At 52.3% G+C, this 107,538-nt stretch overlaps 3 protein-coding genes across 5 annotated transcripts; 1 reads left to right on the top strand and 2 right to left on the bottom strand.

Annotated features, from left to right (window-relative positions):
* The first annotated feature begins 1,636 nt into the window (after positions 1 to 1,636).
* On the top strand, positions 1,637 to 12,750 carry CAPN12 (calpain 12). Its single transcript, XM_054710010.1, has 21 exons — positions 1,637 to 1,873; positions 2,595 to 2,664; positions 2,777 to 2,895; positions 3,060 to 3,193; positions 3,889 to 4,060; positions 4,834 to 4,908; positions 4,980 to 5,065; positions 5,136 to 5,210; positions 5,769 to 5,932; positions 6,012 to 6,241; positions 6,645 to 6,656; positions 6,878 to 7,086; positions 7,281 to 7,323; positions 7,393 to 7,452; positions 7,870 to 7,927; positions 8,268 to 8,338; positions 8,437 to 8,499; positions 9,336 to 9,414; positions 12,017 to 12,133; positions 12,231 to 12,289; positions 12,383 to 12,750. Exons 1-21 carry the CDS (start codon positions 1,637 to 1,639, stop codon positions 12,407 to 12,409), a joined length of 2,160 nt encoding a protein of 719 aa, XP_054565985.1. The 3' UTR covers positions 12,410 to 12,750.
* A 144-nt stretch (positions 12,751 to 12,894) lies between these two features.
* On the bottom strand, positions 12,895 to 89,222 carry ACTN4 (actinin alpha 4). The gene is made up of 21 exons (XM_008139632.3): positions 88,952 to 89,222; positions 42,226 to 42,340; positions 41,869 to 41,988; positions 38,199 to 38,285; positions 37,340 to 37,427; positions 34,709 to 34,787; positions 33,432 to 33,513; positions 32,607 to 32,692; positions 27,989 to 28,081; positions 26,229 to 26,459; positions 25,537 to 25,684; positions 22,250 to 22,400; positions 19,285 to 19,393; positions 19,006 to 19,146; positions 18,750 to 18,932; positions 18,521 to 18,655; positions 17,298 to 17,477; positions 16,383 to 16,529; positions 15,415 to 15,495; positions 14,308 to 14,466; positions 12,895 to 14,182 (listed from the first exon to the last, which is right to left on the bottom strand). Exons 1-21 carry the CDS (start codon positions 89,111 to 89,113, stop codon positions 14,024 to 14,026), a joined length of 2,736 nt encoding a protein of 911 aa, XP_008137854.1. The 5' UTR covers positions 89,114 to 89,222; the 3' UTR covers positions 12,895 to 14,023.
* Positions 89,223 to 96,724: 7,502 nt separating this feature from the next.
* On the bottom strand, positions 96,725 to 106,903 carry EIF3K (eukaryotic translation initiation factor 3 subunit K). 3 transcript variants are annotated; one of them, XM_008139636.3, is made up of 8 exons: positions 106,752 to 106,902; positions 105,859 to 105,957; positions 103,492 to 103,612; positions 101,455 to 101,529; positions 99,126 to 99,192; positions 98,929 to 99,006; positions 97,725 to 97,850; positions 96,725 to 96,789 (listed from the first exon to the last, which is right to left on the bottom strand). In XM_008139636.3, exons 1-8 carry the CDS (start codon positions 106,808 to 106,810, stop codon positions 96,758 to 96,760), a joined length of 657 nt encoding a protein of 218 aa, XP_008137858.1. In that variant the 5' UTR covers positions 106,811 to 106,902; the 3' UTR covers positions 96,725 to 96,757. The 3 variants fall into 3 exon arrangements, with proteins under 3 accessions (XP_008137858.1, XP_054566661.1, XP_054566660.1); XM_054710685.1 differs by lacking the exon at positions 96,725 to 96,789 and adding an exon at positions 98,176 to 98,285 and having other exon boundaries at positions 97,747 to 97,850; positions 106,752 to 106,903; XM_054710686.1 differs by lacking the exon at positions 106,752 to 106,902 and having other exon boundaries at positions 105,813 to 105,876.
* Positions 106,904 to 107,538: the final 635 nt, after the last annotated feature.

The raw sequence follows: 107,538 nt of genomic DNA, 5'->3' as shown, positions 1-107,538 counted from the left end.
TACTGGAGTGTGTCTGTTGGTCCATTTGGAAGGGAAGATTTCAGAAAGGCGAGGGACATCTGGGGGCCACAGAGGTGCCAGGGTGCTGCCAGGGCAGGAGACCTGTGCTGACGGTGGAAGACGTGCTCAGACAAAAACTGCTGAATTTCTGGTCTCTCAGAACTATTTTGACCATTTCCAATGGCCCCAGCACCCTTTTGGGGAAAGACTGCTCCCCCAGACTTGAGCCACTGTGGGCCATGCAGGGTGTCATGGTCCCTGGTGGGCCCCAGTCTCAACCCAGAGCAGCCAGCCCTGCCTGGGGCAGCCCTGCCTGGGGTCAGCCCTGCCATGGTCAGCCCTGCCTGGGGTCAGCCCTGCCTGGGGCAGCCCTGCCTGGGGCAGCCCTGCCATGGTCAGCCCTGCCTGGGGTCAGCCCTGCCTGGGGCAGCCCTGCCTGGGGTCAGCCCTGCCATGGTCAGCCCTGCCTGGGGCAGCCCTGCCTGGGGCAGCCAAGCTGAGGCCTGCCTGTCAGGAAGGCGGAGATGGGCGCCCCGATGGCTCCGGGTCCCGCTGTGGATGACTGAGGCGTTACAAGGATAGAGAGAAGGATGAAGAGGCACCGACAGTGAGGCAGGCACAGTGAGAAATAGAGAGAGAGGGGTGGCGCTAGCTGGTTTGGCTCAGTGGACAGAGCGTCAGCCTGCAGACTGAAGGGTCCTGGGTTCAATTCCAGTCAAGGGCACATGCTGGTGAAAAGGGAAAGAGGTTTTATTCAAGTGTCTTGATCCCTAGTAGGGGGTGTGCAGGAGGCAGCCAATCAATGATTCTCTCTCATCATTGATGTTTCTCTCTCTCTCTCTCTCTCTCTCTCTCTCTCTCTCTCTCTCTCCGTCCCCCTTCCTCTCTGAAGTCAATAAAATATATATTTAAAAAAAGAAAGAAAATCAGTGTTTAAAAAGAAAGAGAGGGATACAGACAAAGACAAATAAAAAACCAAGACAGGCCCTAGCTGGGTTGGCTCAGTGGATAGAGCACCAGCCTGCGGACTGAAGGGTCCCGGGTTCAATTCCAGCCAAGGGCACATGCCTGGGTTGCAGGCTCAATCCCCAGTGGGGGGTGTGCAGGAGGCAGCCCGTCAATGACTCTCATCATTGATGTTTCTATCTCTCTCTCCCTCTCCCTTCCTCTCTGAAATCAATAAAGAAATATATATATATTTAAAAACTAAGACAGAAGGAGATGAGAGTGATGGACAGAGAGTGGGGCTGAGATGGAGAAGAGATACGATGTCAGGCAGAGAGGAAATGTCAGATGGAGAGAGGGAGAGACAGGCACAGCAGTAGACACACTGACCTCCTTCTAGGAACTCCTACATGGGCAGCTGGTCCTCCCTCAGCTCTGCCCTCCTCGCCTGCTGCTGGCCAAGCCCATTAAGCTGCTCTCCTGGCCACAACTGAAGGCCCCACGCCCTGGGAAGGAAACCACTGAAGAGGCGTCCATGCTCCCCTGCACCCCAAACCATCAATTAGTATTAATGAAGGAAGGCTTCTCACTGCGTAAAGACCCCCATGGGGCCCAGTTGGCGGGGAAGCCCCACCTCCGTGACTCAGGAGGTTAAAGGGCCTGGGCCAGCCTGGGAGCCCGGAGTGTCCAGATGGCGTGTGGCAGTGGGAAGGTCACCATCCAGCTGGTGGACGAGGAGGCAGGACCTGGAGCCCAGGGCCCGAAGCTTTTTAGAGGCCAGAGCTATGCGGCAATCCAAGCAGCCTGCCTGGAGGAGGGGATCCTGTTCCGCGATCCCTACTTCCCTGCTGGCCCTGATGCCCTTGGCTATGACCAGCTGGGGCCGGACTCAGAGAAGGCCAAAGGAGTGAAATGGATGAGGCCCCATGTAAAGTGTGGCTGGGGGCTGGGTTCTGGCTCTGAGGGAAGAGGGGCTGAGGCCTGGACTCCTGAGCCTGAGGGAGGAGGGTTGGGGCCTGGACTCCTGGGCCTGAGGGAGGAGGGCTGAGGCCTGGACTCCTGGGTCTGAGGGAGGAGGGTTGGGGCCTGGACTCCTGGGCCTGAGGGAGGAGGGCTGGGGGCCTGGACTCCTGGGTCTGAGGGAGGAGCGGCTGGGGCCTGGACTCCTGGGTCTGAGGGAGGAGGGTTGGGGCCTGGACTCCTGGGTCTGAGAGAGGAGGGCTGAGGCCTGGACTCCTGGGTCTGAGGGAGGAGGGTTGGGGCCTGGACTCCTGGGCCTGAGGGAGGAGGGTTGGGGCCTGGACTCCTGGGTCTGAGGGAGGAGGGAGGGGGCCTGGACTCCTGGGTCTGAGGGAGGAGGGGCTGAGGCCTGGATTCCTGGGCCTGAGGGAGGAGGGCTGGGGCCTGGACTCCTGGGTCTGAGGGAGGAAGGATCACTGTGGGACCAGCTCAGAGCAGGCTCAACCACTCTGGGTCCAGGAAGGCCCAGAGCAGCCTAGCGCGTGCCCAAAGGCTTTACAAGCCTCTCACGGGGTTGGAGACGCTCGTTACTCTGGAGCAATGAGGCAGGAGGGGACCCAGGCGCCTGGCCTCCCAGCTGCTCCCTCCCTCCCTTTCCTGGCTGAGGCCTGGAATCCCCATCCCCCCAGGAGTTTTGTGCTGAGCCCCAGTTCATCTGTGAGGACATGAGCCGGACAGACGTTTGTCAGGGGAGACTGGGTGAGACCACCGAACCCACCTAAGTCCCCCGATCCTCTGACCTCCTCCTCCCCACCCCTCAGCCCCCCCTCCGTCTCTCCTCTCCCCGGGCCTTAGCCTTCTCTCCTCCAAGGTAACTGCTGGTTTCTTGCGGCCGCCGCTTCCCTCACTCTGCACCCCCGACTCTTGTGCCGAGTGGTGCCCCCTGGACAGGGTTTCCGGGAGAACTATGCCGGCGTCTTCCACTTCCAGGTACAGCTCGGCTCCTCCGCTCAGGCCTGTTCCCCCAGGCGACTGATCCCCTAGGTGACATTGCTTCTTTGGGGCTGGAGTTTTGGACGGGCGCAGCGAGGTCAGGGGTCAGAGGCCGGGCGGGGGGCGGGCTGGGCGCTGAGCCAGGCCTGTCCCTCCACCAGCTCTGGCAGTTCGGCTGCTGGGTGGACGTGGTGGTGGACGACAGACTGCCGGTGCGTGAGGGGAAGCTGATGTTTGTGCGCTCGGAGCAGCGGAATGAGTTCTGGGCCCCCCTCCTGGAAAAGGCCTACGCTAAGTAAGGACCCCCCCCCCCCCGCCGCCCCCGCTGCAACCCGACATCCCAGCCAGCAGACCCCAGCCTCAGGAGACCCCCCAGAGCCCCTCCACTTCTGGGATCGTCTAGATACCTTGCTGAGGGCTCCAGACCACGTCACAGCCCTGGGACCCTAATGCACACCCTCCCCGGAAGCCCTCCACGCTGTAAACCCCCTCCTCCCCCAACAGGTCCCTCAGAACATTCTGAGAGACCCACCAAACACCAGGACCCTTACAGGTCCCTGGGGAGACCGCTAATCTCAGACAGTCTCTCCTGATCCACTGAGAAATCCAAAGCACTCACTCCCCAAAATATTGGGTGTAAGACCTGGGACCCTCAAATCTTTGCTTTTCCCCATCCTGTGCATCTGAAATCCCTGACAAGCCCCGTGGGGGTTACCCCAAAAGGAGACATCCATCTCCCAGAGACGCCAAGTTTCAGACAGCCCCCAGGGTGCCCAGAATTCTGACTGAGCTCTCCTGACACCCCCAAATCACGCAGTCCTGGTAGCCCAGGAACCAAAGGCTTCCAGAGTGTGCCACAGCCCCCCACCTCAAGCGTCTGCAAATTTTCGGAATAGCCCCCGGGACCCCACACCCTGGGACAGAGGTCCCCCCCATCCCGAGATGCTCGCACACGCCTCAGGCGCCCCCATGCCAGACCTGCTCCCACAGGCTCCACGGCTCCTACGAGGTGATGCGAGGCGGCCACATGAACGAGGCTTTCGTGGACTTCACAGGTGGCGTGGGCGAGGTGCTCTACCTGAGACAAGACACCACCCCAGGCCTCTTCTCGGTCCTGCGCCACGCCCTGGCCAAGGAGTCCCTCGTGGGGGCCACTGCCCTGGTGAGAGAGTCGGCCTCCCCTGGACCTGTGGACAGGAGGGGAAGGCATTCCGTGTCCTCCTCTCTGTCGCTGGTGGCTCCTTCTCTTTCACAAACCGAACACGAGCAAGTTGAAAGGATATTGATTTGCTCTCTTAATGCATGAGCTTCAGGTACAGCTGGATCCAGGTGCTTAGCAGACATTGTGAATGTGTTTTTCTACTCCTGGTTCTATTTCTGGGTTAGCTTTCCCTTCATGGGCCCCAAAGAGGCTCCCACAGTTACCTCCCACCACCCCAGAGTTGAGAAAGAAAAGGACTTGTTTCTGAGAATCTCAGCAAAAGTCCAAGATGGGTATCCATGGGCTCAGCTCGGGTCATATGTTCATCTGTGAGCCAATTACGAGCTCATTCACTCATCCATTTACTTAGCCCTGTGCTCAGTTACCCACTTGCTTTGTCTTTTATGTTTCTCTGCCTCTCTCTCTGCCTGTCTATTCTTTATCTTTCTTTGTCTCTAGATCTCTGTCTCTCTCCTCCTTCCATCTGTTTTGTCTCTTGTCTCCATCTCCCTCTCTCTGCTTCCTCACTCCCCTTCACTCTCCAACTCCTGCCTCCCCTCGGAGCCCTGGGTTATTCAGTTGGGTGCTCTGAGAGGAGCACTCCCCAACCCCCCGGCTGCAGCCCCAAGCCCCAGCCACATGGGACCCTCTGACCGGACAAGGAGCAGAGAAGGCACAGATGAGAGGGAGGGTCCTGACCTCCATGTGGCCTCACCATCCTACCCTCCGCCCAGAGTCATCAGGGCGAGTACCGTACAGAAGACGGGCTGGTGAAGGGACACGCATACTCCGTCACGGGCACGCACAAGGTGAGCGCCCCCACGGGTGGGCTGGCAGAGGGCGGCCAGGCGCTAACCCCCACTGACGCCGTTGCCCTCAGATGTCACTGGGCTTCACCAAGGTGCGGCTGCTGCGGCTACGGAACCCGTGGGGCCGTGTGGAGTGGACCGGGCCCTGGAGCGACAGGTGGGATGGACCTGGGGCGGTGGGAGGGCTTGGCCCCGCCTGCCCCTCCCTCACACCCCCATCTCCCCAGCTGCCCACGCTGGGACGTGCTCCCCGCTGAGTGGCGAGATGCCCTGCTGGTGAAGAAGGAGGACGGTGAGTTTTGGTGAGTAGGAGAGGCCCTGGCAGGGCGCAGGGAGGAGCCAGTGCTGCTTGAAGGGACACGGCCGAGGTTCATGGGGTGGGGGTCCTAATGGGAGACACTGCCCATGGGAGCGGTGATTTGGGGGCGGGCTGCCAGCTGGGGGAGCTGAGGACGAAGTAGCAGTAATATTAGGGAGACTGGGAGGCACAGTAACCTCTGGGAGGTCGAGGGGGATGGAGAATATTCAGAGCAATTGGGGGGGTCCTGGTGACGCCTGGGGCATTTCTTGAGATTTGGCAACACTGAGGGGCTGAAGGACATTTGTTGGCAATTGAGAGTCTGAGGGTCTTGATATTTGTGGGCTGGAAACAACTGGACAATGTCTGAGGGAAGTTGGAGGATCTTGGCTATCTGTGGGGCATTTCTGAGGACGTAGAAATTTGGGGGAGCTGGAGGGCTCAGGGATGTGGGGGTCATTCTGGAAACATACTAGTTGGTACTAGGGTACGTGGCAATCTAGAGGAAGCGGGGGGCCTGTGATTGGGGGTGGGGCCGGCGTGACTTGGGGCCACTTTCCAGGATGGAGCTGCAGGACTTCCTCCTCCACTTCAACACCGTCCAGATCTGCTCGCTGAGCCCCGAGGTGCTGGGCCCCCGCCCGGCGGGAGGCGGCTGGCACACCCACATCTTCCAAGGCCGCTGGGTGCGCGGCTTCAACTCTGGCGGGAGCCAGCCTGCTGCCGGTGAGGCCCGGGGGAGGCTGAGAGGCAAGCCAGGGGGCCGCGGCAGGCCGGGTAACCCCGTCTCTTCCTCCTCTACTAGAAACCTTCTGGACCAACCCCCAGTTCCGGCTGACGCTGCTGGAGCCCGATGAGGAAGATGAGGACGAGGACGGGCCCTGGGGGGGCTGGGGAGCCGCAGGGGCTCGGGGCCCCGCTCGCGGCGGCCGCGTCCCCAAGTGCACGGTCCTCCTGTCACTCATCCAGCGCAACCGGCGGTGCCTGCGGGCCCAGGGTCTCACTTACCTCACCGTGGGCTTCCACGTGTTCCAGGTGGGACCTCTGGGCGGGAGAGAGGCAGGGCTAAGGGGGGTCTGAGAAGGCCCAGAGGGGCTGGGAGGCTGAGGGTGGGCGCAGAGACACACACAGAGGGACGGAGTTTGGGCTCGCACGGGCTAAGCAATCCGAGGGGGCCCAGGAGAGACTGAGTCAGGAAGGAGTCAGAGAAAGGGGGGTGGGGCTGAGGATCAGGGAGGTGACAAGGAGCAAAGAAGGCACAGACGAGAGGGAGGGACCCAGGGGCGTCAGAGAGAGGCTGGGCCAGGGGCTGCGGGCCAGGGGCTTAATGAGAGTAGAAAGGGAAGGAAAGAGGGAGGGGTGTGAAGGAGGCAGGGAGGGAACGCTGAGGGTCCTCCCCGACCCCCACCCTGACTCCCCTTGCTCTTACTTCCTATAGATCCCAGAGGAGGTGAGTCTCCGATGGGACCCCGACCCCAGACTCTATCCCTGAACCAGCCCCAAAGCCTCGGACAACCTGCAGGGAAGGCCAGGGGCGCCCTGGGCACGATGGGGGGGCGGGTGGGTCTGCACGGGGCGTTCGGGAGGCCTGCGATGGATGCACGGCCGGGCGGGGTGAACGTGGGCGGTCACGGTCACGGTCACGCCGTCCCCCCCCCCCCCGCCCCCCAGCTGCTGGGCCTCTGGGACTCCCCGCACAGCCGCACGCTCCTGCGGGGCCTGCTGTGCGCCGACCGCTCGCCCTTGTGCGCCCGCCGCGACGTGAGCCGCCGCTGCCGCCTGTTCCCCGGCCACTACCTGGTGGTGCCCAGCGCCGCCCGCGCGGGCGACGAGGCCGACTTCACGCTGCGGGTCTTCTCGGAGCGCCGCCACACCGCCGTGTGAGCCGGGCCCGCAGCCCCGCTGCCGGGGCGGGACGGGGCTGACCCACCTCCGGGATCCGTGGCCCCGGGGGACCCGCCCAGGGCCCCAGGATCCTGCCTAGACCCCACCGATCCTCGGCTGAGACCCCGCCCGCCCCCAGCCGCAGGCGCGGGGTGAGCAGTCTCCCCCATTTCCGCTCTGTCATTTGCAGGGAGATAGACGACGTGATCAGCGCTGATCTGCACGCTCTCATGGTGAGGCGCTGCGCCGGGGTGGGTGTGGGGGCCCTCTGGGCTACAACTAAACTCCCCCCGACCACGCAGGCCCCCGACATTCCCCTGGACCTGGGGTTGAAGCAGCTGTTTCAGGAGCTGGCAGGAGAGGTGAGGAGTGGGCTGAAGGGGTCCCGCCCTCCCCTTGAACTGCTCCTCTACCCTGTCTAATCTTCCTTTAGATTTACCCCTCTCGTAAATCTCCCAAAATGCCCACAGCTCCTCCCTGCCTCAGGGCCTTTGCACAGTCTGGGAGTTCTCATCCTTCGATCCGCCCGCCCTCCCCACCCGCCCCGGTCTTTCTAATGTGCCCTTGGCTGACAGCTCTCCTGGCCCTCCCAGGCTGGTCAGCCACATGCCCGCTATGGGTTTCCACAGCCAGGGCTTCCCCATTGCAGCCCTGACCACCCTCCTGGGCTCTGAGCTCTGGAGAGGGCAGGCCTGCCCCCAGCACCGCTCGGCTGGGCCCAGAGCCCCCTGCTGAATGGCTGCCTGAGTGAATGGCCTCATAACCCGCTCTCTGACCAGGAGGAAGAGCTCGGTGCCTCTCAGCTCCAGACCTTGTTAAGCATTGCCCTGGAGCCTGGTGAGTTGGGACCAGAGTGGTCCTCACAGGGCCCCCCGATGTGGGGGAACCCGTGATGCTGCTGGGAGTCTGATGGCATTCCTCCCACGTGGGCCCTGCGGCAGGACCGGTGCCCAAGGCCCAGCGACACATAAGCCCCCCTCCTCTGAGGGACAGGACAGGCAGGGAGTGTGGCTGCACTCAGAACTCCCTTGCCTGGGTTCAAATCCCGGCTTTGTGAGTTACCAGCAGTCCTTGGTGTGCCTCAGTTTCTATAAAATGGGGGGGGGGGTGCAGTGATCCCAAGCACTCACAGTGACGCCAGCCCACGGGAAGCTTGGGGTTTTGTTTGTTCCTGTAGCCAGGGCCCACAGCTGGACCCCCAGGGAGATCGGCCTCAGGACCTGTGAGCAGCTGCTGCAGTGCTTCGGGGTATACGGTGGGAGCCGGGCCTGGTAGGGAGGGTGGTGATGTTGGCACCTCTGCCCCCCTTCTGGGGACATTTACTGCAACCAGATGTCCCTCTCCAGCACGGCAGAAGCCTGGCCCTGCACCACTTCCAGCAGCTCTGGGGCCACCTCCGGGACTGGCAGGTAAGGGACTTGGGCGGAACCACCTCCTGGAAGGAGAAGACTTCACTAATAGGGCACAGATGCTCTGTGGGCCAGCAGGGCCCCAGGGGAGTAGGGGCTGGACCACACCACACCGACTTGGAGGGATGGGCTAGGATGTCGCTGCTCCATCGCCCTCTGTGGTCCATCTGGAGTGGAGGTGGGAAACCTATTTCCTGCCAAGGGCCATTTGAGCGTTTATAACATCATTCACGGGCCATGTAAAATGATTGTCTTAAAAACTAGCCTGCTATATTTAGCCAAACATTTAATTAACTCACCCCTAATGCCTTGGGAGGGCCAGAACCAATGGTTTCAAGGGCCTTCTTCGGCCTGCAGGCCAGACAGTCCCCATCCCTGCTCTAGGTCCAGATGAGCTTAGACATCACGAAAGCACACTGGCTCCGGTCTGGGCTGGCGTTTTAGCTCCCAGCTCAGCCGGTCTGGCTGTGTGATCGCAGGCCAGTACCTCCCCTTGGAGGCACTTTGCTTATCTAGCAGTGGGAGGTGGTGATCCGCCCCCCACCCCCGAAACCCATGTGGGAAGAAAACCGTCTAAGGCTTCTCTATCCTAAGAACGGTGATAAGCCATCATTTGTTGTGCCCTCAGTTGCCCCCCCCCCCCCACCCTGTGGGTAACCTTAGCATGTCCTCACAACCACCTTGTTACAGCTCTTATTATGGATCCCATTTTACAAACTGGGAAGCACAGACCCGAAGTGGTCAAGCTGCTTCCCCACGCCACGAAGCCAGGAAGAAAGGGAGCTGGGGCGGGCACCTGGCCTGTCGGAGGGGCTGACCTCTTCCTCCCCACCCAGGCCATATTCGACAAGTTCGACCAGGACGCCTCTGGCACCATGAACTCCCATGAGCTGAGGCTGGCGCTGAATGCTGCAGGTATGGACAGAGGCCTCGGGGTGAGTCGTGAGGACAGGATCGGCTCCCCCTCCTGCCCCGTCCCCTTCGAGTCCTAGCAGCCCACTCAGCTGCCAACACCCACAAAGCCGACCTCTCGGCTTGTTGCCTGCTCTTGGCAGGGACTGTGACCTTGAGAGGCCACGGGAGAGTCCTGTGTGGGGGAAGGAAGGTGTGAGAGGTGATGGGCCAGGGAGGGCTGGTGTCTGAGGCCCTCGTCCCCAGGGCACTGTGGTAGATAGAATGTCCTGTATTCCCGGCTTTGTGAGTTGGAATCCTAACTACTGACTTCCTCCTGGGGGGCCCTTCCCTCGGCATGTGAGTCCATCGCCTGGAGCCTCCATTGCCCTCTGTAAAGTGGCTCCAACACAGAGTGGCTACAGAGTTCAACGTTCCCCCTTGTGTGGAAGGAGCCGGGGAGGGAAACCAGACAGGAACTCCTAGACCCCCCCCCCCCCCCCCAGCGAAGTGAAGCGTAAGACATCGAGATCCAAGATCCAGGGATGTGCAAGGAAAGAAAGGAGCCCAAGACAGAGGGGGGAGGGGGGATGGAATCAGAGAGAAGACGGGGAGATGAGGGACAGGGAGAAACAAAGTCGCAGACAGACAGAAGCAATGGCGAGAGAGAACGAGGAGAAGGTGCAAGTCTGTACTTTGTATCACGGAGCACCTGGCACGTGCCTGGTGTACGAGGCGGAAGAGAAGTGATCAGGTGCTCTTTCGGTTCTCTGGTACAAACAGCAGATAGAACACCGAGGTCAGGTGGCGATAAGTGCTAGGGCATTGCAGGGACGGGTGGGGTGAGACAGGGCGGCCAGGGAAGGCCTTGCTGAGGTTTGAGCAGAGACCTGAAGGGAGTGAGCTTTGGGGACACTGGGGCAAGTGTTCCGGACAGAGGGAACAGTGAGTGCAAAGACCCTGAGGTGTGAGCCCGTACCCTGAGGGGCTGGTGTGAAGGAGGGGCCTGAAGCCAAGCGGGGGAGGGGAGTGGTGGTCAGAGTAAAGATTGGTGGTGATGGTGGGGAGACAGGAGAGCCCACGGGGCATCATGAGGACTTTGGCTCTTTAAAACGTTTTTAATTACGTGTAAGAGGGACGAGGGAGAGGCAAGTCCAGGTCAGAGTGCAGCGGCTGGAGTGACGGCAGTGTCTAGCGAAGGGAAGGCCAGGGAGGGGACCAGCAAGCCCCGAGACCCAGGATCAGGCAGGGTGTCAGGACGGGGGATTACCAGAAGCAGCTGCTCCAATTCAGCCACATCGTTGCTCCACAGAGTCCTTGAACACCTGCTCTGCTCACGGCCCTGGGCAGGCTGATGTTGGGATTCAGTGGTGACTAGAAAACCTTTCCTGACCCCCCACGGCTTCCAGTCCAGAGGCAGCAGCTACCAATGACAGTGACAGCCCAGAGTGGTCAGGGTGGAGGTGGGGAGGCCCAGGGAACTGTGGGAGCCCAGAGGAGGTGCTCGATGCTGCGTGCTGGGGTTACCTATGGGGGCTTTCTGAAGAGTGAGAGGAGGAGGGATGCCTTGGGCCAAGAGGGAGAGGTGCTCTGGGCACAGGGAACAGCATGCACAAAGGAGGCAAGAAGCCAAGGTCCACGTGGGGAGAGGAGGAGAGTGGGAGGGGAGGTTTGGTCTGTGAGGGCGTCTTGTGCTTGGTACAATGGGGCCCTGGCGCGGGGTAACCAGGTCATGGTCACTAGGAGTGAACCTTGATAAACTAGGTGAGGGACTTCACCAGGACCAGGAGACCCTGGGCAGGAACCCACATCAGGCACCACAAAACAGAGCCCATAAGTGGTCAGAGGAAGCGGACCGTAGGAATTCCAGAGAGGGCTGCTGAAGGGCTCTCGGCCCCTTCACCTCCTCTGCCTGCCTGGGTTTCCCACGGCCCTGGACACAGCAGCTCGACCCCACCCCCACCCCACCCTGAGGGCAGATGAAGGCCAGAGGTCACACCACCAGGATGAGGGGGCAGCCTCCTCTTCCCCCCAAGACTTTCCACGGCACCCAGACAAGGCACAGGCCGCGATGGCACTTGATAATTATCCTCAAACTGTGCGTCTGGACCTGCAGCAGAGGGGCCACCTACAGCCTGCGTCCCTGTGAGAGCGTTCCCGGGGACCTGGGAGAACCAGTCCCCGTGAGAGCATTACCTGGGACCTGGGAGAACCGTGTCGGCGGCTTTTAGAAGCCTGCTTAGGTTCCTAAACGTTAGAAATCGCCCCTGATGTGGAGTATAAAGAGACTGACTCCATACGGAACTGACAAGAATGTTTTGCTGCACAGAAAAATCCTCCAGGGCCCACTAGCAGAAATCCTGTTTAAAGGAGTAACACTGACACAGTTGGTATGTGCCAGGCACGGCCCTACGCTCTCTACATGGAACATCTTCACACAACCTTACGGGGTCAGGGCTGTCCTAGTTCCCGTTGGACAGATGAGGAAACTGAGGCCCATAGCAACACAGCTGGGTTGAGGCAGAGCTGGGAACAGGTCCCTGTGGTCTCCCTGAGGAGTCAGGGTGGGGTGCCATACCGAGGTGGGGTTCATGGCAGCCCAGGCTCAGAGGCAGCCTCCCCCTAGGCTTCCACCTCAACAACCAGCTGACCCAGGCCCTTACCAGCCGCTACCGGGACAGCCGACTGCGTGTGGACTTCGAGCGCTTTGTGTCCTGTGTGGCCCAGCTCACCCGCATCTTCCGTGAGTGTCACCCCGAGCCCGGGCTGGGGCACAGGGAGACTGTCTCCCACCGCAGGGGGACTGGGTGGTGGGCATTCACCCGGCCCTCCCTGCACAGGCCACTGTAGACAGCACCTGGATGGGGGCGAGGGAGTCATCTGCCTGAGCCGTCAACAGGTGAGCCTGAGCCGGAGGGACAGGGGCACCAGGCGGCTAGGGCAGGAGGCCCGAGAGACCCCTGCCTCAAGCCCACTGTCTTCTCTCACCCAGTGGATGGAGGTGGCCAACTTCTCCTAGGATCTTGGCAGGGGAGCGCCTGCGGCTGGAGGCGGGCGAGCTGCAGGAGCCCTGCCTTTCCCGTCAGCGTGGACCAGGGTTTATTCCACAGCAAGGGGTTCTGAGCCAAACCAGCCTCCCAGGCCCTCCACCTCCCTGCCTGGCATGGGGGCGGATGCGCTGACAGCAGGCAGTACTTCTGAGCACGGCCTTGGGAGCCGGTCTGCCCCACGCTCACCACTGGTGACGCTGGGCAAGTCACTGCCCTCTGTGCTCTGCTCTCCTCTGAACGGGGATGACGCGACCCCTTGGGCAGGCTACACTGTGTGCTGAGAACAGTGCCTGGCCCCGACTGGGTCCCCAATAGCATTCTCATTCTACACACGCATGGGAACAGGGACTGTGGAACCCCCGGGCCCTGCCCCACTCTGCGGAGAGGTGCTGTGTCACCGCTCTGCTAAAAGTGAGAGAACAGAGATTGGAGAGAAAGAGAGGATACTGTAGACTCCTTCTTAAAAATATTACATGTTTTATTATCCTGTCCCCAGAAGGGTGGTTTATCCAGAAACCAAGAAAAAAAAAAATCAATCCGAATAAAACAAAAGGGGAATGGGAAAGGAACAAAACCATCAACTAACAGGCAGCCAGGCCAGCAGCCTACCCCCCACCTCAGGAGGGTCCCCAGAGACCCATGCCTGACGGCAGACAACAGAAAAATCAGTAAGGGGCTGGGGGAGGGGAGCAATCAGCTATGTCTTCATTATGAGAGCAAGAGGCGGCAAAGATATGTTGCTAGGTGAATATATATTTATATAATAAATCCGTAACTTAATAAAGTAAATAGTAATTCTCTGAAAGGTTTAAAATTTTTATAGCTTTTTTTTTGTGATTTTGTGTGTTTTTTTTGTTTTGTTTTGTTTTTTGGTTTTGGTCCTTAGAAAATCTGAGAGACGCAGGTCCAGACAAAGCCAGGTGGGAGCTGGTTGGGGGCAGGGGTAGAAGGCTGGGTGCCCAATCCACTCCTCTGTTGCAGAAGGGGACACTGAGCTGCATCCCCCACCTCCTGGCAATCGCAAAGGAGGGGGGAGGGGTGAAGGGAGCAGGGTGGGGTCCTCTTTCCTATTGGGTAGCTGTGGTGCCCTCTGCTGGGCCCATCACAGGTGTGAGCAGTTCCTGGACAAGGCACATAGGGCTTTGGCCTAGATGTGGGAGGCCTTGCAGGGACCTCGGGAGAAAGGAAGGGGCAGGCCGTGTGGGCATTCCTTGGGCCCGGAGGGGACCTGTTTTGCTTGTGGGGATCCACTGTCCCCTCCACATAGTTAAAAACAACAACAAACCAATACATCATATATATTTACCAGACCAGAAGTGTTGACCCCCAAAAGTCTCCAGTACCCCTATCCAGGGGGAGCGGGAGAGAACCTCCTGGCCAACTGACAAAGAGAGAGGAGAGAGCCTGCCCCAGCCCCTCCCTGCCCACCCGCCCCACCCCGAGAAAGGACTGACAGAGTGCTTTGCATAGATACAGAGTCAGAGGAACAGGACCAGGGAGGCCCCGCAGCAGGGAGAGGGGCTCTCCCAGCCCCTCCTGGAGGCTGAGGAGGGGGTGTTTGGTCAGGGCTCTCTGTGGGAGCCTCACAGGTCACTCTCGCCGTACAGGGCTGTAGAGAAGGACTTGTAGTCAAGGGCCCCGGGCACCGCATCAGGGCCCTGGTACGGTGCCATGCGGGCGATGCAGTACTCGGCCTGGTCGGGGGGCAGCTCTCTCCGAAGCTCCTCGGCTGTGATGAAGTTCTGGGGAAGGCAGGACGGGACTTTGGGCCACCTGCACCCCACATTGGCCCCCAGCCCCTCATGCCCAGTCCTGACTGCAGAGCCCCTTCCTGCTGGCCCCAGGTGCTCAGAGGTGTCTGGCTTACCTTGTCCCCAGCCAGGACTTTGAAGGAGGCAATGACCTGGTCGGCTGTGTCTGTGTCGGTAGTTTCCCTAGACATGAAGTCGATGAAGGCTTGGAAAGTCACGAGGCCGCTGTGGTTGGGGTCGACGACGCTCATGATGCGGTTGAACTCAGCATCCCCCTGCGAGGCAGGAGTGGGGCAGGGGACAGGCAGCATTTGAGTGGGGCAGGATGGCTGGGCCGGGGCAGCAGAACCGAGCTAGGAGGGCAGGGTCGACCCCAGTGCACACTCCCAAGTTGTCAGCCTGCCTCCAAGGGCCTGGATTCCCCGGGCAACTGCCCCATGAGCGCCCTCTCCTCTTCCCCTCCCACATTTCTGGGAAGTGGGGAGTGGGGTATAGAGCAAATAGGTCTGCTGCTCCTCAGCCCTAGGCTCACAAGTTAACTCTGGAGGGTGGGGAAGAAAGAAAAAGAGAAAGAAAAGGGGGAGAGAGCTGGAGGCCTGACCTCCTCTCTCTGCAGACTTCCAAGAAAGGGGGTGGGAGGCTCAGGGAGTCATCGGAGGGACCCCAGTCCAGCAGATGCAGCAGAAGGAGGGAGGTGAGGCTGCACTGATCTGGTGGAGGGGTGTCCCTGAGGACCTGGAAACTCTAGATGGGGTAGCACAAAAAGGAGGAGGAGGAAGGGGGAGGGAGGAGGAAGAAAAGGAAGGGGAGGAGGAGCAGGAGGAGGAGGAGTGGCACAGCAGCGAGGGAGGCAGAGGCTGCATACCAGGCTGTATCCTGTGGAGATAAGCAGAGCCCTGAAGTCATCGGAGTCCATGCTGCCTGTCTGTTTCTGCTCGAGGACGCAGGGACAGCAGGAGGCCAGGCCCACAGTAGGCAAGAGGGGCAGCCCCATGTGCACAGCAGGGAAACAGGACAGTGGCAGGAGCAGGGGAGACCAAGGCGGCCCCAAGAGACCAGGTAAGGGGAAGGGGTCCAGAAAGACACAGGTAGGAAGGAGGCAAGAGAACCGGTGAGATGGTATACATAACGAAGAGGGTGGAATGGCGGGGTGGGGAGACAGAGGAGAGAGAGAAAGAAGAGCAGTTAATGCCATGGTCCGCTGGGGCCCCGGGGGCGCATACCTGCCGGTCATTCTCCACGTCGTAGCCCAGGCTGATGAGGCAGGCCTTGAATTCCTCCGGCCCCAGCGCCCCGCCGTGGTCCTGCCGGTTGTCCAAAGGCAGGTGTGCCAGGGGCGGTGTGGAAAGCAGGCCGGCACGGAGGTGGGAGGGGCAGGGTTACATGCAGAGGGCCGGGGGCCGGGGGAGACACATGGAGGAGGGAAACACAGAGTTAGCAGTGATGTGGACGAGGCGATGGCCAGGGACAGCTGGGCAGGTGGAGGGTGTGGGTGGCCTGGAGGGCAGTCGGAGGCTTCTCCCCACGTCCTCGGGGCTAGAGCAGGGTGGGGAGCTCAGTGGTGCAGAACCGAGGATTGAGTCCCAGGACTCAGAGGGGGAGGGGGCACACCTTGCCTCCAGGGTCTGGGGTGGGAGAAAAGGGATTGCACTCTGCCCTGTGCGAGGCGTCAGGGTCCTGCTTGATGGTGCAGGGCGGAGGCTGCACCCTCCTCCCCACGGGGGAAAGCAGGCAGATAGATGACACATCAGGCCCAGCAGAGGACAGGGACTGGGGTCAACGCTGGCACTCAGGCCCTTCCAAAGGGGCTGCCAGACCAAATCTGAATTTGAAGAACACTGTGTGTCTGCGTAAACCAGATTCCCGGGTCAGGTCTCAATTCTCGGGTGTGCTGGGACTTGGTTGTCCCAAGGTCTCATGTGCAGGTAGGTGAGGAAGCACGGCCTGAAGCGGGGCTCAGGACCCCCCTTTTCTTCCTAAGGGAAACTGCTCCTGATGTGGTCACGGTGTGCACGTCTGCACCACCTTCCGTGGCTGAGGCCCTGCCAAGCCCTGTGAGCGGCGGCAGATACGTAGCAACTGTGATGTGAATGGACTGACAGATGCAAAGACAGAGGGGGCAAGATGATGGGACAGTGACAACGGTGACAGCAGGGAGGGGAGGTGCTGAGGGGCAGACAGAGTTGCTCACCTTGTCAAAGTGGTTGAAGGATGCCCGGAACTCCTGCATCTGCTCCTGGCTGATGCCCTTGGCATCCCGGGTGAGGATTTGGTTCTCAATCTCGTTGATGGTGCGGGCAATGGTGGTGAGCAGCTGCTCCCAGCCCACTCGGATGTGCTGGGGGAGAAGGGAGGGTGTGACTGCAGGCCGGGCTGGTGGGAGTGCTTGGACCACCACAGCTGCAGCTGAGGGACACTTGGAACTGGGTTCTCCCCGTATGGGGGAGGGGGGGGGTGTATAGCATGGAGTGAGGCTCACCCTACCTTTCTCCCAAATGCCAGTCCAGGCCCATGCTCTCTTGTGTACTTCATTTGCACACAGGGACAGAGGCAGAGTTCAGTCACCTTAGTATATACTTGGTGACAGATGTAGCATAGGGCCAGGGCCCAATACCTGTGCGGGGTCTGTGTGAAAACTTGGCAGAGATATGTGGGGCCAAGTTTAATTGGCTTTCTGGGGAGAAACACTCCCCGTTTTGTGGCATCTGCCATGTGCACGGTGTAAATACTGTCACCCAAGATGATTTCAAGCTACCAATATGATGGTAAGCAGCCCTGACAGTGTGACCGGCCGCAGAGAGCTGGCACACACAGATGCTGGCACACACTGGCTGGATCTGTGTTCTCAAGTGAGGACTCAGTGCTGAGGCCACAGCGGGAGCTGGTGCTACCCTCCCAGCTCTCTCGGGAGCTTGTCCTGAGATGTGTTGTCATGGTGTTGGGAGCAGTGTTAGGAAAATATTAAAAAATGTGTAAACATGTTGATCTAGTCTTTTCAGTCAGGATAAAAGAGACGGAGGAAGCCGCAGACGCCTTTCCTACTGGACTACGTAGGGCTCTTCCGTGCTACAGATGGGGTGTGGGGGCCTGGTGGGGTAGAGCGTACCTCCATGGTGTAGTTGGTGTGCTTGTTGTCGAAGATGAGGGCCTCCTGGATGAGCTGGTGCTGCTGCTCGAGCAGGTCCAGGTTCGGCTTGTAGTCCACGATGCTGCGCTCATACTGCTTCAGGTGGCTCAGCTGGTCCTCCAGGGTCCCGTTCATCTCGATGGAGATGCGCCCGATTTCCTGCTCACAAGCAGGTGCCACTGGAGGTGGGGCTGGCGGGCCCTCGGCCACAACTAGCCCCCCAGAGGAGATCCCTGCTGCTGGTGGCCTCCCTACCAGGGTCCCTCCTCCTAAAAGGCCAGTGGCTCAGTGATGGTCCCTCCCTGTCCCCGCTGCAGTGTAAAAGCAACCACACTGGAGAGTTTCTGTGCTAAGTGCTACACATGCCTAACTTCAATGCACCTTGACTCACCGTGACAGGCCCTGTCTACAAATGTGGAAACTAAGGCCCAGCAAAGCAACTCCTCACAGTAAGAGGCAGAGTCCGATTCTGAACCAGGCCTGGCTGATGTGAGAGCCTGGGCTCCTGAGGGGGGCCTGCCTTGGCTCCCTCGGTGGCCATGCTGTGTAGCTGGCAGGGCTGACCAGCCTATACCTTCCCCGGCTGTAGTGAGTTTCAGCGAGGCTGCGCTGGTCAGCGTGAGCCTGGTGGTAGTGAGCATAGTAAGAGGTGGCCAGAGCTGCACTGGCATCATTACAAACCTTCCTGCGGCTAGGCCGCGAGGGTTACTGTGAGCACGCCGCGAGGGTCTGAGCTGGGACCGCCCTGACCACAGCTACACCACAGCGCCGGCGGCAGGGCCTGCACTGAGCAGGGCATGACAGCATTTGTGGAGCAAATGAAGTAACTCTTTTCACCCCCATTTTAGAGATGAGAAAACCGAGGAGCAAGGTTAAATTGTGCCTGAGCTCACAGCACCAGTCAAGGGCAGAGTGAAGACTCGAACCTACTCCATCTGCCTCCTCAGCCAAGTAGCCCTCTGGGTGGTGCTGCCACTTCCACGCACATCACTGATCCACCCGCCTAACTCCACCAGGTCAGGGCTCCCAGCCGGGAGGAGCTGGGACCACACCCACTAGGCCTCCAGGTCCGCTGGCCCTGGGAGCACATGTTGCGGCCGGAGCAGACAACCTTTTCTGCTCAACACCTCCTGCTTACTGGGCGCTCTTCCCCACTCCGCCCTGGGCTCAGCAGGGCGAGGGCGAGGGCAACGGCCCCTCACCTCCATCTTAGTCTGGATCCAGGGCCCCACGATGTTGGCTTGGCTGGCGAACTGGCGGCGGAGGTGCTCATTGGACTGCTGCTTGCTTTGCTCCTCCAGGAGGGCATGGTCCCGTTTGGGCACCAGCTGCTGCACCTGGGGAAGGGCATGGAGCAGTCAGGGTGACGGCCCCCTCACCGGGCCAGCCCTGCCCTGCCCTGCCCTGGCCCTGCTGAGGGGCTCTCCCCACCTTCTCCCATTTGGAGTTGATGATCTGGGGGGTGACAGTGGTGTAGGGGTTGCTGCCTGACAGTTTGATGTGGTTGCTCTCGGCGATCCTCTGGGCCTCCTTGTGGATGGCCAGGATGGCCTCCCGTTCCCTGTCGGCATCCGGCAGCGTTGACTTGAACTGGTCATGGGCTGAGATCAGACCCTGAGAGAGAAGAAGGAGTGAGGGGCAACCCAGCCCCTCAGAAGTCCCACAAGAAGGATGGGTAGGGGCGGACCTCGATCTCCTCGATGGTGTGGACGATGAACATGTCCTGGAGGTCCTCCATGGCACTCTCCATCCAGTTGTTGAAGGGGGCTGCCCGCTTGGCGTATTCCAGGTGCAGCTGGTCAATGGTCTCCAGCTGCTTCTCTGTTTTCTGGTGTGTGGGGAGGGGCACGGACAGAGGAGAGAGGTCAGTCAGTAAGCAGGAAGTGGTGAATGGTGGGGAGGGGTCTGCAGGCCCCAAGGGGTCAGTGGGTACACCAGGCTCCAGGGTGACATTGCCCCTCCTCACCTCCAAGGCCTCCCTGCGACTGTGGGTCAGAGAGCCAAGGGCGTCCCACTGATCGCAGATCTTCTGGCACCGGGTGTTGACATTGTGGGAGTCATAGTAATCCAGCTCACTGTGGGCAGGGCAAAGGGTGGTGAGACCTGGCAGAGGCCAGTAACGGGTGGACCCGGACCCACCTGCCCCCTAAAGTCTCAGGCCTTGGTACCAGGGGATACCAAAGTTGAAGGCTATTAGTTATCCACCACTCCTATGACGTATGGCCGCCCAGGGTAGGAAGAATTCAGGAGTGGAGGAGGGGGAGGGGATAAAGGAGTGGCAGGGGCTTCCTCTTGCTCTCACTCTATGGGCTGCTAAGCTATGATAAACTAAATGGGTGGGTGGGTGGGTGGGGGCACAGAGTGTGGCCCTTGACCAAGACTGTATGGGGATTGCTTTCCTACTTAAAGAAAGTCGAGAAGAGTACACTGGTTAGAGAGCATGGGCTCCCTACGCCTGAATTCTGGCTCCATGATTTTGTACTTGTGTGGCTCTGAGAGGGAACCCTGTTTTCTTGTTTGTGAAGTGGTGGTGGGGTTATCGCAGAGAGCACGTGAAGTGCTGAGAGCAGTCCATGACACCTAACAGGTAAAAGTAATAACAGCTATTTATTAAAGGTTGTGTACTTATTTTAATGGGTATTAACACACACACACACACACACACACACACACACACACACACACCAGCCCAGCCGGTGTGGCTCATTGGTTGAGCGTTGACCTATGAACCAGGTCAGGGTTTGATTCCCAGTCAGGGCACATGCCCAGGTTGCGGGCTCGATCCCCAGTGTGAGGCATGCAGGAGGCAGCTGATCAATGATTCTCTCTCATCATTGATGTTTCTACCTCTCCTTCCCTCCCCTTTCCTCTGTGGAAAAAAAAAAAAATTAAACACACACACACACACACACACACACACACACACACAAACAATAAAACTAGCCTGCAATTTAATTCTAAGCAATTGATAATTAAGGAAAAAGTAAGCTGATTAGGATACAGGTATTATTATTCAAATGATTTAGATTTTGAAAATCCTGGGCTGATAATCGTTACTGGTCCCAAGCCCTCCACATGCTCCCTGCCCCCCCCAAAACCCCCCATCAGCCCCAGTATTCCCTTCTCCTATGGTCCAGACACTTGGATACTCTTAGTAGCAAAGCACTAGGGAATTGGTATACAGGCAAAATCTTGGTGGCCTGGTGAGGGATGGAGAGCAGGGAACAACTTTGGGAAGGAATAGGACAAGGGGACCAGGTGATTGTGATTGTGTCACCTGCCAGATACAGGGGCGGGGGGGGGGGGGGGGGAGCAGGCAAGGCTAGCAGAGGGAGTGGGAGCAGGGCTATGCTCCAGAGCAGCCGTCACCAACCTTTCAGACCTCACGGACCACCAGTGTTCCACGGACCACGGGCTGGTGGCCGCTGCTCCAGAGGGCCAGGCAGCCTGGGCTCCACTCCTGCCTTGACCACTTCCTAGCTATGTGACCTTGGCCTCTCTATGCCTCAGCCCTCCCTGTGTAACATGGGTGCCAGAAGACACCAACACTGAAGGCTCTCCGTCACCCAGGCTGGGAGATGAAGGGAGCTGGTACAGGTAGAGCACCGAGTGCCCTTGGAGTTTCCATCACTGCCATTAATCAGGGCTCAGCCAGGCTGTCCATCAGGGCTCAATCTGGCTGGCTCTCGGTCCTCTGACTCATCTTTGGGGGAGCTGACAGCACCCTAAACAGCCCCCCTCCCCTTCTCTCCTCTAGGGCTACTGTCCAGAAAGCTGCTTCAGGGACCGCCTGTTCCCTGGGTCAGGGTGATGGGTTTCACATGGCAGTTCCCAGTGCCTGAGAAGCAGGCTGGCCTAGGATTTATTCAAAATGTTTCTTAGCAGCTTCCAGGGGCTCACCCGTCAACTAAGGAACCTACCCAGGTGCCACCCTCCACGACCCCTGCAGACCTCTGCGTCTGTGGCCTTGCCTTGCTGTCCCTGGCCTGGGTGTGCCACATGCAGGAGCTCTATCCTAGGAGAGACTGCAGGACCCCAAGGGGAGGCCCCAGCAGGGACCCTGTATTCCAGTACAAAAACGCCCCATAGGACTTCTGCCTCTGGTGAGCAAACGGGGAACCCCAAGAAACTGGGCAATATAGAGCGAATGAGTCAGGGAATAAACTGGCCCTCCCCGGCATGGGGCTGCACGGGGCATCATGCTGGCCCCAGCCGTGTAGGAACAAGCAGAACTCTGGGAATGACTGTAGAAAGGGCAGTTCTAGCGAAGGATCCTATTTTTGAACAGAGCTATTTTGGGAGCCCTGCTGCCCCTCCAGGGCCTATGGATTTTCCATGAAGTAACGGCCGGGGCCTCCCACCCCGAGTCCTCCCTGCTGACGGCCATTGCACTGGTGGAATAAGGCCCTCATTCACTGGCTCTGGAGATTCAGTGTACTAATTGTGTGCACAAGTTTATCTGACTGGGGCAGGGAAGGGAGGGCAAAGAACCCGGCTGCCTGGAAGGCCTTACAATAGTGTATTCTGAGCATGAGAGGAAAGGGGCAGAACAATGGGCTCTCTGTGCACTCTGTGCAGCCAAGTCCCTTGGGGAGGAGCAGGGATAGCGGTGGGGGCTGGGCTGCCCACCCTATCAGAGCCCAGGGATCTCCTTGCTGTGGCAGGCAGGGAAGTGGAGCCCAGGGACCCCTAGAGCCTGAAGAATCAGGACAAGGGGTCAGAGCACCTAGATTCCGCTGTTTCTCATAAGACAAGAAATGACAAAGACATCACCCCTTAAGGCCCTGGCATCTGAAGGAGGGGCATGGGTGGAGAGGGCTGGGAGACCCCGGTCCAGGCATGGGGCAGCATAACCTTGGCTGCAGTCCACCACTGTTCTGGGTGGGGTGCTGGAGGGAAAGCAAGTGATGGGCCCATGAGCCCGCATTTACTTGAGCTCCTGGGCAATAGCTGCGATCTGCTCCACGCGGTCCTGATGTGCAGCCAGGTCGCTCTCGAAGGCCTCGTGCTTGCGGATGAGGGCTTTGATGTCCGACAGGGTGGCCGTCTCGTAGTCCCGGTGCTTCAGCATGGCTTCCTTCCCTGGGGTGGGGCAGAAGGCAGGAGACACTTAGACAACAATGCACCAAGAGTCCACCAGAGGCCTGTGCAACCAGGGGCAAGGAAATGAGGCAGACCAACATCCTATCTAGCGGAGAATGGTGCCATGAAGACTAGAAACTTCCAGAACCTTTTCCTTTGACCTTTCCAGGGATCTCGAAGACCCAATAAATCCTGGATGGAGCTGGGAGACACTGTGGTGTTGTGGGCCTGAGCCAGATATCCCAATTCAACATGTGTGTTCTAAACTTAGAGTCCATAGTGGTGGGAGATGGAATACCATCTGTAGAGGACTGTGATCTGGAGAAAAGGCTGGGGTGCAGCCCATGCCTCAGCAGGGTAGAGGAAGGGGAAGTCTTCCGGTTAGGGTTCTCCTTGGAGCCCACCCCTCTGCCTGCTCCCTGGCACTTGGGGGCTGGCTCCCTTGGGGGGGGGGGGTCTTATCACATACCCGTGGGCCCCATACTGTCCTAAGGACTGTGCATGTGCAGTGGGGCAGGGCCTGTCATTAGGCCTTTGGAGGAAGGGAGGAACACTGTTATTAGACCTGGAGCCTGGCTAATTATATGCCCCAGGACAGAAGCTCGAGTGGCCCTGGAAGCACAGTTAGGAACGGCAGAACTGGTGGAAAAGGTTAGCCTGGGAGGGGGCACTGCTTCCGGTGAGCCACTCTGGGTCGCCCCTAGAGTGGCAGCTCAGGGACCCCCTCCTCAACGCGGCAGCAGAGCATCTGACCAGCAGCTGCCCTCCAGGTGCAGCGACTCAGAGTTGTGGGACGGCAGGCGGTTTCTCCCAGCTATTCCCTCATCTCTGGAACGGAGCCAGCGCTGGCGCCTGAAGCCTCAGTGAGGTGTTGTTCGAGAAGGGCAGGCACCGAGCCAGGACCACTGTAACCTCAGCCACCCCGAGGACAGGGCCTGGCGTTGGCAGGCAGGAGGCAGCAGCCTGGGAGCCTGACTGCACTGGCCCTGCCGCCCCAGCCCTGGGGTAGAACACGTAACCACAAAGGCAAGCTTACAATTCCCTTCCCTAAATTGCTTTCTCCCAAGGGTGGGAACCAAAATAGTAGGTTAGCACTTCTCTGCCTCAGCAGAGTTTCAGCACGGGCTGGCAAGGGGTGCACTGGACGACTGGGCCACAGCCACGGCCACCTTGTATGCAGGCCGAGGGGCAGCCACGAAAGGGAATTGGGCTCATTTTTGTTTCTTTCCCCAGATAACCCAAGACCTGAGAAGCATTCACACCCCTACAGGCTGTGAGGGATGTTGAGAGGGGTCAGGAGGCTGGTCTCCTGTTTTGCATACATTAGTGGTACAGAGGCTTTGGGCTGCAGGTCTTGGGAATGAGAGTGGGCAGGCCTGCCTGGGGGCTCCAGGCTGACTCATGACACAGGCCAGGTGCCAAAGTGCCTGTGTACCTGCCTGTGGGGAGGCAGAGGTGGGGTGAGAGCATGTGGAGGCCACTGAGCCAGTCAGTCCACCCTGGCACAAGATCAGGCCAACTTCCCCAGAATGCCTTCACATGAAGGCCAGCCCCTGCGTCACTCCCAGGGGAGGAATATTGGTAGGCCATCAGGCCCACACCCCTGGGCATTAGGAGACCATCTTCCCAGGGTTTCCTGGAGCCCAGGTAAGGGACGATAGAGCTGCTAACACGGGCCAAGAGGCCCTAGAAGGGAAATCCAGAGGGATGATGCCCAGAGCCTGTTGAATGACACGCAAAATGTGGATAATGACGGGAGGAAACAGCTCAGTCCAAGTGTGGGATGCGGGTGCTGTAAAATCCACTTATGTGCACAAGGCCCTCTGATGTGAGAAATGCCAACACCTGCTGGCCTGGGAGTTTCCCAGGCAGGGACCTCACCTACCTGGGAACTACTGAACACAGGGAAGAGGTTCAAGTGGTATTTGTGGAATGAATGAATGAACTAATGAAGTAAATGCCAACATCCTCTCCTCCAGGGTTGGGGGTAGAGCCATGGGTGCCATTTCTTCAAAGCGTGAGGGAGGTGCCTATACCTCTGGCCCAGGTCTCGTTTGCCCCACCTTCTAGCATCTCCCTCTGCATTCTTTCCCTGGAGGAGGAGGTTAGGGCATTGCTCTGATCTGGCAGCTGCAGCTGGAGAATAGCCCAGGACTGCAGATCATACAGAGTTCCCATGCTGTTAGGGGTGGGGCCTCCGGGTAGGTCTTAGCATCTGGCCAGTGTTAGGGCTGCCTGACAAACAGCTGGGAGGGGGACTAGAAGAGCTCCCCTGAGGTTCAATGAGGATCTATCTCATGGTGAACTGTGGGTCTGGGAGGGATGAAAACTCACCACGAGCAATGCAAAAAAACATGAAATCAGCCGGGCAGAGTGGTGGCAGCGGGTGAACCCCCTGAGTTTGGTAATAGCAGGAGGGCACAGACACTTGGGAAGGAAGGAGGGAGGGTGGGAGTCCGGGGGATGGTTCTCGGCTTTCCTAGGCACTGGCTGTTTCCTGAAGGCTTTTAGGCCCCTGGTATCTGGAATCCCGACCATAGTGTGGGTCCTGACTGAGGGCCAGAGGCATGATAGAATTCCACATCCTGAGCCAAGGGAACAGGCAGCTGCAGAGCTGCAGAGAAACAGGAGGCCGGCCCTCACCGAGACCATCCTGCCCTTGGAGGGCATGGAGGCTGCCCTTTTGGAAGAAGCCATCCTGCAGAGGCCCAGGCCCCTTGGAAGGAGGCTCTGCATGGCTGGCAGTCAGTGAGCAGGCTCTGTGGCTCAGGAGGCGGCTCTAGGCCTTTGCCTTTAAGGACCATGCTCAGGAACACAGACCCGTACAGTGTGAGGTCCTCCGTCACAAAGGGTGTGGAGAGCAAAGGCAGACTGTCTGCACACAGGCTGCCAGGGATGGAAGAACCTGTCCCCCACCCCTGCAGAGTGCACAGGATCAGGGTCATTTCCCTATCGACGTGGCTCGGCTGCATTGCTGGATGACTGGCCTCTGATGACCCAGGAAGGGGCCCACCTATGATTAATCTCTGAGACCAGAGCAGATGGGCAACGCATCAGGAAAAGGACAGGCTGTGTGTGTGTGTGTGTGTGTGTGTGTGTATGTGTCTGAGAGACAAGAGAGCTGGGAGGACCATACCATCAGTCCAGGCCTCGTGGATGGAGGCTTTCTGCCGGAACTTCTCTGCGAGATGGTCAAGCCGCTCCAGCCTGCGGATCTCATTCAGCAGCCACTCTTCGTAGCCCTTCTCGGCCTGCTCCAGGTGCTGCCAGCAGTTGTTGATATCCTGCAGGGCAGCAGAGGGCAGGGCTGTCACAGGAGCTAGGTCATCCAGGACGGCGATGCCTCCCTGAGGGATGCTGCAATGGGCTGACCATGTCTACTCCTGCTGTTCTATCTGTGTGCCCAGACAGGACCCAACACATAGTAGGTGCAATCAGTTCTTCTGGGTTAAATGCATAAATGAAAATGAATAAATGCCATGGATGGGGCTATGAAACTCAGAAGGTGACAGTTCAGGGAACACTGTCCCTCCCTGAGAAGGGGTCTCAAGCACTTGGTGGTGGTCCTAGATTGTGTGAATTTGAACTGGGGTTCCAAATTCAAACAATTCCACACAAACTGGGTGTAAAAATCTGGGGAGCGATGAGGGGAGGGGTGCGATAGTGGTGGTGGTGAAGTGTCAATGCAGCCCCACCCACCTCTGCACCAGAAAGGCTGTGCATTCTAGTTAAGAAAGACTATACTGGCCAAACAACAAGACTGGGGGTCGTCTGGTGAATCTGCACTCCTGGGTCCTGGCTCCCTCTGCCCCCAACCCCTGCCCTCACCGAGACCATCCTGCCCTCGGAAGGCATGAAGGCAGGCCGGTTGCTGAGGCGCAGCTTGGTCTGCAGAGTGTTGAAGTTGATCTCCAGCTGGCACTTCTCTTGCACCTTGGGTGGCTTGTGGACTCGCCGGTAGTCTCGGAAGTCCTCCAGCTTCTGCTGCATCTCCTGGATGGTCTTTTGGGGCACGCGGTCCTCCAGCCAGGGGATGGTGCGCCGGATCCACTCCAGAAGCTGTGGGCCCACAAGAAGCCATGTGGCGGGACCACCCCTGGCTCACAGGCACCTGGCATCCAGATCTTCGAGGGTCCTGTCTTGGGGAATCACCCCTGCTCTCCAGCCTTCCACTGGGATCCCAGGGCAGGGAATTCTGGGAACGGGTGCCCCCTCAGAACCACTGTGCTGTTCACTGGTTATTTCCTGTTTGTGCCTCTCCTTGGTGGTCTCCCTCATTTAGAGGGTCTCACTGGTTCCCTGTTCATGGACTGTCAGTGCCTCAAGGGCAGGACCTGCAGCATGCCTGGCTCTCTCAGGGGCAGCCAGTGCGATGCACAAGGCCTGGGACATAAAAAGTTAGAACGTAAAATTGAAAAAGGTGGTATGTATTTTTATGAGCTACTCGTGTCTTTGATGGAGTGAGGACAGGCCACAAAGAAGCAAACAAACTGTACATTCTAGAACCACCTTAGGAGAGTAAAATCAGTTATTATGCAGCGTAGATATGCTCAGAAGTGATTCCCAATGACAACTTCTGACAAAATGAGAAAAGCAAGGATAAAGGTATCCTGGTATTTACGTCTTGATGCATGATGCCAAACACCCTTTCTTGGGAAGGGCTGGGATCCCAAAATATATAACCTTTAACCTTTTCTTGGTGTTAGAAATAATGGTGATAACAGATGGTAGCCTTTTCTTTTTAAAATATCCCCTTAACTTGGCAAGATAAAAAGTCAACCCCCATAGGTTGGTTGTCAAAATTTTTTCCGAATTTTCCTGTCTGTGAAATCTCAATGTCTGGGAATCACTCACTGGTATAGAAGAGCAGTCAAATTATTGCCCTTGGAAAGCTTACCTGTTCTAAGTTTTTCCTATGGAAATTTTTCAAAGTAAAGGACAGAATCCAGAAGAGATTTACTGAACACCCACCATCCCAACCGATGCTCCAGGTCAGGCTCTGGAGCAGGGCTCCCTGTGTTTGAACCCCAGCTCCCTCTCTACCAGCCGTGTGACAGTGGACGTGTGCCTGGGCCTCCGTCTCCTCACTTGGGAAAGGGGGTGACAGGGATGGCAGATCCTAAGCCTGCAGTGCTGGTGCCCAGGACCTGCCATGACAACCGCAGTCCTGGCCAGCACCGCATCAGCTCTCGGTCTCTCTAGCCTACTGAGTCCGTCTCTCCATGGGGAGGGTGTGGGAATGTTAATTCTTAAAACGCTCCCCAGATGATCCTAAAGCAATGCAGTGTCAGAAAACTCTATCTTAGAGTATCTGGGTTGGAACCCAAGCTCTAGACCTCAGGAGCCAGCTAGCATGTTGACATATCAGTTTGATGCTTAACCATGTGAAACCGACCTGAAAGGCCACATCACGTACTGGCTTGGGCAAACTCCACAGCCTGTAATCTTACCACCATTTCTAAAAAGTCTCACTGCAATACCTACTGTCCACTCTGCAAGTGTCACATGACCTTTGGTCAAGGGTAACAAAGGTGACCCAATCTTTCAGCTCTGGTGGTATCACTGGGGGTAGGGTAAGTGGCACTTACGTCGCTGGCCAGCTTCTCGTAATCTTCCATCAGGTGTTCATTTTCCTGATTGACAGCCAGCACCTTGCAGATCCGGTTGGCGGCTGTCTCAGCCTGGGATGAGGGAAGTACACACAGTCAGGGCTGCCTGGGGGCTAGTGACCCTCCCCCCTGACAGGCATGTCCCCAGAAAGCTGGCTCATCCACGGCCCACACAGAACTCCCCAAGGAGGAAAGGAGAGAAGTGCAGCTTCAGCAAGATGGCACCCCGAGTGCCTGTTTCCTGACAGCCCTTGCTGGCGTCTGCACAGCTTACGGCTCAGGCCCCTACCCAGACAATCAGGCCCCTCAGCTTTGTTGGCCTGGACCCTGGGGATGCTGAGAAGGGTTGGGAAGCCCTCCACGGTGGAGGAAACGGATTAAAAGACTCCCTAGTAGCCCACAAAGAGGAGGGTTGGGTGAAGCTGGGTGGGGTCCTCCACTAGGCCAAACCCTGTATGAAGTCTCCCCTAGGGTGGGAAGGTAGGCTGCAGCGAGGCTGAGTGCTAGAGAGCTGTAGGGCAAAGGGCGGGGATGCTGGTGCCCCCCAGAGAAGCCTGGTGATCAGTGCACAGGCAGAACACACTAGGCCCCTTCCTAATCCTCCCCTTGATGGCTCATTGGGCCAAAGTCACCATCCACAGGGCAAGGGATTCACAGAGCAGGGAGTGGTGGAGACAGTGACTACTTTTTGCCCAGAACTACAGGACACTGCCCTGTGTTGGCCTGTTGAGCGGGGGTGCGAGGAGTGGAGGAGGGGAAGGGGTTCCACATGAGAGAGGAGAGACCAGGTACCTTTCAGGAAGCACAGAAAGGATCCAAGAGGAAGAGTTGAAACGGCAACAGAACAGGAACAGAAATAGTGAGGAGGGTCTACAGAGCGGTGGGGAAGGAAAACAGAGAGGCTTGGGGATGGCTCCAGACCTGGCTAACTACAGGCACTGTGCCAGGCCTCTCCCTCCACACTGCTTCTGGGACAAGCAGACAGGTGAGTGGTGGACCAGCCACGGCTGGTGTGCAAACACACACACACACACACACACACACACACACACACACACACACCCTGCATCATGCTGCAGGACACTTGCCCATGGCTCCAGGCAGTGCTCCTCAGAGATGAGGTTCACAAGGGCTTGGCCAGTGAACACCGGCCCGAAGTGCAAGAAGCAGAGCAAAGATTGCAGCTTTCAGGGCAGCCACAGAGGTTAGTCCCTGACCGCTCACTTGGAAGAGACAATGGTACCCACCCCACGCTGAAACCCTCTCTCCTGCGCAGGCCCACAAAGGTGGGGGCTGCTGGTCACAGTTTCACTGTCCAATTCCTGGCATCCAGCTCAGGGTTCAGTGTTTTAGGTAGTTGGGTTGATGAATGAATGAGTGAACAAGGAGTAGATGCTTTAGCCTGGGGATCAGCTTGAATTTGTAAACAAAAAGAACCCTGGAGAGCACTCTCTTAAGAGATGGGATTGGTGAACACACAATACAATATACAGATGACATATTAGAGAATTGTGCAACTGAAGCCTATATAATTTTATTAACCAATGTCACCCCAATAAATTCAACAAAAGGAGAGATGAGCTTAGGTCTACAGGGAAGACAGCAGCAATAGTAAAAAGTATTCCATGGCCGGCCTGAGAAGCAGACACAGGCTGGGAGAACCCGCACTCGGGCCAGAGAAGCCTGGACCCTGCAATGCCTTAGTGAACAGCAGCTCCAAGGGCCAGGCCTTTATTTCTTCCCCTATAAGAGCAGTTTGGCTGCCTCAGAATGGCCAAGTGCTCTGTCCTGGGCCTTCCTGCCAGTGTCCACTCCCACAAATCCCCCCAGGCCTCCATCTCCCTACTACATGGAGTTCAGCTCTAAGCACAGGAGGGCAGCCAGGGCAGAAGAGAAAGCACTCTTGCAAGGGCAATGTGGTGGGCAGGGAGGCTGGCATGGGGCCCGCAGGAGGGAGTCCAAGGGCATACGTGCTATTAGTTGGGGTTTGTGGCAATGAATCTTCCACTGCTATCCACCCCTGCCCCACCCTGCCTTCCCACCAAGGTGGGGGTCCCTTCCACTCTCCCGCCTAGGCCCTCCCACAGAACACTCCAAACACAAGCTCCCACCTCATGCGGGGTAAGTGGCAGGAGGCTTGAACATGGCTCTCTGGCACAGGGCTGGGAAGAACCACAGCGGGCAGGGACAAGGCTGCTCCGACTACCTGACCACGTGCCAGGAACAGTCATTTCATCCTCAGAACAGCCCTGTGAAGCAGGTACTAGTACAATCCCATTGTACAGACGGGAGAACGGAGTGAGGTGAAATGACCTATCCAAGGTCACACTGCTAAGAGGTCGCAGAGCCTGGGCAGGGCAAACTAGCACAGGGAGCACCTGCTTGACCTGGGCTCTGAAGAAGGTAGCCCACGGCAGGCAGCAGACACAGTCCATGTCCTATGATGCCCTACCCACTCTAAACTTAAACTTCCTCCTCTTTTCATTGAGGAGAATGGCACCCCCTGCCACATAAGGGGTGTGTGGGAACTAGGAGTCTGTGTCTAGCATCTAGTAAGTGCTCCATAAACAAAAGCTAGTTTCTTTTTCTCCTCCCTGCCCACTTGCCAATTGGTGACACAAACTCAGGTCACTGGGAGTAGCTGCCCACAACCAGAGACCCGGAGGCCAGCAAAGGGGACAGAGGTGCCCAGGCCTCCCTGTGGGCGTCTCTCCTCAGGGGCCGCATGAGACCAGCCAGGCTCAGGGAGAAGTGCCCCTGGGAACACACCTGTGACTGCTCTGCCTGTCAGCACGGCTGCTTGAGACGGGCCCAGAGAGCTGGTCAACAGGAGCAGGCTCAGAGAACAGTCTGACCTGCTCAGGCTGAGCCTTTCCTGGGCCATTTGGGAGGGGAAGGGGCCACAGAGAGGGGCAGAGGAGCCAGTTCTCTCCGGTGAAAGGGCACAGCCAGTGCACCAGGCAGGTGGCCTAGTGTGGATCATGAACAGAGAGGAGCAAGGGCAACCGAGTGGTCAGGAGCACGGGTCCAAATTGCAGCTCTGCTAAATTTCATGTGATGCAGGGACTCAACTGCCCTTTCTGAGAAACTGGGACGCTACCACCAATCTCCCGGGGCAGGCTGTATTCATAGAGAGAATATCGGTGTCGTGTCAGCCCTGGACCAGCGCCAGGTAAGTGATGACACTGAAGCCCATGGTCACAATAAACCTGCTTGACCGGGTCAGTCCTCAGCCTGGCCAACCACAGCTGGATGGTGAGGACAGGAGGCCGGCAAGGCCAAGCCTCTAGACACAGCAGCCAGGTGTGCTCCCACCCCAGCTCACCTTTTGAGCCCCCGAGAAAGCGTGGTAGAAGCAGGACACGTAAGTCATGATGGCTTTCTCATCTGGCCTCAGAGTGCCTACAATATCTGCGCAGAGAGAGAAAGAGAGAGAGAAGCAAGAGAGAGTGAAAGATGCAGGGAGGGCAGCTGGGACTGGGCCCTAGGCTCATGCGGGAGGAATAGCGCTTGCTCTGGACTGGAAGCCAAACCCTGGCTCTGGCTATGCGGGCCATTTTGCTAAGGTTTTGGCGAGGGAAGGGGGTGGATTCCTCTTCTAACCAGGCCTGGATTTGTGACACTAGCCATTGGGGCTGGAGGGGTTAAACCCTACCTGACCTTTCCGAAAATGTAAGATCATTTCTGCCACCTCAGCATAATCCACTTAATAGTTTTCTAGGGCCCTAGAATAAAACCTAAATTATTATTTTTTTAATAATGATTTTATTTTTTAAATATATTTTTATTGATTTCAGAGAAGAAAGGAGGAGATAGAAACATCAATGATTAGAATCATTGATCGGCTGCCTCCTTGTACGCCCCCTACTGGGGATCGAGCCCACAACCAAGGCATGTGCCCTTGGCCAGAATTGAACCTGGGACCCTTCAGCAGTCCGCAGGCCGATGCTCTACCTACTGAGCCAGACCGGACAGGACTAAAACCTAATTTCGTGATCTCAGACTACAACAGCCTTCCACAGCCTGGCTCTGCACCTTCACCTCGCTTCCTCTTCTCCGGCCATCCCTTCAATTAGCCACGCTTCTGTCTGCCTCACAGCCTTCGCACTTGCTCTGCCCTCTGCCTGGAATGCTTTTCCCACAGATCTTCACATGGCAGCTCCTGGTCATCACTCCAGTGCTGTTCGTGTCACCCCCCGGAGGCTCCCCATGATGGCCCAGCTAAAGCAGCCCTCGGGCTCTCTGTCCCCCCATCCTGTCCCATGTTCTCTACTGTGCTTATCACATGAAATTACTTGATCTGTGACTATGCCTGTTGTCCGCCTCACCCACTAGAATGGAAGTTCCATGAAAGCAGAGACCCTGCTTGACTGTCACCACTGTATTCTCAGTGCCTGGTACAGAGCCTGGCACAGATTGGGCACTCAACACACAGTGTGAGCAAAGGGTGGCAGCAATGCCAAGGAGCTGGGGTATGGCTTCCAGTCGGAGAGGCCACTGCCGTCTGCAAGAGAAATGAGGTGAGCATGGGAGGCGAGAGGCAGCAGTGGCATTGGGCAGTGGCAGCGAGGTGGGCCTGCCTGGCCCTGCCCGGTACCTTCTGCGCTCCCGAAAAGGCATGGTAGAAGCTGGACACATAGGTCATTATGGCCTTCTCGTCGGGCCGAGCCGTGTTCACGATGTCTGCAAGTGAATGACAAGGGTTAAACTGCCCAAGTAGCGGTGGGGGGAAGGGGTGGTCACTCACCGGGATCCAAAGGCTCCCAAGAACACAGACATCCCAGGAGAAGGACCCTTAGAGCTGACTCAGTGACCCTGGTGACTCTGGTAGGCTCAGCTACACCCTCAGCCCCTCCATCCCCATGGGCTCTAGAAAGGCCACAGCTGTGGGAACTGGATTAAAATGAGGCCACTTCCTCTCTCTGAGAATGGTCTCAAGGGGCTTCTGGACAGTCAACCCCAAGGGCCACCAGAGGCCAGAGGCATGGATCCTGGCTGGGTGGTGCACGGATGGGAAATGGAGAAAAGCCAGAAAAGGAAAACACAAAACACTCCAAACGGGTGGGCTCTGGACTCCGAACCCACAGCAGGCAGGGTAAGAAGCCTTGCTTATTCAGAGGAGCGAGCCCTCCCTGGTCACTTTGCTCCTTGCCTTCCCCCAGGCGTGGGACTGGGTCAGGCAGGGCTATGGCAGCCCCCAGAGTCGATCCTCCTCAAGCTCCCTCTTCCCCGCTCCTCACCCCGCTCTATCCCTGAGCAAGTCTGGCCTGCGCAGTCCGCTCCTGCTCTGGTTCCCCTGGAGACACAATGTCCCGGGTTCACCCAGATTCTCCGCCATTCTCACCGGCTCTGCCAGTTGTCTGAAGTTACCATAAGACACACAAGAAACAATGTGTTGACTGAACAGAAGGGATGTACGTACCCTCTGCATCCAGCATTTTGGGGATGTCCAGGTATTTCTCTGCCACTTCAAAGGCATTGTTCAGGTTGGTGACCGGGTCGTCCTGGGGAGAGGGAAATGGGGGAGGAGGAAGAACTCAGTCAGGGGCAGGATCCAGAAACAAAAGGGACCCAGGGCTGGCCTAAAAGGAAGGGATCTGGGGAGGGGTTAGGACTGGAAAAGGTCCTTTTTAGGCAGTTCTCAGCCACATGTGCTACTGGCAGGGAGAGGAGGTCACCTGGATAGTCAATTTCGACCCAAAGGGACGCCTCTGGAAATCCTGCTGGACAAAGGGGACCTTTTCTCCAGAAAAAAATGTGCTCTTTTCTTACAGTTTTCAACTATCCAGACCGCAGATTAAGCCCGCTGTCCTGAACCCGATAGTTGGCCAGACTTGAGACATCTCTGGGTTGGGGTCTGGGGGAAGCAAATTGAGTGTCTCTGCGTTCCAACCTCTCTGAACCATCCATCCCTTCATGCCGTCTCCCACTGCTATGGGGTTAAAGCCCACTTAACTCGGACCCTTCTTCACGTGTCTTTACTGCTTTCCAGCTAGAGCCCAATTGCATTCCTCACTGTGGCTTGAAGGGGCTCAATGAGGGCCGTGCCCCCTCCATCTGGAATGCCGGCTCTCTGGCTCTAGGCTGGCCCCTTCTCCACGGGCCCTTCCTGATCATGACAGCCAAGTGTGCCATCCTTCCCCTGCAGTATTGTCGGGCCCTGTCTCCTCCCCACCCCATTCAGCCTGAGCACCTGTGCATGGCCTCGTGGGCTGGCTTGCTCTGGATACATTGTCCTGCCTTCCCCACAAGGCTGGGGAACTCCTAGGGCAGGGCCTGGGGCTTACAGGGTCACAAGCTTTGTACAGACAAATTAGAAAAGGACCCTGCCAGGAAATGTCTGCCAGCAGTGTGGTTTGGAATTCCTTACCCCTCGTCCCCATGGACAGAGAGGGAATGCTTCCAGAACCCAGAAGTTAAGGAAGGGGAGCTGCAAGGAATGGTTGGCCAGGCCCTAAAATAACTCTGGCGGTTACAATGTCCATGGAAGGAGAAGGGGACAGTCTCTGAGGAGAGCAAGGGAGGTGAGAACTGGGCCAGGGGGTGTGGTGGCAGTTGGCACAAGGCTCTCCAGCCTGCCCATCTGATCACAGAATGCAGCTCTGAACACCAGCGATAGATGGACTTGGGGGACGTGATCAGAGTTAGGGTCAGACACAGGGTATCTGTGGACTGTTGAGGGGAACACAAGATGCGTACCTTTCTCAGCTTGTCATACTCGATGAGCTCAGGCCTGTGCCGGTGGATCAGGGCATTAAAGGCAAGACCGTCCTTCCAGCTGGGGATGGAAAGGCCAAGGTTATGAGGATGCCCACGCACTGTAATGGGAGTGCAGAAAGGCCCCAGGTACCCACAGCAACAATCAATTCCCATTTATTGAGGTGGTTTAGTGTGTGTGCCAGGCACTGACGGGAGATGGTATGGCAGGGTGGCTGTGACCTTGACTGCTGGAGCTGAGAGTTACGGGGTCAAATCCTAGCGCCTCCACTTACTATTAGCGTGACTGTGGGCAAGTGCTACAGTTGTTACCCTTTTCCATGTCTGTAAAATGGGGATAATAACAGTGCCTACTTCATGAGGGTTGTCATGAGGATTAAGTAAGTAAATATGGTAACACTTAGACCAGGGCCTGACATGTGTACATGCAAGCCTCCAATGAACTGGACAGGCCCACTGAGGGGGGATGGCCTACCGCAGAAGGCCAGTGCCTGTGCTGTGTGACCTCCATACCTTGGCTGACATGGCCCACAGGCTGGCTAAATGCCAGGATGTGGCTGGCATGAGGGTCTCTGCGAGGCAAAATGACAACTGGTCACATGCTAGACTGGTCACATTTTTCTTCCTGGGATCCTCTAAGGCAGTGGTTCTCAACCTTTCTAATGCTGCGACCCTTTAATACAGTTCCTCATGTTGTGGTGATCCCCAACCATAAAATTATTTTCGTTGCTACTTCATAACTGTAATTTTGCTGCTGTTATGAATCGTAATGTAAATATCTGTGTTTTCCGATGGTCTTAGGCGGCCCTGCTAGCGGTTATTTTAGGGCCTGGCCAACCATTCCTTGCTATTTTAGGGCCTGGCCAACCATTCCTTGTTGCGACCCACAGGTTGAGAACCGCTGCTGTAGAGCCTAAAACCATCAGAAAACACAGATATTTACATTACGATTCATAACAGTAGCAAAATTACAGTTATGAAGTAGCAACAAAAATAATTTTATGGTTGGGGGTCACCACAACATGAGGAACTGTATTAAAGGGTCACGGCATTAGAAAGGTTGAGAACCACTGCTCTAAGGGCTGGTTCCTTCTGGGGTCAAGCTTAATGACACTTCCCCAGGAAGGCCACTCCTGACCAAGGTACTCTCCCGATTACTTTCTATCACCTCACTCTATTTTGTGGTCCTACTTAATATAGCACTTCTCACTACCTGAAATCGTGTTGGTTTATTCGCACCTTTGTCAACTGCTGCAGTGTAACTTTCCAAGGGTGGGGACTCATTTTGGTCCTGCTGTATCCCCACTCTTGGCACGTACTAGGCACAGATATTTACCAATCCTATATAATAAAAGCCTAATATGCTAAGTGTCCAGTCATCTGGTCATCCGTTCAATCAATTAAAGAGCAATATGCTAATGATATGCTAAGGCCTCTCAACCGCTCGCTATGATGTGCACTGACCACCAGGGGGCAGACGCTCCAACTGGTAGGTTAGCTTGCTGCTGGGATCCTACGGAGTGAGATGGGCTGGACATGCCCTGGAGCCCTCCTGCGGTCCCTCTCCGGCTGGCCAACCTCCCGTGTCCCTCCCCGGCCCCGATCGTGCACCCGTGGGGTCCCTCAGCCTGGCCTGCGCCCTCTTGCAATCTGGGACCCCTTGGGGGATGTCGGAGAGCCAGTTTCAGCCTGATCCCACTGGCCAGGCTGAGGGACCCCACTGGTGCATGAATTCGTGCACCAGGCCTCTAGTTGAATAAATAAATGAACAAGAAGTACAGAGAGGACCAGTGAGTTGGTGGCAGGAAAAGGAAGACACACAGAGGATCCTGAGGGCGGGACTGTGTGCTATTAGCAGTGTAGTACAATGGAAAGGTCCCCAACCTCTAGTGCTGGGGCCCTGGAGAACCTGGGGGCACAGAAGAACCTCTGTGGATCCCGTGAGGCCCCATTCTTCATTCCTATGTGTGCTCCCTCGTCAATCACCCTGGGAGGACACCAGAGGCTCAGAGGGTGAAATCACAGGGCCAAGCTGAACCTGACCTCAGGACCACCCCGCCTCTGGTCACACTGGATCTTGAGTGGCGCTGATCATGCTTGCCTGTGTTCTGGCAACACTGGACACGTCTCCTTTTCTTCTCACCCAAGGGAGAGCAGGTTGATCACAGGGCTGAGTGGGTTTTGTTCACTAGAGTGGACAAAGTCCGTTTTCCCCAGCACTCAATTCACGAGCACCTCTAGGGATGGGTTCCCTCCCCTTGAGAGGTCAAAACCAAAAAAGAGCTTTGTTGTTGCTTCAGAGAATCACTTTGCTTGGGGAGGAAGAAGAGTCATAAGGTTCAGCCCAGGACAGTGAGGCAACTGCCGCTGCCGTCATCATCACCACCACCACCACTCCTCCTCCTCCTCCTCCTCCTCCTCCTCCTCGGAGAGGACACAGGGACCTTACAAGGAGCTCACAGGAGTCAGTGTCAGGAGGAGGGACTCCTGGAGGGCTGGCAACTGACAGATCATGAGGAAAGCACAGGAAAAGAAGGCAGGTGGGAGGATAGTGCCTCAGGTCCCAGGAAGAAGCAAGGGAAGGAGTTGGGCTTCGGGGCTACCGGCACTCACCTGATGTGGAAGTTCTGCACATTGACGTTCTTGTATGGAGCTGTCTTTCTCTGGCACCAGAGAAGAAGCCCTTCCTTGGCAGAGGTCTCTGCAAAACACACAGAGACACTGAGCACTGGCTCACACAAAACCATTCTTCTTGTTCAAGCAGAACCCAGGGGACAGGCCACCAGACAGAGCAGCAGCAGCAGTGATGGTAGCAACAGCCCCTCCCATTCCAGACATGGGCAGGCCTCTGCTGATCCTAACATGGCCCCAAGAAGTAACTCACCCAGGGTCACCCCAGGAAATGGCAGTGACAGAATAATGTCAAGGTCTGAACCTGTGCCATGTTTCAGACCACAAGGCCTGTGCCTTTTACTGTCAGGACACACCATCAAAGAAGCCTTTGATGCTGGCCTCGGCCACTCCTTGAACAGAGTGAAGAGTCGCTGGTGGCCTGGACTGATTCCAGATCCACAGAGGCAAAGGTCGGAGAGTGGAAACAGGTAGGCACTGACGCTCAGGGGAACCAGGCCAGGCCTGACTCACTAATGTCTATATGACTCAGATGCCTCGGCTGTAAAATGGAGCTGATCATGCCATCTTCATGAGGGTGACGTGAGGGTCCACCGAGACAGGGTGGATACCAGAGTTGGGTGGCTTCGAGAGCGATCCCTTCACCTACAGCCTGGGCCAGAATCTCCACTAACCCCTCCCGCACATGGCCAGGCCCTATAAGTGACACTGGGAAACAGGGATGAGCCTTGAAGCATGAAGACAAAGTGCCCGAAAGCCTAACCTAACTCTCCCCAACTCAGGTGGAACCTGGGTGGAGAGAAAGTGGTTCTTGGCTGTCAGTAGGACTCTTGGCTCTTACCTTCCACCGAGATGTCCTGGATGGCGAACCTGAGGATGATGGTCCAAATCATCCCCAGCGTCATCTTTGCGTTGCCATCCACGATCTCTGTGTGCAGGGAGGGGGCAAAGGGCGAGAAGGTTGTTAAACCAGACTGAGAGCACCCTACCCCCAGGGCAGCCTTCCCAACCCACTTAAAATTAGCTGCCTACCCTCCACCACCCTCACTGGAGATGTCCCCTGAGCACTCTGGGAAGCACAGTCCAAAAGCCTCTAAACATATGTGTCCTTGGCCACGCAAGCCTCTTTCCATCATGCCAGTTGATTCACTCTCTCTTTTTTCTTTTTAATATATTTTTATGGATTTCAGAGAGGAAGGGAGAGGGAGAGATAGAAACATTAATGATGAGAGAGAATCATTGATTGACTGCCTCCTGCATGCCCCCCCCACACGGGGGATCAAGCCGGCAACCCAGGCATGTGCCCTTGACTGGAATCGAACCCAATACCCTTCAGTCCACGGGCTGACGCTCTATCCACTGAGCAAAACAGCTAGGGCTCTCTTGACCCAGCTTAAAAGACTGCTTCTCCCCGAAGCTTGCTCCCAGCCAGCCCTCTGTTGACACCTCCATCATGGCTTTATGGGCACGTCTCCCCACTAGTGGGTGCATGCTGCACTACTGTTTGTTGAGAACCTGTCTACTTCCTTCCAAGCCCAATGCTGCCACTTTTGCCCAAGCCACTGTTGTCTCCTCCAGAGCTCGATGCACTGCGACCTACACCAGCCCCTGCAATCCACCTCCACACAGCGGCTAGGATGGTCCCTTTAAAAATTGCATCAGAGCCCTAACCGGTTTGGCTCAGTGGATAGAGCGTCGGCCTGCGAACTGAAGGGTCCCAGGTTTGATTCCCGTCAAGGGCATGTACCTTGGTTGCGGGTACATCCCCAGTAGGGGGTGTGCAGGAGGCAGCTGATCAATGTTTCTCTCTCATCGATGTTTCTAACTCTCTATCCCTCTCCCTTTCTCTCTGTAAAAATTCAATAAAATATTTTTTAAAAAATTGCATCAGATTTGTGTCACTCACCTACTTAAAGCCCCACTACACCTCAAACGAAGCCCGTGCTCTGGGGCCCAGCTTACAAGGCCTGCCCTGGGTGACCTTGCCCTTCCCCTCCCCAGCACTCTTTAGCTGTATAGGCTCTTGTTTGCTTTAAGGACCTCACACCTTCTGCCCACCAACAAAATGCATCCCTCAACCCCCTTTCGCAGATGGCAGGTCCTTCCTATCCTGTCAGCCTCTGCTTATTGTCACCTCTTCAAAATGGCTTCCCTGACCACCAGTCTAAAGGTGCTCCCTGCACCCATCCTAGGGCCCCTCTCCCCACCACCCTGCTCTTCCCCTCATACTGACTGCCAACTGGAGCCATATATTTCTTGATAGGTTTACTTGTTCACTGTCTGCCTTTGTGACCACTGCAGCCCCAGCACCTGGCCCTGGCCCTTGAGAAAGATATGATGTTGTTGAAGGAAGAGGAAAGTAGGGACACAGGACCCCAAAACCAACCTCTCTCTAAAACGTCTGAGAGTGAGAGAGAAGGGTCAGGACCATACATTCTTTAGCTTCAGCAACTTAGAGAAAGTCATCTCTGCAGCACTCAGGTATATGTGTCCACTGCTGGGTGACAGAAGTACAAGTGGCCTCATCCAGGAGGAGCATCAGCCAGACGTGCCTTTGGCAGTCTTTTAAATGTCCTCTGCCCCCACACACCCTGGCACACAAGACGCAGGGAGAAAGGGTGGGAAGAATAGGACACTTCATCAAGAGACCTCGCTCACGGATCCTCAAGAGCAGAAGACTCCAGGATGGGCTTGATTTAAAAAGGGGACATAGTGGTCATCCACAGGATGGGGCCCAACCTTCCCCAACCACACACTCAAGAGAAAAGGGTGGGGACTGTTTATTGGCAATGGTGGCAAAACTCCCCAAGTGAAGCCATGGGCTGATGGCTTTAGTTTCAGGATAAGAAAATATGTGTAGCCTGCAGCCTGGAGGCAGAGGAAAAACACAGTGTCTGCAGGCCCTTTCCCAGGGCTAAGAAGCCCAGACTCTGAAACTGGGCAGAGGCTTCCCAGTGTGGAGCAAAGGCAGCCATTCATTCAGGAAATCTATGCTGTGTTCCGCCCAAGTGCCAGATACCCAGAGGTGGGGGATGGGCAATCTGGAGAGGAGGTCACAGCTCCCACTTCCAGCTGGTTACATGGAGAAGCTGGTCACGGAGGGCTTAGGGAGTTCCTGTGAGGGGAAGAAGATGGCTTTTCTCATTACACTTCCATCAGCTGCTTCTCGGAACTGCAGCTGTGCCTCCAACTCACACCCTCTTATAACCCCCATAAGGAAGCAATGTTCCTAAAACTGTGTAGATCCTTAGAGGGACAGGGAGATAAGGGCAGTGTGGGGGCGGGGTTCTCAGGTATTCCAAAGCCCCCGGAATGACTCTAGTAGACTGCTCTACAGCTTTGTCTAAGGCCCGATGGTCACAGGATTGGGAGTGAACTAATTTGAAAAGAGAATGTTTTTAGCCTGAGTTTTTCTCCAAATGAAAACTGATGACTGCCACAGGCCTCTCCTCTAACCCCTTCTGTATTTACAGTCTAGAATTTGAGCAAAATAAATGCAGCTGTGAGAAGCAGAAGACTGGAGTGCAGCCAGGAGGAAAGATCCATGCAAGGACAGAAAATCTCAGGGCCTAATTAAATCTTTGGGCTTTGATTTTTTTCAAACAAACACCAACTACTCCAACTGTGGCATACAAGGCTTGGCACCCCTCTCTGGAGAGGTCCCAGGGCAGCAGGGGCAGGGGAAGCCTTGGAACTCTGCAGGCACTCTAGCCTAGAGTCTTGGCCAAACTCTCAGAGTACTGTCATTAATGGCAATTAGTTTTCTTTGTTTTTCTAAAAGCTGGGACCACATGGATGTTGGGAAGAGGAAAACTGCTCTGACTAATGAGCAGAACTGTGAGTCTAGGCTGATGGGGAGCAGCTGAACTCCATCAGGCTTCACCTAGTCTCCAAAAGTGCCCGTGACCACAAGACAAGAACCTGCTGCTAGAGGGACAGCATGTTCTTGTTCTAGTAGGAGGGCTTGGAGTAGAAGGTTACAGTCCTGAGAATCCCCATGGGGTACAGAAGGATCCTGGGTAATCGGTCAGAGGGCAAACTCTCCCAGGCCATGTAGCTAGCAAAGTCTGGTCATTGACCTTTGGACTTGCACTCCCTGCCCCAGAGCACTGACACTGGGCCTCAAGTGCCCTTCTACCTTCTGCATGCCCTCCTGCCCACAGATACCAGGCAGGGCCTAAGGGCACATGTGCTCCTGGCACAGAGAGATGTCATGTCACTTGTCTGTCAGTGTCTCCAGGGTGCAAGTCAAAGCCATTCCTTCCCCTGCAGAGGAAGCCTGCCCTGCGTGATCAGGGGCACTAGATTCCTCAGTCTTGGACTGGGTTCTTCTGTGGGAGGGGAAGGGAAACTTGTGGGCCCATGTCCCATTGAGGCAATCACTGGTCACTGCTGAGGATCTATCAGGGCTTTAAGCACTCCCAGTGCTCTACCACCAGTACAACTTCTGAGGCAGCGGTCAGGCCTCAGAGCTTGCAGGTCAGAAACTGAGCTGCCCAATCCAAGCTCACCTTCTGCCCCGATGGAGACCAGCTTGACTCCTTTGCTAGCGATGAAGTCCAATGCTTTGTTCACATTGTTGATTTTGTGCACTCTCATCTTGCCCCGCTCTGGCTTAGGTAACCGCTCCCCTGAGAAAGAAGAGAACAAAGAAAAGCTCTAGGGTCCCCACTGCTCCCCAGAAGGGGCTGCCACAGCACTCTGGGCCCATCCCAAAAGGCCTGTGCTCAGACACACTGCTACTGGAGCCATACAGGCCTCCCTTTTCCCAGCGGCAATGGGACAGATGGGGTGGGCCACGTCCCAGGGTCTGCTGTGACAGGTAGCCGGTTCCAGGTGGGGTGTGCTTTGTGAGAGAGGAGTCTCACCTGAGATGACCTCCAGGAGGAGCATGAGCTTGAGCCCATCTCGAAAGTCCTCATCGATGTTCTCGATCTGCGTGCCGGCTTTCCGCAGGTGGGAATTGCACCAGGCTGTGAAGGTCTAGGGAAGCAGAGCAGAGAGTGGCCAGGAGGGTCAACGTGGCTGTTGGGGCTTCTAGCAAAAGGGCTGGGCCACAGCCCTGGGCTCCACCCTTTAAGTATACTGTTTCTAATATTTACAACGACCTAGCAGGTTGATCTGAGGAAACTGAGGCTCAGGGTGATTAACGGACTCACTAGCACAAACACCTAGGTGAAAATGGCAGAGCACAGGTTGGAACCCAAGCCTGCCACCCTTGGAACAAGTGCCCTCTCCGAGACATCCTAAGCTGAGCACACGTAGCAGACAGAGGTGCCACCACCTGTGGTTTGCTTGTTCAATCACACAAACTTCCTGACTAAGCACCAGGCCCAAGTGTGAAAACCAGGGGCCCTGCTCCTATAGAGCAGCGGTCGCCAACTTTAGGGCCTCATGGACCACCAGTGGTCGGTCCGCAGACTACCAGTTGGCGACCGCTGCTGTAGAGCTCTGTTCTCTTGGACAGACACAGCCAGCCCTCATCCATCCAGTGGACTGACCAGATCACAAGGACCAGCTAGTACTGCCTCCACCCACCAGCCCCTCAGGAAGAAGCTTGGGCAGCCACTTCCCCATCTCTCGCACAGAGATGACCTGCGACAGTAAAGCCTCCTATAAATTCAAGGTTTCCTCATGTTAGTGTCCCCTGGGAGCTTTGGGTGGCCCACCAGCAAGCACCTCCACTGTGCACATCCCCACAGTTTGTTTTCCTATAGGCCACATGCCCTCTATTCCCTGGGGAACATTCCACATCCCACCTCCCAAATCTTAAGATCAACACATCTTATAGAGGGATGCAAGGCAAGTGGGAGGCAGGCCCCCCCTTCCCCCAAACAACTGTTTCTGAGGAGGATGTTTCTGAGGATCACTGGGCATGAGGATGCTGGAAGGTGAAAGGGAGTTTTCAGGTAAAGAGGGCCATAGATTAGAAGCCCAGACCTGAACACAGAACACCCAAGGACAAGGCACTCGTCCTTCTGGTGGTGGCCAGCCACTCAGGCCCCTGCTGGTTGGGGCATGTTATCAGATGGCAGCGCCAGGGAAGCATGTCACACCAGTTAAGGTGGACATGCCCAGACTCCTGGGAAACCGGCCCACTCAGCCTCCCGAAGCAGGGTCTGGGAAAATCCCCACTCTGTTTCTCATAGGAACCTCTACCCTCCTCATTCTGCAGGGGTCATAGTGCAGTGGGCAGACAGCCAGGAATGTGCAAGAGCACACACTCCGCCCCCAGGTACAGGCAGAGGCCACGTGGGGGTGAGGGGCTTCCAAGGAGCCTCTGGCCAAACACTGTGTGTTCTGATAATGCCACCAGTCCTGCTCATTCAGAGGCTCAATACAAGGTCATTCCCGGACAAAGACGCTGCCTAATTAACACGCTGTACTACAATGGGGACCATAAGAGGTTTCCTTCCAAACCTGAATATGGGGAGGGGAGGGCCTGGGACAGGATGGGATGGACTGCCGGTGGCCCAGGACTCCCCCGCCTGCCTCTTGACCACATGAATTCCTCTGCCTAGGAGACAAGAGAGCCCCTTCCTGTCTGAGGCTGTTCCCATTGCCTTGTTCCTGCCTCACCTTAGCCAGCAACTGCCTTTTCCTCAAATCAGCCTGAAAGGCAGCTCCTCTGGGGGTGCCTGCACCAACTTGCTTGCCCTGACCCGAATCTGACCTGGATGTCCCTTCCTCTGTGTCTGATCTCTCAACAATTATGCATTGTCTCCTGCCTCCCACAACCATGAGCTACTTTGAGCTCTGGCCACCAAGCAGGTTTTCATTAAGGAATGTATGAATTTGCCTTCCCTGCCTAATTTCCCCCACTCCCCCTACACAACTCTGAATTCAGACAAACCAGGGCTAGAATGCTGGTTACACCTCTCACGTGGGCAAGTTACACATCCTAGCATCTGCTTCCTCATCTGTAATGTGATGATGAAGATGGCACTGGGGTCATGGCAAGTGTGAGGATTCAAGGTGGCAATGCCTGTAGAGCGCACAGCAGGTGCTCAAAAAATGTTCTCAATACGTCCCTGTGCCTCTCCTGAAATCCTGCCCACCCCCCCCACAGAGCACTTTCTCTGTGCCCTGCCAGCCCTCATCAGTACACAGCCCTCAGCATCTCTCTGACAGCCTCTTCCTCGTCTGGATCTCTCTGGAGGTTCTGTGCACATGTGCACACTCCCATGGGGTAGGAATTACCCCTCACATCTCCGATATTTTTATAATGCCCAAAGCACAGCTGGTCTCAGTGGTGGGCAGCGAGTTCACGTGGAACTCAGCTGAACTGTACTAGAAAAGCCAAGGGCAGTAGCAGGCAGGGCTGGGGCAGGAAATGACAGGGGATGCCAGAGCCTCTGATCTTGCATGTGCCTGGTAGATGCTGTCGGGCAATAAAGTGGCCAATCACATTTCACGGCTGAGGATGTAAGAGGGCAGTTCCCAGAGGGCAAGCCTTATTGGTGTGATCTCGGCACCTGGTCTGCAAGCATGGCCGAGCAAGTGTCTCAATGGCAGCTCCACTGCCTGGGTTATACTTGCATGCTCTGAAGGGGCACAAGTCTGGGTTTAAATGCCAGCTCCTCAGCTTGTTCTGTGTTTCCAATCAAGTGACTTGACCTATTATACCTGATTTTCCTTCTCTATAGGATAAACTTATCAGAATCTACCTCTTGTAGCTGTTGTAAGATTAAGTGGGGGAGAAGGGTATGCTTTAAAGCCTCTTACACAGGGTCAGCATGAAGTGCCAGATGAGCCTGGTTGGTGTGGCTCAGTTGGTTGGAGGGTGTCCTGCGCACCAAAAGGTTGCTGGTTCAATTCCCAGTCAGGGCACATACTTGGGTTGTGGGTTGGGGCATGTGCAGAAGGCAACCAATCAATGTTTCTCTCTCTCTCTCTCTCTCTCTCTCCCCCCTTCCTCCCCCCCTTTTTCTGAGCATGTCCTTGGGTGAGGATTAAAAAAAATCTATCTATATAAAACCCTAATATGCAAATAGGCCGAATGGCAGAACAACCGGTCACTATAATGTGCGCTAACCACCAGGGGGCGTGTGCGGAACATGGCGGGCGTCGACTGCAGCAAGATGGTGGAGCTGGTGAGCGGGGCTGCCAAATCAAGGTGGGGCACCTGTTGCTGTCATCGGGGCGAGCCTCTGGTAGTTACTGACAATTCTTTGCTCCCACAAGACACGGTCCCGCCCGGTGCTCATACCTGCTGCTGGCGCCGGAGCCACCACTCGCACCACTGCCAGCGCCCAGTGCAGGTCCCTATTGCTCGGCGCCGTTAGCAGGTGCGAGCGGCGGCTGCTGGCCCCAATTTCCCTTGAGGATTTTTCCACCTCCCCCGCTGCTCCTGAGGGGCGATCAGGGCAGCAGCTGGCGCTCGCATCCACTGCTGCTGCTGGCCCCAATCGCACTGTCAGTGGGTGCAAGCAGGGCCAGCACCGTCAGTACGTGGGAGCGGCAGCAGCGGGAGCTACCAGCAGACAGGGGACCAGGAGCCGAGGCAGGAGGGTCCAGGCAGGGGCACAGAGGATGGGCCGAGACCTGCCCCTGTGCCCACTGCAACCCCGCAGCCCACAGTTCCTTACACGAATTCGTTCACTGGGCCCCTAGTAATAAGTGCCAGATGAACTGTGTGAGTACACACATCCACACTTCTGCCTCCCGCTCTGCAAAGGCCCTTACCCCACCCCCAGGGTTTGAAATGGAAACAAGACTGCAGGAGATCCTCTCAAGATCCCCCCAACCTGGGGAGGCTTTGAACAAATCTCGCCTTGTTGGGTTCACACCATCTTTCCTCACAAGGTCACTGTACTACCCATCTCCAAATACATGTCCCATCTCTGTCCTTTGCTCATCTTCTCTGAGCAGTAAGCAAGTGCTCTGGCTTAGGACTTCCACAGACCTGGGTTCAAATCTTGTCTCTGCCATTGAGGCAATCTGCCAACAGTGTAATCTTGGGCAAGCAATAAGCCCTGGCTTCCTTGTTGATGAAATAAAGACAACAATCTCTTCATTTAAATGAAGATCAGACAAAATAATGCAAGTAAATTACTGAGGGCTGTGCCTGGCACAAATTAAGTACTCAGTGCTACATACATGTCAAGAAAGATCTATTTTTAAATAAGTGGTAACTCTGCCACGTACTTCTGTCTCCCTGGCTAGAAGCAGGCAGAGTCCCAAGCAGAACATTGAGCAGGTGCATGGGGAGAATATCCACTCACCTGGCCTAGGTGCTGAGTAGGATGAACTCCCTCCTAAACCCGACAGACACAAAACGGAACTCCACCCACAGGCTTCCCCACCTCAGTCCATGCCCATGATGGCCCTGTTTTCTCTCCTGAAAATTGAGAGGCGTCTACTGACACTGGAGACTGATGGAGCCCTGAGCTCTGGGCAAGGATAGCATGACCTTGTGAGGCCATCTTCAGGGAACCGCAGAAGGCCACTTTTCCATGCAGTATGATTGGTGAATAGGAGCTGGAATTCAAATAGGATATTAAAAATTTATAGCTTTTTCTAGTTGGTTACAAAAATAACATTCTGTTTATACACGCTTCCTACCTGGATTTAGACTAAGATGTGTGGGGTGGGTAGTGTCGAGGGGCAGTTTCTACAGATGGAGGCCTCGTGAGCAAAATTCAGCTATGCAAAATTCTCAGTCTGACTGACAACAAGTCCCACCTGCTCCCAAACCCCAGGCCACTGCGGGGTTGGTACACATCCATTCCTCCACAAGCATTTGCTGAGTGTCAAGCCAGGGCCAGGCCCTGCACCGAGTACATAGTGAGCCAAAGCAGACACAGACTGCACTCTATGTAGTTCCCAGTCTGATGAGGGACAGGATCTCATTAATCAAGCAAATACTCAGTACAGAAGGAAAAGTGATAACAGTAATAACCATAGCAGATGCTTCTATAGAGCTAACTATGTGCCAGGCACTGTTCTAGGCAATTTGTCATCCTCAGAACTATCTTCTGAGGTCAGTGCTATTCCTGTCCTATTCTACAAACAGGACAAGGCTCTTACGAGGTGATGTGACTTGCCCACAGGTAGTCACACACCTGGAAATTTCCAGAGCTGGATTTAAACCCAGGTACTAAACTCCAGAGGCCAGGCCCTGATGTATTATGTTGCACCTATTCTCCTTTCTCTCAACCCTGGAAAGGGAGCTAAAGAGAGGGTTCCGTGTGCTGGGATACAACTCCTGATCTAGTGGCAGGGGAAGTTTCCCTAAGAAGGTGATTCTTCAACTCTGATCTCAGAGTGAGTTAGTAATCCTATCTAATGAAAGAGCAATATGCAAATTGACCATACCTCCGTTACACCAACAAGCCACACCCACAAGCCAATCAGGAGCGAGTATGCAAATTAACCCAACCAAGATGGCTGCGGCCACTGAGCAAGCAGAAGGCTTGGGTTTCCCCAGCAATAGAGGAAGCCAAGCTTCCACAGTCCTAGCCTGCCTTGGCCTCCGCTCAAGACTACAAAGTTTCAATTATAGAAGATAAATAAATCCCAACAAAAATGGCTGCGGCCACGGAGCGAGCAGGAGGCTTGGCTCCGCTCAAGGCTACAAAGTTTCAATTATAGAAGATAAATAAATCCCAGATACCAGGGCCTCCGCTTGGGTCACCAGGGGGCGTGGCCAGCCTGCAAACCACCACAGGCCCCTCTCCCAGGCCGCCCCACACCCCAAGGGAACCCCCACCCTGATCCGGGACACCCTTCAGGGCAAACCAGCTGGCCCCCACCCATGCACCAGGCCTCTATCCTATCTAATAAAAGAGTGATATGCAAATTGACCATCACTCCAACACACAAGATGGCTGCCCCCATGTGGACACAAGATGGCCACCACAAGATGGCCAGCAGGGGAGGGCAGTTGGGAGAGACCAGGTCTGCAAGGGAGGGCAGTTGTGGGCGATCAGGCCAGCAGGGGAGGGACCAGGCCTGCAAGGGAGGGCAGTTGGAGTGTTCAAGCCTGCAGGGAATGGCAGTTAGGGGTGACCAAGCCAGCAGGGGAGGGAAGTTGGGGGCGACCAGGCCTGCAGGGAAGGGCAGTTTGGGGGGGGAGGGGGACCCAGGCCTGCATGGGAGAGCAGTTAGGGGTGACCAGGCCTGCAGGGGAGGGCAGTTAGGGGCAAACAGGCTGGCAGGGGAGCAGTTAGGCATCAATCAGGCTGGCAGGGGAGTGGTTAGGGGATGAGGCTGGCAGGCAGAAGTGGTTAGGGGCAATCAGGAAGGCAGGCAGGCAAGCTGTTGGGAGCCAGCAGTCCTGGATTGTGAGAGGGATGTCCAACTGCCCGTTTAGGCCCGATCCTACTGGGACCTGGCCTAAACGGGCAGTTGGACATCCCTCGAGGGGTCCCAGATTGGAGAGAGTGCAGGCTGGGCTGAGGGACACCTCCCGACCCGTGCATGAATTTCATGCACTGGGCCTCTAATATATATATGTGTGTGTGTGTGTGTGTGTGTGTGTGTGTGTGTGTGTGTGTGTGTATGTGTGTGTGTATATGTATATGTATATATATATAAAAAACCCTAATATGCAAATAGACTGAACAGCGGAACAACTGAACTGAACAACGGGTTGCTATGACGTGCACTGACCACCAGGGAGTGTGCGCGGAACATGACAGGCGTCAGCAGCAGGTGGCAGAGTGCGGAACATGGCAGGCGTTGGCTACAGTGGGATGGTGGAGCAGGTGAGCGGGGGCGCCAGACCAAGGCGGGGCGCCAGTCACTGTCATCGGGTCGAACCTCTGGTGGTTACTGAAAATTCTTTGCTCCCGCGCACCATGGTCCCACCAGGCACTTGCACCTGCTGCTGGTGCCAGCCCTGATTGCTCAACGCTATCAGCGGGTGTGGGTGGCGGCTGCCAGCCCCAATTGCCCCTCAGGGTTTCTCCACCTCCTCTTGCTCCTGAGGGGTGACTGGGCCGGCAGCTGCTGCTCGCACCCACTGCTGGTGCCTGGCGCCAGTCCTGATTGCTCAGCGCTGTCAGCGGGTGTGAGCGGGGCTGGCACCATCAGCGCGTGGGAGCAGCAGTGGCGGGAGTGCAGCTGCTGGCAGAGAGGGGACTGGGGGCCGTGGTGGGAGGGGCCAGGCAGGGGTGCGGAGGATGGGCCATGACCCACCCCTGTGCCCACTGCAGCCTCGTGGCCCACAGTTCCTTTCAAGGTGCACGAATTTGTGCACCGGTCCCCTAGTACAAATATAAGGGAGACTTTCCAGATAATGGGAACAACATTATGTGAAACAGCAAGTTTCAAGAAGAAAGGCGTGAGGGGAGTAAGATGTGCCAGGAGGCGGGGAGACCAACCTCATGGGGCCTTCAAAAGGTCACGGTGGCTGCTGTTGCATGGATTAAGCTGAAGGGGGCAAGGGTCAGTGTGGGAAAGAGGGTAGAGAGCTCTGAGAGAAATTTGCAGGAGGAAGGCAGAGGAGCCATGTTGGCAATGCCAGCTCAAGATGTCCATTTCATTTGGGAGGGCTCAAAGGTACTGGCCTCTGGTGGAGGAGGGGAAGGCAAGACCATCGAGCTCATCTGGGTGTTATTGTCAAGGGTCATTTTCCAGGGGCAGCACTGACTGACCGGTGGCCATGTCCCCAGCGCTTCACCTAAGCGGCACTCAATGCATTCACGTGGCTGACAAATCCTAACTTGGAACTCCTACTAGGTACTTGCCATTGGAGGAAGCAAAATAGACACAGAATTTACATTCCGATGGGGAGAGGCATGCTAAAAGGTAACTATGCAATAACAGTTCATTGCCAGTTCTTCCTATTTACACATAGTAACTCTTTAAAACCTCCAACCTCATGATCATGTGAGAGATTATCATCTCCATTTTAAGCTGAGGAAACTGAGACAGAGAGAGGTTAAGTGATTTGCCTAGGGTCACACAGCTAATGAGCACAAACATAGGGTAGTCACTCATTCCACTATGTTTTGAGTGGAATGCCAGGTACCAAATGGGCAAAGCAGAGCGAGCAGAACCAAGTCAGCAAGAGCCCCAGCCCCACCTCTGTCCCAGAGCTGGAGGTGAGCTCGCAAAGCCAGCCAGGCAGGCAAGACGGTGGCTCCAAAAGTTGGCATGCTTTTTAGAGGATGGCCTGGGCCCAGTGTGTGAGGCAGGCACAATGCCAATGGTGGCCCTGCTGTTCCAAGTCTGTCCCTGTCATCCCATGAAGGGAGCTTGCACCCAGCCCTTGACCTATCTAGGGAGGAAGGATGTGGACTCGTCTGTCTTTCAGAACACACGTGAACAAAACCACAAAGAGCCTCCCAAACTTGCCTCTGCACACTGGCAGCCTGTTAGAGAGTCTTCTCTAGTTGCTAAAATAGCACCGGGGATAGAGGAGGAGAGGGAGGGGTGGAAGAAGAAAGACGAGCTTGTTGGTTCCATTGGGATCCACTGTTACCACTCCCAATGCTGAGGCCCCGTGGTGCACCCAGGAAAGCAAGTTTCAGAGGGGCCCCAGAGCTGTTTCTGCTTTGTCACTCAATTCGAAGGGGGAGGGGGGGGGGGAGGCGGCCTGGCATGGCTGGTCATAAAGTCCTTCCTGTGTCACAGGGACCCCTCCCAGCAGCCAGGATGTGGGGTGGCTGGGTAAATGAATGATGGATATTGTTCGGGAGGTGACCTAAGCAGCCAGGAATGTGGCAGCAGTGGGCTTTAATGAGCCATTCGTTGATGACTCCCTCTCCCAACCCAAAGAGGTAAACTCTCTCTCTCTCTTATGCTGGGGCGGTCACTGAGTAAGAAACAAACATTTGAAAGACACTGGCAACCCAGTGGTGTTCCAGAGGGCAGAGGGATAGAAAGTGCAAGAAGGATCGTGGTGGGATGCAGCTGACCCAGCTAAAAAGCTTTTCTTCTCTTTTTTCCCCCAATGACTTTCTACACAACATGTTCTTTAAGCCCAGAATGAAGGGAGTATTTGCAAAGTCAGTTTGGGCCTAGAAACAGCCTCCCCCCCCCCCCCCCCCCCAGCCCCGCCGCCCCCTCCCAACCTTCCTAGGCTGAGGCAAGCATGCTGGCTTTAATTATGAGCAAAGAAGAGCTCCTGGATCAGCGTCAGAGGCTGCACTATTCCTGCCTGCCCAGCAGAGGCTGGCATGTGGATTCTGCTGACACCAGGATTTTCGAAAAACCTGTTCACTGCCCCACTGTGTACACCATGAACTTCTTTAAGCAGGAGGTCACAGGTCAATTGCTGCCCCCAAAACAGCTGCATGTCTTTCCCCCAGGCCCAGGTTGACCGGAACTGGACACAGCACACTCCCCAAGTGTGATCCTATGGTGCTACTTTTTTAAACCTCATCTCTGCTATACCATGTAGGGACTGCTGCTCCGCTGGGGCACAGTGCAGTGGCACCTCTTAAACTCCCACCTTGCCTGCTATGGCCTCTGACACTGCCCATAGTTCTTGCTTCCCTGGGTCCTCAGGAAGGATGCCTGGGGCTTGGACACAGGGGAAGGAGAGCTATTTATTCCTAGGGTAGGCATCCACCCTTCTTACTGTCCATCTGCCAGGCGACTGCCAGACCTCAGAGCACCTTTTCAGTTCTGAAAGCAGGGCTTCATCGCTAGCTATAAAAGTGCTTTCAGGGCCCAAAGTCTAAGTCTTCTGGAATCTGGGTTACCAGGGGCCCAAGCAAAAAGGCGATTATCCTGGCAATATCTGCATGGATCTGTCCAAGGTGTCTGTGAAGCCTCTGGAATGGCCTTGAGATGGTACATGTAAGCACTTGTTTGAAGATCCATTGCCTTTACCAGATCCACAGGAGAAGAAATAGGGGACCAGGTTGAGAGACAGAAAATGAACTAGTCATGATGATATGGCCACCATTTAAGTGGGCACAGCAACAGGAGACTCAGCCAGCCTTGCCATCATGGGTACACAAATGCATATCTAGCCAGGGGCAGAGTGGGTATGCTATATGTGCCTGTCCCGTGACAACATAAGCTAATTTGAAAGCAGTTACAGGGAATATGGAATGCTTCTTTTGTGCTGGCCTCACGTTGCCTTATTCGGAGTCTTCTCAGCCTACATGAAAAATCTGACTTCCCAATTGGAGGAGAGGCATAAATACCGAGTGGAATGGTGAGCATTCCAAAGGTCCTGCGTGTCCATCCAATAAATAAACCAGCCCTTTCCCCTCTGCTCCCATCCAGTAGCCAATGTTCCCGCCTCAGCCAACCCCCTGCAAGGCACCAGAAAGCATGCATGTCATTGCTGTGATGGACGATTTTGGAGTGTAGGCCCTGTCTCATGAGGAACACTGGTCTAAGACTTTATTCTAGCTCCTTATAGGACTGTTCCTTTCTCATCGCTCAGGACTCCTCTCAGAGGTCATCATCCTAGGAGGCTTTCCCTGACTTATTATCTCTACCATGCAATCACTTTACTCTTGTTTTATCTTACTCACTGTATTTATTACTATCAGAAATTATGTTCTGATTTGACTTTGAGGAGTGAGCACATAGTGTAATATATAGATCTTGTAACATAGAAACCCATACCTGAAACCTATCTGTTCATGTTGACCAATGTCACTCTAACAAATTTAATTAAAACAAAAAAAAGAAATTATGTTCTTTGTCCATAACCAGTCTCCTTCCCAAATGTAATATAAGCTCCACGAGAGTGGGATCTTTTTTGCTGCAGGACCCCACTAACTTGCATACAGTAGGTGCTCAGTAAATGATGGAATGGAATGGTATTGGGGCTTCTTGTGTCTACTCATTTATGACCCCATAGTTTCTAGTCCCATTTTGTACTGGTGAGGGTCCCTACTTAGGGATAAAACTGCTTGCTTTCAGGAGCAATCCTAGAACTGGAGCTATTCCAAAAACAAGCCGGGAAGATAGTGCTCTCGCCACGCCAATGGAAGAGGAGCCCTCAGCAGCCATTTGCTTAGGCACCTGAGGTCCTTGAACTTGCAGATACCCTGGTTTAAGGGCTGGGCCCAGACGGTGGGATAGAAGTGGGTAGGCTGGAAGGAGCAGGCTGAGGAAGGAATAACGTGACAGAGCTCCAGAGCAAGGGCTCCTGGATCTTAATGGATGCGGGTTCAAATTCTTACTTATCTTATTGTGTGTGGCCTCAGAAAGCAAATTTCACTTCTCTACGCTTCAGTTTCCTCCTCTGTAAAAGGAGTATATTAGATACCACGTGAGCCCTCAATAGGATAACGTAGAGAAAGCATTAGATTATTACATAGCCTAGCAGAGTGAGTAATCAGTAGAGACCTTCATTACTATATCATTCCTGGACAGGAAGGTGCCTCAGTATTAGAACTGCAGTTGGTGGAGCGAGACCCCTCTAGATTATTTTTCATTTTAAACATTTTTCTTTGGTAGCTTATGCTTTTTGTGTCCTATTGAATAAGCTATTGCCTAATCCCAGGGTTACGATTTATGCCTATGTTTTCTCCTAAATTTTATGGTTTTAGCTCTTGCATTTAGGTCTTTGATCCAGCTGGATTTTTTTGTCTGTTGTGAACTAGGGGTTCAACTCCATTCTTTGTATGTGGATATCTGGTTCTCTTAGCACTATTTACTGAAATAGTACCTAGAGAAGGTGAAGAGAGGGAGCAATGGGAGAATTTACCCTGCCTCCAGATGCCCCTAGCCGCAGCATTCTTTGCACCTCTCAGTTTTGTTGGGGAGTTCCCAAGATGATCCCATTGAATATGTATTTCATTCTTATTGAAAATGAACTGACAATAAATGTATGTGACCTGGCAGCTTCTTAAAAATGCCTGAACTTTACCCCAGGCCAAAAGAATCCAATTTCCTGAAGGTGGGTCCTATACAATGATATTTTACAAAACTTACCAAGTGAGCCCTAGCCGATTTGGCTCAGTGGATAGAGCGTCAGCCTGTGGACTGCAGGGTCACAGGTTCGATTCTGGTCCAGGGCACATGCCTGGGTTTCGGGCCCGATCCCGAGTGTGGGGTGTGCAGGAGGCAGCCATCAATGATTCTCTCTCATCATTGATGTTTATATCTCTCTCCCTGTCCCTTCATCTCTAAAATCAATACAAATTTAAAAATAAAACTTACCAAGTGAGTCTAGCCATGTGGCTGGGGTTGAGAACCACCCACTCTAATCTAACCCCTTCATCCTACAATTGAGGGACCTAAGGGCCCAGGTAGAACCAGAAGGTCCTTGCCACTGGATTTGTTAGACTGCCTTGGACCCTTGATGCTAAAAGAAACCCCAGAGAAGCAAGGGATAGGGAGCCCGGGGTAAGGAGGTGCCCCAAGTCTGATCTTGTCTCAACCAACCATCCAACCCAAAGCTACTGAGATTAGATGCCACAGAACTGGGTCCTCCCCAAGGGGGAAAAGCCTGGCCCCTGCCACCCTGTACAGAGTCCACAGACAGAGAAAAGTCCACCGAGAGATAAGTGTCTGAACTAAAGGCAGGTGGGACCCACAGGGGAGAGGTCAGAGGCAGTGGTCAGGTCTTAAAGGAGAGCTTTTCGGCAGGAAGAGGAGATGGGTGAGGCCTACCCTGAAAGAGCTACCTTTAAAAGAGAAAACGTCCACTCCCAAAGGGCAATTTTTAAATTAGGGCAACAGCAGAGGTTAGGGACCTGCCCTCCGCTTCCTCTGGCCCCATCTGGCATTTTGCTGCAAATGGATTGGGCACAGGGCCCTTCACCTGCAGGACAGGGAGTCTGAACTACAAAAACCCCATTTACTGTCAATGGCTTACAGCTGAGCTCAGGTTTCGGGGTGGGAGGGGAGATTAAACTCTGATCCTTCAAAAAGATACCCGAGCGAGCCAATTCTGGTCGTGAGACTGGTTGGCTTAGAATCCTAACAAGTGTCTAAGAGGGTCCAGTTTTAGTTTGGACAAATCCTCCCATGGACTTGTTCATCCAGATAACAGGTATTTGGCATTTGAGGAGAAGTCAGAAGAGGCAATTGATGAGACAAGGGCTACTTCTGCCCTGGGCTATTGGGACCACCATGGGAACTCCCCAACAAAACTGAGAGGTGCAAAGACTGCTGCAGGCTAAGGGCATCTGAAGGCAGGGCAAATACTCCCATTGCTCCCTCTGTTCACCTTCGAGCAGACAGCTTTTTTTCTGCTGGAATTTACAAGATCTATAATTGAGCCTTGCTGGTTAGTGGAAGGGCAATTACGCCAAGCTGAGGAGCGAGCTCTAACAGTGGTGTGGGTTTCACCTTTGACAACTAAAACTCCTCCTTGCTGATCTTTTTTTCCTGTTTTGGGATGTTCTGATTCAATGGCCTGCCTATCTGGGCAGAAGCCTTCTCCTGCTCCAGTGACAGCAAGGAGGTGTGCGGGGGGGTGGGGGGGCACCATGGCTAGGTGAGGCGGGTTGGTCTGGAAATGTGTGCTCCTGACACGCTGGGGAAAACTGGGCAGTGCTCACAGGCATGCCCTTGTTTCACATATACTCTGGCGGCCCACTGGCTTCCCACTCTCAGAGCTGGGTGTAAGATGATCCCTTTGAGAAGCAGGGTGAGTTTGGAGGCCAAGCGAATATAGGGCATTTATCTGCATGATCGATTCCTCTCATCTCTGAGTGGACCAGCACTGACAGGGGGCCCGCAGAGATGCTGGGTACTTGTCAGCCAGCCGGCCCTTGGCCGAGGTTCAGTGCAGCTCCTCTTTGGGGCTGGCAGCAAGCAGGGGCTCAGTGAGTACTGGATGAGGGAGTGAATGAACCCATCAGTCAATCTGGGAGGTGCCTCAGACCAGAAATTCCTGGCTTGGAGTCTGGAGTTTGCCAAGAAGTAACTAGTGGTGTTCAGAGTTACCTACTCTTACCCTTGGCCTCATGGAGCTCTACTTCCTGGCATGGCACTAGGATGGTGTTGGGGGCAGTTTTAAGAAATCGTTCTGGATTTGGGGGGTCTTTTTTTTCCTTTGTCATATTAACGCCATCTTAGACCCCTTTGGACACATGAGATGGACAATATTAATAGTATTTTGGGAGAGTCTTAAAAACAAAGCAAAATAAGGTTCTATAGCCAAAGAGTAATTATAGGATTGGGAGGAACCAGTAAAGAGAGACTGAAACCTCTGACTCATAATTGCTCCATTAAAAACGGTGAAACCATTTGCCCTGGCAGAGTGACAAGGCGAGACTCTCACCCTGGCTCGCCCTACCTACAGGCCTTCCTGGGGCTGGCACTAAGGCCTGGCCAAACCATACAGCGGTCATGAGGAGCGGCTGTCTCCAAGAACAGTGTGATGTCAGGAGAAAGGGGCCCGCACCACTTCCAGGGACAGTTCTGACTCTAGCTCTGTAACAACAAAGGCGTGTCTGCCTCTGTGTATGGGGGGTGGGCTGTAATGGGGTGCCATCATGAAGGTGTGGGTTGTTTTCAAGGGAGGGACTCAACGTACCAGCTCACTATGCCCCATTAAAGCTATAAGGGGCTGATTGGGTGGGGTGTAGGGCTTACCCTAATTGTACAAATGACTCATTTATTGAGCACTTTCTGTGTACCAGGATTTGTTCTGAGTGCTCTAAATTTTACAGATAAGGCTCCAAATGCTGAAGCGATCTGCCCATGGACACAGAGCTGGTAGGTGTCAGACCTGGGACCCACCCACTTCATCTCCTAATTAACCTCAACACTGGCCAAGGTTGCTTTCCATTTCTGTTTCTCTCCCTGTCAGGCCCCATGTGAGGTACCTCACATAGTTTCTCTCATCTGATTCACTCTATGGAAGATATAAAACCAAGTGCTACCCAGGAGGCCCTTGGCCAATTCCATCCACCATAAGCTCAGCAGGCCTAGTGCTGGGCTGCAGGGTGAGTCATGGGAGAAGGAGGACAAGTCAGGTGACCCAGTGAGAATCAGAGCTATGCTGAGGTGTCCTGGTTACCTTGACATTCCTGTGATTCTGCCAAGGTAAAAAGAAACCTGAGGAGTTTGCCTTATATGGGCACAATGACAGATTTCGACACCACGTGTTAACTGATCCTGCATCAAATCCGTTCAGGATTGCATAGAAGATAAAGGTGCTCGGAGAGAATAGGAAATAACAATTTATGACAGGCGGGGCTAACTGCCGATGACTCATAAAGCAAAGGTGCAGCCCAACTGCCATTGTGTGCCTTTAGAGAAGCGCAGGGTAAAGTCAGTGGCTCCTAGGCTAAGTGGCTACATCACTCTTCTCCCCACACACGGCAGGGGAGGCCTGGCTTTAGACACCGCCTTCTGTTCACAGGTCCAGATTCAAGGGAAGGCCCAAAGGAAATCAATTTCAGGCTGGAACAGACCAGCAAGTCCTGCCGAGGTTCAGAGACTGGGCCTCACAGGATTCCAGAGTCATCCCATCCTGGGCCCAAAATGCCGGCATCACACATCCTCCCCCCAAAGGGCAAGACTCACTGCTCTAAGCCTCTCCCAAACTTCATTCATTCATTCATTCATTCCAATTTTAAAATGTATTGAGCATCTACCACATGCCACCTACTACTCTGAGTATTAGAATTAAATGGACAAACATTCCTGCCCTCATGAAGCTTATGTACTAGTAGAGGAGACAATACATAGGAAAAGAAGGTATTAGATAGTGACGGTGCAATAAAACAGGGTAATGTGGCAAAGAGTAAATAGAGGAGGGGGACAGCCAGGTAGGGAATCAAGTTTAGCCAATCAAGGAAGACCTCTCTATGGATGGGACATCTGAGCCTGAACAGAAAAAGCCAACCAACTGACAAGTAGGAGGGACATTATTCCAGGGGGCCTAGAGGAAGAGGATTAGAGTATTCACATTGTACCTTATAGGCCAAGGGGGTGGGAGATAAGGGCGCCCAACAGGAAGCCTTTGGAGGGTCTCACAGGGGAAGTAGTAATATGACCAGATTTATGGTGTGGGAAGATATCCCTGGAGGCCATGTGGACGGCAGGGCTACAGCAGTGAAGATGGAGAGAACTGAGGGCAGAGCTGCTAGGACTTGCTATCCTTTGTCAAAGCACCCTCCACCACACACACACACACACACACACACACACACACACACACACCTACATATATATACACACAGAACCAGAAGGCCCCGTAGCATGAAGACACATCCAATGGGCAGACCCAGGACCCCATCCCATCTTCTTCAAAACGCATAGGCCTGAGAGTGAACCACAGGATACTTCCTTCAAGGGCAACAACAGTAGGTGGAACACTTCCTTCAGTGAAGTGGAAGTTATGCCAAGGAGTGATTTTCACACAGCATTCCCAAAGGAGTGTTCTTGAGGGATGCCAGCGGTAGGAATAGGTGCCCCTACTCAAATTTAACCTCAGCAACTCTTTTTGTTTTCTTTCTTTTCCAAATCTAGCAGCTCTTTTTAAAATCTATTTTATATTTAATCTATTTTTTTTTACATGAGACTCAACTTAAAAAACAGTTGTGCTATTGAAAAATATCATTGCTTTAAATCTTAAATCCTCCATGCCAAATCAATTCCAAATGACTGTGGCTCCCTTCACAGTAGATTGAGGAGAGGACGAGGCTCTGCCAGGCCAAGCTATGGAAGGGGAAAGAGGAGTTTCTGGTCTCTCCTCCTGGCGAAAGCCTTTGATCCTCTCTGCTCAGTTGGTGGCAGGAGGCTGGAGGAAGGCAGGCACCACATGTGCTGCTGTTCTGGTCTGAGATGGCTGAGACCTTCTGTAAGGTAGAGCAACAAACAAAGGGAAGACAAGAAGGCCTGTGTCCCAAAGTTCCCCCAATGTCTGGCCTGCTGCCCACAGATGGGACCTGACAGGGAGAACCAGAACCAGATAATGGCAACCTGAATTCACGTCAGGGTTGCCCAAAGTTGTCCAGTGGGAGCAAACCCTTGCCACGAGTTTCTAACTTCCACAGCATCCTCTCCTCTCCTCTTGGGCAAAAAAAAAAAAAAAAAAGGAGGAGGGGGAGGAGGGGGAGGGGAGGGGAGAGGGAGGGGGAGGAGGAGGAGGAGAAGAAGAGGAAGAAGGAGGAGAAGGAGAAGAGGAAGAAGGAGAAGGAGAAGAGGAAGGAGAAGAGGAAGAAGAAGGAGAAGAGGAAGAGGAAGAAGGAGGAGGAGGAGGAGGAGGAGGAGGAGGAGGAGGAGGAGGAGGAGAAGTAGGAGGAGGAGGAGGAGGAGAAGGAAGGAAGGAAGGAAGGAAGGAAGGAAGGAAGGAAGGAAGGAAGGAAGGAAGGAAGGAAGGAAGGACTAAAGAGAGAGCGAATAAGAAAGCCTCAGTTTATTTAACTAAACATCTATTAAGGTGAAACTGGCCTTCGAGTAGCTAGCTTCCCATCTCCTGGGGGACCTGAGCTTCAGAACAAGTAGTAAAGACAGTCACAACCAAGAGTTTGGGGAGATCCACAGAACCTGCCAGTCCTACCCTGGAGGAGTGCATGGTCTGGTTGGAGAGGGACACTGGTGAGCAGTGTGATCCGAGGACAACAGAGGTCAGGTGACACCTGATCCGGGCCATGAAAGAGGAGAGCTATTTCGATAGGTGGTGACCTGGGAAGAAGGTTGTTCCATGTAGTGGGAACATCAAGAGCAAAAAAACACAAATATGCAGGAGATGTTTGGGGACCTCTAAAGGAGGTGGCAGGAGATGGTGTCAGTTGGGGTCAGAAGGTAGAGAGACCAAAAAAAACTAAGATTTGTTCTCTGGGTAGTGGGGGGATGGGAAGCCTTCTCAGTGACCTGGTTAGATATGAGTCTTGGAGAGATAATGTTCATGGAGACACTGAGGTGAATTAGGAGACTGGAGTGAAGCCAGGTAAGAGCTGCTTCGGGAGACCTGAGCACAGGAATGATGACGATGGTGGTGGTGGTGGTGGTGGTGGTGGTGGTGGCGGCAGCGAACAGCAACATACTTCCTGTGTGATGGGCATGGTACAAAAGGCACACACGTACTAACACACTTAAGTCTCACCACAGCCTCTGGAGGCAGACATTATGCCCACAGAGTGGTTAAGGCATTCTCCCAAAGTCACACAGCTCAAGGTAGCAAGTGGCAGCACTATAGTTTACACCCAGGCTATCTGACTTTAGAATTAGCACTTTTAAGCACCCACTATGTGGTCCTGATTTAGGATAACAGTAGTAACAAATGAAAGGGAAAAGGTTAGGATCCTGAGAGACATATAAAAGAAAAAAACACATAAAACTTGGTTCCCATTTCAGACAGTGTGAGGATGAAAAATGATTCCAAAGTTTTGGACTTGGATGACTAATGTCAAACTTGGGTATGGAGAACGCAGAGAGGGACTGGAAAAAGAGTTTGATTGGGGACATGCCGAAAATGAGGTATGTGCTGCACAACCAGCATCGTTCAGAAACTGAAGTCTATGTCCAGCTGGCGTGACTCAGTGGTTGAGTGTCAACCTATGAATCAGGAGGTCATGGTTCGATTCCTGGTCAGGGCACATGTCTGTGTTGTGGGCTCAATCCCCAGTGTGGGGTGTGAAGGAGGCAGCCAATCAATGATTCTCTCTCATCATTGATGTTTCTCTCTCACCCTCTCCTTTCCTCTCTGAAATCAATTAAAAAATATACATTTATGTATTTTTTTATTTTATTTTTTTAAGACACTGAAGTCTAAAACTCAACAAGAAGGTCATTTATTCACATGCCTTCATTCCGTTACTCATGCAAACACTTCCTAAGCTTCTCCTAAGGCTGGACATGGTGATGGTGCTAGGGATACAGGGAGAAATAAGACAAGGATCTTCCATGAAAGACCTCCCAGTCTAATGAGGAAAGAGACATCTAGTAAACAACTGCTCTGGAGAGTAGTAAGTGCATCAGGACTAGAGACATGGGAGTTACCCACAGAGGCGTGCGGCTTATGACTAGGGGAGGGTGGGCAGATAAAATCCTCCAGGGAAAGGACATTGTGGAATGTCCACATTTAAGAAGCAGAATTCAGAGACAGGGAATGAGAAGGAAGAGTCAGAGATACAGCAAGAAGGTCATGTCAAGGAAGGCAAAGGGAGGCATTTTGAGTTTGAGTCTGAAGAAAATGGTCAGAAGCATCAAGTATAACTAATTATATCAAAAACATGTACATCAAAATCTATTAGAAACATACTAAAGCACTTATAGGTGATGGTTGGGATTGTCTTTAAAATTCTCTAAGGAGGGAGTATGTTGGGAGAAACTGATGAAACAAGTCTGGCAAAATGCTGATAATCGTTGATGCTGGGTGATGGGTACATAAGGATTCTCTCTTCTTTTGCGTGGGTGTGTGTGTGTGTGTGTGTGTGTGTGTGTGTGTGTGTTTAAGGATCATGCATTGCAGAGAGATTAAGAAGAGAGGGTAGGGCCTACCGCCTATACTTCAGCACCTAATACAGCATCTGGCACCACAGGAGGTGCCAAATACATCCTGACTCGGTGGTATTGCACACACCCCCTCAGGAATGGAAGTCTTTAGAGAGCTCAGACAGCAGACTCAGGGGAGCTGTGGGGCTGAGAAATATGTGGGAAGTGAGGAAATGGAATCAGTGAGCACCAGGACAATTTCTAAGTATGTTTCTTTTTCCCAGGGTAGAACCCAGCTTGTGGGCCATCCAGCCCCATTCTATTTTCCTACAAGGGACAGATCCGCCTGCTCTTACTCCCCTTCCGGCTTCAGATTCCCAGTAAGTTCCCTGTGTTCCCCTCCTTATGTTATCAAGTAAAGGCCTTTTCAAAGGCCTATTGGAGCACACCTTACTATTGTCAAAGGAACAAGCCACCTCTTTCTCACTTTTCTCCTCTCCTGCAGAACAAAGTTGCATTTAAAAGGAGAAACAGTCTCAGGTTTTGTCTTCCAAACAGAGAGAAGGTCCCAGGGGCAGGGACTCAACACAGTGAGACTGATTCCCTAGCATCGCTCATGCCGGCAGTGAAGGAGGTGTGGAGGGACAAGGCGGACAAAGCCCAAGGACAAGGCCGACAGCAGAGACAGGGCGGCCGTGTTGTTCTGGGTCCCATGGCCTGGAGAGCACCGAGGAGCTATCGAATTCTGCTCAACCACACCGTGTAGCCTCTATCTTTCTCTAGAGTTTCCATGGTACCGACTTCTCTGCCAATGCCCCATAAATAACAATGGCCACCAAAGATAGCCCAGACTGTGCTTCCTTTCCTGGTATTGCGAGGCTCCAGGCTCAGCTCAGGACAGGGAGATGAGTGGGCTGCCCCAGAACTCAGGATAACAGTGAGCTGGGTTTCAGGAAGGTGGCCAGCCAGCTAAACCACAGGGCTATGGTTTTATGCTTTTAGCTATCTCTAGAAATAAAACACTTTATTGTCTCTTACTATATATGTTTATTTGACCTATAGATAGCCATTTCTGCATAAAAGGGAAAAGTTTAAAAAAAGGGGGGGGGGGAAGGTCTAGCCACATGTCTCATTTTGATAGGAGGGGCCTCCTCTCGTCCCTATTAACCTTGTGTCCCTGCGCCTAGACCCATGTCTGGCACACATAGACACCTAGCTTGGTATATATCTACACAAAATAGGATGAATTCTGTTCTAACAATGATTCTCTCACCTCTCCAGGCAACAGTGATAATCTCCTCTTCTTTCCCCACTCTAAAAGCATCCTATTTGTGTCTCATAACTGGCGGGCACTGATACAGAACTCTTCAAGGACACCTGGCTGCCTCAAAATATCCAGAGAAGTACTTCTTATGATCATGCAGCACACAGCTTAGCATAGGGCCAGCTTTTAGATGGGACTCAACTGGCCTGCAGAGGTAACCTGGGCCTGGAAAGTGACAGCATCCTCCTTCTCAGAGGAGGGGCTGTGAGTGATCAATCTCTGCCCCTAACACTAAGCAGAGGTACTGTTCCATGGAAAGTTCTCAAATAAATGGGGGGACAGATGGGTGGCAGGTCCATTCTATCAGCCTGATTGGCTAACCACTGATCTGCTCATTCAATAAATATTTATTGAACGCCTATATTTGCCAGACATTGTCCTGCAAACTATGGACAGAGCAATGGAAGAAATAGATTCAGTCTCTACTCTCATGGCTAATGGGGGAGGGTAGAGGTGGGGGTAAAGGGAGCAAAGGATGGTTAGAGGTAAAAAGAGAAGTGGAGGGAATAGGCATGCCACAAGGAGGACAGAACCTAGGCCAGAGGGTTCAGACCCAACTTCCCTACAAATAAGAATATAAACTCAGGCCCTAACCGGTTTGGCTCAGTGGATAGAGCGTCGGCCTGCGAACTCAAGGGTTCCAGGTTCGATTCCGGTCAAGGGCATGTACCTTGGTTGCGGGCACATCCCCAGTGGGGGGTGTGCAGGAGGCAGCTGATTGATGTTTCTCTCTCATCGATGTTTCTAACTCTCTCTCCCTCTCCCTTTCTCTCTGTAAAAAAATCAATAAAATGTATTTTTTTTAAAAAGGAATATAAACTCAGATCTAAAGTGGGGATTTGGAGAGGACAGGGGGTTCCACAGGTAGGAAAGAGAACGGAGCCGAGGCAGCTGGTGTGTAGTGATATGATGGAGGGTAGAGAGAGGAGGCTCAAGAGAACAGATCCTTTGATCCGGAGGGCAAAGGATTCCAATCGAGATTTCAAGCAGGACATTGTGTGGAGAACGGACTGGAGCGGGGCAGGGGTTGCTGCTCAAACTTCAGCATCGGTGCCGGGGCCACAGTGGTTCTCCATTGGGGCTTCAGGAGCTGGAGCACCGGTTATGCTCCTGCAAAGGGACAATGAGCTACTTCAGGAGGGCTGGGGGGACCCCAGGGCTTCCTGAGATGAAAAGCTACAACACGGGCCTTTCCGGGCCTGTCTGTGGTAAAGAACAGAAGGGCTGCCTGTTTACCTTCCATATCCGGCCCCAGAGGCCCTGCAGAGGTGGAAGGTTTCCCAGAGGGAAGGGCACATGTGGTGTTCTGCAGGACACACAATACCCCCTTCTAGCCTTCTATGGGGCCCACTGGCCCCCCTCAGCAGTCTCCAGCCCACGCGTAAGACACTACTGAACAAAGCACTCGGCCTCTTCTAGCTTAGCTTTCTGCCCAGCAATGACCAGAGTATGCCCCTAAACTACATGGGCTCCATCCACCACCCTGTGTCTGAGATCATCATGATGAGTATGAGGTTGCTGCCTCTTTCTAAGAACCTTGTTTCCTGGACCCCTTAAATGCTTAATGTGTATATACCTAGCAATTGAACTTGCTAGAACTCAGTGTCAATGTTCAAAGAGCAGCTGTCTTCAAATGTAGACATCATAAGACAGCTCTAATGCCTTAGTTCTTTGGCTAGTTTCCTGGTTGAAGAAATGTTTCCAATTCTCACTCCCCCAACCAAATCACTCCTATTGGGACTCCAGACACCACAGGATGAGACCTCATAAGACTTCATCCCAAACCCCCCCCCCACCCTCAGTAGACAGAGTAATAATTAAAACAGCCACCATTGCCCTAGCTCAGTGGTCGGTAAACTGCGGCTCGCGAGCCACATGCGGCTCTTTCGGCCCCTTGAGTGTGGCTCTTCCACAAAATACCACATGCGGGCGCGCACGTACAGTGCGATTGAAACTTCGTGGCCCATGTGCAGAAGTCGGTTTTCGGCTCTCAAAAGAAATTTCAATCGTTGTACTGTTGATATTTGGCTCTGTTGACTAATGAGTTTGCCGATCATGCCCTAGCTGGTTTGGCTTAGTGGATAGAGCGTTGGCCTGTGGACTGAAGGGTCCCAGGTTCGATTCCAGTCAAGGGCACATGCCTGGGTTGCTGGCTCGATCCCCAGTAGGAGGCGTGCAGGAGGCAGCCAATCAGTGATTCTTTCTCATCACTGATGTTTCTATCTCTCTATCCCTCTCCCTTCCTCTCTGAAATCAATAAAAATATATTAAAAATAAATAAAACAGCCACCATTTACTCATCTCTACAAAATGCTAAACACATCACTTCACTGAGTCCTGGTATAAATACATTATTGACCCTGAATTGTAGATGAAGAACCCGAGGCTTCCTTGCCCAAAGTCCCTTGGGCAGTTAAGTCCTGGGCCAGGATCAGCACCTGAACTTCTCTAGCTTCATGACCTGTGTTCATAAGAAACCAAGTCTACAGCCTCCAAAGCAGAAGAAAGCCTGAGAATGCACATGGGTCCAGCTGCAGCCTCTGCTCAGCTGAGCCATGCACCATGGGTGTCCAGGCCCTGCTCTCTCCCTGCTATGAGGCCTCTCGGCTGGGCAATGAAGAGCTGGATCCATCCAGCTGACCTTTCATCAGGAATCCTTCTGGTAGCGGCTAAAACCTCTGCCCAGCACCTCATCAGCCAAAATGTACAAGACAGAAAGATGGAGTTGAGACCTTCTGATAGCTGGAGGCCTCTGCTGTCAGCCACAAAGAATGCGCCTGAGACTTTTACAAAGATCCTCCCTCTTGAGAGAGATTTTTAGGCTTACTAAAAAGCAGTAAAGTTGCCCTGGCTGGTTTGGCTCAGTGGATGGAGCATCAGCCTGTGGACTGAAGGGTCCTGGGTTCTATTCCAGTCAAGGGCACATGCCAGGGTTGTGGGCTCGATCCCCAGTAGGGGGCATGCAGGAGGCAGTCAATCAATGATTCTCTCTCATCATTGATGTTTCTGTCTCTCTCTTCCTCTCCCTTCCTCTCTGAAATCAATAGAAATATATTTAAAAAGCAAGAAAGTCAAGAAGGCAACAAACACCCAAGCTAGGTTGGCCGTACTCTCACCATACGCTTTTCAGACCTGGATTCACTCTTGGCTAGTTTCAGACCTTCAATTTAAAAAAATATCTAGTTTGTGCTTGTCTACAAAGGAATGTAGCTGGGCACCTCCCACCAGCAACACAGAAAACTCCCACTGCCATCACCTGCTCTTTGAGAGGAAGCCATATATAGACAGACAGAACCCAGAAGGTTTGCTCAGAGCCAAGTCAACACCCCAACTTCACAACACTGTTTAGACAGGTTCCCGAGAGAGGTGTCAATCAGTGAGAGGAAGGTGAAATGCCCATGGACTGGTATGACTAGGCTGTCCCCTCTGCATACCCCATCCGATAGGACCCAAATCATTTCCACTTTGATGCTCTCACAGCCCTAACATCCAAGGATCCCCGAGAACCCTGAATCTTACTACTAGGGGTGGAAAGTGAGAGGGAAGAGAACCAACAGCTCAGTCCTGACGTGGGAGAAATAACCTAAAAGGAGAAGAGTACGGATTGATTCTTAGTTCTGTTGTTGTTTGGCTGAATGACCTTGGGAAAGTCATACAACCTTTCTGAATCTGTTTCCTCATCTGTAAGGTGGAGATAAAAACACAAGGCTGATGTGAGGATAAACTGAAGGAATAGAAGGAAAAGTATTATTCATGTTATAAGCTACCACAGGATCTGTCCCAACATCAAAAAAGACTCATTTCCATGGTGTTCCACTTGACTAGGAGTGTAATGAGGGCAAGGATGGTTCTGTCTTCTTCATAACTGTATACCCAGTGCCTAAAAACAGTGACTAAAATGAAATAAATATTTGTAGAATCCATGCTTTCTGTTGCATTTAGAATAAAATCCACAGTCCTCATTAGAGGTATGTTCTGGCTGCAGTCACCTTTATTATCTCATCTCACACCACCTTCCCCACTCTGCCTCAACTTCTTTTTAAGATATGTTTTTATTGATTTCAGAGAGAAAAAGAGAGAAATAGAAACATCAATGATGAGAAAGAGTCATGGACCGGCTGCCTCCTGCATGCCCCCTGCTGGGGATTGAGCCCCAAACCAGGGCATGTGCTCTGACTAGGAATCCAACCATGACCTCCTGTTCATAGGGTGATGCTCAATGACTGAGCCACACTAGCTGGGTGACTCTGCCCCAACTTCTAGTTCTCTCCTCCCATGTTCCTCAGGACTCCTGCCTAGGATGCTCCTCTCCCAGGTTGGCTCCTGCTTACCCTCCAGGTCCCATTTCACTGTCACCATCTCAAAAAAGGCATCCATAATGGCTCTTGCCCAATCCGAATCAATTTCCCTACTCTACCCTCTTAAAGGGCTCTGCTCTTTCCCTTCATAATTTGGAACACTATATGCTTTGGATTTTGTTGTTTTTGCTGTTTAATGCCTCTCTTCCCCACTGGGCTGTAAGCTCCATGAGGATAGAAACGACTGTTTTGTTCACATCTCTCTTTTTAAAAAATATGTATTTTTTTAATTGATTTCAGAGAGGAAGGGAGAGGGAGAAAGAGATAGAAACATCAATGATGAGAAGACCCATTGGTGGGCTGCCTCCTGCACGCTCTCTACTGGGGATCGAGTCTGCAACCCAGGCATGTGCCCTTGATGATGGAAATCGAACCTGGGACCCTTCAGTCAGCAGCCGACGCTCTATCCACAAGCCAAAATGGCTAGGGCATTGTTCACATCTCTTTATCTGGTACCTTGTTTAAGTCACATACTGGATAATTGCTCAATAAATGATGAATGGATGGATGACCCCATCTTCTCTGTTAATCATGCTGGGATCAATTATTAAACAATGGTAGGAGGGCTTCTCCTTATCCTTTCCCCTCCATAATTCACTTCCTTCCTCCCCATTCATTCCAAATCCACCAAAAGGAATGCAGATAAAAAAAATAAGAGCCTCATGAAACAAACACCCCTGTGTAGCCCAAATGGCTGGCAGTTCCCACTTTTGAGAACTCCTACTGCTCTGGCCTCTACTCCAATGACCCAGGAGTGGCCAATCTGTGGAGAGCTAGAAACTTTCTCATCCTAATCTCTGTGGTAAAGTGACAGCCCTGGGGCATAATGGGACAGGCTAGCCTGGTGATAAAGTCTGTACTGCTCAGCTGTTTTTTCTAAGTGAAAAGCCCTTTCTCTTGCAGGGTGTCCATCCAAGGAGAAGTAGTGAGCAATGCAAAGCATTACAACCATTTTTCCTCCAGCTATTTCTAGGCACAAAAAAACACATAAGGACTCAAGGCCAGCTTGACAAAACAATTGGGCCAGGAAATACTCAAACCAGTGCAGAGCCCAAAAAAAGTTAAAGTTGAGGGCGATGCTTTATGGAGAGTTTCCTTTTTCCAGACAGACAGCTCCAAATGCAAAGTTTGGTAAGTATTATTTTCTGTGAGGCCACTAATCCCATTAAGAGGGAACTCAAATAGAGCTTAGAAAAAAAAAATTACATGCCTTTTTTCGGGTATAAGTGTCAAAATGTTTTTCAAGTCAACAACTTTATTGCACAGCTAGTATATCCCAGAAACCCATCAACTCTTTCCTGTGTAATTAGTGCTGTGTTCTCACTTTTCTATCTACTTAGATCTTAGGATTGATCTCTTTCACAAAACCTGGATTGCAGGTGTCTTCTGGAAGTCAAACTGAAGTAGCCAATCCTAAATGAGTACTTCAGTACATCTGCCATTTGGGGGCAAATTATTAATTGGCAGTTAATTTTGAAGGTTGGCATTGTTCACCAAGTTACAGTGGGTGCAAAACAGCTGCCTTTGTATAAAAGTGTTCTTTGGAACCTTCTAAAGCAAAAACAAAAACAAAAACAAAAAAACTTTCCACTATTTTTGTTCACAGAAACATGGAGCCAGACCCTAAAAATATGTATATGGTGTGAGGAATTTTGAGGAGCCAACTCAATTAGTTATAGCAATGTAAAAAGGGGAAGTCCAGAAATGGAAAATCACAGATATAGAGCTGTCACCAAGGAGTAAAATAACATGGATTTTCTCCTTTCCAGGAAGCAGCAGCAACCCAAGAAAGAACTAAAAAGGAGAGGCAGAGACAGAATAAAAATCATGCAAATATCCAAGGTCAAAGGTCACAAACAGATAGTTCTTGGGGCCAAATAGGCCTGCAGGTTTTTAAGTTGAATTAATTGCCCCATATAACTCTGGGCTTCAAAACTTTAGGAAAATAGCCCTAACCGGTTTGGCTCAGTGGATAGAGCATTGGCCTGCGAACTCAAGGGTCCCAGGTTCGATTCTGGTCAAGGGAACATACCTTGGTTGAGGGCACATACCCAGTAGGGAGTGTGCAGGAGGCAGCTGATCGATGTTTCTCTCTCATCAATGTTTCTAACTCTCTATCCCTCTCCCTTTCTCTCTGTAAAAAAATTAATAAAATATATTTTTAAAAAAAGATAACTGTTGCAGCCAGATTGATTTAAAAAAAAAAAAAAATCTAGGAAAATGAAGTCCCAGGCCCTCATGCACACCTGGCCACAATCAACTGAAACTAAGTAGTGTCTGTCCTGTCCCCACCCAGGCTACTTCACTGGTGGTCGCCTGCCCTACAATAATCCAGGACAACAGTTCCTCAGAGCTCCAGAAAACCAGGAACACTCACATCCATTCCCTTCACAATGGCCTGGAGGACAGGACCACTCATGGAGCCACCTGTCCTCGCTTTTCCTGGAAGGGGACTGAGGGTGGAGATGTACCTGCTCAGCTTCCAGCCTCTTTTGACCTGCATTCCCACATACGGCTTGAAAAGCCCAGGTCAGAGTGGAGGATGTTATGTGGTTTCCAACTTCCCTGAGTGGAAGCACCGAATTTCCTGGGGGACCTAGGAGACATTGTTTCCAGGTACCCTATCCAAATGGTGGGGCTGGAAAGCTGAGAAAGGGCAATGCTGGAAACACCAGATACACTGTCTGTGGGGCCCTGGAGGAGTGACCCCCTTCAGCTGCCAACACTTCAATTTGGTGCTAAGAATGAATAGCTATTTCCACTAAAGATCAGTAAAGTTTCCATACATTAAAGACTGAGCCTAGAGATTTTGGGCTGGGCTGCAACTGCCTCTCCCTCCTTTTCTCAACTCTTGCTTCAAGCTACCTAATGAACAAGTGAACCAGTATTCCAAGAACGATTTCCAAAGTGTGCCCCAAAACAAAATCCCAGACACCGACAGACCATGAGGTGTCAGCCCTGGTACTGTTATCAGCCAACCAAAAAGGGTGCTAACTTCACCAACTTCCTGGCAGTTACCACAAAAACATGGCTCCAAGTGTACAAAGTAGCCCCTTAATCAAGCAGCAGCTCAGCAATCCAAAGGCAACCAATCATCTTTCTTTCCAGGCAATGGCCACCCCGCCGCCCCCATCATGATGCTCTCCACCAGCTCCTCTCCAGCTGTCTCAGATAACTACTTAATCTAAGTAAAAAGTAGTATGCTTGCAGCTTCCAGCCTAATCTTCTACCCATCCACTTGAGACCAGACTGAGCCACCTAAGCTTTTCCCACATAGAAATTCTAGATGCCATTGATGGGGGTTACCTGTCAAGTCTGGTGTCCTGGGCCAGGAGATTCTTCCTTCTTGCCTAGATCTGTCTTCTCTTCCCAGCAACATATCCCAAGCCAGAACAGTTTCAGGAAAAGCTGGATCTCAAGGTGACTCTGCAGCTCTGAGGAGCTTATGAAACCACACACCAAAAAACCAAACACTCAGGACTCATCTGCAAGTTGATTTATAAGAGAGGCAGCCCTGAACACCTAGACACATACAGCGTGTTGGAAATATCCTTTCCAAATCCAGGAAATGCGTCTATTGCAGTTAAACTATAAGCCGTAAACCAAAGGTCGTATTCACAGCTACGTATCACCCTAAATATCTGGTTCACTTCCATCATTCCATTCATTGTCTGCCTGTATCTCCAGAATGTAACTGCTATTAGGGCAAGAGCTACATTGGTTTTCTTTCTTAGTGTATTTCTAAGACTAAGGGTCTCAGGAAATGTCAGTTGAATGGGGGGTGAGGGGTGGAGGGGACGGATACTAACATATCACAAGATGTGCACCACAGGTAACTTACATGGCTCTTCTCTTAATCCTCAAACTTCCTTCTAAAACTATTAGGATGTTTTTTACGGAGATGGGGGTGCAACGGACACTCTCAACTGTATCCTGAGCCTGCATTAGCATTTCATCAACAAACTGGACTGTGAAAAGCATGAAACGAGACACCATACTATATCCCATCTGAGTAAATTAGCCATTGTTTATTTGAAATTCTAAGGAACAGGCACCTCAAAAGACATCTCTCTCCTTAACCAGGCCTGGATCTTCTTATGACTGCCTTCTGCCATATAAATAGTAAGCCAGCTTGCATATTTTGCATTAATGTTTTCATGCAGGGCTGGTTTGAGTTTATTTTTGTTGCTTTCATTTTAAGACTGTGTTTATGCTTTTCTGTTAGACTTCCAGCCAGATGACAAGATGCAAAGTTTGTCCTTTTTTCAAAGATGCTCCAGACAGTTCCTGGAGGCATTTGAAAAGATTAACAACTCAGAGATGCCAACTCACTGGCATTGGTATTTTGTGGAAGAAACAGATACATTAAACTAGTTCTGTGCCTCAGTTTCCACACTTCTTTGTGTTTTTTTTTTTCTTTTCTGTGAGTGTGTATTTTTTATTAATCCTCACCACAGGATATTTTCCTCACTGATTTTTAAGGGAGAGTGGAAGAGAGGGAAAGACAGAGAAACACATCGACTGGTTGCCTCCTACATGAGCCCGGATCAGGGCCCAGGCCAGGGAGGAGCCTGCAACCAAGGTACATGCCCTTGACCAGAATCGAACCCGGGATCCTCTGGTCCGCAGGCCAACACTCTATCCACTGAGCCAAATCGGCTAGGGCTCCACATTTCTTAACGACGGAGCCTCTCATCCTCAGAGCAGCAGCAGGCGTTTACCTCTTGCCTAACTTAGCACCCTGCCTTGTGGGTCTCAAATCCCAGACTGTAACAGCCAGTTACTCAAGAAAGAACCACCAGTAAATGGGAAATGGCTCAGAAAAGGCTGTCTCTGAAAAAGCAGCAGCATTTTGAGGAGCAAAAATAGTAAGAGAATTTTAACTTGGAAAAACAAGGAAAGTTGAACCTAAGAATATTTCAAAGTCCCCAAAACTTGTGATTTCTCTTCTTCCCAGCTTTTCAAATGACTTGCCTCTTCTAGAGACAACTAAACACACATATTTACACTCTTTTTTGTAATCCCACGAACCCTCCGCCCGTAGGGCATGCGTGGTGGTGACAGCGTTGAACAATGACATCATCCCAGGTTTGCCTCTTTGGCAAGGTCACCAATATTGTTTGCAGTTAATTTCCTGTAAAGGCAGGAAAGGAGCCCTGTGCCTTGAATCCTCCGCCTGTTCTGGGCCATCCTGTCAAGCCGAAACAAATATATTTTTTTGTTTTTCTTTTAAAAATACAAAACTTTCCTGAGCTTTTAACAAGCACCTTAATTACAGCTATAGAATGAGATATATTTATGGATGACCGCATGCCTGCTGATAATTAGCAAGTTGTAAGACCTTGCCCATCCTGAGATGGTTCCTTCTCCTTCATCCCCTCCCCGAAGCTCCTTTACCCCCTCCCTGAATGTCCAGGTTAATTAATAAATGTGACCTACACAAAACAAGCAGGTCTGGCCAGTCAGCACCTCTCCCTCAGGGCTCCGAGAGGGGCTTGTCCCTCCTCCCAAGCCGAGAACAGAAAATGTGCACTGGAGAGGGCTAATGATGCCGAAGATGTGACAGGTTTCAGGGGCCCCACTTTAAGTGCCGACACGGTTTAATTAAGCCTGGGCTAATTTAACCCTGGCACAATCAAGGGGAGAAAAACTGCTCCTCCTCTCAGAGGCAGCAAGTGCTTGGATTTGCCAGTTGCAACAAAGGAAGATCTCTCCAAGCAGATTTCCAGGCGGACTCTTGATGTGTGTGCGGAATACCTCTGATCTGTAGAATCCCAACTGGAGGTGCAGCTGATGCGGGCTGTTACTTTCCTTTCCGTGCACTTTTCTGTATAAGATGGGTGTCAACCACCACAACCCTGGTGGCCCTCCCGCAGGATCCCGCCTGTTGCCAACAAAGAGCAGCTCCTAAAAATGGCTCCCCCCCACCCCCGAACACTAGTCAGTTGTAACATTTTCCAAATTTGCTTAGAGCCTGCTGTGTTAGGGGAGAGGCTGGGAGGCGGACATTCTCCTCATTCTTTTGCCTTATTAGGTTGTGGATTTGATTGCTTTTGGGGGGGAATAGCGGCTAAAATGAGGAATGGCATCAGGAAGTGACCTCGGGAAGAGGAGGGGCAGGAGGAAGGTGGAAGAGGCTGCAGCAGCAGGCATGAGAAGCACTGAGGAAGGGGGCCTGGAAGGAACATGGCTCTGCTACACGATGGTCCCTCTTTCCAGGTCAGCAGCTGGGCACAGGATCCTACACACCTTAGGCCCCACATGATAGCGTTTTGGAACAGTTATTTTTGGGATTATCAATGGGAAGGCCTTCCTGTTTCCACACCCTTATCAATTGAGAGACGGTGGCCTAGCTTGAGGCCTTAGGTTGTTTCTAACTTGAGTAAGTTTTTGTTTGTTTGTTTGTTTGTTCTTACTTTGGGGGAAGGGGAAAGAAGGGGAACAGGGAAAGAGCCCCTCGGCTGATCCCAAACTTAACAAACTGAGTTACTTGTGTAAGAGCCTTGCCAGCACTGCCTATGGCTCCTGGACACACACAACTGTTCAGGGCTTGCAACTCTGAAAAAGAAGTTACCTCCCAGGTAATGAGGCCCAGATGGACCCAGAGGCTGGGAACGGGGCTATGTTATGTCACTTGCAGCTCAAATGCCAGCTGCCACTTGACAGAGGCTGCTTCTTTGAAGTTGGCTGGATTTAGGGTTCAGAGCTCCCTGGGGGAGGACTTCAGAAAAGGAGGTATATAGTTTGGCTTTCCACTGAGCTGCACATTTCAGCAGGCCCTTTCAACTCCCTTTAAGGAGGAAGCTCAGGCAGCAGATCCCACCTGGACACAGGTTGGTGAGCTGCTGAAAACATTCTGAGGCTACATTTATTGAGCACTGACAATGTGCCAGGCACTGTGCAAGTGTTTCACACACACCACTTATCTCACCTAATCCCAGAATCATCCTGAGAGGTGGGATAATGGCCCTTTTCAGGAGACACTGAGGCTTACTTACGTCCTGCCATGGGCCCAGGTGGACGAATATGGAGCCCGGGTCTGTCTTCCTCTAGGGGCTGTGCTCCGACCCCAGCCCTCTCCCCACACCGTACCTTTCACTACTTCCTCGTTCTGTCACCAGAAGCATCCTCCCACAGAAGCTTCCGCTCTCTCAACACCACCTCCCAGGTTGCAGCTGCCTGGGCCAAGAGACAGCCTGAATCCCAGGGACACCTGAGCCGCCGCCTATCTCTGGTGGGTAGGCTGGGTGCTATCGGCTAACCCACTGGCGGAGCAGGTGTGTCCTCCCAGCACCTGGGTTCATGCAAGAAAGTTATACTATGCAACAGCTCCCCAGAAACCTCTCTCAAAATGTGGGAAGAGCAATGCACCCCCGAATTACAACTAATGAGCCCCCGTTTCTCTCCTGGAAAAATGTCCACCTCCCTAACACCTTTACCTTTCAAAGGGGTGGAAAAAGGCAACTCTTGAGGATCGTCAGACAGACCCTGTCTGGAAAGTGCAATAAAATGCAATAGGAAACAGAAACGAGCTGTGATAATACCCTGCAGCCCTCTCCCTAACGCAGAGGCAGGACTCCAGTGCCCAAGCTACAGAGACTGGTTCATTCCAGGAGACACCTGCCATTCTCTCCATCCGCACCAAATCCTCCCATGGCAAACCTACTGGTCTCAGGCAGCTTAAGAGATAGAGGCTGGGTTCTCCTGGATGATTTTAGCTACTAAGTTACTTGCATGAGCTGAGCTATGTCATGGCTCTCAAGCATCATCTAGGGAGAGAAAAAACAAACAAACCTGAAACCACATGAAGAAAAAGGCCTGGGCCAGCACCCCAACCTTATCTTGTAGCAGGGCTTGAGTGCAACTCAAGTATGTCAAGTTTGGGAATGCATATCAAGGGCATTGCAGTATTTGAGTCAAACATTTAGCCATGAGCATCTGAATGAGTTTTTTTGGTTGTTTTTTTTTCTAAACACACTAGAGTATTTCCTGGGATAGGAACTCTTAACTTCCGTAAGCCAGCTCTAAGGCATTTATTTAGAGAAAGAAGAGCACCTGGAAGCTGAGCTTGGCAGGCAAGAATAAACTCTCAAGGCACAATACTTCTAGGCTACCTTCATTCCAAGGACAGCATGTTAGCTGTGGCACACCAAAACCAGCCAGCCTGTTGGGAGTCAACCCCATTCATTTCCATGATCTAATACAGAACTACCAGTCCCAGCTTTGGGTGAATCAGGAGGCAGTGGCAGCTTCACACACTGGAGGGGCCATAAGGCACAAAGCTTGGAGAGGCCCTTGAACATAAGAAGGGAGTTTCTCTATTCCTCTTTTTCTGAAGCCTGTGCTTATTCTGAAAACAAATGCTTTAAAAGTATCAGTCAGCCCGGACAGCATGGATCAGTGGTTGAGCACTGACCTATGAACAGGAGGTCAGAGTTTGATAACCGGTTAGGGCACATGCCCAGGTTGTGGGCTCAGTCCCCAGTGTGGGGCGTGCTGGAGGCAGCTGATCAGGGATTCTCTCTCATCACTGATGTTTCTGTCTCTCTCTCCCCCTCCCTTTCCTCTCTGAAATCAATAAAAAATATAGACATACATTTTATTTTATTTTTTAAGTATCAGTCAGAGCAGACTCCCACATAGGAAGGTGTCTGACCTGCTCACGATAGCCGTGAAAGCAACAGGGCCTGTGAATGGATTCGGATTCAGAACCTAGGATCTTGCTATTCAGAGCTCGCAAGACATGGCTAAGAAATACCCAACACAGTGACTCAAACGTGAAACTCCACAAAGACAATGCTCATCAGGGGAAGAAACTGGTAGGACCGCTCGTAAGAGGCAGCTAAGGAAAACTGTTCAGTTGCACACACAGGACCCCCTAATACTTGCCCCCAGAAACCTGCCCGAAGCTGGGGGAAAGGCCCACCCCTCCTGCACACTCACCTCCTTTATGAACGTTTCCATGACTGACCCCACCTGCCCTTATTCACCCCTCTCCTCTCCCAGGACACGGCCAGAGAGCTGTGGGCTTGTCGATGTGCAGCTGAGTGTCCTCCTGAGGTCTCATGTGGCTTTGCTCTCTCCCCAACTACACCGTGAGCTCCTTGAGATCATGGGCCGGGTCTCCGGTTTCTCTCATACCCCCAAAGGCTCGGTGCAGAGCTTCCCTCTGCAGAGGGGCCCAGCGAGGGCTGTCGTCTGGCCCTGGCGGTCATGTTTCTATCTGAGTGCTGGACTCCAAAGCCCATGAAGCCCTAACTCATGTTACACAAGATGCCGGTTGGCTATAAAATGCAGACCCACTTTGGTCAGTGGCCCCTAATTCTGCTCCCAAGTGACGACTGCTGAGGTCTTTCAAAAGACCTCCCAAGTTTTTACAGTGTGATAAAAAGAGACAGCTTCCCACATTTTCTAAGTGCAGGAACAGCTTGGAGCAAGTTCAGCTCAGCATAAATGCATAAGCTACCCACCGTGGAAACTTACAGCTGTATCCCAAACGTGGGGTAGGACTATATAACTGGACACATTTTCCATTTACCAAACACTTTCTTCCATAAAGGTGGAGTTTTATTTTTTCTATTTAAAGAATAAGGATAAACATATACACACACTTTTCTCCCCTCCTATACAGCTACTTAAAAGATTTAACAAGTTCACATGGGTATGCTGCCAGGAGAATGGAAACCTCACCATTTTCTTTCCAGATGAAGCAGCTGGGCTGGCCATGCCATTACAAAGACACCTTCATATTCCTTCCCTCCTTTATATTGTGTCGACAAGGTTAATTTTTGCTGCCAAATCCTATCAAGGGCAGGGCAGAGAAAATCCCAGCCCATGTCCACAATGGACATTTTATGATCCATGAGCTTCTTGCTGAATGCTGTGTGTACAGTCAGGAGTGTCTATTGATAGACCCAAGCTCTCTCTGTTCCTCCCTCTCTGAGTAAAAGCCACATAACTAGTTTGACAAGGTGTGCATTCAAATGGGGAGCCATGGGCCAAATGAAATCTTCGAGTTCCTGGATTGGCTTTCAGTGGGGTCTGGAAAGCTAAACGCCTCAGAGTGAATCGGCCTGCATGCCTGTCTCCCAGACCAAAGAAAACAAGGGGGAAATACTGAGTAAATGGAAGAGGGATTTACAGAGAAAGGGAGGACCTAGGAGAAGAGCCAGTTTAGAAAATCAGGCTTCCTGCCTTCCCACTTCAAAGAAGGAAACACAACACTTTACCAGAGATGCTTTGTAAATCATGCAGCCTCTTGATGGGACCGAAGGGGGCTGGAATTTGTACATGGGGTAAAAGTTAAGCTCCCTGAGAGACACTACAAAGCTATATGAGTACACAGTGCCATAAAACTCCAGATTTAAAAGTTACCAAGGCTTTAATCAAACACAGGTGTCTCCTGCAGCAATGATCACAGAGATAATTGAAGCTTTTGTTCGGTTTAATGTTCTACAGTCCTGGGGTTCCCACTTTAGAAGTCAGTTCTGGTCTGGCCTGTCCAGGAGGCCTGAGAGGAAAGGGTTGAAGTGACAGTTTTGGAAGCATGAGGTTCCTGGCCTACTATAGTCTAAGAGGGACAAAATTTGCATATTCTAGGCCTCAACACCAAGTCTAACAAAGCTCTCGGAGATCTGGCTGCGCCCAGCTTTTCAACATGCCCTGCCCTGAACCACTTTGGCCTTCTTTCTTTTCTCCGTGCCTCCACACTCTAGTGCCCTCTGCTTGGAACAGCCTTAACCCAGTGCTCTCTTGGCTCTCTCTTCCTCGCTCGTGTAAAAATGAGAGCACAGGCTTGAGAGGCAGGCCTTCCAGGTTCAAATCCTGACACTGTCACTTGGGCAAGTGGCTTAAACTTCCATGGATTCATTGTTTGCTCCTGTCCTGTAAAGGTAACAACATCTATCTCACAGGATTACACAAGTCAGTCCGTGTGAAGCACTGAGAATAGTGTCTAGTATGGAGTAATGTGCTAGCTATTATTTAATTCCTGGTACATAATCCTATCTGAAAATCCCATTTTATTTACATGCTTGCTCTCTGTCTCCCACCAGCCTGTGAATAAAGAACATATAAAAATGAAAAGAAAAAAAAAAGAACATATAGAAATGAGATGGAAGATGGTTTGCATTTGGTCATCAGGGTAGCCAGTGGCCAATCCTAAAGCAGAGAACAGCTCCCAAAGCCCCTCAACGGCCCCCACTCTGACAACTGAACCCACAGAGTCTGAATGGCTACTCAGACGTCTCATGTTTAAACTATGCTTGGAATGTTTGATAGGAACATGCATTTATTTTTAGGCAAAAAAATGCTCCTAAGCTAACCCTATGGCCCTGTAGCAGGCCGTATTTGGCAAGGACTGCCTTGGGGTTGTTTATTAAAGAAGCCCAGAACTTTCTCAAGTCCAAGGTAGCTGCTGAGAGAACTCAATGCACTGTGAGCGTCTATTTTTATGGTCAAAGCTTGTTCCCTTTGAATCTCTGGAATGTTTCTGTGCAGCAGGTAAGAGCTGCTCACCTTCCCCAGCTTTGGCCCAATGACCCCTAAAAAAGGTTCACAGCTCTCTTCTGTGGGGTGTCCCTGAGTTGTCAGTTAATGTAAGTTAAAAAGGAAAGGGAAAGTTTGTTTCTCAAAATGGTTAAGAAGGCCCTTCAAACTGGTCTAGGTATTCCCTTTCATCCCACCAGTAGACACAGTACTGGGTGACTTCAGACCTGACATCTCTGAAAAAGACATCTTGATACAGACCATTCTGTTTTACAGAAAGTCAAATCCTACCAGACTTGGCAGCATAGCTCAAATGATCAAAAAAAAAAAAACTGCCTCACAATCCTGGTGATGTTTACCGTCTGGATACCTTCCAGGGCTGGTTAGCAGACAGCCTGTAAGAAGGGTTGATTCATCAGACTGCCCTTGAACAAGCTTGGCAAGCTGGCTGCTTCCAGACATTTTGAATTCTGAAACGGAGTTTATTTCATAGGCCAAAACTGGAAGATCATACAAACCTAATAACATTTAAAAATAACAAAAACAACAACTGACTCTTCCAAATACAAGTCATGCCAGCAACAGGCAAAGAAGCACTTGGGCCCCAACCGGTTTGGCTCAGTGGATAGAGCGTCAGCCTGCAGACTGAAGGGTCCCAAGTTCGATTCCGGTCAAGGGCATGTACCTTGGTTGCGGGCACATCCCCAGTTAGGGGGTGTGCAGGAGGCAGCTGATCGATGTTTCTAACTCTCTATCCCTCTCCCTTCCTCTCTATAAAAAAATCAATAAAATATATTTAGAAAAACACACACACACTTGGTGAAAGCATTTAATATTTTTACCAGACACTGAGTCTAATGCTCATTTCCTTAAAGAAGGGGGAATAAAAAGGGGAAAAATGGTTTATTTACTGTCAGAGTTGGAGTAGGAAGGAAGTGGATTTTTAAAAAAATGTTATCATGGAATGAACTGTGCTGGGATTTGCTGGAAACTTGAGTTCTTTTTGTCAGTGTTTGTGAAAGCAGGCAAAAGATGCAGGCACATTTTGCCCTGCTATTGAGAAGTCACATAGCTGAGATTCCAACTCTAAATGCCTAGAGAAAAAACATACGTCCCAGCCACAAAACCAACAGCAGCTTTCACAGTGTACTCTCCTTTTTCTTCTCCCTCTCTCATGTGCAAATACACACCCCTAGTCGATAAAACAGACTGGCCCAAGTCCTATGTCAGGGAACAGGGGTCCCTAGTCCCCCTACCCAACATGGCCACCATGCATGAGAGTATTTTCCTGAGACCAGTTAGCAGCATCAAATTTCTGTACAGTGAAACCAACATTCCACCATTAGAGATGCCTCCCTCTGGTTCAAAGGCACTCCTCCCCAAAACAGTAAGTAAGCAACTCCGTTTCTATGGTAATATCAACCAAATACCTCTCATTCATACACCCAGATTTAGACTGATAGAACACTAATGTGTGACTGTTCACACATTGGCATACTAAGGCCATGACTTCCGGCACTGCCCTTAGCGCTTGGTAAAGGAACGCCTGTCATTTCAACAATGCAAGCTGAGGAAGCAACCTCCACAACCTAAGTTGTTGAATCACTTTCAAACTTCCTTCTGAGGTTTTTACTAACTTCAAACTGGCCTTCTTCAGGCATCAAAATGAAGCATTATAGAAAGAAAGAAGGAAACAAGGAAAGAAGGAAGGAAAGAAGAAAAGAAAGGAAGGAAGAAAAGAAAGGAAGAAAGGCAACTTTTACTTCTTGCCATGCCCCATCCTGGATGGCTGCTAATTAAGACATTCTTTTTTTTTAAATATATTTTTATTGATTTCAAAGAGATAGGAAGGAAGTGGGGGATAGGAATAGAAACATCAATGATGAGAATTATTGATTGGCTGCCTTCTGCACACCCCTTACTGATGATTGAGCCCACATCACAGGCATGTGCCCTGACTGAAAATCGAACCCTGACCTCCTGGTTCATAGGTCAACGTTCAACCACTGAACCACACAGGCCAGACTAATTAAGACATTCTTAAGAGCTGAATCAGATTCATTACTACACAGGAGGTAAGATATGAAAACTCTTTACCTTAGGCTTTTTGGAGATTAAAAAACCAAATATGTTCCTTTTACACATGGAGAACAAGGAGTAAGGAGTGCTGCCTGCCTTCCCATCCACCTGGACTGTGCCTTCTACTACTCTCGACAGCTGTCAGGGATGGGGGAAAGATGAAAAGAAAAACCCACTAGAAAGCCAGTGACAAACATCACTCAGCCCCACACCTTTGGGGGGGGAAACTTTAAATAGCATAAAACAAACCACAGTGTCTTCTTTATTCCTACCCAAAGCTGTAGACACAAATGCTATTGTACTGCTAGCGCTCTAGCATCCCATTCAATCATTTCAACACCATCACCGATATTTCCCAAGATGACTTCACTGTTTTGCATAGTAACTGCCACTTCCAACTATTTCTGCACCATTTGGATAGTTCCACTGGAAGACAAAGAATCTGTTCTGCTCTGATATTTGGAAAAAAAACATTTAAATAAGCCTTTCTTAACTCTGCAGGAGAGCACTGCTTTCCTTTCAGAACTCAGGATTCCAATACCCAGATGGGGGAGCAGTATAGTTGATGCATGGGGGCAGCCAAACTTGAGGTGTATACGTGTAAGAAAGCTGTGGAGTCTTAAAAAGAAAAAGGTGCCCAGAGGCATGGCTAAGTGGTTGAGCTTCAACCTATGAACCAGGAGGTCATGATTCGATTCCCGGTCAGGGCACATGCCTGGGTGTGGGCTCCATCCCCAGTGTGGGGTGTGCAGGAGGCAGCCGATCAATGATTCTCTCTCATCATTGATGTTTCTCTCTCTCTCTCTCCTTCTTCCTTCCTCTCTAAAAAAAGAAAAAGGTGTGTGAGGAGCAAGTGCTGAACCTGCAATTCTTAAATTTACCATGTGGCCCTGGTTTCCTAAAAAATAAAAATAAAAAATCCTAGCCCTGACCTGTTTGGCTCAGTGGATAGAGCGCCGGCCTGCAGACTAAAAGGTCCCAGGTTCGATTCCGGTCTAGGGCATGTACCTTGGTTGCAGGCACATCCCTGGTAGGAGGTGTGCAGGAAGCAGCTGATCAATGTTTCTCTCTCATAGATGTTTCTAACTCTCTTTCCCTCTCCGTTCCTCTCTGTAAAAAAATTTTTTAAAAAATCCTAACATTTGGAAGCAAAGATAAATCCCATGTCAGCCAGCTATGAGTGACATGTTCAAGTCTGGTAGGACAGTGGGCAGGCAAAACGGGCTGTGTACTCCTGGGTATGTCACTCTGCCCTGAGTCCAGTGACAAAGTTTTTTCCAAGGTGGCACGCACACATGGTAGAGTTTAAGCTTATCCACATTCTATATTAAACCTTGAATCACAATGAGAAAGTTATTCCCTTTGATTCTCTTGTAAACCTTCTGATTACTTCAAAGAGAACGGCTCTGCTTGATAGCACCTCACCAATACCTGCCAATCTCTCTCTCTCTCTCTCTCTCTCTATTTTAAATAAGTTTACTATTTTTTTATTTGTTGTTAATCCTCACCAGGGTATTTTTTCCACTGAATTTTGGAGAGAGTGGAAGGGCGGGAGGAAAAAAGAAAGACACAGAGAGAAACATGGATGTGAGAAAGACATTGATTGGTTGCCTCCTATGCAGTGGGATCGAACCTGCAACCCAGGTATGTCTGCAACTGGGAATCTAAACCTGACACCCTTCGGTGCACAGCCACACCAGCCAGGGCACTGCCAATCTCTCTCTCTCTCTCTCTCTCTCTCTCTCTCTCTCTCTCTCAAAATTGATTTCAGGATTTCAGAAAGGAAGGGAGAGAGAGAGAGACACATCAATGATGAGAGAGCAAGAGCATCTTTGATTCATTGATCGGCTGCCTGCTACACACCCCACAATGGAGATCAAGCCTGCAACCTGGGCATGTGCCCTGACCAGGAATCAAACCATGACCATGACCACTGAGCCTTGTCAGCTGGGCCTGCCAATCTCTTTTTAACAAAGGGAGCAGGCCTCTGGCCCAGAGCCTTCAGCAGGAATAATACCTAGCTAGAATTTAGCAACATGGTTGTTTTCAGCCTGTTTATTTTTGCCATTTTCTATTTATGGCCAGAGAAGCTGGGTTTTCTGTTTACCACACTCACAACTTTCCCTTTTAAAACAGGTTTAAGAAGACAAATTGACTTAAAGCTACAAAGTATGTGAAAGTGGGTATGGAAAAATCGCAAATGACTGGTTTAGGAAAAGCGCAGGTGGGGGTGGGCGGGACAACGGCTCTGGCTGAGCAACCACTGTCCCTTCTGAAAACAGGATGGTTCCTCACATTTGGGGGCATGAGGACTCATCCTAGGAAGGCAGGAGCCAATACAGAAACAAGTGGCAAATAGCAAATCCCAAGGAAGCTCAATCCACTCGCTTTTAGATAACACTTCAATAAATTACATTTAAGAAAAAGGCCGGAGTAACTGCTGCCCAGACTGAAGAGAAAGCAAGTTACACAACCAGCTTTTTTAAAGACTTTCCACGGACATTCCAAGTAAAGGCATCTGTCCTTTATGAGGGAAAGGAGATGGGGCGGGACATAAAAGAACAACACAACCTAAACGCGCACCACCCAGGCAAATGTCTCAGGGATTTTTATCATCCCAGAGACCACTACTTGGATAGAACTTCCCCAACACTGGTGTCAGCACTCTTGCCAGTTAAATGTATGCAAAGATTCCACTTTCTGGAGGAGGCAGGGTCCTTCTCCTCCCAGCCAGTTGGTTAATTTCTCCTCCCAATCAGATAACTCTTTAAACAGAGGTTGGAATTTTAAATTTTTTGTTTCTCTTGATTCACTGAACCTTACACTACTTGATACCTGGGATACTGACTAAAATGTAACTCATAAACCTTCTTCAAGAAAAGCAAGTGTTAACTTGTGCCACTTTCAGACACTTTAACAAATTCTGGTGCCTCGAATGCCAATACTGTAAAACTAACTTTCCTTATATGTGTGCTTTAATTTTTCCTGGAGACTCAAGCCACCCATGATATAAAGACTTCTTTCAAACCTCATGGATGAAGGGATTTGTATCTGTCCCAAGTAGAAACTTCCGCCTACTTTTTTAGTAGGTCAGTGTTTCAGTTACCACAGCCATTGAATTACCAAATTGCTATCACTTGCCTCCTATTTCCATGAAAAAGAAAGGGGGAAAGGCTTAAGGTAACAGGAGTGCTTTTGTTATTCTGTAAAACAAATACATAAATAAAGGCAGCGGAAGAGACTGAAGGTGATGATGAGAGCATGGACATCACTAAGTGAAAGAAATAAGGATAAAGCTAGGGGATCTAGAATATACTAATATCAGGGAAGAGATAAATATGTTGACAGGTTAGCTATTCAGAAAACCTTAGTTAGATATTCACTAATTATTTTTGCTCTCCCCCCCCCACCCACAAATAAAACAGCAATTTTTTTATTTATTTATTTTTTTTTTTAAGAACAATCCTTAGCCCTAGCTGGTTTGGATCAGTGGATAGAGCATTGGCCTGCGGACTGAAGGGTTCCGGGTTCAATTCTGGTCAAGGGCACGTACCTCGGTTGCAAGCTTGATCCCTGGCCCTAGTGGGAGCAAATGCGGGAGGCAACCAATTGATGTGTCTCTCTCACATCGATGCTTCTCTGTCTCTACCCTTCCCTTCCACTCTCTCTAAAAATCAATGGGAAAATATCCTTGGATGAGGATTACTAAAAAATAAAAAATATAAAAATATATACCGTAAAAAGAACAATCCTTAGATCTGGTCAAAGGCGTGTATAAGTCGCAGCACACTATAAATCAATATTACGGCAAAAGCCTAGTGTCCACAGTCTCAAATTCCTTGAGCCTTCCCAAATCAATTCTTTTTTTGCTCCATTCTCTTTGCAGTCATCTGCTAAATAACGTTGCCAGATAACTTACACCACTCATTCAGTTAACTCTGAAAATGGGCAGTGTCTGGCCAGAGTCTGCCATGACTGTAGTATATGTTTAAATGGCAGAAACTCCCACCCGAGGCTTCAGACTGGAAGCCAGGCTTGTCTCTGCTGTCCTGACATCCGATTAAGAGGACATTGTGAGAGTGCAATCCTACATTTCAACTGGCCTTCCTGACTGCATCTCGGGAGTGTAGCAGCAGCAGCACCTGGGTATTAAAACAGCACCCCGATTTCCTGGGTTGTTTTCCTCCAAACTTTCCCCACACAGCAGCCCGCTCGAGGCCAGGCAATCGGCTGCCATCAAATGAAACCATTTGCACCAGTTTCCAACCGAAGAGTGAGTCAGCTCCCTGATGTAAAGTAGTCTCCTTATTGGTCTCTGAAGCTGGAACCAGAGAGGGTGTTTCAAAAGGCAGAGGGCAATCCTGGGTCCACATCCTGAACTACTGGAGATTAGATGAAACAGCAGGCACCACTCCACAGCACCAACCACATTTCAGCACTCAACTGAATTAGTATGAGCGGCTGCGAGGGACGCTGAACTCCTAGGCCATCTTCCCACACCTCACCACTTCTGCAGTCATCATAAAAGCCTCGTTCTAAAACACATCATGGGAGAGGGAAAATATATAGTGCTAGCAGTTGAATAGCTTCCCCTACCCCTCCCTCTCCCTGAAGGCAGAGTATACCTGCCCCCCCCCCCCAAGTCTTATTTCTAAATGGCAACAGAGTTTGGTGGTGGTGGTTGTGTGTTTTGTTTTTTTGTAAGTATGTTATTCGATTTGGAAAACTGCAAAGGACATGCTAGTCTTAGCCAGATCCTAAGAGGCAAGCAATTAGAGTAATGGAACAAAATAACAGATGGCTTCTTTGGGGCCTCCATCAGCAACCTAAAAAACACACAAAACACCTTCTTGGGCCCTAGCTGGTTTGGCTCAGTGGAGAGAGCGTCAGCCTGCGGACTGAAGGGTTCCTGGTTCGATTCTGGTCAAGAGCACATGCCCAGGTTGCGGGCTCAATCCTCAGTAGGTGTTGTGCAAGAGGCAGCCAATCAATGATTCTCATCATTGATGTTTTCTCTCTCTCTCTCTCTCTCTCTCCCTCACCCTTTCTCTCTGAAATCAATTTCTTGGAGAAAAACAAAACACCATCAGAACGAACTTTCAAATAATTAACTCACATTTGATACAGCCTGAGCCAAAGGTCAGGATCTAAACACCGAGGCCCCGTAAACAGTGATGTTTCAGTGAACATGGAAGCTTGGCAAAGGCGGCATTTCCTCTTGCTGTGATTGAGTTCTGGAGCAGCTGTCACGAGACCTCACCTATCCAGGAGAATAGGCGGTGACCAGGCGACCCAAGTTCCAGCTTCAGAGACCAATTCCCTCTTTCAGAAATTGGAAGAGGGAACTGTAGCCCAGAACTATAATTGTTGGGGAACTTACTCAAAAATCAGACCTGTCCTTCCCCAGAACTCCTAGGGTCTTCTTGTGTCATAACTGTTGCATAACCTACTTATCAGGAAATGCCTTGGTTACAGAGGTTCCTAGAAGTCAGAGCAAAGGTAAAAACTTTAGGTAAAATTAAGAACCACAGGAGCCACAAACACCCTGTGACTTGGGCCAATCCTTGTCTAAGTCCTAGAAGAATTCAATTCCACACGATGTAAGGGCCTACGGGTGACCTGGACACAGCTTCTTAGAGTGAGTATGCGCAAGACATTTACAGAACTGCCATTCTCCCTGTGACTAGTGGCTCAGCCTTGAAGAGGCAAGAAGGCAGTCTGTCATTCACTAAAGCAACACTGCAACATGGAAAAATCCAACTATCCTGTTTGGCTGTGTGGGGGTGGGGTGGGAGAGGGTCCTCGTAGAAAGAGAACAGCACCAACTTGTGTACACATTCCTTTCCATTACTCTTTCCTCTTTTCATAAAGGATCCCTACCCCGTAATAGGAAAGTGCACAGCAATGAAGTAAATTTCCCCCCAAAGAACAGCTATGTGTAGATATTCGCTGTAGCAGGTATAAAGCAGGACGTACTTACGGAGAACCTAAAGCACTGGTATTACAACACACTCAGCCACCCTCTCCTTCAACCTTGCCTGGTCACTGAGGATGGAAGGAGGGAGAATGACACACAGCAGCAAGGCCTTGGGGTTCCGGTGAGTCCTGGTCCACACCCAGAGTTGGACGGTGCCCCAGCCTCACCCTGTGTGACGGGAGCCTATAACCACAAAGGGGCATACACTACCTCCCAGAGGAGAGGGAACTGAGCTGGCAAAGGGAGGCACTTAGGGAGCAGTGGAAGGAGGGAGGGAGAAGCAAGGTTTCCCTTTCCTGCCACTGCTCAAGCACCTGGAGCAAGAGAAGACAGATCCCAGACATTCTCCAAAACAACCCCATGGCACTTTGCTCCCCTCCCAACTTTCCAGGTCTCTTGGCAACTCTTAACCTTTTCCAAGCCGGCACTGCCTCAGGTAATAAATAATTGTTCCAACTGCAGAACAGACCTCCCGTTCCCCTCAAAAAGCATTTCTATGTCAGATGATCTCAACCTGCCCACCCTGAGGCAGGTGGGGCAACAGATAAGAACGCCACCCTCCCCCCCGCCCCCCTATCACGGAGGAGGAAATCCAAGCAGAGGTTGGTAATTTACCCAAGGTTATGCTAGGCCCCACCCCAGGGAGGGCTTGGAACAGCTGCTCCCTTCACCCTTTCCCCTCCGGACGGGGCTGCCGAAGCCCCGTACCACACACGTCCATCTTTGCAAGCCTGGAGGAGAGAACTGCACTGAGAGATCAGGGTCTTACCCAGGACCACAGAACTGTTCAGTAACCAACCCGGGAAGAAAATGCAGACCTCCGGAACACACTCAATGCTTCCAACTCCAAGGACCTCCCACCCGCCTCGGCTCGCCCGCCTGCTCACACACACAGTGCTCTCAGCACACGCTCAAACCCTCTCTCGTACCAGCCCGGACACACCACCAGTGCCCCCTAAACACAGACCCTGCTTTAGGAGCTCTTCGTGCCCCCTCGCCCCCAACACAACTCTTCCTACTTTCCAACCTTCACAGCACACACTTCCAACCCGGAGCTGCACCGTCAGCCCCCCCACCCCGCCCCCAAACGCCTTCCCGGTCTCTCCAGCACAGGACTCCTTCCTAGCGAGCCCTTCCTTTTCCTCACTAAGCTCCCCCCGCAGCTCCTTCCCGCTCCCGCCGCGCTCCCCTCTCCCAGTCCCGCAGGCTCCTCCGGCTTCGCTGCACCTTCCACCTCCCACCTCCCACCCGTTCTCGGAAAATCCTCCCCCAAACCATGCCAAATGCTCTCTATCCCCGGCAGCCTCTCCCACCCGCAGCCATTCCCGATGCCTGTCTCCCCCTTTTCCCTTCAAAAGGGGGCACCCCGAATACACCTCACCCCTTCGGGAACTTCTCGTTCACAGGTCCCTGCCCCGACCTCCCTCCCCGACCCCCCCCCACACACACACACCTCCCCACACCCCAGCCCACGTCTCCGCACCCACTCCTTAGCCCCTCTCCTTCCCACGTCCCAAGCTTGGTCCTCCCACTCCTCTTGCTCCTCCATCCCTTCCTCGCCATCCCACTCCATCACAGCCTTCCGGAACCTTCGTCCTCATTCAGCACCCCCACCCTGCTGCTCCCACAACCCCCACCCCCTCCCAGCCTTTCTCTACCCCAAATAACCCCTCCGCCCTCCAGCTCCGCTTCGGGCTCCCTCAACCCCAGTCCGGTCCTGACCCGCAAATTCGACTCCCCCGTTTGTTTCTCTTTAGCGCCTCAGACCCCAATTCCATTTGAGATTCTCCAATCACCTCCTCGGTGCCCCCCGATTCCCCGCCCCGCCTTCCAATTCCTTCATCGGGCTCCCGGAGTCCTTTTCCTTAAGACTTCCACATTCCCAACTGGGCCGCCAATTATTTGTTCCAGAGTCCCAATTCTTGCTCAAGTTCTGCGATTCCTTTTCAGGACTCCAAACCCACCCCCAGACCCGCCCATTCCTTCTCAGGACCCCCCCAGTTCCCATCACAGACCCTCCAATCCCCTCCCAGGGACCTCCCACCCGCTTCGCGGCCCCCAGCCTCCCCGAGGAGCCCCCCTCCAGCCGGTCCGGCCCGCAGGCCGCGCACCTTGCGCTGCTGCTTCTCCCAGGCCGGGTCCAACAGCAGGTCCCGGTCCCAGTCGTCTTCCTGGGCCATGTAGTCGCCCATGCTACCCCCGCCGCCGGCGCCGTTGCCCCCGCTGCTGGGGCCGTACTGGTACGACTGGTTCGCCGCGTGGTAGTCCACCATTCCGCCGCCTCTCGCTCGCCCACCAGCCGGTCCGCTCCCGCCTCAGCTCCCGCCCCTCTGCCCGAGCTGCTGCTGCTGCTGCCGCCGCCGCCGCCGCCGCCGCTTCAGCTGCTTCAGCCCGCCCTCGGCCCGCGCCTGCGCACTGCCCGCCACGCCTGCGCACCGCGCCGCCGCCGCCCTCCCGCGCGCGCGCGCCTGCAGCCCTGGAAAGCGCCTGGACGCTCCGTCCTCGGGAAGCTCGGCGCCTGCGCAGAGTCCACTTTCCCCCGCCGCCCCTCCGGCTCCGGTAGGAGCCGCGCCCCTTCTCCCGCAGGAGCGCGCGCGGTCTCGCCGTGTGGGCGGGGCCAGCCGGGAATGATTCACCGGGCGAGTGTCGTCCTCAGGCCTTAACCTGCTCGGGCGGGGAATGAAGTCCCGCTCGGCAACGCAAATTCAGCAAGTATTTATTAAACGCCTGCTGTGTGCCAGACCATGTTTTACGCCTCGGCAGAAAACAAGATGGGCAGAAGTCCTTGCCTTCTTGGAGCTACTTTCCAGTGAAGGGAGTCAACAAACAAAATGTTAAGATGTACATAGTATATTCGAAGGTGAAACGTGTTAGTGAGAAAAATCAAGCATGAGCTTAAATGTGAAGTCGTCAGGGTAGCCTTCGTGGAGGAGGAGGACGTTGGAACAAAAATCGGAAGGACTCATGAAATGGACAGTGGGGTTAGGTTAGGTCAGTGGTCGGCAAACTCATTAGTCAACAGAGCCAAATATCAACAGTACAACGATTGAAATTTCTTTTGAGAGCCAAGTTTTTTAAACTTAAACTTCTTCTAACGCCACTTCTTCAAAATAGACTCGCCCAGGCCATGGTATTTTGTGGAAGAGCCACACTCAAGGGGCCAAAGAGCCGCATGTGGCTCGTGAGCCGCAGTTTGCCGAGCACGGGGTTAGGTAAACTGGAATAGACACTGGCTGACTAGGAAGGTAGAGGACTTTTTGGACTTTCATTCAACAAACATTCACTGAACTCCTATATTGCCAAGCCCCGTTCTTGGGGGCGGGGTGCTAGGCATGATAAGCGTGGCTAGTTCTCAAGTGGCTAACATGGTGGACAACAATAAATAAGTTAATGCATACAGATAAGTGACCTTACCACATTAATAGGCATCTCAAATCCTATATAATAAAGAGGTAATATGCAAATTGACCATCATGGCCTCGCACAAGATGACCGCCCCATGTGGTCACAAGATGGCTGCCACAAGATGGCATGCAGGGGAGGGCAGTTAGGGGCGACTAGGCCTGCAGGCAGGGCAGTTAGGGGGGACCGGGCCAGCAGGGGAGGGCAGTTGGGGGCGATTGGGCCAGCAGGGGAGCAGTTAGGTGTCATTCAGGCTGGCAGGGAAGTGGTTAGGGGGCAACAAGGCTGAAAGGGGAGGGCAATTACGGGCTACCAGGCCAGCAAGGGAGGGCAGTTGGGGGCAACTGGGCTAGCTGGCAGGGGAGGGCAGTTAGGGGCTACCAGGCCAGCAGGGGAGGGCAGTTGGGGGCAACCAGACCTGCAGGGGAGGGTAGTTAGGGGCAACCAAGCCTGCAGGGGAGGGCAGTTGGGGGGGACCAGGCCTGCGGGGGGGGGGGCAGTCGGGGGCAACCAGGCCTGCAGGGGAGGGCAGTCAGGGGTGACCAGGCCAGCAGGGGAGGGCAGTTAGGGGTCGATCAGGCTGGCAGGGGAGTGGTTAGGGGATGATCAGGCTGGCAGGCAGAAGCAGTTAGGGGCAATCAGGCAGGCAGGCAGGTGAGCGGTTGGGAGCCAGCAGTCCCGGATTGTGAGAGGGATGTCCCAGATTGGAGAGGGTGCAGGCTGGGCTGAGGGACAACCTCCCCCACCCCCTACCCCCATGCACGAATTTTGTGCACTGGGCCTCTAGTTTAAATAAATAGAGCTGATCTCCTGCCCTGGCTGGTTTGGCTCAGTGGATAGAGTGTGAGCCTGCGGACTGAATAGTCCTGGTTGGATTCTGGTCAAGGGCACCTGCCCAGGTTGCAGGCTCGATACCTAGTAGGGGGTGTGCAGAAGGCAGCCGATCAATGATTCTCATTCATCATGGATGTTTGTATCTCTCTCTACCTCCCCCTTCCTCTCTAAATCAATAAAAAATATATTTTAAAAAGTAAATAAATAAATGACATCCCACATTAAAAAATAATAATTAAAAAAATAAAGCTGAGCTCCTGATCTTCCTCCCAAAACCTGATCACCTCATAGTCTTCCCCGTCTTGTGAATGAATCCCCCATCCTTCCAGCTGCACAGGCAACAAACCTTGCAATCATCCTTGATTCCTCTTTGTCTTCACACCCCATATCCAGTTCTTCAGGAAATTGTCAGTTCCATCTTCAAAGTATATTTAGAATCCACCCACTTTCCCCTGCCCCCATGGCCCCACCTGGTCCCACCTACATCAGCCTTGTCTTTGCTTGGACCACTAAGCAGCCTCCTCACCAGCTCCCAGCTTTCTCCAGCCCCTTTCCCACAAGAAGCCAGAGGGAGCCTGTGAACACCTGAGTCAGATCAAGTCCCTCCCTCTTCTGCCCAGAACTCTCCTCCCCTCCACCCCTAGCACTACACTCAGAAAATGTCAAAATCAAGGAAAGGAGCAAAGGTGAAGAAGTCTCTCCTGCCCTGGCCCAGCCCAGCCCAGCCCAGCCCAGCCCAGCCCAGCCCAGCCTTTGAAAGGAATGAGACTCCTGTGGCATTAGCCAGACCCACAGGTCTTCCATGTCCTGGTCCCCATTTCCTCTCCCAGCTCACCTCCCACTCTGCCCCTTGCTCTCTGAGCTCCTGTCCCATTGCAGGCCTCCTTGCTGTTTCTGGAACACAGCAGGCCTGGTCCAGCTTCATAGTCTTTATACTTGGGGATACCTTGTTACCACTGTCTAGATCACTTTCCCTAGATACTGAATCCCCAGGGCTCACAGCCTCCTCTCCTGCAGGTCTCTGAGGCAACATCACCTCCCCAGTGAGATACTTCCTGACCACGTTATTTAAAATAGCATCCCACATCTTTCCTGCTTATTTTTTTCCAAAGCACGGATTACCATTTAATACATTACATGATTGATTGATTGATTTTTTAAAAATGTATTTTATTGATTTTTTACAGAGAGGAAGAGAGAGGGATAGAGAATTAGAAACATCGATCAGCTGCCTCTTGCACACCCCACTGGGGATGTGCCCGCAACCAAGGTACATGCCCTTGACCGGAATCGAACCTGGGACCCTTGAGTCAGCAGGCCGACGCTCTATCCACTGAGCCAAACCGGTTTCGGCTGATTGATTGATTGATTGCATTTATCTGTCTCTTTCCCAAGAATGTCATCCATGGGGTGGGGCTTTTTGTTTTGGTCATTGCTGTATCCCTAGTTTCTGAAGCAGCATCTCACGCAAGATAGAAGTTTAATAAATCCTAGGTGAATGAATGGACTTAAAACCATGATGAGAAATTTGAATTTTTAATTGAAACCTGATTGACATATATTTTATTCTAAATGCAATGGGAAGTTAAGGGAGGATTTTAAGCAGGGCTGGAATCTGATTCAGCTGTGCAAAGGGTCCCCCTGGTTTCATGAGGGGAACAGGCTGTAGAAGGTGGATTGGGCACAGGGAGCCCAGTGAGGAGGCTGTTACAATGGTCCAGATAAGGGTGAACAGGACCAGAGGCTTGGAGGAAGAGAGAGCTGTGGAGGGGCAGGGGGTTTTGGAAAAACAAGAGGTGACAGGACTTACTGTCATGAATTTGGGGTTGGGGGAGGGCAGAGATAAGAAAGAGCAGTCAAGACTCCAGAAGCTCCAGGTTTTCTACAGGGGATGGGGATTAAAAGACATGGTTCAGTGGATAGAGCTTCCGCCTGCGGATTGAAGGGTCCCAGGTTTGATTCTGGCCAAGGGCACATGCCTGGGTTGCAGGAGGCAGCCGATCAATGATTCTCTCTCATCATGATGTTTCTATCTCTCTCTCTCTCTCCCTTCCTCTCTGAAATCAATAAAAATATATTAAAACAAAACAAAACAAAAAGACATGGCTCCTGCCCTAACCAGTTTGGCTCATCGGCCTGCGGACTGAAAGGTCCAAGTTCGATTCTGGTCAAGGGCATGTACCTTGGTTGCAGGCACATCCCCAGTAGGAGGTGTGCAGGAGGCAGCTGATCAATGTTTGTCTCTCATCGATGATTCTAACTCTCTATCCTCTCCCTTCCTCTCTGTAAAAAAAAATAATATATAAAAAAAAAAAAAAAGCCCTAACCAGTTTGGCTCAGTGGATAGAGCGTCAGCTTGTGGACTGAAAGGTCCCAGGTTTGATTCCAGTCAAGGGCATGTACCTTGGTTGTGGGCACATCCCCAATAGGAGGTGTGCAGGAGGCAGCTGGTTGATGTTTCTCTCTCATCGATGTTTCTAACTATCTATCCCTCTCCCTTCCTCTCTGTAAAAAATCAATAAAATATCCTATCTAATAAAAGAGTAATATGCAAATTGACCGTACCTCCTACACCCACAAGCCACACCCACCAGCCATTCAGGAGCGAGTATGCAAATTAACCCAACCAAGATGGCTGCAGCCATGGAGTGAGCAGGAGGCTTGGGTTTCCCTGACAATGGAGGAAGCCAAGCTTCCTGCATACCCTGGCTGGCCCAGGCCTCTGCTCAAGGCTACAAAGTTTCAATTATAGAAGATAAATAAATCTCAGATACCAGGGCCTCCACTTGGGTCGCCGGGGGGCGTGGCAGGCCTGCAAACCACCACAGGCCCCTCGCCCAGGCCGCCCCACGCCCCAAGGGAACCCCCACCCTGATCCAGGACACCCTTCAGGGCAAACCAGATGGCCCCCACCTGTGCACCAGGCCTCTATCCTATCTAATAAGAGTAATATGCAAATTCACTGTCACTCCAACACACAAGATGGCTGCCCCCATGTGGACACAAGATGGCTGCCCCCATGTGGACACAAGATGGCCAGCAGGGGAGGACAGTTGGGAGGGATCAGGCCTGCAGGGGAGGGCAGTTGTGGGCAATCAGGCCAGCAGGGGAGGGCAGTTGGGCAGGACCAGGCCTGCAGGGGAGGGCAGTTAGGGGCAATCAGGCTGGCAGGGGAGTGGTTAGGGGGTGATCAGGCTGGCAGGCAGAAGTGGGTAGGGGCAATCAGGAAGGAAGGCAGGCGAGCAGTTGGGAGCCAGCAGTCCTGCATTGTGAGAGGGATGTCTGCCCGTTTAGGATCGGGCCTAAACGGGCAGCCGGACATCCCTCGAGGGGACCCAGATTGGAGAGGGTGCACGCTGGGCTGAGGGACACCACCCCCCCGTGCACCAGGCCTCTAGTATTAAAAAAAAAAAAAGAAAAAAAAAAGACATGGATCCTCCAGGTATGAGAGCTATAAGGTCTTTTCCCAGCTCTCTCAAAGGCACTGGAAGGGATCCAATGGCAAGCAAAGGGAACAAGGCCTGGCAGAAGCCCACTTTCCCAGGGCATGATGCTAGGACCTAGCCAAAGACCCAAGAGTGTTGGTGGTTTACAAAGCTGGGCTGGGCAGGCAGCCTGTTGACTTGGCAAACAAGCCCAGGACTCTTGTGCTGGGCCTGGTCAGCAGGGAAAGGCCCTTGGGTTCAGTGCCATCTGCCCCACTCTGCCTGCTCCTGGTGGACACTGAACGAGGGCTGAGAGTCAAAGCTGATGGTGCCAAGCAATGAGGTTTAAATTATGGGCTCCCTTTGTCAGTCACCTTTGAGGCCCTCCAGGGCCAGTGCAGTAATGGCTATCATCCATTGAGTGTCAAGGGGCAGGAAGAGACTGGAAGGGGCTCTGAATGAAGGGCATGCCAATGGGCTCACCATTCTATACCACTTGGAATTCCCGAGACTGTCGTATCGGATTAAGCACTGTGTCCTATTATTAGTGTCACTTGGGCGAAACAAAGCAGAGACAGCCGTGTCCTCCCAAGGTGGGAACATGGATACTGGGATATCTAGAGGTGACAATGGAAGCAGCAGCCCTGAGCCCAAGTGAGCAAGACAGGGTACACGTTTGTGATCTTACAGTGTGCCAAGATCTCTGAAATTTTCACATTAACTCACAACTGTGGAAGTGGGTACTTTCACCAGCTGTGAAACTGAAGCAGAGTTAACAAGCCCAAAGGCCACTTGGCTGGGATTGGAACTCAGGCTGTCAAAGGATGATGATCCTCCTGGAGCAAAAGCAGGACGAGATGTGGCTTCCAAATGACACGGGTTATTTCCCCTTCCTTGTTGTGGACATGGCCAGTTGTACAGGTCTTATCGTACTCAGGGCATGGCTGAGTAGGAGTTATGCCCCCCCTGAGGGGGTGCCCACACAGTCAAATGAGTGGGTAGCAGCATTAGCCTTCCCTCCTGCTACCCCTCACCCCCCTTACAGAGTTCTGAGCTATATAATCACCCTTTGTGCCCAGGGTTTGAACACACCCTAGTTCCTGGCTCCTGCTCAGGTCTGGAACCCAGGGCAAAGGGTGTCCCGCCCAGCCCTGGCTCCTCCCATCGCTGCCCAGAGGATGGGTGTGAGTGCAGGGGGATTGGGGGAGCTGGCAGCTCGGGCACTGCCACTCTCTGTAGGCAAAGTCCAGTCACGGGAGAATGAAGAGCTCCCCCAGGCAGCAGCAGGTCCACACTAAAGGTTGTGTGTCTATCACAGCATTTCATTTCCTCCCAGAGGAGTCACTATTGTTCTTATGCCCTTTACACACAAGCACAGAAGGGAAGAGACTTGTCTAAAGTTATTCTGCAAGATGCCTGGAGTACTTCATGTATAAAATGGGAAAAATAACCAACCCAACTAAGGACTGAGGGATGTGAACTAGACCTCCTAACTAGCATAGGCTGGGATTTGGGGACGGGGACGGAGTATGGCCTGGCTGAAAATCTGAATTACTTGTCAAGTCTCTCCAAACAGAGGAATGCTAAGGACTAGTTTGCAACCTCAGGGACAAACCCAAGTCTAAAATCAACAACTCCTGTTTTCTAAGCGCCAATAACAGCCTGGGACCTGGTCTGAGACCTTTATTGGCAAGAGCTCATGAAATCCTCATAACTCTGAGAAGAGTGCACCATTCTGAGAAAATGTGGAACAGGGGCGGAGTCACTAGATCAAGAATTCACATAGGGTAGAGCAGCCGGACTCCTCCCCCATCACCCTCTAGCCACAGCCCTGGGGTCACTAGTGCATGGTTTTGTGAGGCCCAGGGGCAAAGATGTGCCTGCCCTCCAGGACCCCAGGGGGCCCACACCCGCTCAGCTAGGTTTTCCGAGTACAAAAGAGCCCAGGCTAGAGCCAGCTGCAGGGCTGGGCTCCTGTCCTATTCACACTCTCCTTCCTGCTGACTCACTGTTATCTGCCCTCTCCTGGGGATCTGACAGATCAGAAAGGTGGGAGTGGAAGGTCAGTTGCAGGGGTGGGGCAGGCAAAGACGTGGAAGGGAAGAAAAAAGATGGAAGCCCTGCCACTGGGGGGCCCCAGCACAGGGCCAGCAGAGGCCTGCTCCAGGGCTCCCTCTGGTGGATGAGGGACAGAGTTGGAAGCCAGTAAGGAGACAACAAGGCTAAGGCAATAAATCTTTATTAAGCACCTGCAAGTTACTGGGAGGAGGCCATGATGCTGGACACACCTGTTGAGAAGAGAAGGTGAGACCAAGGGTCAATGTGGTGAAAATGGGAGACAAAGTTCCAGTCACTAACTATAGCACCCACAATTCTCCAAAGTCAACAGATCACTACTCCCTTCTGGGCCCGAGTCACTATCACAAAGGCAGTTTGGGGCAGGAGTTAAAAGTCTGGACTCTGGAGCAAGGAGGCCCAGGGTTCAAGTCTCAGCTCTGCCAGGTACCAGGTACATCAGTTTCCCCACCTGTAGGAAGCATCTATCCTAACTAGGGTAGGATTAAGGATGCATTAGAACAATGCCTGCTAGTGTTACTATTATCGTAGTAACGTGTACTATTTGCAAGACACTCTGTGCTGGACTTGCATCTCCTCACTGAACCATTTGCTCCAGTAAGTTCTTACACAGAACAGGTACCTCAGAGTGAGGGTCTACAGTACCCAAGTGCCCACGCAATCTGGTTCCTCAATAGGTACCAAGTTAACTGGTTTGCACTGAGAAGCCTTGTTGTACCAATAAGTCTCTAAAATCACTTGCCCAAAGTTACACAGCCACAAAGTGCAGAACCAAGATTCCCACCCACTAGCCTAACTCCAGAGCCTGTACTTTCTGGCATTCTGCTGCGTTTTAGCCGATGCCAGGGCTGAGGCCCCGGGAGCCCCAAGGACAAAGGAGAGACAATGGGACAGAGCCCCAGGAACCAGTAAGTGTGTGGGGACAACCCTCCAGGCCCCTGGAAGTCTTACTGAGTGCCGTGGGGCAGGACACAGGGCCGCAAAGTTCTAGGGAAGGACACCAGTACTCCCTGCTATTCCTTCCTGGGCGGCAGCCCTGGGACAGAAGAGGTCAGTGGAGTCTGGCAGATGCAAATTTCCTAGCCCGGGTCTCTGCGGAAGGGCACCGGCTGAGCCACACACCCTGAGGCCTCAGGGTACCACTCACTGTCAAAGTCGATCTTCTCCACAATGTTCTTGGGCTTAATGCTCTCTTCCTGGCTACAGATGAAGATCTGGCCCGCCTCATCAGCGCTCCAGCCGTACTTGCTCATCCACACCTTCAGCTGGCTGTCTGCAGGTGACACAGCAACACGGGGGTTTTGGTCACCCAATCCTGCAGTACCAGGGGTCCTGGGATCCAAAAGCCCAGGCACCCTCCTTGCCCAAATGCTTCAGAAGCCAATAGCATTTTCTACCCGGACAGCAGCAGCACCTCTGCACTTCCTTCTATAGTTCCTTCTCCAGACGGCTGCCAAGGGGAGCTTTTTACCTTTCTCATCCTTACATGTCACACGGACTTTTGTCTTATTTTCTATTTATCTCTTTTCTCTCCCAGTGCAAACCTTGGTTTCTAATAGCCACAGTGTATTTATGTAACTGCTTTTCCCCCGACCTACATGAAATGGTTTCAAAATCACGATGTCATCATTACCACGAACAATAAGCCTGTGGTTATCAGGTTTGAGAATTTCTTTGCCGTTCTTTTTCACCCTTGGAAAATATGTCACTAAGGATATAGGGCAAGAGGGTGTACTGTTACTTGAAATAAATGTGCAAACACACACACACACACCCTTTTTTTTCTTTTTAGAAGGATCTTTTAAGAACATAAATCTGATCATGTCCCTCCCTGCTCAGAACCCTCTGTGGCTCCATCTCACACAAAGTAAAGGTCAAAGTCTTTGAAGGCCCTGCTGTATCTAGAGATCTCCCTCCCACCACCACTTCTCTGCTATCGACTCCCTATACCCACCCACACCTACACTCACTCTGCTCCAGCCACCCAGGGAACATGACAGGGCCCCCTGCCTGAGGGTCCTCACATTTGCTCTGCCCTCAGGCTGCAATTGTTCAAATGCTGCCCCCGCCCTACTCTACAAGCTGTCTTGCATGAATTACTACTGGACAGAACAGTGTCTGGCACAGAGCAGCCATTCAATAATTAATACAGAATAAACAAATGAATGTGATATATCTTCCCTAAGGAAGGGAATGTCTTATACCAATTCCTTCCTTCCTTCCTGGGCTGGGCCCTCAATAACCACAGGGTGAGGAAGGGATGGATCCATCAGAGGAGCTGGCTGAGGCCCATTACCCGAGACTACCCTGAACTTCCTAGGCTGGCCCTAGGGACCCAGAGAGCATCTTACCGGTCAGGTCCCCGAGCATCTCGGCCAGCAGCCAGCGATCGATGTGCTGATAAGTGATACCCACGACATGGCAGATAACTGTGGAGGTCAGGGACAAAGATGGTAAAGAGCCACGCCCCCCTCCCAGGACCCTGCTGACAGTCCCTACCTGCCTCCCCCTCACCCCTGCCTGGGAGCTGTTTCAAAAAGGGACTTACATTTTCGGACAGAATCTTCAAAACCAGTTATACCTTCCAAAAGGTCCATGTTTTCATCCAGGGCTTGCTGTGAGAGGAATGACAATGTTGACAATTTTAATATTATCAAGAATGCTAATCTTAAAAATATTAACAATCGACCCCCATATGCCAGCCATTCTTCTGTGTGCAACCCTATTTTATTTTTATGCCCATTTTAGGGATAAAGAAACCAAGGCTCAGAACAGTTAAGTGATTTGCTCAAAATTAAACCTAGGGTTTAAATCTGGTAGGCAGAACCCAGTTCGGAGAGGGGACAGATACAGATTAGCTAAATGCACTCACTTTGCTCCTATTTCACTCAGAGAAAAAGCCTACCATGTCCTACAATGGCCCTCAAGGCCCCACAGGATCTATGCCCTCACTTCCTCCCACTTACCCCCTCACTCCAAATTTATTCATTTTTAGAGACTGGAAGGGAGAGGGAAAGAGAAACATCGATTTGTTGTTCTCTTATTTATGCACTCATTGGTTGACTTTTGTACGTGCTCTGACTGGGGATTGAACCCGAAACCTTGGCCAGGAAGCTCTAACAAACTGAGCTACCTGGCCAGGGCTGCACTGACTGTTCTTGTGTCTGGAACTCTCCTCCCCTCCCCTATGGTTTCTACTCGTGTCATCTTCTCAGCAAAGGCGCCTTCCGACATTAGTGAGGGAAATGCAGAAGCCACAAGGACAAGGAGTAGCCAGTGAGGTATGAGGAAAGTCAAGAGAGCAGTTGTCTTGGAAGCCAAGTGATTAAAGGATTTGACAGGACAGGTAAGATGGGGGACTGAGAACTGCCTACTGAATCTAGCAACCTTTGACCTCGACAAGTTTCATGGAGTGTGTTTGTGCTGGGGAGCAGGGTCAGAGGGTTGGTCACAAAAGCCTGGAGTGGGTTCAAGTGAGCAGAAAAGACTGACCACAGGCATTGTGTCCCAGGAGCAGGGTGACCAACCGTCCCCACCTGCCTGAAACTGAGGAGTTTTGAGATGTGACATTTGCAGTTTTAAAACCTGGAAAGACCTGGGCAAACTGGGCAGCCAGTCCCCTAGCCGAGTCTGGCTGTAAAGGGGCGCAGAGAAAGGGGGCAGGAGACAGAGCGCATGTGGAGGTCAGGGACAGCTCTCTCTTTAAAAGAACTTTTTTATTGATTTCACAGAAAAAGGGAGAAATAAAAACATCAATGATGAGAATCACTGACCGGCTGCCTCCTACATGCCCTCTACTGGGGATCGAGCCCACAACCCGGGTATGTGCCCTGACTGGGAATCGAACCAGTGACCTCCTGGTTCACAGGTCGATGCTCAACCGCTGAGCCACCACGGTGGGGGCAAGAGCTCTGTTATGCTAGAACTGCAGAGTAGGCATGTTCTATGGTGACACAAACCCAGGAAGGCCACGTTTGATGTTACAAGACAGTAGGGAGAATTGCTACTGTAACACCACTGAGTGGGTACAAGGGAAAGGGGACAGTGCACCAGATGGCCTGACATAATAAGAGGGACAAACGACCCTCAAAGCTGCAGATGCTCAGTCAGCTGCCATGATGTCAGGACCAGGGACATGTGTGAGTTCTGCTTTTGGCTGCTTCTATTTTCCCACAGAACAAGCAACCAGATCATAAGCTGAGGTGAGAAGAAAGGGTGGGGTGGGAGGGGAGGTCTGAAGAGCTGTCTAGGGCAAGAGCCTAGGCCAAGAAGGGTGGAGGACTGTGGATCTGGGTTGTCACGTGCTCTGGATGGCTTTTTCTAGAGCCTGTTATATCATCTCAGATACAGGTGTGTGGGTGGTGGGAAGGGGGAGGGGGGATCCCGGGGAGGAGGGACGCACGACTTTTGCTAAGAGGAAATAGAACAAAGGACTGGAGTGCTGGTCAGCCCAAGGATGTCAGTTGGAGACCTCACAGGGGGTGGGGGGTGGGGGAGCTGGAAAGCTAGGAGGAAGTGGTCAGAGAGTGGAAATGTTTAACATTAGTGGCCAGAGGAAGGAGAAATTATTGCTGAAGAAAACTCTAGGGCAGTGGGTCCCATTTAGGAAGCTGCAGAAGTGGAGGATCAGGTTCCAGTTAGAACAAGAAAGGGGGCAGTTCAGGTGATGGAGGCCTTTTACTGGAAGGATGCCTGAGCCCTGTGGGCACAGGGGGCAACCTGGGAGTCCTGGCTCTGTGTGAGGATCACGATTCTGTGAGATCCTGCTTGCAAAGCCCTGTTCACAGGAAGCCAATAATGGGCATGGTCATTACTTTTATCAGTCCGCTCTGTGTGGCCCAGTCACCCATCCTGCCCTTGGATCCAAGGGAAGTTACCCAGAAGGCCTGGAAGTGGCAGGTCTCTAGCAGGTCTCCAAGGTACAAAATCTGTCGGATGGGCCGTTCTTCTTGCTGGAGAAAAACGTTAAGGGAAAATGGTCCTAGAGCCTGAGGAGCATACTGTGAAGTCCTAAGCCAGCCCTCCCTACCCACCTCTTCTGGTCACTGCAGCACGGGTCGTAATGGCAGAAGGTGAGACAACCGAATTATCCAATGATGGGGACAATGACATCAATCACTGACTGTCCGCAGAGACTGAGCCAACTCCCACAGAACACAAGACACACTGATATGAAAAAAAAAAAGATGCAGAACAATGTGCAGAACAGCTTACGATTTGGGTGGGGGACATACCCTTTTCTATATAATAAAAAGCTAATATGCAAATCAAGGGAATGGCAGAACTGGTCACTGACACACACTGACCACCAGGGGGCAGACACTCAACACAGGAGCTGCCCCCTGGTGTTCAGTGCGCTGTCCTCCCACTGGAGGGGGGTTTGGGGGGTGCTCAGCCAGAAGTCGGGCTCTTGGCTGGCAAGGGGGAGCCTCTCTCGCCTCCACGACAGTGCTAAGGATGTCAGACTGCGAGAGGGTGCAGGCCAGGCTGAGGGACCCCCCCAACCCCCTCAGGTGCACGATTTATATATAGTGTGAATATAAACATACACAGTTGTACTTATGTAGCTACAGGATATCTGTGGAAAGGTCCCTAAGAACAGCAAACAATTGTTGCCTCCTATGAGGGGACTGGGGGAGCTGTGGGACAGGGGAGAGAAGCCATTTTTCCCCTATATAAAATTTTTTTTGTACTTTTAACAGTGTACTGTATGCCTATTTTTTTCAAAACCACCAGAACAGCCGAAACCGGTTTGGCTCAGTGGATAGAGCATCGGCCTGCGGACTCAAGGGTCCCAGGTTCCATTCCGGTCAAGGGCATGTACCTTGGTTGCGGGCACATCCCCAGTACGGGGGTGTGCAAGAGGCAGCTGATCGATGTTTCTCTCTCATCGATGTTTCTAACTCTCTATCCCTCTCTTCCTCTCTGTAAAAATCAATAAAATATATTTAAAAAAACAACAAAAAACCCCCACCAGAACAGAACCCTGGAGAAGGTGGACAATCTCTCAGAAGGGAGGCACTCTCATGGACACACCTGGCAGAACAGGTTCAATGAGGAAGCAGCCATTTCTCAGCTCAGCCAGTAATAGGCAAGTAGTTGTGACAACCCTGGGATGGTGGTCACTATGAGCATAGGGCCCAGCATGGTTGGGGGACTCTGCCAAGTTTCTCAAGTAATTAAAGTTAGAGGCTTTCCTAGTTAAGTGTTAGATCAGCTACAGAAACGCAAGGGGAGGTGGGGGGATCCAATTCATTGATTTTTCACTCAACAGTTTTTCATTGAAGGCCAGCACAGTGCTAAGTAGGCAATGAGGATACATAAAATGAAGTTTAGCTGACAATCCAGCTCTTCATGCCTTCTGCCTGGTGTCTAGCCCCCGCCCCTCCTGCCTCTGGCCTGGTGGTCTTGACTCAACTAGAATCCTCATGAGAGTCTCTCTAAAGCATAAATCTACCCCCATCACTCTACAGCTCCCTGGTGCCCTCCCAAATTCCACTTTGAAAGCTATGGCATGGCTATGCTGAACTTCCATAGCCTTTAAAAGACAGCACTGAGCTCTTTTCCTCCAGGCCTCCCTACATACTGTTCCCTCTGCCTGGATCACCTTCCCTACCACTTCACCTAACTCCTCACCTTTCAGATGGTCTCTCCTCCAGGAGGCTCTAACATCCAGGCAAGGTCAGGTGCCTCCTCTGGCCCCTCTAACCCTGAGCCCTGAATACACGAGGCTGTCACTAACATGGGACAGGCCTGCCTTAACCACCACAGGGCCCCAGCCCTGCCCAGCACTGGGCCAAGCCCAGAGCAGGCACTCAAGTGTGACTAAACGCACAGACCACTTCCCAGTGAAATGACCTTTCTTGCCCCTGCCTCCTCCCACACACACGTGGGCCCAAGAACTGGAAGGATACATGGGCCTGGTCGATCATGCACTTGCAAAGGGTGAAGTCAGTGTGGGGCAGGTTGGTGAGGGCCTTTAGCAGGATCTGAGCGGTGACCGTGGTCTGAAAGAAGGCTGGGTTGAACTGGTACCTGAGAAGGGAAACAAGAGACACAGCAACAGGTGGCATCTCCAGGTCCCAGAAGCCTCACCAGGCGTGAGGCAGGGTACACACTGCTTTGGCCCAGAGCCTGGGAACTATACATGCCTGGGCTCCAATCCCAACCACAGATTCTCTGGCTACATGACCTCCCTGACCCTACTTTCCTGCTCTGTCAACAAGGACAGTTAATTTTCACAACCACAATAAGACAAGATACTGTTAACTGATCCACAAATACCAGTAAATGAGTAGAGAGAAGTCTCAAATAGTGGTTTAGGGCTCTGGAACCAGAATGCCTGGGTTTAAACTTCCCTGCTGAGTGGCCATGGACTTCTTATTTTAAATTCTGTGTATCAGTTTCCTCCCTTGCAAAATGGGGCAATTACAACCATATCTACCTCACAAGGACAATATAGCATCTAAGTGAGTTCATACATGCAAAGCTTATAGCACAGCAACTACCACATGGTGAACACTCCCTAAGTAGCGATCACCAATAACAACCCAAACAACCCCATAAATACATCTATTGTACAGATGTTAAAATTGAAGCTATGCAATCATAAAAATTACACAGCTGTGTGCCAATAAAGTACTGAGGGAGAGGAACCCAAACGTCTGTTCACAGGAAAACGGATAAAAACTGCAGCCACAGAAAATGGTTGGACCTCATTAATCCAGTGCTCAGTGGAAGCAGCCAGATGCAGAACTTGTTCTGTAGGACTCTACTTGCATCAAGTTCAAAACAGGCAATCCTGAGCTAACGTGATCAGGATGCATGCATGTGTGGTAAACTCACATTAAGTCAGGCCATTTGAACCTAAGAGTGGTTACCAGGGTGGGCGGTAGGTGTGACTGACATAAAACATGTGGGGCAAAGGACCTGAGTTGCTAGCAACACTCAGTTTTGCAATATGGATGGTGATCATATGGGTGAATTTATAATTACTTCTTAAACAATATGCAATCCCTCGGTATCCACCAGGTCTTGGTTCCAGGACCCCCTGTGCATAACAAAATCCACAGACCCAAGTTCCTTACATAAAACAATGTAGTATTTACATATAACCGATGCACGTCCTCTCATACATATTTTTACTTTTTGGTTAATCCTCACCCGAGGATATCTTTCCACTGATTTTTAGAGAGAGTAGAAGGGAGGGTGAGAGACAGAGAAACATGGATGTGAGAGAGACACATTGATTGGTTACCTCCTACCTGCACAGCAACCAGGGCAGGGGATCGAGCCTGCATCGAGGTACGTGTCCTTGACTGCAACTGAACCCGAGACCCTTGAGTCCACGGGCCAGCACTCTATCCACTGAGCCAAACTGGCTAGAGCTCCTCTCATACATTTTAAACCATCTCTTGATTACTTATAATACCCAATACAATTACATACCATGTAAATAGTTGTTATACTGTATTGTTTAGGGCAGTGGTCGGCAAACTCATTAGTCAACAGAGTCAAATATCAACAGTACAACGATTGAAATTCTTTTGAGAGCCAAAGTTTTTAAACTTAAAACTTCTTCTAATGCCACTTCTTCAAAATACTCGCCCAGGCCGTGGTATTTTGTGGAAGAGCCACACTCAAGGGGCCAAAGAGCTGCATGTGGCTCGCGAGCCGCAGTTTGCCGACCATGGGTTTAGGGAATAACAAGAAAAACGTTTGTACATGTTTAATCCAGATATAACCATAGTAGGTCTAACTACACAGTACATCAGCAACATCACATTTTTAGGGGAATGTTTTCAACCTTTCCACTGATGTGGATCCTGTGGATATGGAGAGCCAACTATATTTGTTTTATGTACTAGCCTGTATGTGTGTTTTGTAATTAACTTTTAAAAAACATCCATCCTGCCCTAACTGGTTTGGCTCAGTGGATAGAGCATCGGCCTGCGGACTGAAGAGTCCCAGGTTCGATTCTGGTCAAGGGCATGTACCTTGGTTGCGGGTACATCCCCAGTGGGGGGTGTGCAGGAGGCAGCTGATTGATGTTTCTAACTCTCTATCCCTCTCCCTTCCTCTCTGTAAAAATCAATAAAAATATATTAAAAAAACAACAACAATACATCCATCCTCCTGCTCTAACTTCCTTGGATTCCTAGTTTTGCACACCAAAAGATGCTTCATGCTGTAGGCTACCCCCTACTCCTGTACCACCCAGTGTTGGAAGTGCTACCTTGCTGGCCACTGGCATGGGATTGGGGTTGGAGGCAGACACTCACAGCTTCAGGACAGCCAGGTTGGCTTCCAGATCATAGGCATTCTCCTTGGCCTGTGTCTCCACATAGCGCTCCAGGGTGGCCAGATTCTCAGGATTGTATCTAGAGAAGAATCAAGATGGATGAGCAGAGACAAGACAGGAGCTGAGGCCAGTTACTTTTTTTGAGGATGGGGGGGGGGGTGGGTGGGCACAGTAACCTGCTCCTTCCTCCTTTTCTTCCCTTATCTTACCCATATCTCAGACCTGAGCCTAAGCTCTAAATCCCATCGGAGCCAGGGGTCTGATGCCTAGGATGCTTCCCCAACCTCTCAGACAATCAGTCATTGCAACCTGTATACCTGGGCTCCCGGACATCTTTGACACGCCCCCCCCCCTTCCTCCCCTCTCCAGACCTCACCCCTGTTCCATCCCCATCCTCTCCGCTCTAGCTTCTCCCATTCCAGTTCTGACCAATCTGCTTGTGCTTCCCCCATCGCAGCTCTGACTGCTCTCAGCTATCACTATCTATTGACGGTTTTGTCGTGACTCTGAACTGGGGACTCCATGAAAGCATGGCCAGCGGCTGGCTTGGTCACTTCTGGTCCCCAACGTTGCCCGGCGCTGACAGTGAACATGTGTTGAATGAATGATATGAGAAAAGAAGGTCGAGGTGAAGAGCACTGTCACAGTGGAGAGGAAAACTGAGGGGCTGAGAGGCCTTAAGACAATTAAAGTGGGGAGACAAGGCAAGGTTATCTCCCGCCTCTAGACGGCTTGCAATGCTGTTTTCCTTAAACATCTCCCCCAGAAGACTGGAAAATCCCACCCCAGGACCCTGACCACCCCCTTGCGGTCTCCAGAAAGGCTCTCCTCCACCCCGCGGACCAGTAGCCCTCCCTCCGACCAGGCTCAGACCTGTCGATACCCTTGAGCAACTTGCCCACGTTCGCCCTCATCTGCTCGAACATGGCCATGCCTGCGGTCGCGTCCCACCCAGGGGGATGGAGCCGCAGTACCGGCCGGCGCGGCGTCCTAGAAGACCGGAAGAGGAAGAGATGGCGGAAGCGGAAATACGTCGCTGTTTTCGCTCCAGCCCCCGAGGCGCTGCAGGGGGAAGGTTCTCGCGGTGGCTGCCACGCTTTCCGGCTGCCACGTGATTTCTCCCCAGGGGGCGCCGTTGGCGCGTGCGCACACCCTCCACCCGGACTGGACCAACTGCGAGAGGAACAGCTTCGTGGCGCCCAATGCGCGGGCGCCGTCTCGGGGCGCCGGGCGGGGCTAAGCTGTGCGCGGGCGTCGAGCCCCAGTCCTCGGGCCGCGCGCGCGAACCCGCTGGGAAGGAGGCGAGCCCCCGCCGGTGTGCGCGCACGTCGCGTTGCTCGCCGCGTTGAACTTACACAACTGCTGGAATGCACGGAGTAGCCCTCCCTTTGAGCCGTGATCCAAGCTCTTCCCCCCCCCAGCCTTGGGCCCCAGCAGGATCCTGAGCTCCATAGTTTCAAAGCCTGAAACTGGTCCCCATGCTCCACCCGAATTCCGGGGGTAGGGCCCGCAAAGCTGTTGGGATGGTCTTGCCCAGGAGGGGCAAGGGTGAGGGACTCCGGAATCCCGCAGATTTGCACCTGCAGTATGTTGGGTGAAAGCGAGCTCTCCATGTGTGTCGTCATATAAGTTAATGTGGATACAGATTCTAAACATTGCA

This window comes from Eptesicus fuscus, chromosome 21 (assembly GCF_027574615.1).
Source record: "Eptesicus fuscus isolate TK198812 chromosome 21, DD_ASM_mEF_20220401, whole genome shotgun sequence".
Taxonomy (NCBI): Eukaryota; Metazoa; Chordata; class Mammalia; order Chiroptera; family Vespertilionidae; genus Eptesicus; species Eptesicus fuscus.
Note: the sequence above shows the minus strand (reverse complement) of the source record. Positions and strands in the feature narration are given on the sequence as shown.

Coding starts and splice junctions, on each gene's coding strand:
- CAPN12 (XM_054710010.1), top strand. CDS start 1,637: ATGGCGTGTGGCAGTGGGAAGGTCACCATCCAGCTGGTGGACGAGGAG. Junction 4,909..4,979: donor CCGTCACGGGCACGCACAAG/GTGAGCGCCCCC, acceptor CGTTGCCCTCAG/ATGTCACTGGGCTTCACCAA. Junction 7,928..8,267: donor AAGCATTGCCCTGGAGCCTG/GTGAGTTGGGAC, acceptor TTGTTCCTGTAG/CCAGGGCCCACAGCTGGACC.
- ACTN4 (XM_008139632.3), bottom strand. CDS start 89,113: ATGGTGGACTACCACGCGGCGAACCAGTCGTACCAGTACGGCCCCAGC. Junction 19,147..19,284: donor GTCGCAGGGAGGCCTTGGAG/GTGAGGAGGGGC, acceptor CCCACACACCAG/AAAACAGAGAAGCAGCTGGA. Junction 16,530..17,297: donor ACACCAACTACACCATGGAG/GTACGCTCTACC, acceptor CTTCTCCCCCAG/CACATCCGAGTGGGCTGGGA.
- EIF3K (XM_008139636.3), bottom strand. CDS start 106,810: ATGGCCATGTTCGAGCAGATGAGGGCGAACGTGGGCAAGTTGCTCAAG. Junction 101,530..103,491: donor GCATGATCGACCAGGCCCAT/GTATCCTTCCAG, acceptor GTTTTTCTCCAG/CAAGAAGAACGGCCCATCCG. Junction 99,007..99,125: donor TGAAGATTCTGTCCGAAAAT/GTAAGTCCCTTT, acceptor TGACCTCCACAG/TTATCTGCCATGTCGTGGGT.